This window comes from Pleurodeles waltl, chromosome 4_2 (genome assembly GCF_031143425.1).
Source record: "Pleurodeles waltl isolate 20211129_DDA chromosome 4_2, aPleWal1.hap1.20221129, whole genome shotgun sequence".
Lineage (NCBI taxonomy): Eukaryota > Metazoa > Chordata > Amphibia > Caudata > Salamandridae > Pleurodeles > Pleurodeles waltl.
In genome coordinates this window covers 1,070,990,486-1,071,134,664 of record NC_090443.1, presented here as the reverse complement: position 1 = coordinate 1,071,134,664, position 144,179 = coordinate 1,070,990,486, and the positions used below count along the sequence as shown (strand labels likewise).

The window sequence follows — 144,179 nt, the reverse complement described above, 5'->3', positions numbered from 1 at the left end:
GCCACCGCCGGCCTGCTGCTCAGGAGGCCTCTGCCAGCACCAGCCCAGCTGCCCAGGAGGCCACCGCCAGCACCAGCCCTGCTGCCCAGGAGGCCATCGCCAGCACCAGCCCTGCTGCCCAGGAGGCCACCGCCAGCACCAGCCCAGCTTCCCAGGAGGCCACCGCCAGCACCAGCCCAGCTGCCCAGGAGGCTACCGCCAGAAAAAGCCCCGTTGGGCCATAAAGGACCGCCAGCAAAAGCCCCGTTGGGCCATGAAGGACTGCCAGCAGCTGAGACCCTGCAATGGAGACCGCCATCTCAAGCACCGCTGAACAGGGCACCGCCGTCTCAAGCACCACTGCACAGAGCACAGCCATCTCAAGCACCGCTGCACTGCCGTCTCAAGCACCGCTGCACAGGGCACTGCCGTCTCAAGCACCGCTGCACAGGACACCGCCGTCTCAAGCACCTCTGCACAGGGCACCGCCATCTCAAGCACCGCTGAACAGAGCACCCACTCCCTCTGTCCTTAGCAGGATGAAGCACTCTGGACACCATGCCCCCTCCAGAACCAGTGTAGAAGGCATCCACTTGAGAGACTGTGGCTTTCACTCCCCAGGATTGAACAATGGGCAAACCACCCACTTTAGAGACGTGAGAGACAGTGGCTTTGCACTCCCCTGGATTGAACAGTGGGCAGCTCATCCACTGTAGAGACTTGAGAGACTGTGGCTTTGCACTCCCCAGGATTGAACAGTGGGCAGCCCACCCACTGTAGAGACTTGAGAGACTGTGGCTTTGCACTCCCCAGGATTGAACAGTGGGCATGTGGCCCCCTCGTGGATTTGTCGTCGGGCACTCAAGCTGCTGAGGTGCCCCCCTTTCCCTACCCCTGAGGTGCCTGTTTAGTTGCTGTCTGATGCCCCTGCAGTGTTCTCTCCGTCATGGTCGGGGATCTTGTGTGGGCCTCGCCCATACCGTGTGGTCCCGGTGGTCCACGGACTTTCTTAGAACACTACCTGGACTACTATGCTTGGTATATATTATGTACATGGTGTATATATCTATTTCTGCATACTTGCTTTTAATGTATTACAATGGTTACACTCATTTTCTATTGTCTTTGCATTCAGGGGGTTTGGGGGGTGTAATTGTGATGTACTGATACGCATTAGTGTGTGTGTTGTAGTGGGTGAGGGTGTGGGTGGGGGTGTTGCGTGTGTGTGTGTCCCTGTTTTTTCCCTCCCCCCTCCCCTGTGTCGTAGGTGCAGTACTCACCGTGGTCTTCGCCGCCGGTGTTCGTGCTCCTGGTAGAGGAGCAAGAAGATGAAGGCTGGGAAAATGTGAAGCTCTGGTTCCATGGCGTCCTCGTTCCTCGTGGAGTGTGTAGAGGTGAGCGTTTTTCCTTCGGGATTCCTGTTTCCGCCGTGTTTTTATCCGCAGTAAATCCGCCCCGGAAAAGGTGTCGGATTGGCCTGTCATAATAGTGTGGGCGGTACATTGTCTCCGCCTGTCTGTTGGCGGTGACCGCTGCGCTGTTTGTTTGTACCGCCGTGGCGGTCGGAGTGTTAAAGTGTCTGTCTTTGTTGGCGGTTTCCGCCATGGTTGTGATTCCACATTTTTTAGTGCCGGCCTGTTGGCGGTCTTACCGCAGCTTTAACACCGACCGCCAGGGTTGTAATGACCACCAAAGTCCCACCTGGAGTTCACAAAGTCCCACCTGGAGTACACAAAGTCGCACCTGGAGTACACAAAGTCCCACTTGGAGTTCACAAAGATCCACCTGGAGTTCACAAAGTCCCACTTGGAGTTCACAGATGCTCACCACGAGAATTGTTGCTACTTTAAAGACCCCCTGCACACTGGGCAGTGCCTGCTGATCTGGGGGCAGGCACTAGAGTGCTGTGTCTGGTTCTAGAGGGCACATCTTAAGTACTGTCAATTCTCAACACCAAATCTGGTATTTTCTATCCAGTTCTAGTGGCAACATCTCAAGTTTTTTCTCTTGTTCGGAGGCCACCACAGTCTAAGTGTGTCCAGTGTTGCAGCTGTCATCTTGCTCCCAAAGCCAGGTCTGCAGTATTGTGTCCAGTTGTATACGTCTCAGCTGCTATATTTTACTACTTTAGCATCCCACAGTTACAGTGTTGTATTTAGTTCTGGCCAATGCATTTGTTGTGTTGTTTTCAGTTTTGGTGTCAAAACTGGCGACTGTCTCCATTTCTGGATGCTGCACCTTGGGGTGTTGTGTTCAGTTCTGAGGGCATCGTCTGAAGGGCTTCACCCCCTATCACTGTCTCAAGTGGTGAAGGCCAAATCTGTGATATTAGGTTAAAATACGGAGGCTTCCCCATGAAGTTTTATATCTGTTAGTGGAGATCTCTTATGAAATATTGTATCTGCCTTGGTAGCCTCATCTGGAGTATTGCATGACGTGCCTCTTACCCCATCTGAAATAAAGGGGGTCATTATGAACAAGGCTGTGTTTATCGCGGCATTCATGCTGGCGGTCATTTCACTGACCGCCAGCCCCCCTGGGATCCCTCCGGCCACATAAAGAACATTCTGCTGGGCCGGCGGGTGGAAACATTGTTTCCGCCCGCCGGCCCAGCAGAATGCAGGGATGGGACATTGCTGACACGTCAATGCCGCTGTGCGGCGGGTGCAGCAGCACCCGCCACTCAGATCACTGCCTGTAAATCGGGCAGTGACCTGCGCAATGGGGCACTGCACGGGGGCCCCCAGTACATCCCTTCCGCCAGCCTTTCCCTGGCAGGGGAGCCCGCCAGGGAAAGGCTGGGGGAATCAAGGTACATTATCCAGAGGGTCGGATAATGTTATCCGCCATTGTCAGGCTGCCTGTCTGTGGTAGCGGAGGGCCGCCATAGGCGGCCCTCCCTTTGTTGTTTATATGGCGGTTCAGACCACCATGCCGGTGGCAGTCTTTTCTGCCGTCGCCGGCATGGCGGTCTGAACCGCCGTGTTCGTTATGAGGGCCATTGTGTCCAGTTCTTGATGTCTGACCTAGACTTTTGCTACAACTCTTTGAAAGACTTAGTACCAAATCTTGGCTTTTGAGTGAGTTCTCGAAGACAGGGCTGGACTGGGAATGCAAGGCAGCCCTAGGAAAACTTACATAGCAGCCGTGCTCCCATCCTCCTCTCTCATCCTTCTCTCTTTCTTCACTCGTCTCTCTGTTTCTCACAAAGAATCAGCTTCACCTGCTGAATTATTTGAAGAACCTAGAGAGAGGGATGGAGGCGCCAGCTGTGGTCCCCTTCCTCAGAACTGGCCTCCGACAACTCCAGGCTCGAATACCCCTTAAGGAAGGTGAGCCCCCCTCACTATAATTAGCATTAAGTATTAATGCAAGTGGTGCCGGGGAGGACGTGGGTGGCTGCTTGCTAAGAAAAATGATGAGGGGTGATGCTTACTTTTTCACAAATGTAAGAGCTGTGTCCTGTGGTATATGTTGGAGTCACTGATTTCACTATCAATATTATTTGATACCTAAGATAACATAGATATTCTGTATTTCCTGTACCTCCGCAGTCTTGAAATGTATGTGATGCCCAAGTTTCTAAAATAAGCTCCCTCATGATGGATATTGTAAACCTGTTGCCTAAAACTTGAGAATTTAAATCCACTTGTGGTCTTCTCTTTCTCGAGCTTCCCTTTCGGTGTAACCACTTCCCTTCTTGCTTTACATGTGCTTTGCTGCAAAGAGCTAGTGTTGTTTGCCATCTGTGAAAAGAGCAACATTCAATGCTCTCACTAGGTTGAATCCTACCAGACAGCAAAGCTGTTAATTGCAAAGCCATACTGGAGACAAGCTCAAATCTGACTAGAAGTGCATTCTACCCATTACTTACCATTGGCTTTTTGTTTTTTCATTCACTTTTGCTTACTCTCTATTTGGATGCTTTATTTGTTTTACCCCACCTGGCTTGTGTTTGTCCCTCCTTTTTAACATCTCTCGGATTGGCTGCTCCTGTGCTTTACGATTGTCTGCTTTTTGGGCACTATTTTTAGGTTGACCATAGCAGTGTGCAAGCGCTGCTTTTCACCGTGTTGTAATCTATTCTGTATGCTCTAACCATGCCCATCTCATTTCCATCACTTTCATTTGTTCCTGGGCCTGCCTTTCAAAAATCCCTTCATTTCTTCGTAAATGCTTTATATTTGTCCTGCCTTGAGGCTGTTTTGTTTCGCTTTGCAGACTGGCCCTGTTACATGGATTATTGCGTGATTGGCCATATACTTCAGTGGGGGCGCATTACTTCTTTCTTTTGTCTCTCCCTTTTGCTCTCCATGGCGCTTTGAAGAAAAACACAGAAATCCTCAAAGTGTCTCTCCCGGCACAGCGGGAAACTCACCCCATGATGCTTTGTTGTGCATTTCTTCCACAAAATATCTCTGCCCATATCTCAGCCTGTCGTGGTCCTAGGAAAGTGGCACCACACAGTGGGACCACCTTCAAAACATTCACCATGATATGCTCTTTTGGTCTAGATCATCTCACGGTCCCCACACTAGGTTGGGGGGACCCCAAAATAGTAACCTCTCCCATCATTCAGTGTCTTTGTAAGCTCTCTCTTGGCTGGAACTTTTGTTTTACAGCTGAGAGTAGTTTGTGTTTTAAGGGCCTTATTTTAAATAATATTCCAGTAGGCCTGCGAGCCCTGAATACGTGTAATGCACTACACCCCTGGGGGGGGGGGGGGTGACTATATGGTCACATTGCATTACTTTCTGCCATTCTGTTTTCATGTGGTTGTGTCCTCTAGGGGCTGACTGGATGGTTAGATAATCATGTTTCTTCCCCTCTATGTTTTCCGCATTACAGTCTAACGACAAAAAGTTGATTTCTGATAAAGGTTTTTATTGGGCTTACATGATAATTGCATATGTTTTATGAAGCAATTATGACCATGAGTCAGGCCAATGTAGCATCCTTCCTACACTATGACAGTTTGAACACTCAATATGTTTGGGTGACCCTTCTAGTTTATTTCTCTAGTTACTCCTCCGGGGCTGTCTTGCGTCTTTTTGGGGGGAATTGTTAGCCAGCCAGTAACTTTGATGGTGGTGTGGGGAAAGAGATATTCTACTGGAATTAGCATGGCAGATTTAAATTAGGATGCTAAATGGCAACATTTTATTTTTCTTACTGCAGATAGAGGGAGAAGGTAAATGGACGTGCTTTAGTTATATGCAGGGCCATTAATTATATGGCAGGAAAGGACCAAATTATAAGGCAGAGTTGGCCAATTTATGTGGCAAGAAAAGTCCAATTAGGCATTTACAACGCCAATAGTTCTAACTCTTGCAAATGCGAGACCTATTGCATTGCAAATGCTTGTTTTTATTATTAGTGTCTGCTCGCTGTGTTATATTTTCTTTCAATCATCTATGTTTTCTCTACACCACTTGTAGCACAACTAGCACCAGGATACTAGGAGGCTGACTAACAAGCCCAGTGCGATGATTCGGCAGCACATTGTGCAGGCCCATGACTACAAGGCCACGCAAAGCCACTTTGTGTGGCTTTTCATGCCCTCATAGATATGGTGTAAAGCAACGCAGAGCAAACTATTGCTTCGCCTTACACTGCGTCAGGGGGACGATCCTTGGGTTTTGCGATAAGTTTTCCTAGGCAACACCCAGGGGTTTTGGCGCTTTCCCAGAATTACAAGAATCTGTAAACCTGGCAATCAGTTAAACTCTTACACCTTCCCAGAGGTGACGCAACAAGAAGAAATATTTGTTATTTCTCCTCCTTTTTTCCGATTCTGCATTCTGCAGCACACATAGAAAGAGGCAAAGTCCTCCACGGATTATTTTTGTGCAGGAAGGTTTCCCTTCCTCCACAAACACAATCCTGCCTGCGGGGCAGGCACCCTTGCACCATGGTGCTGCGTTGGCACTAGGCAGCCAATTGTGCACCAGTGCAGGGCGAGGGTGGAAGGGTGAAATGATGGACTGACGGAAGGGTGAAAGGATGGAGTGATGAAAGGGTGAAAGGATGGACTGACGGAAGGGTGAAAAGATGGACGGGTGGAAGGGTGAAAGGATGGACTGACGGAAGGGTGAAAGGATGGGCTGACGGAAGGGTGAAAGGATGGGCTGACGGAAGAGTGAAAGGATGGAGTGATGAAAGGGTGAAAGGATGGACTGACGGAAGGGTGAAAAGATGGACGGGTGGAAGGGTGAAAGGATGGACTGATGGAAGGGTGAAAGGATGGGCTGATGGAAGAGGGAAAGGATCGACGGATGGAAGGGTGAAAGGATGGACTGATGGAAGGGTGAAAGGATGGAGTGATGAAAGAGTGAAAGGATGGACTGGTGGAAGGGTGAAAGGATGGGCTGATGGAAGAGTGAAAGGGAGGTGCTGGTGGGGGAGTGGACATGCCAGACAAGAACAGAGGAGGGTGCTGGTGGGGGAGTGGACTGAACAGGTGAGAACAGAGGGGGGTGATGGTGGGGGAGGGGACTGGCCAGGTGAGAACAGAGGGGGGTGCTGGTGGGGGAGTGGACTGGCCAGGTGAGAACAGAGGGGGGGTGCTGGTGGGGGAGTGGGCTGGACAGGTGAGAACGGAGGGGAGTGTTGGTGGGGGAGTGGACTGGCCAGGTGAGAACAGAGGGGGGTGCTGGTGGGGGAGTGGACTGGGCAGGAGAGAACGGAGGTGGGTGTTGGTGGGGGAGGGGAGTGGCCAGGTGAGAACAGAGGGGGGTGCTGGTGGGGGAGTGGACTGGACAGGTGAGAACGGAGGTGAGTGTTGGTGGGGGAGGGGACTGGCCAGGTGAGAACAGAGGGGGGTGCTGGTGGGGGAGGGGACTGGCCAGGTGAGAACAGAGGGGGGTGCTGGTGGGGGAGTGGACTGGACAGGTGGGAACAGAGGTGGGTGCTGGTGGGGAGGGGGACTGGTCAGGTGAGAACAGAGGGGTGTTGGTGGGGAGGGGGACTTGCCAGGTGAGAACCGAGGGGGTGCCGGTGGGGGCGGGGACTGGCCAGGTGAGAACAGAGGGGGATGCTGGTGGGGGAGGGGACTGGCCAGGTGAGAACAGAGGGGGATGCTGGTGGGGGAGGGGACTGGCCAGGTGAGAACAAAGGGGTGCTAGTGGGAGAGGGGACTGGCCAGGTGAGAACAGAGGGGGATGCTGGTGGGGGAGGGGACTGGGCAGGTGAGAACAGAGGGGTGCTAGTGGGGGAAGGGGACTGGCCAGGTGAGAACAGAGGGGTGCTAGTGGGGGAGGGGACTGGCCTGGTAAGAACAGAGGGTGGTACTGGTGGGAGAGGGCACTGGCCAGGAGAGAACAGAGAGGGGGGTACCAGTAGGGGAGGGGAGGGGACTGGCCAGGTGAGAACAGGGTGGGGGTTCCGGGTCGGGTAGGGGGCTTGGAACCAGGCTGTTGAGTTGAAACACTTTAACAACACACTTAGAGCACTTTCTGCTGGAAGTGCTAACAAAGTTCACAGAATCTCATCAGGTAAGCAAACTGCCTCCCCGCTATTTACGGAGGCAAATGGCAAACTACTTGCCCCAGACCGCGCTAGAATGGCAGAGGTCACATACTAACATTTTATTAAGGGTTAATTAAAACTACATAATTTTCTTTTTTAAAGATAGGCATACAAAATAGTTTTAACCATCCAATACCTTGTACAGTGTGACCAGAGTTATTGGTCTGTTGTACGTTAAAGCACCAGGGTTCCAGATTTTCCTTTATGGGACAAACCCCAAGTAGCTCTGTGACCAGAGTGCTGGCAGGTATGTAGTATGTGGTATGTAGTATATAGTTGTGTTGGGACGGCTCTGCATCTTTGGAGGTTGTATGTGACTATGGTACTTTGGCTGTCAGCAAGTGTAAAGCGCTAAGGGCCAAGCCACGCCTCTCCTAGGCATAGAGACTAAATATGACAATCAGTCAGCATCGTGGCCATCAGTCCTGAACATAGCTGGCACTGGGCAGTGGCAAAGAAGCTCTGGTCCTCACACTGAGGGCAACAATTCATACCACCAAGAAGGAAATCAAGATGCAATGAACCAACTGACACTCCAATCCAATGACTGAGTCCACCTCAGGATGCAATGAACCAACTGACACTCCAATCCAATGACTGAGTCCACCTCAGGATGCAATGAACCAACTGACACTCTAATTCAATGACTGAGTCCACCTCAGGATGCAATGAACCAACTGATACTCTAATTCAATGACTGAGTCCACCTCAGGCTCTTACGGGTGCCTCAGCTCTGGTAATAGCTAAAGCACTCTCTATGCAGATACAAACAAGCACTGGAAAAAGACAACAGGACTGGGTTTCAGGCAAGTTACACTTGCTAAAGCCTTTGACGTGAGTCAGTGACAGAGGATGACATCCCCGTGTTTGCGTTTCTTAGCCTATTAAAGAAAGATATGATAGCGTTGGCAATGCTTGTAGGTGGTGACACTCGCTTCCCTTTGTTAGGTCTATTCACGTAAAATGAGACCAGAGGACCATCACTCCAACTAAGCAGATAAACCACGTCAATAATCGCCAGTTTACAAGTAAAAACTTACGTGACTGAAAAATATGTTTTACATTTGGCTGGGACTGCGTCCATGCGAGAAAGAGGGACCTCCTGAAGAAATGTGGGGCAAAGTTTTACCTCGACGATCAGGCTCCAGCTACCTCTTCTATTCAATAAGAGCTTCAGCGCCTTACAAAACTCTATGATATATATAACATTATAGACGGGCAAACATGAATAACAGGTGTTTTCCATGTTTTTCACCGAGCGGTTACGTGTGATGTTGTTCTGCTTTGCTTCATACTGAGAGGAAACAGTGCCAAGGAATGCAGCACTCTTAGTTTGAGTGATGAATTTATTAAGGCACTTCCCAGATATCAAATAAAAGCACACGAAAAAATGAACATGAGCATTTAATTTGAATGCAGTAAAACAAGTGAATGACAGACATAAAAAATGCAATACATCAACAATGAATATATGCCGTGAATATAGAGATATAGAGACTTTTTATGTCTGTCATTGTTTAACTGCTGTGAGTATTGTAGCATTTACATGTGTTTTACTGCATTCAAGTTAAATGCTCATGGTCATATTTTAGTGTTTTTTATTTGATATCTGGGAAGTGCCTTAGTAAATTTGTCACTCAAACTAAGAGTGCTGCATCCCTTGGCACTGTTTCCGCTCAGTTCGAAGCAAAGCAGCACTGATGTCAAATAAACAACGAGGGTGAAGCTCTCGCCCTCCAGAGGTGAAGATATACAGCCCCCAAAATCATCTGCTCCTGCTTTCAACGGCTGCGCATGCTCTTGGGAGTAATGGGGGAGCCACACAATACATGGCCTCTCCTCCCTCTCCCAAATATATACAAAACCCTCTGCTTTCCTCCCCTTGTCCACAGCTGTGCTCTCTGCTCTCCCCTGAAGCAGAGTCAGTGCTGCAGAGACAGGCTCTCAGGCCGGCCTGCACTTCCTTTATGACACAGCAACAGTGGGAAAGTTGCTGCATCACGGCAGTGAATTACCAAATTTAAAAACTGGTATTTACAATTCACAACAAATACACAGATACACAACAATAGCAGCTCGCACCTAGTAAACCTGCTGGTCTTCAGGTGGAAGAGAGACTGCAGTAGATTTCAGGGCATCCAGGGGCTCGGCCTTGAAACTTAGGGGCATATTTACAACAGACTGGCATAGGGCACAGCCGCAAGTCTTTTTTATGCTAAACACCTCCCTGCACAGAAACAATCCTGAGAGGCTTCTTCCTCTTTCTGTGTTTGCTACAGAATACAATACACATGGAAAGAGGAAAAAACGAGGAGAAATAAAAAGATTTTCCCTCTTACGCCACTACTGGAAAGGTGTGAGGTTTTGGTGCTGACCCAGGTTTCCATCATTTAGTAAATCTGCGGCAGCGGCAAAATCCTTGGGTGTTGCGTGGGAAAACCCACCACCATGCCCATGAAACGCCTCTTTGACACAGAGTAAGGCAACGCAGCAACTTGAGCTGCCCTGCCTTACTTCATATCTATGAGGCCATGAAAGCCACACAAAGTTGCTTTCTACGCTACTGGAGCATAAAAAAAGTGACCTGCGGCGCACAGGGCTTGTAAAGATGCCCCTCAGACTTCAAGCAAAGTCCAACCACCTCTGTTGCTGGACAGGGAGTTCTTCAGGCTGCTGCTCGGCTGAAAGTTTACACAAAGGTGGTGATTCAGGATTAACTGATGGGGATCCTAGCTACCACCACAAACTTTTTTCTATAATCCTACACACTGATGTATACGGAAAATCTATATCCCTTGTCATCTGAACCTTTGTTTAGAACAATTAGGGTAAGAACTGCAAAATGAAGAAACATTTATCAAAACAAACCTCTCAAGAAAGCATATATATAGGATAATTTGTACATCCACAACTCATCTCTAAAAGGATTCAAAATTCTTTGTTTTTCCTAACCTCCTCACACAAAAAAGGCACCTCTTCATCAGTTCTGGAGCTCATTCTTCAACTTCCTCTGCGTACCTTTGCAGTCGCCAGACATGGAATGGTTTTCAACTGCTGAGGGCAGCCAGAAGCCTGGCAGAAGCTGTTGATGTCTTACAGCTCCCATCCTGTGCAAGCTCCAGGCATTGGGGGAGCAGACATGCTCTTCCCCAACGCCATCTTCAGTGTTCCACTTTTTGTGGTATTGAACCCCATGTCATTTACGTGCCAGGGGTTACAATACCGGCACAATGGGACCTTGAATGCACAGAGGACAGCTGTCACAGCAGGCCTCCATCAAACACTCCCTTTCGTGTGCAATGGGACGCAAAGCTGATTCTTGCTCCATCAATATCCACCAGGTAGACAGGGACATATGTATCAGAGGCTTGCGCAGCCGGAGCATCGCTTCTGGTAGGTGTTACATGGGTGGAGCATTAGAATGGCCATGCTCCACCCACGCAAGACCTACCAGATTCATGGCGCTGCCTTGCATAACTTTCTATTGACTAAACCACACAAAGTGCCTTTGTGTGGCTTAGTAAATGCCAACAATGCTTTTGCATTGGGGCTGTGCCACAAAAGTGACGTTACCCGAGGTAAAATCATAGTAAATCTGGGCCTTATTTCTTATCATCTGAACCCCACTTTGCCCACAAGGTATATCTGCCCATTTCTGTGCTCAGGACCTTTCTGCCTATTTCCGGGCATTTCTGGTCTTTGTGCTAAGCTGTATATATATTATCTATATATTTGTCACATACCTCTCATTTGTAAGTGTCCCTTTCCCTTTCATTAATTGCAGGCAGATGGTAGAGCTTTTTCATGAGCAGGACAATCATTGTAGGTCTCACCTGCAAACTCTTGCTTGCGAGAGGTATTTTATACAAGAGGTTTGCTGCCCGCCAGTTTCTACCATTCGCTGGTGTCATTGTCACTTATTTGCTGCCTTCTAATTGGCCAGCAGATGTCAGCTTCACCTCCTCTTCTTTCGGATGGAGCATTGACCAAGTGCTGATTGCTTCAGCTTGATTGCTGTCTTTCCGCTGATCATGGTGTGATCGTGGTACTGTTTGTACTTTTTATCCTTTCCCCGTCATCCTCGTCTATGTTGCTTTTTGCCTCCTACCCCGTATTGCTTCTTTCCCTTCCCACCTCCCTTGTCTGTGTTGCTTCTTCCCCTCTCACCCCCACCCCCTGTTGTCAGTGGTCCTTCTTCCCCCTACAACCCTCTAGTGTCTGGTTTCCTTCTTCCCCCTCCACCTCCCATACTCCAGCTGTCCGTGTTACCTACCCCCACAGAGACAAGAGACCTATGGCTGCACCAAAGCAGGGTTTTTGCCCCATTGCCCTTTCCATGGATACTTCAGAGTATGTCAATCTGAAATTGGAACATACATTATCACACAGTCTATATCACTCATTCAGTCTGACTGAAGATACTCTTCGCTAAGCATTGTCTGTAGTCTCACATCACTTTTCTTTAGCTTTCAACTTCGCTCAGGCAAGTAACTCCTCTTCTTCGATATTCAAAATAAGGGTAGCCATTTCAAGATGGCACAATCTTTTCCCCAGCTCAACATCCACACGTTTCTTTCCAGGTGATGAGACCACCACTTCTTGTTTACATATGACTGATGTGAGCTTCAGTTTTAACAAACACTGGCAAACCTAGTAGGTCTTGCCTATGTCAGAGCTACTGGCTTTGCCAATGTTTAGCCACGCTGTAGAGACGTTGTGGCTAAAACTGCAACATGATCAGTAGTAATGTGGACATATTCATACACAAACATCATTTCAGCACCTTGCGCATCGATATACACAGTGTGCTTACATTTTGTGCAAATAGGTAAAGCATTAACATCTCATGTAAACACCACCTCCGCTATGCATATAGTGTGCTCCACTTTCCAGCCTCTTGTCTGTTCTAATTCTTTTCAGTCACACCTCCCCTGCTATGGCCGACTCCAAAATACCTTTGCTACTCTTCAACACTGTACGGCCCTTGCTAGATAGCCAGTGGATTGCTAAGCAGCACCTGGCTAGAAGCAGACCTAGGTCACAACTTTGTGTTGCATTTTACCTTGCTTGGGGTTTAGTATGATACTCAGTAAGCAGTGCTGTATTATTGCTACAAGCCTGTAGGAAGGTGGCTTTCTTCTAGCATGGTTACCCTGATGATTTTTGGCTTGTTTGTCAGTGTGTTTGTACTGTCTCACTGGGATCCTGCTAGTCAGGACCCCAGTGCTCATAGTTTGTGGCCTATATGTCAGTAAGTTTTACTGTTTTGTCAGTATGCTTGATTGTGTCACTGGGGTCCTGCTAACCAGAACTCCAGTGCTTATGCTCTCTTCAATTCCAAATTTGTACTTACATACTAGTAACCCAGTATTCCATTCCAAACTGGCACACTGGACCCCCCCCTTATAAGTCCCTAGTATATGGTACCTAGGTACCCAGAGCATTGGGGTTCCAGGAGATCCTTATGGGCTGCAGCATTTCGTTTGCCACTCATAAGGAGCTTATACGAACACTTCTTCAGGACCGCCACTGCAGCCTGCGTGAATAGTGCACACACTATGGCCAAATATGGCCATGTGAGAAACTGTACCCCCAAACCGATTCTGGTATTGGGTGGCCAATTCCATGCACCCTAGGGACGCCACTATGGACCCCCAATACTGCCAAACCAGCTCTCTGAGGTTTCCACTGCAGCCCCAGCTGCTGCCACCTCACAGACAGGCTTCTGCCCTCCTGGGGCTTGGGCAGCCCAATCCCAGGAAGGCAGAACAAAGCATTTCCTTTGGGAGGAGGGTGTTACACCCTCTCCCTTTTGAAGTACGGTTTACAGGCTTGGGAGGGGTAGCCTCCAAGAGCCTCTGGAAATGCTTTGAAGGGCACAGATGGTGCCCTCCTTGCATAAGCCAGCCTACACTGGTTCAGGGACCCCCCAGTCCCTGCTCTCGGGCGAAACTGGTCCATCAGCACCCCACGGGTATTGTCCAGAGCTCCTCCAGAGTGTCCCTGGCATTAGCCATCCTGGATTCCAAGGTGTTGGGACCCTCTGGGAGCATCTGAGTGGCCAGTGCCAGCAGGTGACGTCAGAGACCCCTCCTGATAGGTCCATACTTGGTTGGGTAGCCAATCCTCCTATGAAGGCTATTTAGGGTCTCTCCTCTGGGTGTTTCCTCAGATTCGGTTTTGCAAGATTCCTCCAGGAATCCTCTGCATGCCCTGCTTCAGCCTCTGACCTCAGATCAACCACAGACTGCTCCAGGAACTCTGTAATTGCAACAAAGTATCCAAGAAGGCTACTGTGACCTGCAACTTCAGCTCCAGCCAGCATTTGCAACATTTTCCATGGGGTGCATGGTCTGAGGAGTGCCTGTCTTCATTCTGCACCAGAAAGAGCGAAGAAATCTCCTGTGGAGTGACAGAGTCACTTCCCTGCTTCAGCAGCCACCTCTCTGCAGCGACGACCGGTACTCTGGGTCCTCTCTCCCGACAACTAACTTGGATTCTGGAACACAGGTGGTAGACTAAAGTGACCCTGAATATCCAAAGGTCCAGCTTTCCAAATTTGGTGGAGGTAACAGCTTGCCAGACAGTACCCCTGTGCAACGTGTGTTCTGCAGCTCCTTGGGCTTCTGTGCACTTCTTCCAAGAATCCTTTGTGCACAGCATAACCCAGGTCCCCAGCACGACGCTCAGCTCTCTTTGTTGTTCTCCGGCGGCGTAGGATCCCTTTGAGTAGTGCTGCGATGACTGCCATTTGCAACTCCTTTGTCCCCGTGTTTTGGGACTCCTGTGGGTGCTGCTTGGTCTTCTGAGGGCTCTCCGAAGCGCTGAGATCCCCCTCTTTCTCCTCAATCCGAGTTGAGTCCCTCCTGGGCCCGGGTAGCGCCTTTTCCCACCAACCGTGACATTTGCGTGAGCCAAGGCTTGTTGGTGGAATCCAACGACGAAAAACAGCCTGCATTCTTCTACTTAACGTTAGACATCTCCTGTACCAACCAGGAACCCACAGCTGTCTTCTTTAGCACATTTCTGACTTTTTCTTCCAAGCGGAGAATCCACTGTTGCACAATAATCCAGGTTAGCAGGGGCTCCTGTTCTTCCTAGACTCCTCATCGACTTCTTTACTTGGTCTCCTCTCTTCACAGGTCTTCAGGTCCAGGAATCCATTGTTGGTGTCTTGCAGTCTTGCTTGGTTTTTGCATAATCCTTTACCATGACTCCTAGTGTGTTCTGAGGAAACTTGCTGTTCTTTACTCCTGTTTTCCTGGGCTCTGGGGTGGGGTATTTTACTTACCTTTGGTGTTTTCTTACACTCCCAGCGCGCCTCTACACACTACACTTGCCTAGGGGGGAAACCGACGTTCGCATTCCACTATTTTAGTATATGGTTTGTGCTGCCCCTAGGCCCATTCTAGTCTATGGTGATGTTCATGGTTTGCACTATTCTATGACTTTACTTACCTGATTTTGGTTACTACTGTATATTTTGTGTATAATACTTACCTCCTAAGGGAGTATAACCACTAAGATATTTTTAGCCTTGTATCACTAAAATAAAGTACCTTTATTTTTGGTAACACTGAGTATTGTCTTCTTGTGTGTAAGTACTGTGTGACTAGATAGTTCAGCCTTGGCTGCTCTGCTACAGCTACCTCTAGACAGCCTAAGCTGCTAGACACTGCCTACATTTCACTGAGGTGGATCACTGGAGCTGGTATAAGTTGTAAGTACCTCTGGTACCCACTACAACCCAAGCCAGCTTCTCACAAAGCCCAAGATGTGTCACTTGTTGAAGACCTGACACCACTTTCCCCAGTAGTCCGATATCATCCCTGATGCCCACATCATAGGCAGTAATGCGGAGCCTGGCTCATCACATTTAGGAGTGATGAGGTCCTGCAGGAGTATTTTCTCTTCAGTTCAAAGGGTGTAAGATCAGTACAGTGAAGGTAATTACAGTGAGACAACTTGAACCGTGCATTACTTGCAATTTCCTTCACCTGCATGCAGGTTTTTGCCCAGGTCTCACCAGTGAAAGGAGTCAGTAGGTTACCATCCCAGGCCTGTGTGAATTTTATTGTGACCAAGGGCCTGTCATCCTTCAGTGCTCAAGTCTCCTATGTTCTCCAACCATTAGGACCACCTCCATAGTAATGGAGGTTTACGGCACATCCAGGAAGTTAGTCCTGAACTCCCTGGCTGTGTGCGCCAATATTGCAAATTGCCCAATTCAAAAATAAAGGATTTCTCAAGCCTCCTCAAAGGCCACAAACTTCTCGCTTGAGTATAGGTCACCCAAAGGGAGTTACTCCACTTCTCTCCGTGCTACTAGTGACATGTTCTCGCGTATACGGCAGAATGACTGTAGCGACTCAATCAGCAGAGGTCTCCTACACAGTGGTCGCTTTAGCACTCTTTTGGAAGCTACGTCTCAGGCAGTGACCATATGACGAAGCACACTTGGGGTGTTTAGGAAATGGTGTGCTCCTCTCATAAAGAAGACTGGCAGGGTCCCCGCCAGAACCTTCCCTGCAAGTCCGGCTTTCCAGTTTAGTCCCTCATCGTACCCCTTCACCGCATGCTGTAATTACGAAGAAATATAGCAGAGATCCTGCCCCATTGGGGTCCCTGTCTTCCCTGCCCATACTAGGAAAACTAACAGACTATCAACTTCTCAGTTTCACGATATGGTAGATGCTATCTGAAACAGGAATACCCAGCAGAGTAGCAGCGCCATTTCCGCTAGTGCCACTCTGCCCATGATAGAGAGAAGAAGAGAATTCCAAGAATGTATGGGGGCTCAGAGCACCTTAAAGACCCTTCCCAGGTGATGTGCATGATACGAGACAGCATTGCAGGTCACCCATATTCTCAGGTATCAGAACTTCGTCTGTTCCATAGTACTCCCACGTCAGGTAACTCTGGTAGTGATGTTTCTCTCAGGCTAAGTAAGGGGTAGAGCAGAGTCTTTTGTTTAACTCTGAGACTGATTCAAACTTCTCCAAAACTTTCAGAAGCACAAGGACAGTGTCTCCGGTCAGGCCAGGTACACCAGGTGTGATTTGCATTCTTGTGTAGCCATTTTAGTTATAGCTCCATGCACGTTATTTTAACACACTAGGTCGCTGTGCACTTTAACCTAGATGTATTTTATTCAGCTTCATGTTATTATTGTTACAATAACCATTTTTATGGTCTTGTTTTATTCTCTTCTATCTAACTGTTTTTGCCTAGGCCAGCACTCTGCTCTCAAACAAGACATTCTTGGTCACTCTGTGCTTCTTCCAAGGCTACAGCATGGTACATTGCCGGTGAACGTGGTATAAGTTTAGTCTCCAACATTCGTAGAAAGTACACATCTTTACATAGGGACATTTTCTCAGAACATCAGTTGTGTTGTTACAAAAACACTTCCTTGTCCCTCGCACGTTAGAGGGAGATTCCAGCCAGTGAACCACAACTGTATGCTGATTGCTGAATGCTTCACTAAAGATGCTAAAACAGACTGCAGGCCTTTGCTCAGGTATGGGGGTTGATGTCTTCCCAGGGGAACCTGATGGGCAGAATTAGAGCTTGACATGCTGTGGTCGATCATAACCTAGGTAGGGATTAGTCTATCGATTATAGTGACAATATGATAGCATTGTTTTTATGCTTCACTCTTCTCGTCACAATTTAATACTGTCATGTTGTGTCATTCTGGTTATTGTAGCTCATGCTTTGCTATCTAAGAAGCAGTCATTTTATTAAACTCATTATTGAAACATATACTGCCTCTGTATGTCATTTATATATGAGACTGAATTGTAAATGAGAGAACCAGATGAGACCTGAGTAACTACAACTTCCCTGAGAAGCCAAGTATGTCATGCGCTCGGCTGCCCAGTCATCACTATCCTTTGGTAGAGATGAGGCACTGCTAGTTAGCCAGAGCAAAACCCGGATTGGAGCAACAGGTGTCACCCGCAATGGGTTAGACTTAGTCTCTCACACCCCGGGCGATTCTGCCACTCAAAATCCAGTAGTCTCATTAGAATAATGAGAGCCTACGCGACAGCATGTAGGGAAACCACATGCGCTGCGTCTTCCACCCGAACTCACCAAGGCTGCATTTCCTATTGCAGTTTGATCGTCAGTGGTTCAATCGCTATTGTGAATAACAGAGGCAATATTGGACCTCCAGTGTGGCCCCACTTGCCCCTCAAACTATTCAACACTCTACCACCGATCTAAATCTGAGGACTGGATATTTTTATAGGAGCTTCACCAATTTCAGAAAATTCCCCCCAAATCTCATCTCACAAAGGAACTCAAACATATATTCCCAGCCAAATGAGTCAAATGCCTTTCCAATATGTACTGCCACTAGGGCGTAGTCTTCATGGAAGTCCTCTACTGAGGCCATAACATGGCGAGGGCGCGTTATGGCCTGAGATAAAGCTGCTTTCTTCCTCATGGACCAGGACCATATTACACAGTAACCTATTATTAGATAATATCACAGAGAGAATTTCTGTATCTACGTTCAAGATTGATCACGGTCGGTATGACCCAAGCGTCGCTGGGTTTTTGTCAGGCCTGGGTACCATCACAGTGACAGCCTCTCTCACGGTATCTGAGAGCAGCTTCTCTGCTTTGTCTCTAAGCGCACATCTAGCAGCTTGACCAGCACAATGTCATCATATGCTTGATAGAACTTTGAGGGGAATCTATCCCCTCCAGAGGCCTTTGTTGTGGACAGGGAGCGGGAGCAGTGATCATTTCTTTCCTAGTAATTTCTAGTTCAAGGGCTTCTGTGTCCTCCTGGGGCAACTAAGGGGTTCCAGGAATGTCTTGACTACCCTCAAGTCTGGTAGTCTTATCTGGTTTATCCAGTGCGTTCCATGTATCGGCTATGTCACGGTTGTACTCCAGTGTCACGTCTCACCAGCATCAATAGCTTCCAGAGCCTGGTCTCCTGCCATGGTAGGGTGTGCAGTAGGTGCTGCTTGAAACCATATGTTTTGGACATGCACTCACACCTGAGCACCGCCATTAAAAAGTCTCCTATCCCATTTCCGGGCATCTGCATATTCCCAGTTGGTCTCCAGGTATTCCTCTAACCTGGCCCTGATCTCTGCCTGGAACCCCATGGCAGTGAGGGCCTCTGGATTCAATCACCAGGTCTGAGCTCCTCCCTGACATCCCTCCCCGGTCATAGCTTAACTCCCATGAGGAGTGGTGAGATAGGAACCAGTTTAAGTACTGAACTCCTCGCACCCGAGGGCTCAACTCCATGGACACCAAGATGCAATCAAGCCCACTGTTTGTTGTGTGTCGATGAATGGTACTGTCTGCTCATAGCATGCATGGCTCGCCAAATAGCAATACAACCAGTATTTCTATGACCTCAGTGAGTGTAAAATTATCCCCTGTTTAGTGTGGTGTTCGGGAGAACCTTTCCATTTCCCCATAAAAGCGACAACTAAAAAAAGACCCAGGCCAGATCAATAGTGGATCTATGTATGGGAAAAAGAGTTGATAGTTGTAGGAAGTTGGCTCTTTATGCACTATTTCAAAGTAAGGAATAGAATGCACAGAGTCCAAGGGTTCCCCTTAGAGGTAAGATATTGGCAAAAAGACATAATTCTAATGCTCGATTTTGTGGTAGTGTGGTCGAGCAGTAGGCTTATCAAAGGAGTAGTGTTAAGCATTTGTTGTACACACACAGGCAATAAATGAGGAACACACACTCAGAGACAATTCCAGGCCAATAGGTTTTTGTATAGAAAAATATATTTTCTTAGTTTATTTTAAGAACCACAGGTTCAAGATTTACAAGTAATACTTGAAATGAAAGGTATTTCAAGTAGGTACTTTAGGAACTTTGAATTAGCAAAATAGCATATACAGTTTTCATATAAATGACATATAGCTATTTTAAAACTAGACACTGCAATTTTCAACAGTTCCTGGGGGAAGTAAGAGTTTGTTTGTTTTTGCACGTAAGTAAACCACCTATGGAGTTTAAGTTTGGGTCCAATGTAGCCTACCGTTGGGGGTTCAGGGCAACCCCAAAGTTACCACACCAGGAGCTCAGGGACGGTCAGGTGCAGAGGTCAAAGTGGTGCCTAAAATGCATAGGCTTCAATGGAGAAGGGGGTGCCCCGGTTCCCGTCTGCCAGCAGGTAAGTACCCGTGTCTTCGGAGGGCAGACCAGGGGGGTTTTGTAGGGCACCGGGGAGGACACAAGTCCATACAAAAAGTACACCCTCAGCGGCACGGGGGCGGCCGGGTGGAGTGTGCAAACAAGTGTCGGGTTCACAATAGAAATCAATGGGAGACCAAGGGGTCTCTTCAGCGATGCAGGCAGGCAAGGGGGGGGCTCCTCGGGGTAGCCACTACCTGGGCAAGGGAGAGGGCCACCTGGGGGTCGTTCCTGCACTGGAGGTTGGATCCTTCAGTTCCTGGGGGCTGCGGATGCAGTGCCTTTACCAGGTGTCGGGTCTCTGAAGCAGGCAGTCGCGGTCAGGGGGAGCCTCGGGATTCCCTCTGCAGGCGTCGCTGTGGGGGCTCAGGGGGGTCAACTCTGGCTACTCACGGTCTCGCAGTCGCCGGGGAGTCCTCCCTGAAGTGATTGTTCTCCACAAGTCGAGCCAGGGGTGTCGGGTGCAGATTGCCAAGTCTCACGCTTCCAGCGGGAAACGCGTGTTGTTTCAAAGTTGCTTCTTTGTTGTAAAGTTGCAGTTTTTGGTGAACAGAGCCGCTGTCCTCAGGAGTTCTTGGTCCTTCTAGATGCAGGGCAGTCCTCTGAGGCTTCAGAGGTCGCTGGTCCCTGGGGAAAGCGTCGCTGGAGCAGTGTCTTTAGAAGGGGGGAGACAGGCCGGTAGAGCTGGGGCCAAAGTAGTTGGTGTCTCCGTCTTCTCTGCAGGGTTTTTCAGCTTAGCAGTCCTCTTCTTCTTAGGTTGCAGGAATCTAGTTTACTAGATTTAGGGGTGTGTTTAGGTCTGGGGGGGTTAGTAGCCAATGGCTACTAGCCCTGAGGGTGGCTACACCCTCTTTGTCCCTCCTCCCTGAGAAGAGGGGGCACATCCCTAATCCTATTGGGAGAATCCTCCATCTGCAAGATGGAGGATTTCTAAAAGTCAGAGTCACCTCAGCTCAGGACACCTTAGGGGCTGTCCTGACTGGCCAGTGTCTCCTCCTTGTTTTTCTCATTATCTCCCCTGGACTTGTCGACAAAAGTGGGGGCTGTGTCCAGGACTGGACTGAACAATTGGGTAAAATACAGGGGGCATCTTTAAGATGCACTCTGTGTGCTTTTGTTAATAAATCCAACACTGGCATCAGTGTGGGTTTATTATTCTGAGAAGTTTGGTACCAAACTTCCCAGTATTCAGTGTAGCCATTATGGAGCTGTGGAGTTCGTCTTTGACAGACTCCCAGACCATATACTCTTATGGCTACCCTGCACTTACAATGTCAAAGGTTTTGCTTAGACACTGTGGGGGCATAGTGCTCATGCACCTATGCCCTCACCTGTGGTATAGTGCACCCTGCCTTAGGGCTGAAAGGCCTGCTAGAGGGGTGACTTACCTACGCCACAGGCAGTGTGAGGTTGGCATGGCACCCTGAGGGGAGTGCCATGTCGACTCAGTCATTTTATCCCCACCAGCACACACAAGCTGGCAAGCAGTGTGTCTGTGCTGAGTGAGGGGTCCCTAGGGTGGCATAAGACATGCTGCAGCCCTTAGGGACCTTCCCTGGCATCAGGGCCCTTGGTTCCAGGGGTACCAGTTACAAGGGACTTACCTGGGTACCAGGGTTGTGCCAATTGTGGAGATAATGGTACATTTTAGGTGAAAGAACACTGGTGCTGGGGCCTGGTTAGCAGAGTCCCAGCAAACTTCTCAGTCAAGTCAGCATCAGTATCAGGCAAAAAGTGGGGGGTAACTGCAACAGGGAGCCATTTCTTTACAATAGTGTCTCAAAGAAAGCACTGTCATCTATAGTGGGGTCGTACAAGCTCAGCATACAGACCCCAGCCTCACAGAGAAGGCCATGTAATAGCAGACCTCGAGGCTCTGCAACAGCTCTAGAGTGTCTGTGCTGAATGGTTACCCCCAGGCCCATCCATACTGCAACACCCGTGGTGTACAAGGAGTATATTGAGGAGAAAATTTGCCCTTCCCATTTTTTCTTTACATTTTATCCCCCTCCTTATCCATCAGATGCGTTCCCAGAAGCATGACAATCCCTATGACATGCCACCTAGGATACATTTCTGTATGGTATTGACTCCTGCAGGCATTTAGCCCATGAACATTTCATGTGATTGCCTAATGTTGTAGAGGAGGCATCCATTTCTAACTCAGGTTTTAATTCTAGGTATGGACGCAGTCACTACCCATGTGCAATACTGTGTGCTATCATCAGCATATGTAGTACTGTGCAATGTACACTGAATAGTATATATGTGATGAACTTATGGTATCCAGTGTATGTGTAAACTAACCAAATTTACCACCCACCTGCCCCAGGTAAGAACATTGCCAACCAGTTAACAGGTGCTTCCCATCCCACTCGACACATGGGAGTTAAAATATGTTTATGTAGATATGAAAAATGCCAAGGGGTGTTAACTCACTCGTAAGCTGAACTCAGTGTAGTGTAATGTATGGAAGGACTTGATTACGCCAGGGGCTCTAAGCTCAATACAACCCAGCTACTCGCCCAGGGCTAGGCCCTGAAAAACACCCCAACTGCCCACATGGCAAGAAAACCACACAAACGTGCCATGCAGTCCCACTGTAACTGTTGTCTAGTTCCAGCCATTCCCAGACCTCCCGGGGTGTAAACAAATGAGATTTTCCATCATGTACAACCCTGAGCTTGGCTGGAAACAGCAACATATACTTTAGGTTTATAGCTTTCAACTTCTGCTTTACTGCTTCGAATGTTTTACACATTTGTTCAACCTACTGCATGTAGTCAAGGAAGATCAATGTCATGTTCTCGACATAAAGGGGATCAGTGAAGAAAGAAATAGGAAACATCGAGGAGAAATAAAGATATTTCTCCTCGTTGTGCCTCACCTTGGGAGGCGTACGATTTTGCCACATTCCCAGGTTTATAGATTCTTGGAAATCTGGGAATGCGTCACAACCCGTAGGTGTTGCGTTGGAATACCGACCGCAACACACAAAGTGGCTTTCCTTGGTCTTGTAGATGAGCTTGCACAATGCGCCGCCAGTACGTAACAAAAAGTGACGAGCACCGGACTTGTAAACATGCCCCTATATTCTCTGCCAAGCCACCTCCATGATTAATTCACAAGATTGTTCTATTTAATTTATTACTGTTGGAAACACCCTTTTTTGCAGGGTCATCCCCAAACTTTTTGCATTCTTCCTCCTATTTTTTCAGGTCTTTTTTTACTGGTTTGTTGTCTCTGCGCACTTTCACTTTACCACTGCTAATCAGTGCTAAAGTGCAAGTGCACCCTAAGTAAATTGTACTGTTGATCGGTTTATCCATGATTGGCACATCGCTGGTTTGCGTCAAACTTTTTACCGCTGGCTAACGCCATTCCTACGTGCCGTGCGGGCTCCTTATTTAAGGATTGATGTTAGCCGGCAATGTGGGCTGGTCAGAGTAAAGAAAAATGACTCAAACCAGGCAGCGCCGGCGTAGGGGAAAATGGGGGTTGTGCGTCAAAAAATGGTGCAAGTCAGGTTTGAGTAAAAAATCATGGCTCAAACCGAACTTGCGCCATTTTTTGACGCAGAACCCCCATTGAAATGACTCCTTGTAGGAGGCTGGACTGGCTTGTAGTGAGTACCAAGGGGTACTTGCACCTTGCACCAGGCCCAGTTATCCCTTATTAGTGTATAGGGTGTCTAGCAGCTTAGGCTGATAGATAATGGTAGCTTAGCAGAGCAGCTTAGGCTGAACTAGGAGACGTGTGAAGCTACTACAGTACCACAAGTGTCACTTGCACAATATCATAAGAAAACACAATACACAGTTATACTAAAAATAAAGGTACTTTATTTTTATGACAATATGCCAAAGTATCTTAGAGTGTACCCTCAGTGAGAGGATAGGAAATATACACAAGATATATATACACAATAGCAAAAATATGCAGTATAGTCTTAGAAAACAGTGCAAACAATGTATAGTTACAATAGGATGCAATGGGGACACATAGGGATAGGGGCAACACAAACCATATACTCCAAAAGTGGAATGCGAACCACGAATGGACCCCAAACCTATGTGACCTTGTAGAGGGTCGCTGGGACTATTAGAAAATAGTGAGAGTTAGAAAATTAGCCCTCCCCAAGACCCTGAAAAGTGAGTGCAAAGTGCACTAAAGTTCCCCAAAAGACAAAGAAGTCGTGATAGAGGAATAATGCAGGAAAGACACAAACCAACAATGCAACAACTGTGGATTTCCAATCTAGGGTACCTGTGGAACAAGGGGACCAAGTCCAAAAGTCACAAGCAAGTCGGAGATGGGCATATGCCCAGGAAATGCCAGCTGTGGGTGCAAAGAAGCTTCTACTGGACAGAAGAAGCTGAGGTTTCTGCAGGAACGAAAAGGGCTAGAGACTTCCCCTTTGGTGGACGGATCCCTCTCGCCGTGGAGAGTCGTGCAGAAGTGTTTTCCTGCCGAAAGAACGCCAACAAGCCTTGCTAGCTGCAAATCGTGCGGTTAGCGTTTTTGGACGCTGCTGTGGCCCTGGAGGGACCAGGAGGTCGCAAATTGGACCAGGAGAGAGAGGGGACGTCGAGCAAGACAAGGAGCCCTCTCAGCAGCAGGTAGCACCCGGAGAAGTGCCAGAAACAGGCACTACGAGGATGCGTGAAACAGTGCTCACCCGAAGTCGCACAAAGAAGTCCCACATCGCCGGAGAACAACTTAGGAGGTCGTGCAATGCAGGTTAGAGTGCCGTGGACCCAGGCTGGACTGTGCACAAAGGATTTCCGCCGGAAGTGCACGGAGGCCGGAGTAGCTGCAAAAGTCGCGGTTCCCAGCAATGCAGTCTAGCGAGGTGAGGCAAGGACTTACCTCCACCAAACTTGGACTGAAGAGTCACTGGACTGTGGGGGTCACTTGGACAGAGTTGCTGGATTCGAGGGACCTCGCTCGTCGTGCTGAGAGGAGACCCAAGGGACAGGTAATGCAGCTTTTTGGTGCCTGCGGTTGCAGGGGGAAGATTCCGTCGACCCACGGGAGATTTCTTCGGAGCTTCTAGTGCAGAGAGGAGGCAGACTACCCCCACAGCATGCACCACCAGGAAAACAGTCGAGAAGGCGGCAGGATCAGCGTTACAGAGTTGCAGTAGTCGTCTTAGCTACTTTGTTGCAGGTTTGCAGGCTTCCAGCGCGGTCAGCAGTCGATTCCTTGGCAGAAGGTGAAGAGAGAGATGCAGAGGAACTCGGATGAGCTCTTGCATTCGTTATCTAAAGTTTCCCCAGAGACCCTAAATAGCCAGAAAAGAGGGTTTGGCTACTTAGGAGAGAGGATAGGCTAGCAACACCTGAAGGAGCCTATCACAAGGAGTCTCTGACGTCACCTGCTGGCACTGGCCACTCAGAGCAGTCCAGTGTGCCAGCAGCACCTCTGTTTCCAAGATGGCAGAGGTCTGGAGCACACTGGAGGAGCTCTGGACACCTCCCAGGAGAGGTGCAGGTCAGGGGAGTGGTCACTCCCCTTTCCTTTGTCCAGTTTCGCGCCAGAGCAGGGGCTAAGGGGTCCCTGGACCGGTGTAGACTGGCTTATGCAGAATTGGGCACATCTGTGCCCAAGAAAGCATTTCCAGAGGCTGGGGGAGGCTACTCCTCCCCTGCCTTCACACCATTTTCCAAAGGGAGAGGGTGTAACACCCTCTCTCAGAGGAAGTCCTTTGTTCTGCCATCCTGGGACAAGCCTGGCTTGACCCCAGGAGGGCAGAAACCTGTCTGAGGGGTTGGCAGCAGCAGCAGCTGCAGTGAAACCCCAGGAAAGGCAGTTTGGCAGTACCAGGGTCTGTGCTACAGACCACTGGGATCATCGAATTGTGCCAACAATGCCAGGATGGCATAGAGGGGGCAATTCCATGATCTTAGACATGTTACATGGCCATATTCGGAGTTACCATTGTGAAGCTATATATAGGTAGTGACCTATATGTAGTGCACGCGTGTAATGGTGTCCCCGCACTCACAAAGTAAGGGAAATTGGCCCTGAACAATGTGGGGCACCTTGGCTAGTGCCAGGGTGCCCTCACACTAAGTAACTTTGCACCTAACCTTTACCAGGTAAAGGTTAGACATATAGGTGTCTTACAAGTTACTTAAGTGCAGTGTAAAATGGCTGTGAAATAACGTGGACGTTATTTCACTCAGGCTGCAGTGGCAGGCCTGTGTAAGAATTGTCAGAGCTCCCTATGGGTGGCAAAAGAAATGCTGCAGCCCATAGGGATCTCCTGGAACCCCAATACCCTGGGTACCTCAGTACCATATACTAGGGAATTATAAGGGTGTTCCAGTAAGCCAATGTAAATTGGTAAAATTGGTCACTAGCCTGTTAGTGACAATTTGGAAAGAAATGAGAGAGCATAACCACTGAGGTTCTGATTAGCAGAGCCTCAGTGAGACAGTTAGTCACTACACAGGTAACACATTCAGGCACACTTATGAGCACTGGGGCCCTGGTGAACAGGGTCCCAGTGACACATACAACTAAAATAACATATACACAGTGAAAAATGGGGGTAACATGCCAGGCAAGATGGTACTTTCCTACACTCCTGTCTTAGCAAAGACAGGAGTCATGTCCCCTTGCCCAATGGCCATGCCCAGGGGACTTCTGTTCCCTGGGCATGGCCACTGGGCACAGTGGCATGTAGGGGGGCCCAAATTAGGCCCCCCTTTGCTACTTCAAAAAAATATATAATAATACTTACCTCAACTTACTTGTACTTGCGTGGGATGGGTTCCCCCATCCATGAGTGTCCTCCTGGGGTGGGCGAGGGTGGCAGAGGGTGTCCCTGGGGGCAGGGAAGGGCACCTCTGGACCGCTTCCATGCTCTGAGACCATGGTAGTGAGCCCACAGGTCCCTTAACGCCTGCCCTCACCAAGGCGTTAAAAACGGTGCACATCAGGCTGAGAGACGTTTTTTAAGGCCCGCCCCGTCCTACGCGTCAAAATGACGCAGGAGTATAAATAAGGCGCACAGGCCTTAAAGTCATTTTTTGGACGGGAACGCCTACCTTGCATGTCATTAACGCAAGGCTGTTTCCCACATCCAAAAAATTACGCACACAGAGATTTTTTGATGTCCGCAGGTTTGGGCGTGTAAGAAAGTACCATCTTGCCTGGCATGCTACCCCCATTTTTCACTGTATATATGTTGTTTTAGTTGTATGTGTCACTGGGACCCTGCTAGCCAGGGCCCCAGTGCTCATAAGTGTGCCTGAAAGTGTTACCTGTGTTATGACTAACTGTCTCACTGAGGCTCTGCTATCCAGAACCTCAGTGGTTATGCTCTCTCATTTCTTTCCAAATTGTCACTAACAGGCTAGTGACCAATTCACCAATTTACATTGGCACACTGGAACACCCTTATAATTCCCTAGTATATGGTACTGAGGTACCCAGGGTATTGGGGTTCCAGGAGATCCCTATGGGCTGCAGCATTTCTTTTGCCACCCATAGGGAGCTCTGACAATTCTTACACAGGCCTGCCACTGCAGCCTGAGTGAAATAACGTCCACGTTATTTCACAGCCATTTTACACTGCACTTAAGTAACTTATAAGTCACCTATATGTCTAACCTTTACCTGGTAAAGGTTAGGTGCAAAGTTACTTAGTGTGGGGGCACCCTGGCACTAGCCAAGGTGCCCCCACATTGTTCAGGGCAAATTCCCCGGACTTTGTGAGTGCGGGGACACCATTACACGCGTGCACTACACATAGGTCACTACCTATGTGTAGCTTCACAATGGTAACTCCGAATATGGCCATGTAACATGTCTAAGATCATGGAATTGCCCCCTCTATGCCATCCTGGCATTGTTGGCACAATCCCATGATCCCACGGGTCTGTAGCTCAGACCTGGGTACTGCCAAACTGCCTTTTCAGGGGTTTCACTGCAGCTGCTGCCAACCCCTCAGACAGGTTTCTGCCCTCCTGGGGTCCAGCCAGGCTTGGCCCAGGTTGGCAGAACAAAGGACTTCCTCAGAGAGAGGGTGTTACACCCTCTCCCTTTGGAAAAAGGTGTTAAGGCAGGGGAGGAGTAGCCTCCCCCAGCCTCTGGAAATGCTTTCATGGGCACAGATGGTGCCCATTTCTGCATAAGCCAGTCTACACCGGTTCAGGGACCCCTCAGCCCTGCTCTGGCGCGAAACTGGACAAAGAGAAGGGGAGTGACCACTCCCCTGACCTGCACCTCCCCTGGGAGGTGCCCAGAGCTCCTCCAGTGTGCTCCAGACCTCTGCCATCTTGGAAACAGAGGTGCTGCTGGCACACTGGACTGCTCTGAGTGGCCAGTGCCAGCAGGTGATGTCAGAGACTCCTTCTGATAGGCTCCTTCAGGTGTTGCTAGCCTAGCCTCTCTCCTAAGTAGCCAAACCCTCTTTTCTGGCTATTTAGGGTCTCTGCATTGGGGATTTCCTTAGATAACGAATGCAAGAGCTCATCAGAGTTCCTCTGCATCTCTCTCTTCACCTTCTGCCAAGGAATCGACTGCTGACCCCGCTGGAAGCCTGCAAAACTGCAACAAAGTAGCAAAGACGACTACTGCAACTCTGTAACGCTGATCCTGCTGCCTTCTCGACTGTTTTCCTGGTGGTGCATGCTGTGGGGGTAGTCTGCCTCCTCTCTGCACTAGAAGCTCCGAAGAAATCTCCCGTGGGTCGACGGAATCTTCCCCCTGCTACCGCAGGCACCAAAGAACTGCATCACCGGTCCCCTGGGTCTCCTCTCAGCACGACGAGCGAGGTCCCTTGAATCCAGCAACTGTGTCCAAGTGACTCCCACAGTCCAGTGACTCTTCAGTCCAACTTTGGTGGAGGTAAGTCCTTGCCTCCCCACGCCAGACTGCATTGCTGGGAACCGCGACTTTTGCAGCTACTCCGGCCTCTGTGCACTTCCGGAGGAAATCCTTTGTGCACAGCCAAGCCTGGGTCCACGGCACTCTAACCTGCATTGCACGACTTTCTAAGTTGTCCTCTGGCGACGTGGGACTCCTTTGTGCAACTTCGGGTGAGCACCGTTTCACTCCTCTTCGTAGTGCCTGTTCCGGCACTTCTGCGGGTGCTGCCTGCTTCTGAGAGAGCTCCTTGTCTTGCTCGACGCCCCCTCTGTCCCCAGACGCAATTGGCGACATCCTGGTCCCTCCTGGGCCACAGCAGCATCCAAAAACCCTAACCGCACGATTTGCAGCTAGCAAATCAAATCAAATCAAATCATTAACATTTATAAAGCGCGCTACTCACCAGTGTGGGTCTCAAGGCGCTAGGGGAAAAAGGGGGGGTTATCGCTGCTCGAACAGCCAGGTCTTTAGGAGTCTCCAGAAAGCGGAGTGGTCCTGGGTGGTCCTGAGGCTGGTGGGGAGGGAGTTCCAGGTCTTGGCCGCCAGGAAGGATAAAGATCTCCCACCCGCCGTGGAGCGGCGGATGCGAGGGACAGCAGCGAGTGCGAGGCCAGAGGAGCGGAGGAGGCGGGTGGGGACGTAGAAGCTGAGGCGTCTGTTGAGGTATTCCGGTCCCTTGTCGTGGAGGGCTTTGTGTGCGTGGGTGAGAAGTCGGAAGGTGATCCTTTTGCTGACTGGGAGCCAGTGCAGGCGTCTCAGGTGTGCGGAGATGTGGCTGCTGCGGGGTATGTCGAGGATGAGGCGGGCCGAGGCGTTTTGAATGAGTTGCAGGCGATTTTGGAGTTTGGCTGTGGTCCCGGCGTAGAGGGTGTTGCCATAGTCCAGGCGGCTCGTGACGAGGGCGTGGGTCACGGTTTTTCTGGTGTCGGCGGGGATCCAGCGGAAGATCTTGCAGAGCATGCAGAGGGTGAGGAAGCAGGCGGAGGACACGGCGTTGACTTGCTTGGTCATGGTGAGAAGAGGGTCCAAGATGAAGCCGAGGTTGCGGGCGTGGTCTGTGGGGGTCGGTGCGGTGCCGAGGGCTGTGGGCCACCAGGAGTCGTCCCAGGCGGACGGGGTGTTGCCGAGGATGAGGACTTCCGTTTTTTCAGAGTTCAGCTTTAGGCGGCTGAGCCTCATCCAATCTGCGACGTCCTTCATACCCTCTTGTAGGTTGGTCTTGGCGCTGGCGGGGTCCTTGGTGAGGGAGAGTATAAGTTGCGTGTCGTCGGCGTAGGAGGTGATGATGATGTCGTGCTTGCGTACGATGTTGGCGAGGGGGCTCATGTAGACATTGAAGAGTGTCGGGCTGAGTGATGAGCCTTGGGGTACGCCGCAGATGATCTCGGTGGGTTCTGAGTGAAACGGAGGGAGGTAAACTCTTTGGGAACGGTTTGAGAGGAAGGAGGCGATCCAGTCCAGGGCCTTGCCTTGGATTCCGGTGGAGCGGAGGCGGGTGATTAGGGTGCCGTGACAGACGGTGTCAAAGGCAGCCGAGAGGTCGAGCAGAATGAGGGCGACTGTTTCACCGTTGTCCATCAGGGTTCTGATGTCGTCAGTGACTGAGATGAGGGCGGTTTCAGTGCTGTGGTTGGTTCGGAATCCGGTTTGTGAGGGGTCGAGCAGGTTGTTGTCTTCCAGGAAGGTGGTCAGCTGTTTGTTGACGGTCTTCTCTATTACTTTGGCTGGGAAAGGCAGAAGAGAGATGGGGCAGAAGTTTTTCAGGTCGCTCGGGTCAGCCGTAGGTTTCTTTAGTAGGGCGTTGACTTCGGCGTGTTTCCAGCATTCGGGGAAGGTAGCAGAAGAAAAAGAAGAGTTGATGACGGTCTGGAGGTGCGGGGCGATGATGTCGTCGGATTTGTTAAAGATGAAGTGCGGGCAGGGGTCCGAAGGGGCGCCGGAGTGGATAGCAAGGCTTGTTGGCGGTCTTTCGGCGAGAAAACACTTCTGCACGACTCTCCACGGCGTGGGGGATCCATCCTCCAAAGGGGAAGTTTCTAGCCCTTGTCGTTCCTGCAGAATCCTCAGCTTCTACTGTCCAGTAGCAGCTTCTTTGCACCCACAGCTGGCATTTCCTGGGCATCTGCCTGTCTCCGACTTGCTTGTGACTTTTGGACTTGGTCCCCTTGTTCCACAGGTACCCTCGACTGGAAATCCATCGTTGTTGCATTGCTGGTTTGTGTCTTTCCTGCAGAATTCCCCTATCACGACTTCTATGTCCTTTGGGGAACTTTAGTGCACTTTGCACTCACTTTTCAGGGTCTTGGGGTGGGCTATTTTTCTAACCCTTACTATTTTCTAATAGTCCCAGCGACCCTCTACAAGGTCACATAGGTTTGGGGTCCATTCGTGGTTCGCATTCCACTTTTGGAGTATATGGTTTGTGTTGCCCCTATCCCTATATGTCCCCATTGCATCCTATTGTAACTATACATTGTTTGCACTGTTTTCTAAGACTATACTGCATAATTTTGGTATTGTGTACATATATCTTGTGTATATTTGCTATCCTCATACTGAGGGTACATTCTGAGATACTTTGGCATATTGTCATAAAAATAAAGTACCTTTATTTTTAGTATATCTGTGTATTGTGTTTTCTTATGATATTGTGCAAGTGACACTAGTGGTACTGTAGGAGCTTCACTCGTCTCCTAGTTCAGCCTACGCTGCTCTCCTAAGCTACCATTATCTATCAGGATAAGCTGCTAGACACCCTATACACTAATAAGGGATATCTGGGCCTGGTGCAAGGTGTAAGTACCCCTTGGTACTCACTACAAGCCAGTCCAGCCTCCTACATTGGTTGTGCAGCGGTGGGATAAGTGCTTTGTAACTACTTACCACTTTTGTCATTGTACTTTTCATAAGAGAAAAATATACAAAACAAGTTCAGTGTATGTATACATAACCTAAAAGTTTTGCATTTCCTCTTTTCACTCTTTTCTAAGTGCTGAAAAGTACCTCTAAACTTTCTAAAAGTTCTAAAAAGTTTTAAAAGTTTTTTTTCTGTCTTTCTAAAAGTTCTGAAAAACCTTTTCTCTCTTTTTCTGTCACTCAAACTCTTTCTAAAATGTCTGGCACAGGCCAAATTGTTGATCTGTCCAAACTTGCTTATGATAACCTTAGCTGGAAAGAGGCAAGGAGTCTCTGCATAGATAGAGGTTTAAGTGTAAGGAAGAATCCTTCTTTGGAACTGTTGGTTAACATGCTTAAAGAACAAGATAAGGCCAGAATGCCCCACCTGTTGAAAAAGTAGCTAATGGTTCCTAATCTGATCCAGGGACTCCCCTAGAAAAAGATTCAGGAAAGAAACTTCCTAGCCTGCCCATTACTAGACAGCCTAGCATAGTTGGCACTGATGTAGAGTCACACCATACTGATAGTGTTGTCTCACATCATAGCAAGAGTATTCCTTCTCACCACAGTAGAAGTGATGTTTCTGTTAACCAAGCTGTTAGGATGCCTTCTGTAAGGGATGGATCTCCTTCTGTTCATTCTCACCATACCTCTGTTTCAAGGCATGTCCCCCCCACCCACCCTTATGACAGATTGTTAGAAAGGGAGCTCAACAGATTGAGAGTGGAACAAACCAGACTGAAGCTCAAGAAACAACAGCTGGATTTGGATAGACAGTGCTTAGAAGTGGAGAGAGAAAGACAGAAATTGGGTTTAGAAACCCATGGTGGCAGCAGCAGTATTCCCCATAGTCATCCTGCAAAAGAGCATGATTCCAGGAATCTGCACAAGATAGTTCCCCCTTATAAGGACGGGAATGACATTAACAAGTGGTGTGCTGCACTTGAGAGGGCCTGTGTTGTACAGGATGTCCCTCAAAGGCAGTGGGCTGCTATCCTATGGCTATCATTTAGTGGAAAGGGTAGGGATAGGCTCCTTACTGTGAAAGAAAGTGATGCCAATGATTTTACAGTTCTTAAGAATGCACTCCTGGATGGTTATGGCTTAACCACTGAACAGTACAGGATGAAGTTCAGAGAGAGCAAAAAGGAGTCTTCACAAGACTGGGTTGATTTTGTTGACCATTCAGTGAAGGCCTTGGAGGGGTGGTTACATGGCAGTAAAGTTACTGATTATGAAAGCCTGTATAAACTGATCCTGAGAGAGCATATTCTTAATAATTGTGTGTCTGATTGTTGCACCAGTACTTGGTGGACTCTGATCTGACCTCTCCCCAAGAATTGGGAAAGAAGACAGACAAATGGGTCAGAACAAGGGTGAACAGAAAAGTTCATACAGGGGGTGACAAAGATGGCAATAAGAAGAAGGATGGTAAGTCTTCTGACAAGGGTGGGGACAAATCTAAAAATGAGTCTTCATCAGGTCCACAAAAACACTCTGGTGGGGGTGGTGGACCCAAATCTTCTTCTAATCAAAACAAAGAAAAGAAACCATGGTGCTATTTATGTAAAATAAAAGGCCATTGGACAACAGATCCCAGTTGTCCAAAGAAAAGCACCAAGCCTACCACTACAACCCCTACTGCTACACCTAGTGTCCCTACTAATAGCAGTGGTGGTGGGAGCAAACCTACTAATAGCCAATCTAAGGGAGTAGCTGGGCTCACCTTTGGTAACTTAGTTGGGGTTGGTCTGATTAGGGAGACCACAGAGGCTGTGTTAGTCTCTGAGGGGGCTATTGATTTAGCCACCTTGGTTGCTTGTCCCCTTAACATGGATAAGTACAAGCAACTACCGCTAATAAATGGTGTTGAGGTTCAGGCCTACAGGGACACTGGTGCCAGTGTTTCAATGGTAATAGAGAAACTGGTCCACCCTGAACAACACCTACTTGGTCACCAGTACCAAGTAACCAATGCTCATAACAACACCCTTAGCCACCCCATGGCTGTTGTGAATCTCAACTGGGGGGGGGTTACTGGCCCAAAGAAAGTTGTGGTTGCCTCAGATTTACCTGTAGACTGTCTATTAGGGAATGATTTAGAGACATCAGCTTGGGCAGAAGTGGAGTTGGAGGCTCATGCAGCAATGCTGGGCATTCCAGGGCATATTTTTGCTTTGACCAGGGCTCAGGCCAAAAAGCAAAAAGGACATGGTGACTTGGATCCTGGAAGAATGGACCAAGTGCTCCCTAAAGCTAGGGCTAGTAGAAGTAAAGCACTACCTACTATCCCTCCCTCTACAGTGGATTCTACTCCTGAGGAAGAAGAATTTCCACCCTGTGCAGAACCTACACCAGAGGAGCTGGAAGCAGACACTGCTGAGCTTTTGGGTGAAGGGGGGCCTGCCAGGGAGGAGCTGAGTGTGGCACAGCAGACCTGTCCCACACTAGAGGGTCTAAGACAGCAAGCTGTCAAACAAGCAAATGGGGATGTCAGTGACTCTCACAGAGTTTACTGGGAGGACAATCTCTTGTACACTGAAGCAAGGGATCCAAAACCTGGAGCTGCCAGGAGATTGGTGAATCCTCAGGAGTACAGAAAGTTCCTCCTAACTCTTGCTCACGACATTCCCCTTGCTGGACATTTGGGGCAAATGAAAACTTGGGACAGGCTTGTTCCCTTGTTTCATTGGCCTAGAATGTCTGAGGACACAAAATAATTTTGTAAGTCCTGTGAAACCTGTCAAGCCAGTGGCAAGACAGGTGGCACTCCAAAGGCACCCCTTATTCCACTGCCTGTGGTTGGGGTCCCCTTTGAAAGGGTAGGGGTTGACATAGTTGGCCCCCTTGACCCTCCTACTGCTTCAGGCAATAGGTTTATCTTGGTGGTAGTGGACCATTGCCACCAGATATCCTGAAGCAATTCCTCTAAGGACCACTACAGCTCCTCAGTGGCAAAGGCCCTCCTGGGAATCTTTTCCAGGGTGGGCTTCCCAAAAGAGGTAGTATCAGACAGGGGAAGCAATTTCATGTCTGCTTACTTAAAGGCCATGTGGAAGGAGTGTGGTGTGACATACAAGTTCACTACACCCTATCATCCACAAACAAACGGACTGGTGGAGAGATTTAACAAAACTCTCAAAGGCATGATTATGGGACTCCCTGAAAAACTCCGCAGGAGATGGGATATCCTTTTACCATGCCTCCTTTTTGCTTACAGGGAGGTACCCCAGAAAGGAGTGGGCTTCAGCCCCTTTGAACTTCTTTTTGGACACCCTGTGAGAGGTCCCCTAACACTTGTTAAGGAGGGTTGGGAACAACCTTTAAAAGCTCCAAAGCAAGACATAGTGGACTATGTACTTGGCCTCAGATCAAGGATGGCTGAGTACATGAAAAAGGCCAGTAAAAACCTTCAGGCCAGCCAAGAGCTCCAAAAGCAATGGCATGACCAGAAGGCTGTTTTGGTTCAGTACCAACCAGGGGAGAAAGTGTGGGTCTTGGAGCCTGTGGCCCCAAGAGCACTCCAAGACAAATGGAGTGGACCCCACACAATTGTTGAGAAAAAGGGTGAAGTCACCTACTTAGTTGACTTAGGCACTGCCAGGAGTCCCCTTAGGGTGCTTCATGTCAATCGCCTAAAACCCTACTATGACAGGGCTGATCTCACCCTGCTCATGGCAACTGATGAGGGACAGGAAGAAGACAGTGATCCTCTCCCTGATCTCTTCTCTTCCACAGAACAAGATGCTCTAGTGGAAGGTGTTGTACTGGCAGATTGTCTTACTGCTGAGCAGAAAGACCACTGCATAAATCTCCTGGGTCAGTTTTCTGAACTCTTCTCTACTGTGCCAGGTACCACTACTTGGTGTGAGCACACTATAGATACTGGAGACAGCTTGCCTGTCAAAAGTAAGATCTATAGGCAGCCTGACCATGTCAGAGACTGCATAAAGCAAGAGGTGCAGAAAATGTTAGAACTAGGAGTGGTTGAGCACTCTGAAAGTCCATGGGCTTCTCCTGTGGTACTTGTACCAAAACCTCATTCCAAAGATGGAAAGAAGGAAATGCGGTTTTGTGTAGACTACAGAGGTCTCAACCAGGTAACCAAAACTGATGCTCACCCTATACCCAGGGCAGATGAGCTCATAGATACACTGGCATCTGCCAAGTATCTAAGCACTTTTGATTTGACTGCAGGGTATTGGCAGATCAAATTATCAGAAGATGCAAAAGCTAAAACTGCATTTTCAACCATTGGAGGCCATTACCAATTTACAGTAATGCCTTTTGGATTGAAAAATGCACCTGCCACTTTTCAGTGTTTGGTGAACACAGTCCTGCAAGGGCTGGAAGGTTTTAGTGCAGCGTATTTGGACGATATAGCTGTCTTTAGCTCAGGCTGGAATGATCACCTGGTCCACCTATGGAAAGTTTAAAGGCCCTGCAAAAGGCAGGCCTCACTATCAAGGCTTCAAAGTGCCAGATAGGGCAGGGAAAGGTGGTTTATCTGGGACACCTGGTTGGTGGAGAACAGATTTCACCACTTCAGGGGAAAATCCAAACAATTATTGATTGGGTTCCCCCTACTACTCAGACTCAGGTGAGAGCCTTTTTAGGCCTCACTGGGTACTATAGGAGGTTCATAAAGAACTATGGCTCCATTGCAGCGCCTCTTAATTACCTCACTTCAAAGAAAATGCCTAAGAAGGTATTATGGACAGCAAACTGTCAGAAAGCTTTTGAGGAGCTGAAGCAGGCCATGTGCTCTGCACCTGTCCTGAAAAGCCCTTGTTACTCTAAAAAACTCTATGTCCAAACTGATGCATCTGAATTAGGAGTAGGGGCAGTCCTATCACAACTTAATTCTGAGGGCCAGGATCAACCTGTTGCTTTTATTAGTAGGAGGTTGACCCCTAGAGAAAAGCGTTGGTCTGCCATTGAGAGGGAGGCCTTTGCTGTGGTCTGGGCACTGAAGAAGTTGAGGCCATACCTGTTTGGCACTCACTTCATTGTTCAGACAGACCACAAACCTCTACTTTGGCTAAAACAAATGAAAGGTGAAAATCCTAAATTGTTGAGGTGGTCCATATCCCTACAGGAAATGGACTATACAGTGGAACATAGACCTGGGAGTAACCACTCCAATGCAGATGGACTCTCCAGATATTTCCACTTAGACAATGAAGACCCATCAGGTAATGACTAGTCTTATTGTCCTTCGTTTGGGGGGGGGGGGATTGTGTAGGAAAGTACCATCTTGCCTGGCATGTTACCCCCATTTTCCACTGTATATATGTTGTTTTAGTTGTATGTGTCACTGGGACCCTGCTAGCCAGGGCCCCGATGCTCATGAGTGTGCCTGAAAGTGTTACCTGTGTTATGACTAACTGTCTCACTGAGGCTCTGCTATCCAGAACCTCAGTGGTTATGCTCTCTCATTTCTTTCCAAATTGTCACTAACAGGCTAGTGACCAATTTCACTAATTTACATTGGCACACTGGAACACCCTTATAATTCCCTAATATATGGTACTGAGGTACCCAGGGTATTGGGGTTCCAGGAGATCCCTATGGGCTGCAGCATTTCTTTTGCCACCCATAGGGAGCTCTGACAATTCTTACACAGGCCTGCCACTGCAGCCTGAGTGAAATAACGTCCACGTTATTTCACAGCCATTTTACACTGCACTTAAGTAACTTATAAGTCACCTATATGTCTAACCTTTACCTGGTAAAGGTTAGGTGCAAAGTTACTTAGTGTGGGGGCACCCTGGCACTAGCCAAGGTGCCCCCACATTGTTCAGGGCAAATTCCCCGGACTTTGTGAGTGCGGGGACACCATTACACGCGTGCACTACACATAGGTCACTACCTATGTGTAGCTTCACAATGGTAACTCCGAATATGGCCATGTAACATGTCTAAGATCATGGAATTGCCCCCTCTATGCCATCCTGGCATTGTTGGCACAATCCCATGATCCCACGGGTCTGTAGCTCAGACCCGGGTACTGCCAAACTGCCTTTTCAGGGGTTTCACTCCAGCTGCTGCTGCTGCCAACCCCTCAGACAGGTTTCTGCCCTCCTGGGGTCCAGCCAGGCTTGGCCCAGGTTGGCAGAACAAAGGACTTCCTCAGAGAGAGGGTGTTACACCCTCTCCCTTTGGAAAAAGGTGTTAAGGCAGGGGAGGAGTAGCCTCCCCCAGCCTCTGGAAATGCTTTCATGGGCACAGATGGTGCCCATTTCTGCATAAGCCAGTCTACACCGGTTCAGGGACCCCTCAGCCCTGCTCTGGCACGAAACTGGACAAAGGGAAGGGGAGTGACCACTCCCCTGACCTGCACCTCCCCTGGGAGGTGCCCAGAGCTCCTCCAGTGTGCTCCAGACCTCTGCCATCTTGGAAACAGAGGTGCTGCTGGCACACTGGACTGTTCTGAGTGGCCAGGGCCAGCAGGTGACGTCAGAGACTCCTTTTGATAGGCTCCTTCAGGTGTTGCTAGCCTATCCTCTCTCCTAAGTAGCCAAACCCTCTTTTCTGGCTATTTAGGGTCTCTGCTTTGGGGATTTCCTTAGATAACGAATGCAAGAGCTCATCAGAGTTCCTCTGCATCTCTCTCTTCACCTTCTGCCAAGGAATCGACTGCTGACCGCGCTGGAAGCCTTCAAAACTGCAACAAAGTAGCAAAGACGACTACTGCAACTCTGTAACGCTGATCCTGCCGCCTTCTCGACTGTTTTCCTGGTGGTGCATGCTGTGGGGGTAGTCTGCCTCCTCTCTGCACTAGAAGCTCCGAAGAAATCTCCCGTGGGTCGACGGAATCTTCCCCCTGCTACCGCAGGCACCAAAGAACTGCATCACCGGTCCCCTGGGTCTCCTCTCAGTGCGACGAGCGAGGTCCCTTGAATCCAGCAACTGTGTCCAAGTGACTCCCATAGTCCAGTGACTCTTCAGTCCAAGTTTGGTGGAGGTAAGTCCTTGCCTCCACACGCCAGACTGCATTGCTGGGAACCGCGACTTTTGCAGCTACTCCGGCCTCTGTGCACTTCCGGCGGAAATCCTTTGTGCACAGCCAAGCCTGGGTCCACGGCACTCTAACCTGCATTGCACGACTTTCTAAGTTGTCCTCCGGCGACGTGGGACTCCTTTGTGCACCTTCGGGAGAGCACCGTTTCACTCCTCTTCGTAGTGCTGCCTGCTTCTGAGAGGGCTCCTTGTCTTGCTCGACGCCCCCTCTGTCCCCAGACGCAATTGGCGACATCCTGGTCCCTCCTGGGCACAGCAGCATCCAAAAACCCTAACCGCACGATTTGCAGCTAGCAAGGCTTGTTGGCGGTCTTTCTTCAGGAAAACACTTCTGCACGACTCTCCACGGCGTGGGGGATCCATCCTCCAAAGGGTTTCTAGCCCTTGTCTTTCCTGCAGAATCCTCAGCTTCTACTGTCCAGTAGCAGCTTCTTTGCACCCACAGCTGGCATTTCCTGGGCATCTGCCCATCTCCGACTTGCTTGTGACTTTTGGACTTGGTCCCCTTGTTCCACAGGTACCCTCGACTGGAAATCCATCGTTGTTGCATTGCTGGTTTGTGTCTTTCCTGCAGAATTCCCCTATCACGACTTCTATGTCCTTGGGGGAACTTTAGTGCACTTTGCACTCACTTTTCAGGGTCTTGGGGTGGGCTATTTTTCTAACCCTTACTATTTTCTAATAGTCCCAGCGACCCTCTACAAGGTCACATAGGTTTGGGGTCCATTCGTGGTTCGCATTCCACTTTTGGAGTATATGGTTTGTGTTGCCCCTATCCCTATGTGTCCCCATTGCATCCTATTGTAACTATACATTGTTTGCACTGTTTTCTAAGACTATACTGCATAATTTTGGTATTGTGTACATATATCTTGTGTATATTTGCTATCCTCATACTGAGGGTACACTCTGAGATACTTTGGCATATTGTCATAAAAATAAAGTGCCTTTATTTTTAGTATATATGTGTATTGTGTTTTCTTATGATATTGTGCAAGTGACACTAGTGGTACTGTAGGAGCTTCACTCGTCTCCTAGTTCAGCCTAAGCTGCTCTGCTAAGCTACCATTATCTATCAACATAAGCTGCTAGACACCCTATACACTAATAAGGGATACCTGGGCCTGGTGCAAGGTGTAAGTACCCCTTGGTACTTACTACAAGCCAGTCCAGCCTCCTACAGGGCGTCATAGTTTAAATATGGGGCAAGGTTTGAGCCGAATGTGCGTAATTTTTTTTACCGCACATTCCGCGCAAACAGAGTATAAATATGCCCCTTGATTTACTAGTAAGTCCCAAGTAAAGTGCACCAGAGGTGCCCAGGGCCTGTAAATCAAATGCTACTAATGAGCCTGCAGCACTGGTTGTACCACCCACATAAGTAGAACTGTCAACATGGCTCAGACCTGCCACTGCAGTGTCTGTGTCTACAGTTTTAAACTGCCAATTCGACCTGGCAAGTGTACCCACTTGCCAGGCCCAAACCTTCCCGTTTGGTACATGTAAGGCACCCCTAAGATAGGCCATAGATAGCCCCATGGGCAGGGTGCAGTGTATTTAAAAGGTAGGACGTGTACTGGTGTGTTTTACATGTCAATACTGCCAAAATTGGGTTTCACTTTTGCAAGGTCGATTTCCCTCACAGGTTAACATAGGAGCTGCCTTTAAATAACTTTAAAGCGCAGATTCCCTTTGAGGGCAGATAGAAATTTGGAGTTTGGGGTCTCTGAACTCACTACTTAAAAATACATCTTTTAGTGAAGTTGGTTTTTAGATTGAGTTTGAAAATGCCACTTTTATAAAGTAGGCATTTTCTTGCTTAAACCATTCTGTGACTGCCTGTTTGTGGATTCCCCGTCTGGGTCAGTTTGACAGTTGGGCTGTTTTGCACCTCTCTAGACAGTGACACAAAGGGAGCTGGTGTGTAGCCTGCATATCCAGATTAGCCATCTGTGCTAGAAGGGAGGGGAGGAGTGGTCACTCACACCTGAAAGGGCTGTGCCTGCCCTCACATAATGCAGTCTCCAACCCCCTGGTGTGCGTCTGAGGAATCTCTGCCAAGTAGAAGAGCTGAAGAGCTGGAGGAGGAGTACTGTCCCTTTGCTGTGCTGCTTTGCTGGACTGGTCTGCAGTTGCTACTTCTGCATGGAAAGAGTGCAAAGGATGAACTTTGCTGTGTATCCTGCTTGAGAAAGTTCTCCAAGGGCTTGGAGTAGAGCTTGCCTCCTGTTGGAAGTCTCAGGGACACCAAAGAATTAAGTTTCCTCGACCTGCAGCACTCGGAACTGTGTGTTTTATGCTGTTCAAGAGGAGAAACTACTGTGACGGCGCCAATGAAGCCGCTGGCCTGCACTGTGACCTGCTGACGCCACACTGCCCGCACCGCGACCCTTGTCTCACCAACACCGCCATCGAATGACTTCACCGAGCCGCTGCTCGCACCGCGACCTGTGGGCCCCGCACTCCGACATCCCCTGCTCACATCACAGCCTGGGCTTCCCCAATGCCACCACTCCTGCTGACACCAGCACCGCTGCCTGCACCGTGGCCTCTGGACACAGCTCGTGAGTAATGCGCAGTGCCCTCCCGTCCCAGACTGCAGCCCCAGTCCACCAACACCATCAACTCCAGTGTCATCATCAGGCATCCCTGCCGGCACCGTGGCCTTCAGCAACAACGTTGCACCACCCACCTTCACAACACAGCCCTGGTCTCACCAATGCCGCTGGACGCTGTCACCGAGGGCACTGCACGTCTTTTCATCCTGCTTCGCACCGCTGCCCGACGCCATCCACGCCTGCACCCCTGACTTCATCAGCCCGGAGTTCGATCTGCAACGTGTGTGACTTCAAGGGCCGACGACTCCTGCACCGACTCCGGAAACGGCACCAGCGACGCCACTCTCTGGAGATCACGGCGAGGATCACAACGCTCTGCAATTCCAAGGTACAGTTTGCGAGTCTTCCCGACACCATAGCTGGCCCGCAACGCCACAGCCAGCCTGAACTGTGGGTTTTGTTGATCATGATGCTGTGATAGCCACAGGTGAAGCTATTGACTTCAAGGAACTGTATTTTTTAGTTAAATCTTACAAAATTCATATCTTTAGCACTGTATGTTGGATTTTTCTCGTTTTGGTCTTGTTTTACACAGATAACTATTCGCTATTTTGCTAAAACTGGTGTGGTGTCCTTTTGTACTGTTTTCACTTATCACTGTGTGTTATGTGCAAATGCTTTACACATTGCTTCTGTGATAAGCCTGATTGGTCGTGAGAAGCTACCAAGGGGGGAAGAAGGGGGTATCTGAGTGGGTATCTACCTTATCCTGACTAGAATAAGGGTCCCTACTTGGACAGGGTGCAAACCAACTGCCAACTAGAGACCCCCATTTCTAACAATCACTTAAACAGGGAACCATACACAGCCCGTGGAAAACTGCACTATTACTACAAAAGCCCTCACTTGCACCTGATGACTCCAACTACTAATGGCTGAGTTTATTGTGAATCTTCTTATTGGTACCCATTCTTTCACTGATCCAACATCCTATCACATCCTCTCTCCTGGCTGTCTTTAGACTTGATCACAGACCAGAACTAGTGGGGACATCTGTTTTTGACGATCTGCAAAGACTGGTTGAGCAGGTGACTGAGGCACACTTGTCCTTCTGCACCTGGTGGCAGCATTTTGCACACCTGGCCACGCATTATAATCACACTGACTGAAAAACACTGTCTCAGCAACCTATCTTTGAAGTCGATTAGCTCAATTCAATCTGACTGCTCTGAAACTATCTCCATTTAAATCATCTCCCTGCTTAAATCATCTCCCTGAAAAGTCTCTTGTGGGGTGCCAAACGGACTCCTCTTTCCCTTTGACTCTTTAATATTTCAATGTTCCTGCTGGTGCTTCTGTTTAACTCCCTGGCACAGTTCTACATCTACACAATGGCACACAGTTCCTGTGTAATAGAACTAACCTGGAAACTCCTGTCTGATCATCTAATCACAGAAAAGACACCCCAGGCAACACTGTTGTCACTGTCCACTATTCAACAGCTTCAACCTGTGTTGCAACTTAGTCCAAGAAGACTGAGCTCCTCATCCCTAGATTTTCTTCTAATAACTCCATCACTATCAACTGTCCGAGCATTATCGAGCTACCTGCGATCCCTTGTTAGAAAACTAGAAATCTATTTCCACTAGGTAGTTATAGTTAGGACCATGTTTCCATAGAAAAAAGCATTTTTTGACATGTCCGAATCTTCAAAAAAAATTCCAAAAAAAGTGTCACAGTGATTCTGTGCACGGAAATGTTCGGGGTGATCCATCAAGTGGGGGCAGAGAAAAAGGGGGGGGGGGTGAATTTATGTTTCCCATGTTAATTTCCATAGGACCTTTAGATACATCTAGAGCTGGATGCAATTACACCAAATTTGGCCGAAACCTAGCTTTCAGAACGTTGATCACGCTTTCGCTTATTTGGTGTAAATCTGTTCAGTAGTTTTTGAGATATTAAAGGGAAAAAAAAATTGTATGTCTCTGGCTGCAAATATTTCGTGAATAATTTGTACATTTTTCATGAATACATGTGCAAAAAGAAGTGTTGCAATTGGCTGACTGAAACCTGACTAGAAAGTTGCAGCCGCCATTTTATTTAACGGGACACGGAAATTCAGAACCTAACAATAATGTCCATGTAACCTTTGTTTTTTTCAGTGAATATATATATATATATATATATATATAATATAGATATATATATAAATAAATATGCCAAACTAGCCAGTTCCTGTTTTTGGCGCATCAGTCACATCTCACAATGGTCATCCACAATCAAAATCAATGCTATAATTGTTTTTGCTCCAGTACATGCCCAGAAGCACTGAAACGCTGAAACGCAGCATTATAAGAGCATAACTGAGCCATCATACACAAAACTAAAACACTTAGAGGCGTGGCCAAGGGCGTCAAGATGGCGGTCCTGAGAGTCCTCTGGACCCCTCCGTCATCCGCCCTAACCCACTGCCACACGGATCCTTTTTTCCGTCCCACCTGGGACTTGAAAAGTGCTGCGGTGCCCACTGACCTCAAGGGACCGAAATCCGGAGTTCAAAGGAGCCTGGGTGCCGTCAGGAGGTGGCACCCCCCTCAAGGACAGAGCCGCGTCGGACGTGGGGACGCCCTGTGCCGGAGGCCCTGACGCGGAGTTCTGAGCGGGGACGGCGGATCGGGACCCGCCGGAGCCGCGCATCCGGGTGAGCGCAGCGAGTGGCCGCCCGGAGGCTGTCAGAGCCAGAAACGAGTGACCCCGGGGCTGGCGTGTTCCCGGGGCGGTCACGACACCGGGACCCCGGTGGGCCAGGCACCGGGGAGCCGCCGGCCTGTGCACGGCGCTAGCCGAGGAGAAAAAGACCGGGGGGACTGCCCTCGAAGATCCGCGCCCCCCCCCCCGGGGCATTCGAGAGACCACGCGGCGCGCCGCTGGGCGACGGGAGACCGGGCCCGGTTCTGGGGCCCTGGAGTTCGCCGACCCAGGTGCCTGACCATCCGCTTCGCGCCTGGGCTGCAGGGCATCTGGGCGGCCCTCGCCCCGACACCACGAGCGGGAACAAAAGGAAGACAGGAAGCCAGAGAGGTGAGGAGGGGCGGCAAGGGCCCACGACAGCAAGTGGATCCTCGCCCTGAGGCCCTGGGCCTTGCGGTTGGATGGGACCCCGGGCAACCAGTGGGCGCCACACAGGCCGCGGTCCTGCGGTGTGAGGAGCACAGAGGTGGGATCTGGGGGGTTCCCTTGCCCCGGGACATCGGAGACCCCTGAACTTCTAGGAGAGGCGGGGCCTGGTACGACCGGGGGGGCCCCTGGAGCCACATCCGGTGGGAGAGCGGGGGCCTAGGATCGCCCTGGGACGGCGCCCCATGGTAGTATAGGGAGAACATCAAGGTTGCCCGACGAGGAACAACTGCCCCAGAGAGGCACGACGGCTGGGCGCCCCCCCTGGCTTTTGGTCCAACGAACCCAATCCTGGGAGCCAACGAGATTGGGAGGGGCCGTCTCCCGGCCGTCCTTCTGGCTGACCCCTCCCTCCCAGAGTGAAGAGTGAACAGTGAACGGTCTGACCTGAGGCCACCCAGGGAGAATAAGAGAATAAGAGACACAGGACCCCCGGCGGCAGCTGGGCCTTGCCCCCACGGAGACGTAGCTGCGCCTGCTCAACCCCTCGGGCATCATGGGCAAGGACCGAGCCTCTAGACAGACGCAGCCGTCCCAGCAGAAGATTGATCAATTTACCACATCGACGGTCCCTCGGGCCAGCGGAAACCCTCCTCCTAATGACCAGGCCACAGACGGGGTCAATGCGATCCTCCTTGCAATCCAAACCTCACAACGGGCAGTGGAAACCAAGATCGGGGAGGTGAGAGAAGAGATGGGCCTGGTGAGACAAGACCTTAGAAATGCCGTGGGCCGAATTACAGAGGTGGAGAACCGCGTTTCGCGGACAGAGGAGGACTTGATCGACCTTAGAACCAAGGTGGCCCAGCTGCAAACTCGAGCTGGCGAACTCCATTGTAGAGTGGAAGATGCCGAGAACCGCTCCAGACGCAACAACTTACGCTTCGTGGGCATCCCGGAGCAAAGCTACTGAGTTTCTGGAGAAGTGGATTAAGTCATGGATGCCACAGAACTCTCTCTCACTGTGGTTTGTGATAGAACGGGCACACAGGGCGCTGGCCCCGCGCCGCCCGACGGGTGGCCCTCGTAGACCCATGATAGCGTGCTTCTTCAATTTCAAGGACCGTGATGCTATCCTAAGAGAAGCCAGGCGCTCCCCTGACCTCCTTTGGGACAACCAAAAAATTCTGGTCTTCCCAGACTACACTCATGAAGTCCAAACTAAGTGTCGATCGTATAAACAGGTGAAACAGAAGCTGAGAGCGATGCAACTTTCCTGTATGCTCCTCTTCCCAGCACGCCTAAAGGTAATCCTGGCCGGTAAGGCACACTTTTTTGAGGCACCTGAAGAGGCATGGGACTGGTTGACAGAAGAAGGCATCGGCATCCGGAAAGGTCCACCTAGTACATCTGAGGGTTTCCGAGAGATGCGTGCAGACACACGAGCAGGCACGCGGAGAGGTCGGAAACGCACCAGATCCAGACGGGGAGGACGAAAGGGCTCCAGTGCCCGTACAGATGAGGACCCCCGTCCTGTCCTGGTCCCACCACCCGGGGAGGGACCGGTAGACCACCCTGGGGATCAAGCCTCAGGAGAAGACCAAAGGGACGATCGCCTGAGCCAATCCCCCGAACTTGGCTGACACCAGCCCTACAGGCACTGAACTCCAGTCTGCTGGGTCACACCAACTGAACCGGGTGCCATCCCACTTAAGCGGAGCGGGGTTACACCCACGACAACACCACGTTGTGCACCCCAACAACTTTATTAAGGGTAGTGGGTTTTACTCTAGTTAGTTGCAATTGATCCGACGTACAGGAGGGGTCCACCACTCAACTCGATGGCAGTCTACGTGGCTGTGTTGCCCCCGTTGGGCACTAGGGCGACAGATGCTTCAAGGGTAGAAGTATGGGGTGGGGGGAAGTTGAGGGGTTCAAAGCTCACGTTAGGGCTTAGTGAAATGGTTATGTTAAGTTATTATTGCAATACCTACACCTGTCACATAGATCCTTCTCAGTCCATGTGCCCATCTCTGGGTCCCTGCTTAGATCCCCGACCACCCACCACACAGTCATGGCACAAACAGTTCACTCACCGACACAGATCCTCTCCTGGAATGTCAACGGCCTCCTAGATAAAATTAAAAGATCTGCAGTGTTTAACACCCTGCGCAGAAATGCCCCTTCAGTGGTTCTCCTGCAAGAGACACACCTACTAGGAACCAAGTGCCCCATCCTAGCGCGAGGGGGATTTGATCAAGTTTTCCACGCAGGTTTCTCGTGGGGCTCCAGAGGAGTAGCTATCTTGCTCCACCGTTCGTTACCCATGGTGGTCACCTCCACGCACTCAGACCCACAAGGTAGATTTGTAACGGTGACCGGTACACTACACGGGTCACCGGCCAATTTCGTATGTGCATTGTCCCCCCAGCCGACTTTGATGCCTTCCTACTAACTCTCCGCATGACACTCATAGGCCTCCCGCAGGGACTCACGCTTATCGGTGGGGACTTTAACGCTGTCCTAGACCCTAAACTAGACGTATCCAGACCTATTTCCTCCACCCGAGCCGGGAGAGAAACCAATTTAAACGGATGGACATCGGGACTGGGACTATGTGAGGTATGGAGGACATGGCACCCCAGAGCCCGGCAGTACACACACACCTCAGCAGCCCACCATTCTCAGGCAAGAATTGACCTCGTGTTTATGCCTGCTCTAGACATCTCTAAAGTCACCGGCGCTGAGATACTACCTCGAGGAGTCTCAGACCATTCTCCAGTGCGGATACGTCTGGGGGACGCAGCCCCGAACCAGCATCCGACTTGGCACCTATAAGGAGTATACCCTCGAAATTAGGGATCACCTTACCCAATACTTCGATCAAAATCTGGGGTCTATCCACTCCCCGGGCACAATTTGGGCAGCATGTAAAGCCACACTTAGAGGCTATGCCAAGCACCGCGTACGCGCCCGCGAGCGAGCGCGAGACCTGCAGGTGACAGCCTTCGAGTCCAAAGCCTTAGCCCTGGAGCAGTCTGAGACTACCGCCGCATCAGCATCCACCTTATGACGTCTAACAATGATTAGGGAGGAGATAAAGCAGTTAGTGCTCGAGGCCGCAAAATACACCTGGAGGGCGTCGGCGGACGGCGTGTACGGATGGGGCGATAAGAATGGCAAACTCCTGCACTGGCTGGCCTCGCGCCCACTAGACGACAGAATTATCCCCGAGGTCACGGACGAGGCGGGCTCGGTCGCGAAGACTCCCAGTAAAATCGCTGCGAAGCTTCGCCTCATACTACACTCACTTATACGCGGCGCGCCCCCGCACACTAGCTGAAAGGGGGTCTCCCCTACTGGACGACATGACCCTCACCACAATCCCACATGCGACTAGGGAGATCCTGGACGAGGTCATTACTCTGGCCGAAATCACAACAGCCATATCCGGACTGGCACCAGGAAAAACACCCGGTCCAGACGGCTTCCCGTCTGAGCTCTATAGTAGATGCGGGGACATTTTAAGCCCCCACCTGCTCAACATGTTGGACGAAGCGGAGAGGATCGGCCGGTTCCCCACCGGATTAGATCAAGCCACAATAGTGGTGATCCCAAAGACCCAACCGCCATCACGGGACCGCTCGGCTTACAGACCTATCTCCCTGCTGAACGCTGAGATTAAGGTACTCTCAACAATACTTGCTGCCAGACTGAAGGTAGTGCTTCCCTCACTGATACACCCAGACAAGTGTGGCTTCATGCCTTCTCGCAGCACCAGGCACTGCATTAGGAGACTGCACGTCGCCCTGGCCCAACGCAGCACCTTGACCGGGTCCCCCCTCGCCCTTCTTCTGATAGACTTTGAAAAAGCCTTCGACACAGTGGACTGGTCATATCTAGAACACGTTCTAATAAAGAACGGATTTGGACCCATATTTTGGGGTCTTGTAAAACTGCTTTACTCTAACCCAACCGCTCGTGTCCAGGTAAACGGGGTGACCTCCGACCCATTCCCCATCCGTCGTGGGACCCGTCAGGGATGCCCACTATCACTGTTACTCTTTGCCCTTGCGATCGAACCACTGGCCAAACTGCTGAGAGAAGACCCACTGGTAACAGGTTGGACATGGCCCACAGGCCCAGAAGACCGGGTGGCACTGTACACGGACAATGTCCTCCTTTATCTTTCCAACCCAGCAGTGAGTGGCCCACGTGTCTTAGAACTCATGAACCTCTTCTCACAGGCCTCCGGGCTAACACTTAACCCCAGAAAATCCCTACTGATCCCTCTACACCCCTCTAGAGACTGTATAAGCTGGCCAAACAGCATCCCAATCCGCCGCAACAGTTTTAAATACTTGGGGGTTTACATAACTCTGCTCCCCGAACTAGCATGGGAACTAAACGTCACACCGCTCCTTAAGAAGTCCAAAAAAGATCTCCAACGCTGGCAGAATCTTAACACACTGGGGAGAATAGCATTATATAAAATGATGATACTCCCCAGATTCCTATACCTGCTGCAGAACTTTCCATACCCAATCCCACGGAAATGGTTCAATGAACTCAAGACAATGGTGCGGCAATTCCTATGGCGAGGTTCCCGCTCCAAACTCTCCCTTGTTACATGTCAGAGAGACATTTACGAAGGGGGACTGGGTATATCCAACATATACTTTTACTATTTGGCTATGCACCTACTAGTGATTAACGACTGGCTATCAGGAGGGTGGCCCGACACCGCGTACAGACTAGAACTCCAAACAGTGGGCTACAATGGGGTTTTCAGTGCTCTATACGGGGGTGTGATCCCGCAAACCATCCCAGAGGAGACCAGGCTGGTTCTCACGGGTTGGGCGAGCAGCACAAAGGGCCACGGGGTGGTGGTCACGTCTAACTGTACAGACGCCTCTTTGGCAGGGGAAGTGGCTGGGGGAGGTCTCCGCGCTAGAGGGTTTCCGGAAATGGGACATTATTGGGATATCCACACTTGGCGACATCTGGGGCGATTCACAAATTCGATCATTTGAGGAGCTTCAGAAAACACACTCCTTAAATAACACCCAATTTCACAAATACCTACTGCTCAGACACGCCCTATTAGTACACGTACGGCCAGGGAACGACATCCCAGAGTATAGTCCGCTAGAAGCAAGGGTCATGATGGGATACCTAAACAAAGGAGGAATCTCCCAGGTCTACCGTTCTATCCTTACTAACACATCTCCCCCCTTGAGGAGCTTCGCCAGAAATGGGAGGGCTGGGTGGGTCCTATAGAGGACTTGGAATGGAGAGAAGCATTGATGGCCCCTCGAACACTAGCCATATCCACACGATTCCAGTTGTTGCAAACCCTTTATCTACACGCAGCCTACCTTACCCCTAAGAGACTCCATCAGGCCAATCTTCGACCCACAGACGAGTGCCCCTGTTGTTCCCAACCAGGAGCCAACTTTTTTCATATGGTCTGTGTCAGGTGTTAGCCACGGCGCCTACATTGCCGATCGGGATAACATAGTCCTTTTGGACTACATATCCCATGACGCCTAGAGGGGAAGAGGTCGCTTAAAAAGCAAGCACATACAGGAAGTAATGTGCGTTATTCGTTTCCTAGAAACCAGTCGGATGGACAACGAGGGCTCTTGCTGACGGCGTTTCCGAGGTTGAGTTGTTTGCTTAGGAGGTTTAATTCCTCCTCCGGTTTTCCGTGGAGCCTGGGACCTTCCCGAGTGTCGAGTTTTTTTCCCAGGGGAACCTGCCACGAAGGAGAGGTGGTAAGCGGTGAGACGATTTGGTGCCGGAATCCCTCGCCTTTCATTTTTCAGTTCGACAAGGACACTGGTAACTTCTGAAGCACGGCGGTCTTTTGTTTGAGTTACCAATAAAGCACGAACGATTATCCTTGGGGCCAGAGAACATTATATGTTTGGCTACGACAGGGGGTTAATGTTTATTTTTGCGGGAATTGAACTGCCGGGACGATTTTTCTTTTCAATACGTAATGAAATAACACCGGGTTATTCCTACAAATTGCGTGACTATGACATGGGGCTTAGTGGATTAACTGAGTCATAGAAAGGACTACGAGATAGGTTCTTATCATCATTAATTTTATTCCCTTTCTCTTCGTTTCTGGCTCCTCATTATTTCGTGACTATCTTGTATAAAAGTGGGTGTTGAGCAACCCATTAGAGATCATCGGTATTAATTGTTGGCTTGGGGCGTCCATCTATGATTCAGATGGAGCACAGATAGGTGTTGGATTAGTTCTGCCCTCATGAGTTATGGGCAGGTACGGTCGTTGGTACTTTAGCGAGACATTGCGAGAGTAGACAGGCAATGTGATATTAACACTGTGTATTCCTCTCTTTACAGATATCCCGTCCCTGCTGTTCCTTCCCCTTCCTTCCCTCACCCGATTACTCCAATGCACCGTAGTTTATATAGGTGACTTGGTGGAGTCAGGAGGCGGACCCTTATTTGCATCGCACCGAGTCTGAGGAGCATCTACAACGTGACAGAATAACACACCCGCGAATAACGCTCCTCCCGCTCGGTGTGATACAAAGATGGCGTCTATGGATGATGTATTACAGGCGTTAGTAGTAGTGCAACAAGAGTTGGCTAATTCTAGGGTGGAGGCAGCAGCGTTAAAGGAAAAGGTAGAAAGGCTTACTAGGAATCCCTTCGATGCTTCAGCATCCACACCACAGGTAACCGTGAATGTCTCCCCTCCTATCCCTTTGGCCAGCCCGGAACGGTATTCAGGGGACCCCAGGAAAGTTCAGGCCTTTCTAACTCAGTTGTCTCTACAATTCTCTTGTAGACCCGCGTCTTTTCCCTCTAACCTTTCCAGGGTAATGTTCGCTATTTCTTATCTCTCGGGAGACGCAGCCAATTGGGCCGTACCATTAGTCAGGAACGATGACCCCTTGTTATCGGACTGGAATGCCTTTCGGACGGCTTTCGAGAGGGTGTTTGATCATAGAACAACCACTTTTAGTGCTGACAGGGAATTACTGGAGTTGAGACAGGGGAGGTCTGATCTGGTCTCTTATCTCACGACCTTTAATAGATTGGTGGCAGAATCAGGGTGGCCAGAGGAGAAGAGAATGTCTCTCTATTATCAAGGTTTACGAGACGACATGAAGGATATACTCGCTCAAATAGACCCGCAGCCTTCCACTTGTACAGATCTTGTGAATCTTACCCTGAGACTGAATCACAGATTAGCAGAAAGAAGGGGAGAGCGTAGAGCGGGGGATAGGCGACCAGGCATTCCAGAAAGGGAAGTGCGATCTGTTTCTACTCCCAATGATATAGGTGGGGAGCCTATGGACGTGGGAGCCGTTAGGGCACCCTTGTCGAAGTCCGAGAAGGAGAGTAGGAGGGTACAGGGGTTGTGCATGTATTGCGGCAGGAAGGGTCATTATGTAAGAGAGTGTCCCCAGAAACCACGTAAGAGATTCTCCTACTCCCCCACTCAAAAGGCAGCGGTTACGGCAGGAAAAACATCGGAGAAAGAGGAATTGCCCGTTATAGAACCCCAACCGGTGTTACGGTTAACTTCCTTAGCCCTTTTTCCACAGGAGGAAAAGGCGTCCCACCTTTTGTTAGCAGTGGAGCTGGTGTCCAAAGAACAAAAGTTTCCAGTATGGGCGATGATAGACTCCGGAGCCACGGGAAATTTCATAGATGCAGGGGTGGTTAGGAGATTGGGACTTCCTAGCATTCCGAGAAAGGACCCCGAAATAGTGTTGGCGGTTGATGGTACACCGCTGAAATCTGGGCCCCTTACAGAACATACTGAGGACGTTGGGTTGATCTTCAATGGGGTATCTCCGGAACATAAAGAAAGAATTAGACTGGATATAATAGAGGCTCCTCAGTATGAAATTATTTTAGGAATGCCCTGGTTAAGAAAACACAATCCTGTTATAGATTGGCAAACCAAGACGGTTAGTTTTCAGTCCTCGAGGTGTGAGAATATCTGCTTCTTGTATGACGAATCCCCCATGTTAGCATTGGCTCAAGGGTTACAGTTGGCCACAGTGATGGAGAAAACAGTGATATTGCCCTCTGTTTATGCCGAGTTCAAGGATGTGTTCGACGAAGGTCAGGCTGAGACATTGCCACCCCATCGTGTATATGATTGTAAGATAGATCTGATTCCTGGAGCTCTCCTTCCTTCCTGTAGGGTATATGCTCTATCAGACCCAGAAACCAAGCATTTGAGAAAATACTTGGATCACTTCCTGGAGATCGGGTTCATTAGACCATCTTGTTCTCCGGCAGCCTCTCCACTCTTTTTCATAGCTAAAGCTAATAAAGAGTTGAGAACCTGCATCGATTATCGAATGCTGAACAAGAATACAGTGAGGAATAGATACCCTCTTCCTCTCATTCCTGTGTTATTGGAACAGGTGAAAGAGGCGGTAATCTATACAAGGTTGGACCTGAAGGGAGCTTACCATCTGGTCAGAATCCGCGAAGGGGACGAGTGGAAAACGGCGTTCAAAACCCGTTATGGTCTGTTTGAGTACTTGGTAATGCCGTTCGGGTTGTGTAACGCCCCGGCGGCATTCCAGTATTTTCTGAACGATGTTCTCAAGGAATACGTAGACCGTTTCGTGATCGTTTATATAGATGACATTCTGGTGTATTCCACATCCCTGGAGCGCCACTTTGACCATGTTTCCTTAGTACTCCTAGCATTGCGACAGCATAGTCTTTTTTGCAAACTGAGCAAATGCGAGTTCCATGTCCGGAAGGTTGAGTTCTTGGGGGTGGATTTAAGCCCTGAAGGGTTTTGCATGTCGACAAGAAAAATACAGGCTGTTCAGGAGTGGCCAGTACCCACTAGTGTGAGAGACGTGCAATGCTTCCTTGGGTTTTCCAATTACTATAGAAGATTCATCTTTCATTTTTCTCACATTGTGTCACCTATAACAAGGTTACTAAGAAAGGGGGTGTCTTTTGTTTGGTCAGAGGAAGCAGAGGAGGCCTTTTGCTTTTTGAAACAGGCCTTCTGCTCCGCACCTATACTTCAACATCCACAGCCGGATGCCCCTTTTATCGTCGAAGCGGATGCCTCGGATATAGCGATAGGGGCCGTGTTATCACAAAGAAACAAAACCACCGGACAGCTTCATCCTGTTGCGTTTTTATCTAGGAAACTATCGGCTGCGGAACTTAACTATACGGTGGCAGAAAAGGAATTGTTAGCCATCAAAAACGCATTCCAGGAATGGCGACACTACCTATGGGGAGCTCAACACCCGGTCACGGTATATACTGATCACCGAAATCTGCAGTATATGAAGGAGGCAAGACAACTTACCCAGCGGCAAATGAGGTGGATGCTGTTTTTTTCAGAATACGAGTTTGTGGTGACCTTCCGTCCTGGGGTTGACAATCGCAAGGCAGATTCACTGTCTCGACAAGAGGACGTGAGAACCATCGCTTCAAGACGTGAGGAAGCAATCATCAAACCTGAAAGAGTGCTTTGTGCCCTTCATATCTCCCATTTCTTAGAAAAGGTTTCTAAGCATAAGTCTGCTGCTCAGTGGAAGAAATGGGCGGAGTTAAGTCAGGACCGTACCCTTAAGCATGGAATACCGTTGCAAGGTAATCGTTTGTATTTGCCAACACGTGAACTCCGAGTGCAAGCCTTTAATTGGTGTCATGATGCGGTAACGGCTGGTCATCCTGGTTACACCAAAACGGCGCAAATAGTTCAACGACATTTCAGGTGGGAAGGTTGGGCTAAAGACGTTGCGGCCTGGGTGGCTCGGTGTGAGATATGTGCACGGGCCAAGGGAGAAAACGCGAAGAGCCAGGGCAGACTGATACCTTTGCCCACTCCGGATAAACCATGGCAAACCATTAGCGTGGATTTTGTGGTAGGATTACCAATGGATCAGGGGTACAACGCTATCATGGTGGTAATCGACAGCCTTACCAAGATGGGTCATTTTCTCCCTTGTAGAAATCTGCCTACAGCCAGTCAAACCGCCCATCTAATTTTGTCTCAAGTGGTGCGGTTACATGGTCTACCGAGAACCATTATTTCGGACAGAGGCCCCCAGTTTGTTGCTAGGTTTTGGCGTATGTGGTGCAAGGTGCTGCGCATTGAATCCGCACTGTCCATCAGTTTCCACCCACAAACCGATGGCCAGACGGAGCGCCTCAATCAAACCCTGAAAAAATATCTGAGGTGCTATGCAAAGGACGCTCACGAATCCTGGGTTTCGTTGCTATGGCTGGCAGAACTATCATACAACAATGCTTGGCATAGCTCGATACGAGAATCTCCTTTTCGTGCTAACACGGGGTTCCACGCGGAAATGTTGCCCATAAACATACCTAGGGAAGTCACGGATCAACCTACGGTTCATGCCATGATTAAGAATCTCCAATCCGTGCAAAAGAAGATACGGCTCAATCTGGAGAAGGCCAAAGAACAGTATAAAAAGTGGGGTGATGAACATCGGCGTGAGGGGCCGGCATATCAGCCAGGCGATAGAGTGTGGCTTTCCACCAAGTATATACGCTTCAAGATGCGTAGCGTCTTTCATCCTCGTTACATTGGTCCCTATGAGGTGTTACGCCAGATAAACCCTGTGGCTTACCGTCTCAACTTACCTGCTTCCTTAAGGATCCATCCGGTATTTCATTGCAGCCTTTTGAAACCGGCTCTTTCAGCGACCCGGCAGGCGGTGCCTCCGGTGGTCAGAGATGGGCAGCTGGAGTACGAGGTGCGCAGAGTGTTGGATTCCAAACGACGGGGGGGTAAGCTGTGGTACTTGGTTTCATGGAAGGGGTACAATGCTGAGGACGATTCATGGGAGCCGGAAAGCAATGTCCATGCCCCTAGGGCAGTACGGCTGTTTCATGCCCGTCATCCCTCTAAACCTGGTCCTAGGAGGCGCTTTGGAGGCGGGCGTACTCTCAGGTGTTAGCCACGGCGCCTACATTGCCGATCGGGATAACATAGTCCTTTTGGACTACATATCCCATGACGCCTAGAGGGGAAGAGGTCGCTTAAAAAGCAAGCACATACAGGAAGTAATGTCAAATCAAATCAAATCATTAACATTTATAAAGCGCGCTACTCACCCGTGCGGGTCTCAAGGCGCTAGGGGGGAAAAGGGGGGTTATCGCTGCTCGAACAGCCAAGTCTTTAGGAGTCTCCGGAAAGCGGAGTGGTCCTGGGTGGTCCTGAGGCTGGTGGGGAGGGAGTTCCAGGTCTTGGCCGCCAGGAAGGAGAAAGATCTCCCACCCGCCGTGGAGCGGCGGGTGCGAGGGACGGCAGCAAGTGCGAGGCCAGCGGAGCGGAGGGGGCGGGTGGGGACGTAGAAGCTGAGGCGTCTGTTGAGGTATTCCGGTCCCTTGTTGTGGAGGGCTTTGTGTGCGTGGGTGAGAAGACGGAAGGTGATCCTTTTGCTGACTGGGAGCCAATGCAGGTGTCTCAGGTGTGCGGAGATGTGGCTGTTGCGGGGTACGTCGAGAATGAGGCGGGCCGAGGCGTTTTGGATGCGTTGCAGGCGGTTTTGGAGTTTGGCGGTGGTCCCGGCATAGAGGGTATTGCCGTAGTCCAGGCGACTCGTGACAAGGGCGTGGGTCACGGTTTTTCTGGTGTCGGCGGGGATCCAGCGGAAGATCTTGCGGAGCATGCGGAGAGTGAGGAAGCAGGCGGAGGACACGGCGTTGACTTGCTTGGTCATGGTGAGAAGAGGGTCCAAGATGAAGCCGAGGTTGCGGGCGTGGTCTGCGGGGGTCGGTGCGGTGCCGAGGGCCGTGGGCCACCAGGAGTCGTCCCAGGCGGACGGGGTGTTGCCGAGGATGAGGACTTCCGTTTTTTCAGAGTTCAGCTTTAGGCGGCTGAGCCTCATCCAATCTGCGACGTCCTTCATACCCTCTTGTAGGTTGGTCTTGGCGCTGGCGGGGTCCTTGGTGAGGGAGAGTACAAGTTGGGTGTCGTCGGCGTAGGAGGTGATGATGATGTCGTGCTTGCGTACGATGTTGGCGAGGGGGCTCATGTAGACATTGAAGAGTGTCGGGCTGAGCGATGAGCCTTGAGGTACGCCGCAGATGATCTTGGTGGGTTCTGAGCGAAACGGAGGGAGGTAAACTCTTTGGGAGCGGTTAGCGAGGAAGGAGGCGATCCAGTCCAGGGCCTGGCCTTGGATCCCGGTGGAGCGTAGGCGGGTGATTAGGGTGCGGTGACAGACGGTGTCAAAGGCAGCCGAGAGGTCGAGGAGAATGAGGGCGACTGTTTCACCGTTGTCCATCAGGGTTCTGATGTCGTCTGTGACTGAGATGAGGGCGGTTTCCGTGCTGTGGTTGGTTCGGAATCCGGTTTGTGAAGGGTCGAGCAGGTTGTTGTCTTCCAGGAAGGTGGTCAGCTGTTTGTTGACGGTCTTTTCTATTACCTTGGCTGGGAAAGGTAGAAGAGAGATGGGGCGGAAGTTTTTCAGGTCGCTTGGGTCAGCCGTAGGTTTCTTTAGTAGGGCGTTGACTTCAGCGTGCTTCCAGCATTCGGGGAAGGTAGCAGAAGAAAAAGAAGAGTTGATGACGGTCTGGAGGTGCGGGGCGATGATGTCGTCGGCTTTGTTAAAGATGAAGTGCGGGCAGGGGTCCGAAGGGGCGCCGGAGTGGATAGAGTTCATGATGGATTTGGTTTCTTCCGTGTTAATGTGCGTTATTCGTTTCCTAGAAACCAGTCGGATGGACAACGAGGGCTCTTGCTGACGGCGTTTCCGAGGTTGAGTTGTTTGCTTAGGAGGTTTAATTCCTCCTCCGGTTTTCCGTGGAGCCTGGGACCTTCCCGAGTGTCGAGTTTTTTTCCCAGGGGAACCTGCCACGAAGGAGAGGTGGTAAGCGGTGAGACGATTTGGTGCCGGAATCCCTCGCCTTTCATTTTTCAGTTCGACAAGGACACTGGTAACTTCTGAAGCACGGCGGTCTTTTGTTTGAGTTACCAATAAAGCACGAACGATTATCCTTGGGGCCAGAGAACATTATGGCCCTCATTCTGACCTTGGCGGGCGGCGGAGGCCGCCCGCCAAAGTCCCGCCGTCAGATTACCGTTCCGCGGTCGAAAGACCGCGGCGGTCATTCTGACTTTCCCGCTGGGCTGGCGGGTGGTCGCCTTCAGACCGCCCGCCAGCCCAGCGGGAAAGAGGCTTCCACGATGAAGCCGGCTCGGAATCGAGCCGGCGGAGTGGAAGCTGTGCGACGGGTGCAGTTGCACCCGTCGCGTATTTCACTGTCTGCGCAGCAGACAGTGAAATACATGTAGGGGCCCTCTTACGGGGGCCCCTGCAATGCCCATGCCAGTGGCATGGGCACTGCAGGGGCCCCCAGGGGCCCCGCGACCCCCCCTACCGCCATCCGGATCCCGGCGGTCCGACCGCCGGGATCTGGATGGCGGTAGGGGGGGTCGGAATCCCCGCGGCGGTGCAGCAAGCTGCGCCGCCGTGGAGGATTCAATGGGGCGGCGGTACACTGGCGGGAGCCCGCCAGTGGTGCCGGTCCGACCGCGGCTTTACCGCCGCGGTCGGAATCCCCATTGGAGCACCGCCGGCCTGTCGGCGGTGCTCCCGCGGTCCTCCGCCCTGGCGGTCAAAGACCGCCAGGGTCAGAATGACCACCTATATGTTTGGCTACGACAGGGGGTTAATGTTTATTTTTGCGGGAATTGAACTGCCGGGACGATTTTTCTTTTCAATACGTAATGAAATAACACCGGGTTATTCCTACAAATTGCGTGACTATGACATGGGGCTTAGTGGATTAACTGAGTCATAGAAAGGACTACGAGATAGGTTCTTATCATCGTTAATTTTATTCCCTTTCTCTTCGTTTCTGGCTCCTCATTATTTCGTGACTATCTTGTATAAAAGTGGGTGTTGAGCAACCCATTAGAGATCATCGGTATTAATTGTTGGCTTGGGGCGTCCATCTATGATTCAGATGGAGCACAGATAGGTGTTGGATTAGTTCTGCCCTCATGAGTTATGGGCAGGTACGGTCGTTGGTACTTTAGCGAGACATTGCGAGAGTAGACAGGCAATGTGATATTAACACTGTGTATTCCTCTCTTTACAGATATCCCGTCCCTGCTGTTCCTTCCCCTTCCTTCCCTCACCCGATTACTCCAATGCACCGTGGTTTATATAGGTGACTTGGTGGTGTCAGGAGGCGGACCCTTATTGGCATCGCACCGAGTCTGAGGAGCATCTACAACGTGACAGTCTGGGCTTGCCCAATTATAGAGTCGTATTGGAGGTCAATTATGGGGGAGGTCTCCGAGGTACTGCAATCAACAGTAGAGATCTCCCCGACACCATTCTTGCTAGGGGCCCTAGGCGAGATAGGGCTAAATAGGGCGAATCGAACATTCCTGGGAGTGGCCTGCCTTGTGGCAAAAAGAGATATTATGTCAGAATGGAAGGCTGCAAAAGCGCCGTCCCTCACCAAATGGAGACGAGGTGTAGATTGGTGCGCAGGGTGCGAAAAACTAGTATACGAGGCGAGAGGGTGCCCTGACAAATACACTAGAGTGTGGGGACCTTGGGAGAGTCTACTGACCACTTGACCAACCTAGGACAACAGAACTCTCCAAGTAACTCCCCTAAACCAAAATCACCCAAGGGGCGAGGGGCTCTACTACCTGCAATCCCAACTCTGCTACGGTCAAGAGACACACTCACACCACACGAGACAACGAGTGAGCCGGTCCCCTCCAAAACCATGAACATAGGGGTTACCAATCCCGGGCTGTAGAGGTGGAACCAAACTCAAACTCTGAATTCTATATCAAACTTCATAGAGCATACGGGGACCAGGGGCAGGGACGAGCAAGAAGGAAATGACAGATTACTTATCTCAGAAGGTGTTAGGGTATTGGTATTTGTGTTTGTATTCACTGTTACAATGCATCTTCATTGTGCTTTTGTGATTTATTGCTTGTTTCTAAAATAAATAAAAATCTCTTTATAAAAAAATGTAAACTAAAACACTTGGCACAAAGGATACAGGACAAGCCCACACCCTACCAACCAAGAACAACCTGAAGACTAGTAGGCCACCATCTGCCAAAACAGACAGGTTTATTAACACAACTACTCCCACATTTGGGATATCTGGCTCCAGAAGAGCAACACGGATAGCAACAGAAGTCACATGGATGGGTGCTGCAGCAACCAGACATGGGAGAGTGAGTACTGTTGAGACCAGTGACTGGGTTAAGAATTGCTGCTACCACACACAGGGAGGAGTACTGATGGAATCAGTCCTTGGAGAGTGACTGGCCGTGGTACCTGTCAGAGTGCTGCTAAAAGCTGTCCTGGGAGAGGAGACGGGGAACTGCTGGGACTAGTCACTTGGATGAGAACTGCTGACCCCAACCCTTGGAGAGTGAGTACTGCTGGGATGATTCAACTGGTGTGCTCCTGGGAGCAGTCAATGGAATGAATACCGCAGGGACCAGTCACTGGGTAAGTACTGTAGCAACCAGACCTGGGAGAGCCAAGTACTGTTGAGACCAGTCAATGGAATGAGAACTGCTACTACCAGTCACAGGGAGAAGTACTGCTGGAATCAGTCCTCGGAGAAGGACCAATCAGTGGGGTGAGTACTGTTGGCACAGGTCCTGGGAGAGCGAGTACCGCTCCTACCCGTCAATGGGATAAGAACTACTGGCCTCAGCACTGAGATGAGAACTGCTAGTACCAGTCCCCTGGGATGAGTACTTCTATAACCAGTCCTGGGAGAGTGACTATAGTTGGGGCTAGTTCTGGAAGAGTGAGTGCAGCCGCAACCAGTCCTTGAAGAATGAGCAGTACTCATTCTCAAAGGTCTGGTCAGGGCTGTACTCTCTCTCCGGTAGCTAGCCCCAGCTTTACTCTCTCACCCAGGACTGCTTGTAGAACTACTCATCTCAGTGCTGGTACCGGCAGTACTCACTCTCCCAGGACTGCTTGTAGAAGTACTCATCTCACTAAAGGTACCGGCAGTACTGACTCTCCCAAGACTGCTTGTAGAAGTACTTATCTCAGTGAAGGTACCGGCAGTACTCACTCTCCCAGGACTGCTTGTAGAAGTACTCATCTCAGTGCTGGTACCGGCAGTACTCACTCTCTCAGGACTGCTTGTAGAAGTACTCATCTCAATGCTGGCACAGGCAGTACTCACTCTCCCAGGAATGCTTGTAGAAGTACTCATCTCAATGCTGGCACAGGCAGTACTCACTCTCCCAGGAATGCTTGTAGAAGTAATCATCTCAGTGAAGGTACCAGCAGTACTCACTCTCTCAGGACTGCTTGTAAAAGTACTCATCTCAGTGAAGGTACCAGAAGTACTCACTCTCCCAAGACTGCTTGTAGAGGTACTCATCTCAGTGCTGGTACCAGTAGTACTCATTCTCTCAGGACTGCTTGTAGAAGTACTCATCTCAGTGCTGGTACCAGCAGTTCTCACTCAACCCCAGCTGCATCAACTACAAAGTCATGACAACCAGCATCACCATCTATCTGGCTGACCTGCTCATCATCTGCAAAGGCTCTCAGCACACCTGCAGCCAGGACACCAGCAGACTGGAAACAAGTGCAAGAAACAAGCCCTGCCAAAGCCAATAGTTCTGGCTTTGACTGCAGATATATTAGCTTTGCTAATACTTGTTTCCTTGTATTAACTTTTATTGAAGTATAGCAAAAACAATTCAAAGCTGGTCACTCAAGAGCGCACATGCATGCAGACACATGTCTTGCAACTGTTTCTTGATAATGCTTTCTCAAACACCAATATAAGATGGCCACCCATTAATGCTACAAATATGCACACCAATGGGCAGCCATCTTGGATTGGTTTTAAACCATACAAGATGGCTACTATACAACTGCATGCACACATACACAAGGGTGATACCCTTCAGATGTTTGTTTTTAATGTTTGAATAGAAACCAATCAAAATGGCTGCCTATGCAGGCACTCATTTTAAAGCCCACTTAAAGACTGGTATGTGTCTAATGTTGCAGCTGGGATGTGGCACACCACAAGCTGCATGGAGTAAATGTGGGGAGCTGCTGGGTCCTTGCAACATCAGGGTTAAAACAGTGGTAAATAATGTTTTTTCAAGAAAAGGACACATTAGCTCACCAGTCCCTGGCACTGAGGGTGACTATAAGTGGATGGCTATATTGTGCTTGAGCAGAAAGTAGACACTCACACAGAAGGGAACTAATGGTTGAAGTGTACTGACCTGCTGTCCCTGTATGCGCTGGTGGGTGGAAGCATCATGTGAATGATGCTAAAGCAGACCTATAAATCACAGGACCTACGCGAAATCCCTGTATTTATGTATGTGTAAGGATATTCTTTCAAAGACAAAGGCCTTCATTCTGACCCTGGCGGTCGGTGATAAAGCGGCGGCCAAGCCGCCAACAGGCCGGCGGTCTAAAATATGCAATTCTGACCCTGGCGGGAACCGCCAACACAGCCCGCCAACTTAACACTCCGCCCGCCACGGCGGTACAAACAAACAGCGCGGCGGTTCCCGCCAACAGCCAGGCGGCAGACAATGTACCGCCCACCCTATTACGACCCACCAATCTGCCACCTTTTCCGGGGCGGGAGCACCGCCGATAAGAACACGGCGGAAACAGACTACGAACGGGAAAACGCTCACCTCTACGCACTCCACGCGAGATTCCGGCAGTATGGAACCAGAGTTGCAGGTCATCCCCGCACTCCTATTCCTGCTCATATACCAGGAGCACGCCCGGCGGCGCGGAAGACATCGGTGAGTACTGCACCTACGACACAGGGGAGGGAAAAGATTACCGGCACACACCCACCCACCCACACCCACTACAACACACACATCAATGCATTCCCACAGATCACTGTCACAACCCACAAACCACCCCCCTCCGAAATAATGCAAAGACCAAAAGAAGAGATCATAAACGGGCAGATATATTGAAATATGTACACCAGTAATCCCAATAAATAAATAAACTATGTCCAAAATATATACAGCTACTAAATGTAGTCCAACCACTGTCCGTGGATCACAGGGGTCCTGTGCAAAGGGGCAAGGCCCAGTCCCACGACAAGAACTCCACGGAGAGAACACTGCAGGGGCATCAGAAAGAAAATAGGACAGGCACCTCAGGGGGAAGGGAAGGGGGGGCACCTCAGCCACTTGAGTACACGACGCCAGATCCACGAGGGGACTCCATGACCACTGGCCCATCCTGGGGAGAGCAAAGCCACAGTCCAAACAGTCCATACAGTGGGTGGCCTGCCCACTGGGCCATCCTGGGGAGAGCAAAGCCACAGTCCATACAGTCCATACAGTGGGTGGCCTGCCCACTGGGCCATCCTGGGGAGAGCAAAGCCACAGTCCAAACAGTCCATACAGTGGGTGGCCTGCCCACTGGGCCATCCTGGGGAGAGCAAAGCCACAGTCCAAACAGTCCATACAGTGGGTGGCCTGCCCACTGGGCCATCCTGGGGAGAGCAAAGCCACAGTCCATACAGTCCATACAGTGGGTGGCCTGCCCACTGGGCCATCCTGGGGAGAGCAAAGCCACAGTCCATACATTCCATACAGTGGGTGGCCTGCCCACTGGGCCATCCTGGGGAGAGCAAAGCCACAGTCCATACAGTCTATACAGTGGGTGGCCTGCCCACTGGGCCATCCTGGGAGAGCAAAGCCACAGTCCATACAGTCCATACAGTGGGTGGCCTGCCCACTGGGCCATCCTGGGGAGAGCAAAGCCACAGTCCATACAGTCCATAACAGACCCCACTGCCACTGGAGGAGGCAAGTTGGCCAGAGGACATCCTGCAGCCCTGCCCGAGATAGATCCTGCCCTGCCACGTCTGCCAAAGGGCCAGCGGTTCTTGCCTTGAAGGGCCCAGTTCAGCGGTTCCTGAGACGGCGGGGCCCAGTTCAGCGGTTCTTGAGACGGCGGGGCCCAGCGGAGCGGTGCGTGAGACGGCGGGGCCCAGCGGAGCGGTTCTTGAGACGGCGGGGCCCAGCGGAGCGGTGCTTGAGACTGCGGGGCCCAGTTCAGCGGTCCTTGCCCTGAAGGGCCCAGTTCAGCGGTTCTTGAGACGGCGGGGCCCAGCGGAGCGGTGCGTGAGACGGCGGGGCCCAGCGGAGCGGTTCTTGAGACGGCGGGGCCCAGCGGAGCGGTGCTTGAGACTGCGGGGCCCAGTTCAGCGGTCCTTGCCCTGAAGGGCCCAGTTCAGCGGTTCTTGAGACGGCGGGGCCCAGTTCAGCGGTTCTTGAGACGGCGGGGCACAGCGGAGCGGTGCGTGAGACGGCGGGGCCCAGCGGAGCGGTTCTTGAGACGGCGGGGCCCAGCGGAGCGGTGCTTGAGACTGCGGGGCCCAGTTCAGCGGTCCTTGCCCTGAAGGGCCCAGTTCAGCGGTTCTTGAGACGGCGGGGCCCAGTTCAGCGGTTCTTGAGACGGCGGGGCCCAGTTCAGCGGTCCTTGCCCTGAAGGGCCCAGTTCAGCGGTTCTTGAGACGGCGGGGCCCAGTTCAGCGCTCCTTGCCCTGAAGGGCCCAGTTCAGCAGTTCTTGAGACGGCGGGGCCCAGTTCAGCGCTCCTTGCCTTGAAGGGCCCAGTTCAGCGGTTCTTGAGACGGCGGGGCCCAGTTCAGCGGTCCTTGCCTTGAAGGGCCCAGTTCAGCGGTTCTTGAGACGGCGGCCGGTCTATGGCCAACTGCTAATTGCCTGGTGGTGCCCTCCTGGGCAGCGGGGATGGTGCTCCTTCACTGCCCACCTCGGCTGTGGGTGGTGGGGCCCTCCTGGCCAGCTGGGCTGGGTCCTCCCTGGGCAGCGGCTATGGGGGTGGTGGGCTCTCCCGGGGCAGCTGTGCCGGTTCCTCCCGGGGCAGCGGCTATGGGGGTTGTGGGCTCCTCCTGGGCAGCAGGCCTGCTGCCTGACCTCTCCGACTTGCTGCCCTTGCCCTCCTTAGTCGTGGGCCTGTGGCCCTTTCCTCCCTTTGGAGCTGTGGCTGGTGACTGTCTCTGGGTGGTGTCCGGGGGGGATGTAGAAGGCGGGCTCCTGCGGCGCCCCTTCCGCCTTCTGCTCCTCTTCCCAGGGGGTGGGCTGGCTGTCCCCTTGCTGCTGGGCGAAGATCCAGACATGCGGGCTGGCGGGCTCCAATACCCCTGCACCCTTGTCAAGGGGGCTGCAGGGCTGGTGGTGGCTGAGGTGCTCTTCTTACCCCGACGAGAAGGAGGGGGGGGCTCAGGGTCAGGAAAGAAGTTAGTAGTGGCGAGGAAGAGCTTCTTGGGACAATGGAGAGTGGTAGGTACAGTGGGAATGGGAGTGGAGGGAGAGGATGTGGTTGTAGGTGAGTCACGTTTGCTGTCTTTGAGTGCAGGTGCAGGAGGGATAGGCTGTCGTGAGGTGAATGGCTGTTGGGTGGGTGGGTGGCTGCGTTTGTGTGGTGTGGAAGAGGGGGTGACAGACACAGTGGGAGAGGACACAGGGGACGTGTAAATGGCAGTGGGGGTGGTGACTGCACGTGTGCGGACTGGAGTGGAGGGTGTGCTGGTGATGGAAACACTGGCTGATGGTGAGGTGAATGGAGGTGTGAGTGTAGACGTCACAGGGAGGGAGGAGGGAGACGAGGAGGTGGGGGTCACAGAGGTGGTAGTGACTGTTGGCATGTCTGCATCGGAATGTTGCGTGTGTGAATGTCTGCGTGATCTGTGGTGCTTATGTTTGGATGAGCTTCTCTTGGGTGTTGAGGTGTGTGCAGGCTGGTCTGATGGTGTGGGTGGGACAGGCAGAGGAACAGGAGACTGGGAGGAGGGAGTTAGTAGAGGCAGGCAGGAGACAGGGACAATGGCTGCCGTCAGTGCTGAGGCCAGAGCCTGGAACGATCGCTGATGGGCAGCCTGACCCGAATGAATGCCCTCCAGGTACGCATTGCTGCGATGAACCTCCCTCTCCACCCCCTGGATGGCATTCAAAAGGGTAGTCTGCCCAACAATGAGCGTTCGGAGGAGGTCAATGACCTCCTCACTGAGGGCAGCGGGGTTAACAGGGGCAGGGCCTGAGGTGCCTGGGGCGAAGGAGATGCCCGGCTTCCTGGCAGAGCGGGCACGGGGCGAACGCTGAGGGGCTGCTGGGAGGGCGGAGATGGTGCGCTGGGTGGCGGCTGTACCTGTAATGGCGGGGGGCACGGATGGTGCCACCCCCGCAAGGGAGCCCCCTTCCGAGGACGTGTCCGTGTCGCTGCAGGGTCCAGTCGTCCCCGTCGTGGAGCTCCCCTCGCCCTCCGTCTCACTGGTCCAGTCTGACTCTGTGGCATGGCCCTCCTGGGCCATGTGAGATGCAGCTCCCTCCTGCCCCGATGCCACTTCTCCTCCGCCTGATGATGCTGATGCACACAAGCACAGAAAGACAAACAAAAAGGGGGGGGGAGAGAGAAATAAAGGGATATTGAGTACATGGATCTCCGGTACAGTTAGCGGACATGACAGACACAGATGCCCCCTGCACTAAGTTGCGCACTTGGGGTCCGCTACGCATTCCGTGGAACATGCCCTACACGCCTAGAGTTGACAACTGCACCCATGGATGACACGGCCCAGGGATGGCTGTACTGACAAACTACTGAGGGTGGTGGCTGGGGACACAGGGGCTTACGGGGGTGCCCAGCCTACAGATATCGCCCTGGCCTAGGGGGACCGCCAGCCCTCCTCCCCCACCCAGACACCTCCACTGCGCGACAACGGAGTAGATAATGCTTGTACTCACCCCCTTGTGTCTGCTGTGCTGCCCTCACGCGCCCATCCAATTCAGGGTAGGCCACCGCCAGGATCCGGAACATCAGGGGGCTCAGTTGACGGCAGGCACCCCGCCTACGTTGGGAGGCCATCCCCAGCAGAGACTCGGCGGTCTTCTTGGTCCCGCGGCGGATGTCCTCCCACCTCTTGCGGCAGTGGGTGCCCCGTCGATGGTGGACCCCCAGGGTCCGGACTTCCTTGGCGATGGCACGCCAAATCCCGATCTTCTCATGGGCGCGGACCTATGTGACACGTACAGGGAGGGAGAAATACCACGTTCAAGTTTGTCAGCATTTTCCTTTCCAGTGGCCCAACGCCCCCCATCCCCGCCAGGCCCAACATGCCCCCCATCCCCGCCAGGCCCCCCGCCATGCCCCCCGCCAGGCCCAACATGCCCCCCATCCCCGCCAGGCTCCCCGCCAGGCCCCCCGCCAGGCCCAACATGCCCCCCATCCCCGCCAGGCCCCCCGCCATGCCCCCCGCCAGGCCCAACATGCCCCCCATCCCCGCCAGGCCCCCCGCCAGGCCCCCCGCCAGGCCCAACATGCCCCCCATCCCCGCCAGGCCCCCCGCCATGCCCCCCGCCAGGCCCAACATGCCCCCCATCCCCGCCAGGCCCCCCGCCAGGCCCCCAAGCCAGCCAGTGGCCCCAAATCCATATTGAATTAAACTCACTTGTTGGTCTGGAGGACCGTAGAGTAGCGCATACTGGGGGAGGACCCCATCCACAAGTTTCTCCAACTCCTCTCCAGTGAAGGCAGGGGCCCTTTCCCCAGGCGCAGCAGCCATTGTCCCTTCCAGACCGAGGTCACAGCAACACTTGCAGTATAGGTCCTCTCCTGTGAAAGTTCAAGTCGCAAGTGGATAAGTAGATAGAAAATGGCGGTGACGTCCGCGGCGGTGCGTACCGCGGCGGTGCGTCCCGCCACCGCCGGCGCCCTTCGCCATTGGCTCCTGAAACCCATAGGCTTCAATGTTAACCAATGCGGCTTTGCGCCGCGGTCTTCGCCCGCCGCCCGCCGCGGTGTGCCACGCCAGCGCATTGACCTCACATCCCATTGTCACACTTCACAGGTCAGGCAGCCGCCATTTCCAGGGCCCACATGGCTCAATTTCAACTGCGTCACACAGGCCTAGGCCTTGCATAGCCACTCAGACACGCCATTCACTGCATAGAGAATCGTATACTGTGCTAGCTGTGAGTACGTACCTGTGGGTTGCTTGACTGTGTGCTCCATGTTGTCCTTCCTAGGCACCGTCCGCTGGGTTGGGCGAGGAGTCGGATGAATCCTCCCGTGTACCGACTGCTGGTGGACCTGTCGACAATGGAAGAACGCCACATTATCCTGACCTACCGTCTTAACCGTGCCACTATCCATGAACTGTGTGCCCAGCTGGAGCCCGACCTGATGTCCCCCATCCGCCAACCCACAGGGATTCCCCCTCTGGTGCAGGTCATGTCAGTACTCCATTTCTTGGCAAGTGGGTCATTTCAGACAACCGTGGGAATTGCTTCTGGGATGTCTCAGCCCATGTTTTCGAAGGTGTTATCCAGAGTGTTGTCTGCCCTGATGAAATCCGTGAGGAGCTACATCATTTTCCCTGAGGTGGGCGAATTGGCTACAGTGAAGGGTGATTTCTACGCCCTTGGACATATTCCCAACGTAATTGGTGCCATTGATGGGACCCATGTGGCTTTGGTTCCCCCAAGAGACAGGGAGCAGGTGTACAGGAACAGAAAAAATTACCATTCAATGAACATCCAGGTGGTGTGTTTGGCTGACCAGTACATCTCGCATGTAAATGCCAAATTCCCAGGGTCAGTGCATGACGCCTACATCCTCAGGAATAGCAGCATCCCTTACGTGATGGAACAGCTACAGAGACACCGTGTATGGCTAGTGGGGGACTCTGGGTACCCCAACCTGTCGTGGCTACTGACCCCAGTAAGGAATCCCCGGACCAGGGCAGAGGAACGGTACAATGAGGCCCATGGGCGTACTAGGAGGGTGATCGAACGCACCTTTGGCCTCCTAAAGGCCAGGTTTAGGTGCCTGCATATGACAGGTGGATCCCTAATGTACTCACCTAAGAAGGTGTGTCACATCATCGTGGCCTGCTGCATGCTTCACAACCTGGCTTTGCGCCGCCAGGTGCCTTTCCTGCAGGAGGATGGTCGAGACGGTGGTGTTGTGGCAGCGGTGGAACCTGAGGAGAGTGACGAGGAGGAAGACGACGGGGCTGAAACAGACAACAGGGACAGAATCATTGAACAGTACTTCCAATAGGACACAGGTAACATTTCAAAGATAATTTAGTAAATGTTAACTACTCTCCTGCATCTCTGCTGCCTGTCTATTTGCCCCAGTGTATGATGACTGAGTTTTGGCTTTTCCCTCCCTATTTCAGATCTGGGGTCCCCACTACGAGTCCTGTGCTTCGTTTCCCCATGGACTACAGCTTTGTGGCAGCTGTTTGTTGACTTCACCATGTACAAGGACATATTTGCACTGTCATGTCAATTACAATATATTGAAATCACAGCCAGACTCCAGATATTTTGGTGCAAAATAGGTGTTTATTTAAGTGCTCAAAATGGGATGGGTGGTTTCAAGTGGGTGGGGGCTATGGTGAAGGAATGTCCATGGCAGAGTCCAGAGTAACAGTCACACAGGTGCATTGTCCAGAGGCCTGTGGAGAGATGGAGCATGGGCAGTTCAAGGATGGACAGGGTGACAATGTGGGACAGTGGGATGACATCAGGTGGTATCCATTGCTGGCGGGGGTCTTGACATCCTACTCTGTCTTCTTGCGAGATCTCAGGGCCCTCTTGCGGGGTGGTTCTTCTCCTGCAGGAGGTGGGGGTCTGGTGGGCTGCTGCTGTGCGGGGGCCTCCTGTCCACTAGCGCCGGCGGAGGTGGTTGGCTGTTCTTGGTCCAGGCTAGTGGCAGGGGCCCTTGGGTGTTGTTGAGTGTCCGCCCTGTTGTTGACGAGGTCCTGCAGCAGCCCTACCATGGTAACCAGGGTGGTGTTGATGGCTCTGATGTCCTCCCTGTACCCCCGATAGTGTTCCTCCTGCAGTACCTGGATCTCCTGGAACCGGGCCAGTACCGTCGCCATCGTCTCCTGGGAGCGGTTGTATGCTCCCATGATGGTGGTGAGGACCTCGTGGAGAGTGGGTTCCCTGGGCCTCTCCTCCCCCCCCTGTCGCACAGCTGCCCTCCGAGTTCCCCTGTTTCCCTGGGCCTCTGCCCCCTGGCCGGTGTGCCCACTACCACTGCCCCCAGGTCCCTGTTGTTGTTGGGGTGGTGGGTTATCCTGGGTGCCCTGTAGTGGTAGACACACCGCAGATTGACGCGCCCTGGAGACAGAGGCATGGGCCCGCTGGGTGGGAGCTGTGCTGGTGTTCCCAGAGGGGTTTGGGTCTGTAGTGGCCTGGGCCTGTGTGAGGGGAACCGACTGTCCAGAGGTCCCCGATGGTCCGGGCTGGTCATCGGTGTCCAGGTCGACAGAGCTGCTGTCATCGCTGACGGCCTCTTGGGTGGGGGGTGTGGAGAATTCTGGCCCCTCCGCCGCGGTGTGTTGACGGTCGGGTCCTGCAAGGGTATAGAGGTATGGTTATAGTTTCAATGTGTGGCATATGGGTGTATCTGTGGGTTCTCGTGTCCCCAAGTGCTGGCATTCGTGTGTGGGGGCTTTGGTGAGGGTGGCTTGTGGGGGGGATGTGTATATGCATTGGGCATGCTTTGGTGATGGGTGTCCATGCTTAGTGGACGCATGCAGGCCTAGGTTTTGGGATGTGTGGGTTGTGATGGTGAGACATTGGCGGGGAATAGGTGTGCTGGGGGTGGGGGTGAGGATGGTGGTGGGGGTGAGGATGGTGGTGGGGGTGGGGGTGAGGGTGGGGTTCGAGGATGGGGGTGAGGGTGGGGTTCGAGGATGGGGGTGAGGGTTGGGGTATGATTTGGCATGCAGGTGGGGGGGAAGCAGTATTGAAGCTTCAACTTACCAGTATCCATTCCTCCGCCGACTCCTGCGAGGCCGTCAGGATGCAGGATGTTCAAGACTTCCTCCTCCCATGATGTGAATTGTGGGGGTTGAGGTGGGGGTCCTCCGCCAGTCTTCTGCACGGCGATGTTGTGCCTGGATACCATGGAACGCACCTTCCCCCGTAGGTCGTTCCATCGCTTCCTGATGTCTTCCCGATTTCTGGGGTGCTGTCCCACTGCGTTCACCCTGTCGACAATCCTCTGCCATAGCTCCGTCCTCCGGGCAATGCTGGTGTATTGTATCTGTGTGCCGAACAGCTGGGGCTCTACCCGAACGATTTCCTCCACCATGACCCTGAGTTCTTCGTCTGTGAAGCGGGGTTGTCTTTGGGGTGCCATGGGGTGGTGTGTATGATGTGTGGGGTGGAGTATGTGTATTTAAGTGAGTTGAGTGTGGTGGTGTGTGTTGTTTTGTGTGTGGATAGTGTGTGGGTGATGGTGTTGAGTGGCTGTGGCTGTTATTTTTTGGATGCTGGTGTCTCGCTCTTGCCTTCTTTACGAATTTTTTAGCGTAGGGGTTTGTGGGTGATGTGGGTGGGTGTTTTATATTGTATTGTGTGTGTGGGAGTGGTGTGTGTATGTGTATCAGGTGTGTGGGATTCAAATCGTCCAATGTGGCTGAGTTTTGTTCGTTTGTGTGTATTCTGACCGCGGCGGTGTGTCCCGCCAATGGAATACCGCGTTTGAATGACCGCCGCGTGGATTCGTGGGTCGTAATGGGATGGGCGTATTTCTGTTGGCGTGACGGTGGAGGTTTTGTCACCTCCACTTTTCCGCCGATCGCTGGTCTGGCGGTCTGTTGTGGCGGTCGGATTTTCGGAGGTTTGCCTTCTGCGGGTCAGAATGACCGTGGTGGGTTTCCGCGACCGCGGCGGGATTATGGAGGATTTCTGACCGGCGGTAGGCGCCTTTTACCGCCGAGGTCAGAATGACCACCAAAATGTCTTTGCTAATTCCAGACCTAAAAACTAGCCGAAAGACCTTCCTAATCTATGCATACAGGATTATTAATGACATCCCTGTAGCCATCAGGACTGTCCCAACAATTCTCTAATGTACATAAGAGCTGAAGAAACACCTCTTTAAAGAACGCTGCATTGAGAGTAAGTACAGAGTCCAACCCCTCACAGAACCCAACAACTCCACCTAGAACCGCACTGCGATTGTATCCCTGCCTTCAAATCTGTACAATGCTCTGCTGTCATTATTAGGTTTGTATTATACAAATACCACACATATGCATACAAAGATATTAATACTCTCAGATCCAGGTTAGCTTCCTTTAAATTGTCAGTTTCTTCTTTTTGTAATGTATTTTGAGTACATTGTTTAGAGCTAGGCAATAAAAAGAAGGCGGACATGACTGGGGGGGCGCCTCTCTGCCCACTTCTCGGTTCTTCATCTTATTTGGAGGTCAGGGGATGGCAGGTTTGTCATTAACTCCACCATTGTTAAAACACGGCCGTCAAACTGACCAGGTGAGAAACAGTTCTGCATCTTCTCCCAGGCAGTGAGACTCCCAGCCAAGGGACATTGATTCTGTGATTCTTGGAAGACATACTCCTGTTTTGGGAGTCTACCTTAGGAAGCACAGAAGTGCTGAAAGGCCTGCCATGTTTATATTATCAAAGTATCTTCTGAAATGGAGTCTGGAAAATAATGTCCGCACAACTCTAGATTCAATGGGGTGGCTGTGGCTGTGGCAGGTGTACGTGTAGCGATTCTTATAGTCACAATCAAGGCTAAACTGCAATCTGGGGTCAAGCTTTCTGAAGCCTAAGATGCTTCATACTTGTTACAAGACCCACAAGCTCTTAGAATCAGGTGCTGGGAAACTGGCAAGAGGGGGTGGGGTTAGGGAGAAACACTGGAAGGCTTCTTGGAATGACGCCTTTTTCACCGCCACGTGAAGGCCAGAGATCAGCTTTGTCAGATACTGTAGGTTGCATTAATTTCCTGCACCACCACCTCGGACAATCCTTTCTAACCTCCACCACCTTCCCACAGACAGTAGTACATCCTCCTTCTGCATCAACTCTGGAACGCAACTGTAGTCATTTATTACAGACATGCGACACCTGCTTGCATAGCTGCTCTATGTTAAGAAAAAACACAGCATCTTCTCTTCAGGGTATCTACAACTCTGATCTATTGATTATCTGCCTGGATCCTATAATTATCTACCTAGATCCACTGATCATCCACAAGGATCTATTATCTTCCTGGATAACCTAATTATCTCCCTTGATCCAAAGATTACCTCCTTGGATTCACTGATCATCTCCCTGGCCCCATGGATCAGCTGATCTTTGGATCCACTCATTAGCTCCCTGAATCATTGCTAATCTCCACCGATCCACAGATGTCTGGAGCCATAAATAATTTCACTGGATCCATAATGACCTTATGAGACCCACTAATCTCCTGGGAATCACAGTTAACTCAGTGAAACCACTGATCAGCACCAAGGATCCGCTGATCATCCCCAAGGATTCATTGATCAGCACCAGGGATTCACTGATGATCATCATGAGTGAACTGATCATCCACATACGCTAATCATTCTGAATACAGTGATCATCTCTATGGATCCACTGATCACAATCATCTCCTGGAATGCAGTACTGCGCTGATTAATTGATCTTGAATGTGGTCAAAGTAGCATACAAGTGTATTGAAGCTACTCAGATGATAAACTTCAGACGTTTTGACCCAATTCAACAACACAGAATGTATGTGTGGGCAGATGTGCATGCATGTGCATTTGTGCATCAAAAATGGTTTCTTCTCATGAAAGTATATACTACCTGATGCTGCTGTAGTGAAGACGTCTTGTTCTTCTGAAGAGGAACAAGTGTTGCTCTGCATCCTCTCAGAGTACGGGACATCTCCGCCATAATCCTCTCTTACTCTTTCAATGACCGGTATAATTTCATTGTTCACAACTACAAAACACTGTTTTTCAGTTTGGGATTCGAACTGTGGATGGATCTCACCAGGAGAGGAATGGTGTGCAATGTCACTGGGTAAATGGACTCCATATGGCAAAGACGCCTGTGTTTTATGTAAAGCAGAACCTGCATTGGAGAATGTGTTATCCTCCAGTGCTTGAGGAGCCACATGTACATATTGTTCGATACCCTCTTGCATATTTGAGTCCCGGGCATCCTGAGTAGATGAACTCACTCTAGCTCCAGCCTTTGACATACTCTCTGGTACCACAGTCACAGACTCAAGACTGTGGTTGTCAATGCCAGCTCTGCTCTCAGAACGCAGATAATCCTTAATGTATGGTCTCACCCAACCTTCAGTCTTGGATAAGGCCTCAGATTTCTCAGTAACTAAATCTGCCTTGCGGTTCTCTGTGTTTAGGTCTTCACTTATTGACCTGTCCTGAGACCTTTTATTCATAAATTCTACCCCACCCTTCTTTATGTTCATTCTCATATCAGGTGCGAGGTTATCTGTTCTCTTGATATCTTCATATTTTTCAATCCCTGCAATGCTCTTACAGTTTACAGTTGCAACTCCTGTCTTAAAGTTCTCAGCGCTTGTTATCCTTGTAGGGTCATTGGGGCTCTTACTAGATGTCCTCTCCCTTAATTCAATTGTTGACATTTTCTCTGGTTTGACAGTCCCAAATTTTACCTGACAGCTCTCAGTATTCTCATTGCCCATGATCCAAGCATTTCCCAGTTCATTAACCATTGGCCTCCCCTCTGGCTCCACAGTTACAATCCCTTCCTTAAGCTTGGCAGTACTATCTGTTCTCTCAGGTCCATCCCCTCGTGTGTGCTCAGATTTCACTGCTACAAATCCTGCCCCACAGTTCTGAAATGTATCTTTGATCTCAGGTTTGAGGGGGCTAATGAAAAAAGATTTCTCCCAATCACTATTTGTTTGCCCACTTTCTGCTTTCACTTTCAAAACTACAGCTGTAGAGTTCTTAATGTTCACAGAACTCTCCACTTCTGAGTGACCAATGCCATGTTGCCTCTCCGTTTCTTCATTCTTTGTCAAACACTCTTGCTTCATGGTCACGCTGACCTCCTTCCTCTCAGGTTCTGGGTTATCCACTTTGCAAGAAAACTCGACTCCTTCAATACGTCTGTTGTGCTCAGATTTCACTGTCACAGGACCTCCCTTATGGATCCCAGTGCCCTCTTGTCTGTCAGCGTGACCGATAGCAGACGTCACTGGGCATCCATCAATCTCTGACTGTCCCTCTGGTTTTATACCTAGAAATTGTACCGCACTTTCCTCCCTCCTGCCAGGTTCAGTTTTGTGTTCACGGGAAGCTTTCCAATCCATAACCTCTGACGGACTCTCTGGATTCACAGTTAAAAACCCTGCCTTGCAGTTCTCGGGGTTATCTTCTATCTCATGCTCAGACGGTTGCATGTCGCTGTACTTCTCCCATTCTACAGTCATGGAAAGCCTTTGCTGTTTACTGGTCACACGCCCTTCCACTGAGTTTCTAGTAATCTCTCGACTCCCAGGGTCAGATAGATCTGCTCCAGATGTCTCTTTCCTGTTGCCATTCCTTTTCCTGCCCTCAGATTTTACAGCTTTCACCCCTGCCTTGAAGCTCTCTGACCTGGATGTCATAGGGTGCCCCCTGGCACAGTATTTCTCTGATTCAACAACCACCAGCCTTTCAGGATCTATCTTCTTGGAAGTGTTGTTGCTGTTTTCTCTCCCTGGCTCAGGCTGCTGCATGATGATGCAATCCTTTGAATCTTTAACCATTTTTGCACCTTCTGGCTTCAGAGTAGATAATTCTGCCTTGGAGCTCTCCAGGTTTGCTTGACCCTCACTTTGAAGCCGATTCATGGCATATAATTGCTCTTGTTCCACATGCTTACATTTCATAGTGACACGCCTTTCCTTGGAGTCCTCCATCTTCTCCTCACATTCTTGGTGATTAATAATAAAGCAGTCCTGTACATCTTCAGTCTTTGACCAATCTTGTGGCCCCACTGTAACACGCCTTACCTTAGACTCCTCTCTACCCTCCCCCTTGACTTGTTCGGAGTGTTTGATGATACTGCAGACTACACCTCTTTTACTTGTTGGCCCATCTCCTGGCTCCACAGGGACACACATCGTCTTCAACGACTCCATACCCTCACTTTTGTCTTGTTCAGAGTGATGTATGATGGTGGAATCCACACCTTCATCCTCTTTTGAGCCATCCTCTGGTTCCTCTGTGGCACACAATGACTTATAGCTCTCTATACTTTCTCGCTTGCCTTTTTCAGAGTGAGTCATGATAATGCATTCAACACCCTCATCACTCAACCTATCTTCAAGATTCACTGTGGCACACAATGCCTTCGATGGCTGTGTGCTCGTTCTCATCTCTTGTGAGGAACAAGTCATGATAATGCAATCTCCACTATCGTCAATCTTTGATATAACTTCTGGTTCCACTGTGACACACACTTCCTCGGCGTTCCTTGTACTCTCACTTCTTTGACATTCAATAATGCAAGCGGCCCCTCCAGCTGTCATTGATCTAGTCTCTGACTCCAGGTTAACATTCACTGCTTCCAAATGCTCTGTATTGGCTCCCCTCTCATAACCATGGTGATTCACAATAAAGCAATCCTCGCCTTCCGCAGTTATTGGCCTATCGTCTGGTTCCACTGAGACACAAACCACTTCAGATAGTTCCATTCTCATCTCATGTTCATGATTCACAATGAAGCAATCCTCACCTTCATCTATCCTTGACTTTTTCTCAGGTGCCAGTATGTTACTCATTGTCTTAGACTCGTCGTTGCTCTCACCCTTTTCAGGCTCCACTATCACAACACAGACCTTGGAGTTCTCACAGCTCTCTATCCTGCTGTGCTCAGGTTGATCCATGAGGCAGGACTCTACCCCTTGTTCGTTCAATGGTATAACTTCAGAATTCACAATGATAAACCTTGCAACAGCACTTTCTGTCATTCCCACCCTCCCAACAAGTGTCTCTTCTTGGTTAGCACCCATCTGGATTTCTTCTGGCACCGCAGCCACACTCCTTGCAGTGAGGCTTTCAAGCCTCTCTCTGCCCTCCAAAGTCACAAGGCTCTGGTCAGATGACTCTTCAGAACTGTTCATTCTAAGGACATTCCTGAATTCCAAGGTCGTAACACCTAAGCACACAAAAGAGAAAAGAAAAAACATGGTAAACATTTCCGGTCTCTTTTGAGCATATATTCAGTTAGAAAGATGGCCCCAAGTAACATTTGTAATGCATTAATTAATTTTAAGTGATAGATATGTGTAAATAACGCCCAGACTGACATCTTTATTTATTTGGTCCCTGTAGGAAGTTGCCACTGTATATATTATCTCAAAGTGAGAGATAGTGTGCAGAGTCCAAGGGTTCCCCGTTAGAGGTAAGATAGTGGCAAAATTAGATAATTCTAATGCTCTATTTTGTGGTAGTGTGGTCGAGCAGTAGGCTTCTCAGAGGGTAGTGTTAAGCATTTGTTGTACACACACAGGCAATAAATGAGGAACACACACTCAAAGACTTAACTCCAGGCCAATAGGATTTTATATAGAAAAATATATTTTCGAACAACAAAATTCAAGATTTGAGGTAAGTATATAAAATGCAAGGTACTTCACACAGGTAAGTATGGAACTTTGATTTAAAACAGTAGTACACACAGTTTTAGTTAAAATGGAAATAAGCTATTTTAAAAGTGGACACTGTGTAAAAATCAACAGTTCCTGGGGGAGGTAAGTTTGGTTAGTTTTCTCAGGTAAGTAAAGCACTTACACAGTCATTCTCCAGGGCATAGGCAGCCCACCGTTGGGGGTTCAAGGCAACACCAAAGCTACTGCACCAGGAACGCAGGGCCGGTCAGGTGCAGAGGTGAAAGGAGGGCCCAAAACACATAGGTGCCTATGAAGAACAGGGGTGCTCCGGTTCCAGTCTGCTAGCAGGTAAGTACCTGCGTCCTCGGGAACCGGACCAGGGGGTTTTTGTAGAGCACTTGGGGGACACACACAAGCACACATAACACACCCTCAACGGCACAGGGGATGCCGGTTGCAGTATGCAAAGTAGGCGTTGGGTTTGCTATAGAAAGCAATGGAGCGACCCGGGGGTCACTCTGGCGATGCAGGCAGGGCACAGGGGGACTTCTCGGGCCAGCCACCAACTGGGCTAGGATGAGGGCTGCCTGCTGGTCACTCCTGCACTGATAGGTGGGTCCTCTTGGTCCTGGGGGCTGAGGGTCCAGTACTTGGTTCAGGCGTCGGGTTCCTTTGTTACCAGGCAGTCGCGGTCGGGGGGGCCTCTGGATCCTCTATGCAGGTGTCGCCATGGGGGTGCAAGGAGGTCGACTCAGGGTGTCCACGTCGTTGGAGTCGCCTGGGAGTCCTCTCTGCGGTGTTGGTTGTCCAGGACTCGAGCCTGGGGCATCAGGAACAGAGGGTGAAGACTCAAGCTTCTGGCGGGAAGTGAGAGTCTCTTTAAAGTTGTTTCAAAGTTGCAAGTTTGTTGCTGTTTCTGAACAGTGCCGCTGTTCTCGGGAGGTTCTTGGTCCTTTGGGTGCAAGGAAGTCCTCTGAGTCCTCAGAGGTCGCTGGTCCCGCTGGATGCGTCGCTGTGCAGGTTCTTTGAGTCTGGAGACAGGCTGGTAGGGCTGGGGCCAAGTCAGTTGTCGTCTCCGTCGTCTTTGCGGGGCTTTCACGTCAGCAGTCCTTCTTCTTTCTTCAGGTTGCAGGAATCTGACTTCCTGGGTTCAGGGTCGCCCCTAAATACTAAATTTAGGGGTGTGTTTAGGTCAGGGGGGCAGTAGCCAATGGCTACTCTCCTTGAGGGTGGCTACAACCTCTTGTGCCTCCTCCCAGAGGGGAGGGGGGACACATCCCTATTCCTATTCGGGGAATCCTCCAAAACCAAGATGGAGGATTTCTAAAGGCGGTCACCTCAGCTCAGGGCATCTTATGGGCTGTCCTGACTGGTAGGTGAGCCCTCCTTGTTTTTCTCATTATCTTCTCAGGGCTTGCAGCCAAAACTGGGGGCTGTGTCCGGAGGGGCGGGCATCTCCACTAGCTGGGATGTCCTGGGGGGCTGTAACAACAGGCATAAGCCTTTGAGGCTCACCGCCAGGTGTTACAGTACCTGCAGGGGGAGGTGAGAAGCACCTCCACCCAGTACAGGCTTTGTTCCTGGCCACAGAGTGACAAAGGCACACACCCCATGTGGCCAAATGCCCTCTGTGTGTATTTTTCAATAAGTCCCACACTGGCATCAGTGTGGATTTATTGTGCTGAGAAGTCTGATCCCAAACTTCCCAGATTTCAGTGTAGCCATTATGGAACTGTGGAGTTCATAACTGACAGACTCCCAAACTATATACTCTTTATGGCTACCCTGCACTTAAATTGTCTAAGGTTTGGCTTCATGCAACTATGCCCTCACCTGTGGTATAGTGCACCCTGCCTCAGGGCTGTAAGGCCTGCTAGAAGGGTGACTTACCTATGCCAGAGGCAGTGGGATGTGGGCATGGCACTCTAAGGGGAGTGCCATGTCGACTTAGTCATTTTCTCCCCACCAGCACATACAAACTGTGAGGCAGTGTGCATGTGCTGAGTGAGGGGTTCCCAGGGGGGGGGGGCATAAGACATGCTGCAGCCCCTAGAGACCTTCCCTGACATCAGGGCCCTTGGTACCAGGGTACCATTTACAAGGGACTTATCTGAGTGCCAGGGCTGTGCCAATTGTGGAAGCAAAGGTACAGTTTGGGGAAAGAACACTGGTGCTGGGGCCTGGTTAGCAGGGTCCCAGCACACTTTCAATCATAACTGGCATCAACAAAAGGCAAAACGTTAGGGGGTAACCATGCCAAGGAGGCATTTCCCTACAGTCCCAATAGCATGTCTATTAGAAATGTTTTTTACACAAGTGCCAATGGTACACAGAGTTGCTGGAGTGGGGTGCAGTAGGGCATACATCAATTATGCCATTTTTATAGATAATGTTGGCAAGAAGACACTCATAGGAGTTAAACCTATGACCTTGTTGAGCGGCGCAAAAAGTATGAAGGTAAACCCATTGGTAAACTATTGCAGGAGTTCATAATCCTGAGTACCAGGGAGTTAATACATGTTTTTGCTAGGTTGAAAGGGATGTGAGGATGGGTTGAGTAAATTCCATAGTCTGTATCTTGCTGCAGTTACTGTGTTGTTTATGCGGGATTCCATTTTCATTAAAGAGCTGAACAGAGCCCCAAAGTTTCTGTCCGAGGGGGTACATTTCAAAATGGCAGGAGTAAGGCAGATTAGATTTGTGTGAGGTTGAAAATATGAAGGCATTAGGGACTGGCCTGAGAGGCTCACCTTGTAGCATACCTACTTCAACAGGTGGGGAGACTGATTTCTGGAGGGTTTAGGAATCGTCCTTCCTTGTGAGGAAAGAGGCAGCCTTAACTGCTGGGAAAATACTACTAGGTTCGCATGTGGTCATTCTGTGGGTTTTTAGCTCCACGCAGAGATACGCAGATGAGACCTAGAAATGGGATAGGGCCTCTTGGGAAAGGTCTAATGATAGAAAGGACCCAGAGAAGGAGGTGGGAGTTTTACTTACAATTCCCCAATGGAGGAAAAAGGCAGAGCCTTTTAAGATAGACTGGGTATTTAAAGAGCAAAACCATGTCAGTGCACAAGATGATGCAGAGCTGATGGGGAGTATCCTGACCCAAGAGCTTTTTTCTGTCTCTTTCAGAGGATACGTTTCCCAGTGGAACTAAAATGTTTCAAATGTGTGGCTGGAGTCACATGGCACTAACCTGCTGTTAGAGAATTAAACCCAAACCCATGGAAGTTAAGAGTTGTTGTGGTTCTCTAAAGAGAGACCAAACACCTCCATACATCGGGAGCTCCGCGTCCTATGTGTGCCACTTTCCAATGTCTGTATCCGCGCAGGACACTTAAGGGGATCGGGTAGGGAGGGCCCCTCAAAGTGCATGTGGGCTGGTGGCCACCGTGCAGAAGGAGGGGCGGTTTCCAGCATCTGTCCTGCCTTCTCCGACAGGTCTCCTTGGCATGCTGGGATAACGCTTCATCTTGGGCACCTCTTATATTTCCCAGTCAATGATAGGGGTCCGCCAGTGTTGTTTAATATTGTATTTCCAATCTATTACAGCAATGGTAACTTCCTGGGTCATTTCCTTGCCTTCCAGGCCTTGTAAGGGTATTTAAGGGTGAGAGATTGGTGGAATGGTGTGTTGCAATTGTTTCTTGGACTCAGACGCGCTGCTAGTTAAGTTCAGTTGCTCTAACTAGTCCCATTTCCTGCCTTTGTTCCAGGCTTTTTTTTTTACCCTCTCCGCTAAAGTCCCACCCTTCTGGAATTTAGTTCTTTGGAGGTTTTTGTGCCATTCCACCTTTTCTCCACCAGAAGTGGTTTCCTTCCTTTGGCGTCCACTGCCAGTAGGTACCTCCATTGACAGGGTGGCTTCGGGAAGCGATCACCCATACTCAAAGCCACAGTCGCTCGCATCGGGACTCAGACTTTACAACCAGCGGTTGACACCCACATCTATGTCAAGTGGGACTAAAGGAGGTATCTAGTGTGGGACTTGTAAAGGGGCCACATGCTGCAGTCACCTGTGTTTATGTGGATATAAAGTTGATAGCCGAAGTTTTACCTCGGTTATCTCAACCACGGGTGCTAGGCACAAATATTCCTGCCTTCAAACAACTATTTTTCCCTTCAATTTCCTCCATGTCTGACTGGTAACATAGGGCCCTTTTTGTCCAAAACACTGTAGTATCCAACACAGAGGCCCCAAAATCAAAGACCAGCAGAAGACAAAGAAATGAAAAAAACCTGGCCTGTTACTTCAAGCTACACAACCAACTGAAGATTGATAACCGTGCCACGTTCAGAAAATAAAATAAGATTCCACTGTACCAAATGCCTTATGTCGAGCGAGGTCCCCTTCTCGTCACTATTTTCAGAAGTCAAAGGGTTAGTATATTGCATGGTACCTCAAACAGAACGAAAACCGCTTCGTGCACCTCAGGATTTCAGGAAGGCAGTGCTCCAACATGCACACTGTCACTTGATTGCTGGACACACGGTGGATGGCATTTTTACTAACCATCCAGATAAACAGCTGGAAGATATCCTTCCGACCAAATGGTCTGACCATATGGCGGTTGGGTTCAGCATCAAATACACTCTGGCAAATCCATCACTAAAAACCTAGGCCAGGCTAAGCTAGTACTGGCTTGCAATAAGATTGATAAGGGAGAGCTGATCAACATCCTAGAACGCTCCCAACCACCCTTCGTGGGTGACTCTAACATTGCTGCTAACCGCTACGAGGACTGGACTAATTCAGCAGCTAATGAACTGGTTCCTGCTAAATCCATCAAATGTTTCAGGATGCACCCAACTGCGCCATGTTTTTCCCCCAAATTTAGCGAAATTAAAAATAGCTGTAGGAAACAGGAGACAGTCTGGAGAAGTAATTACTGCATGGATGAAAAAATAAAATATAAACAGTTCAGAACTATAAAAACATGATTAAAGACGAAAAGACAACATTTTATACAGAAAAAACAAAATCAGTAGGGCAAAGAACTTGTCTCAGGAGGGCTGTGAGACTGTTCAGGAACTGCTATGCCGACCCTCTAGTATCGTGTTAACTCCCAGACAAAATCTCTGTAATAACCAAGCGGAGTTCTTTAAAAACAAGGTTGAGACTACTTATAGGGGTTTCGATTTCATCACAAATTCAAACACCCTCCGTACTGAGAACGTGCCTGTGGAGCTCAAGCCGCCAAAGCGCCTCAATGTCCCCCTCTCTAGTGAGCGAGTGCTAGATCTAATTAAACAGAGTAAATCTGGCCACCATCAGATCCCCGTCCACCTAAAACACAGAGATTGCAGCCAGTGACCCCTCCCCTCCCCTTACTTTATTACTTAATCACATTATTAATGTGGCCATTTTCCATTAGAATGGAAAAAGCCTGAATGTTGCCACTGCTTAAAAAATCTACATTGGATCCCAATAAAGAGAAGCACTACCGTCCCACTGCGCGTATCTACACACATGAATATTGTGGTCTCAGAATATCTCATACAGAATGAGTCTAGATGGAGCCCAGTTTGGCTTAAAAAAGGCTCGCAGTACCGAATCGGCAGAGGTAGTAGGTACAAAGGAAATGAGAAACATCATGGCCAATGGAGGCAAAGCTCTGGTGGTCACGTGAGACCTATCCGCAGCCTTTGATACAGTGAGCCTCTCTGTCCTGATGCAGAGATTAGTGGGGATAGGAATCAGTGGATTAGCATATGACCTTGAGTATTCCTTCCTTTCGAACAGAAAGTAATCTGTTACGTTAAGAGACTTCATCTCCAATCCCTTTTCTTTGCCACGCGTTGTCACGGGAGGGTCATTGCTGAGTCCAAACCTATTCAATATTTATGTGGCTCCCCTTGCAAAACTCCTAAGATCCTTTCCACCATCTCCTATGTGGATGACATACAAATTGTTGTGTCCATTAGTAGTAACATCGAGAAGGTGGCGCATCGGTTTAACACTTGTATGCGAGGTGTGGTTAGCTGAATGGGCAGCCACTGTCTCAAGATGAATGCTGAGAAAACCGAGGTACTCCTCTTTGATAGGGTAATCTCTTTTTGGAATGATACCCAGTGGCCACAGACTCTGGGACCTCTTCCCAGCCCAGTTCCCAAAGTGAGAAATCTCTGAGTAATTTTCAACTCCAAACTCGCTTTTACGGAACAGATAAACTTATCTCTACCTGCTTCAATCAGGTAAAAGCTATGTGGAAAATTCTGCCTTTTATTGCACCAGATTTACAGAAAAAAAGTTCTCATTCATCTCCCTGGTCTTATTAAGACTAGACTATTGCAATGCGCTTTATCTGGGTACGCAACAAGACTCTCTTAAGAAACTGCAGGTAGGGCAGAATGCAGCTGCACAGCTCACTAAAAGGATCAAGAAATTCAGCCCAGTTTTAAAAGCCCTAGAGAAGCTCCACTGGCTTCCAATAAAAAAAGAGAGAGGTTTTCAAGACATTATGGCCCTCATTACAACCCTGGCGGTAAATGCCGCTTCCCCCCGTGCAGAAGACCGCCGACATACCGCTGCAGCCGCGGAATTCCGCTACAGGTATTACGACGCACAGCTCGGAATCCGCCATAATACAGACACCCACACACTTCCGCCACACCAAAGGTCAGTGATAAACTGGCGATAATAAAACCCACACTGTCACGCCAACAGAAATACGCCCACACTATCACGACCCACGAACCAACGCGGCGGTCTTTCAACCGCGGTATTTCATTGGCAGTACACACCACCGCACTCAAAATACACACACATACAAAACACAACCACATTGGACAAATCGAAATACACACACCTGATACACATACACACACCACACCCACACACCCAATCCAATATAAAGCACACACCCACATCACCCACAAACCCTTACTACCAGAATTCTGAAACCACGCCAGAGAGAGACACCACCATAAACAACACCAGAATCCACAGACACACAACACCATCACTTACACAACATCCACGCACCTCAAACAACACACACCAACACATCCCCTCACACATCACAACACACACCACCTCACACATCACCCACACATCATGGCACCTCAACGACACCCCAGGTTCTCTGAGGAGGAGCTCAGGGTCATGGTGGAGGAAATCGTCCGGGTAGAGCCACAGCTATTCGGATCACAGGTGCAGCACACCTCCATTGGAAGGAAGATGGAGCTATGGCGAAGAATTGTTGACAGGGCCAATGCAGTGGGACAGCATCCAAGAACTAGGGATGAAATCAGAAAGAGGTGGAATGACCTACGGGAGAAGGTGCGTTCAGTGGTCTCCAGACACCTGATTGCTGTACAGAGGACTGACAGTGGACCCCCACCTCCTCCCCCACAACTAACAACATGGGAGGAGCAAGTCTTGGCAATACTGCATCCTGAGGGCCTCGCAGGAGTAGCAGGAGGACTGGAGTCTGGTAAGTCAAATCTTTACTACCTTATCCCCCCACCCTACCTGCATGCCATCACATACTCCCACCCTCACCCCCATCACTCCAAAACCTCACATATGTCCCACTATCACAACCCACCTATCCCAATACCAAGCCCTGCATGCAACACCAAAGCATGGACACCCATCACCAAAGCATGTCCACTACAGATACCCACATAGACCCCAAACCAAATATCACACAAGGACCAAGCGAAGAATGCAAGCACTGGAGTACAGGGTCACTCACCCATTGCACACGATGGCACACACAGATACAATAATCATGCCTTTACACCCCTGCAGGACCCCTACTCAACGTCACAGGACAGGAGGAACCAGACATATTCAGTCCCCCACAGAAGAGACCCACAGTGTTGATGGCAGCTCTGCACAACTGGATCAAGATGACCAGCCCGGCCCATCTGAGACCTCGGGACAGTCGGTTCCCCTGACACTGGCACAAGCCACCACAGAGCCTCCCCCCTCAGGAAACACCACCACAGCACCCACCCATTGGGCCCATACCTCTGTCCGCAGGACACGTCAAGCAGCAGTGTGTCCACCACTACAGGGAACCCAGGCAAACCCACCAACCCAAGAAAAACAGGGTCCTGGGGGCAGTGGGCACACGGTTCAGGGGACAGAGGCTCAGGAAAACAGGGAAGCTGGGAGGACTGCTGTGCTTATGTGGATATAAAGTTGATAGCCGGAGTTTTACCTCGGTTATCTCAACCACGGGTGCTAGGCACAAATATTCCTGCCTTCAAACAACTATTTTTCCCTTCAATTTCCTCCATGTCTGACTGGTAACATAGGGCCCTTTTTGTCCAAAAGACTGTAGTATCCAACACAGAGGCCCCAAAATCAAAGACCAGCAGAAGACAAAGAAATGAAAAAAACCTGGCCTGTTACTTCAAGCTACACAACCAACTGAAGATTGATAACCGTGCCACGTTCAGAAAATAAAATAAGATTCCACTGTACCAAATGCCTTATGTCGAGCGAGGTCCACTTCTCGTCACTATTTTCAGAAGTCAAAGGGTTAGTATATTGCATGGTACCTCAAACAGAACGAAAACCGCTTCGTGCACCTCAGGATTTCAGGAAGGCAGTGCTCCAACATGCACACTGTCACTTGATTGCTGGACATCAGCGACCACAGAAACGTCCTATTTTACTTGCCAGGAGTATATGCAGAGACCACTACACGCTGCCAGGAGTGACCACGTGCCAACTAAAGAATCCACGCTGCATAGGAAAAGTTCCTCTACTTCTGTTACCTACGAACAAAACATCACCCCAATCGACAGGCATGGGTATCAAGGGACCTCCTACACCATGGTGGATTATGCCACTTGTTACCCAGAGGAATTTCTGTTAAGAGAAATATCTGTGACTCACATTGAGGATGTTCTGTTGCCATTCATTGCTCACACAGGCCTCCCTGAGGAAAGCAATTTGTGACTATGCACAAACTTCATTTAAACAACTGTCATTTTCCTCATTTCAAACAAATTAAAACAGTGCACACCATCCTCAGACAGACAGGTTGGTTGAAAGAGATAACCAAATGATCAAACAGACGTTCCGAGAAGTGACCAGTGCAGTAAGAAAGAACTGGGGCAAAGCATTATCACTGGCCCTGTTTGTCCTCAGAAGTACCCTTAAATCTTTCACAGGATTTAGACTTCTGACCTGTGATCTGGAAGACTGACCTGAAATATTCTGGACAGGACACTAGAAGACTGGGAGGAAGAAGGGGAAGAGACATCTCTGATTTATTATGTCTGAGTAATAACGCTAGTGGGTAACAGGACTAGCATATGGTTTTAATCCTATCACCTACTTGGGAAAAGAAACTATTGCACAGTGGCACTGACCTTATAAAGTCAAGGAAGTTCTGGTACCCGTAATCTACAGCACGAACAACAAGATCTAAAACCCTCTCTACAGACCTATCACATTAATCTGCTTAAAAATGTAATAAAGAACAAGACTGTTTACTGAGCATTACAACTACAGCCGATTAATCAAAGGTAGATATGTTTTTTGCCAGCAACCCGACATTCTGGCAGAAAATGTTGAAAAAAGCACACCAACAGCACCTCAAATTGTGGATCTTCAGAGTTTGTTCTCACACTTAACATTTGTTTTCCAGATTTTCCTAGCATTTCCGCATTTATTGAACACAAAATAAACACAGCACCAGGTACTGTACTCTAGATACGACCGAATCCTATTCCAGAAGCCAGAAGGAAAGTTGAAGATCAGGACACTGAAAACATGCCAGCAATGGATATTTTTAAACTGTCCATCATGTCTTGGTCATGTCACCCTCTCCCCCTCAGACCAAGCAGGCTGCACACTTAAACTGCAAATTGCTGAACGCTCGCTGAGCGATCAAACATACATTTGAATTGTTTAATCATCTAGACTCAGATGATCCTGAAACTGTATTTCTAACAGAAACATGGGCGGAGAGTGTTTCTGGCCCTAACCTGGCCACACCATTACCCATCGGCTATAACAGTATCAGACTGGATCAGGAAGGAAAGCGAGGCAGGGGTTTAACCGTAATTTACCACGAGTGTCTCAACCTCACTGGAGATCCCATCCATTAAAGAGGGCTGTGAAGCTCTTTCCTTCAAATGCAAAGTGGATAATAACCCTGTGATTTAAAGACTATTAATATACAGACCCCAGGTCCTACAACGAAATTCTTGGAGGCTCTCAATGAGTTCCTTGAATCTAGCATTCAATGTTTGCATCACACTGTCAAAGGAGACTAACTTCCACTTGCAACACTTAAATAATAGAGATACTAAAATCTTGACTGGCAATCTCACAAGCTTACATTTTCCCAACTTGTTAACACCGCCACACCTTCTGCTGGACACACGGTGGATGGCATTTTTACTAACCATCCAGATAAACAGCTGGAAGATATCCTTCCGACCAAATGGTCTGACCATATGGCGGTTGGGTTCAGCATCAAATACACTCTGGCAAATCCATCACTAAAAACCTAGGCCAGGCTAAGCTAGTACTGGCTTGCAATAAGATTGATAAGGGAGAGCTGATCAACATCCTAGAACGCTCCCAACCACCCTTCGTGGGTGACTCTAACATTGCTGCTAACCGCTACGAGGACTGGACTAATTCAGCAGCTAATGAACTGGTTCCTGCTAAATCCATCAAATGTTTCAGGATGCACCCAACTGCGCCATGTTTTTCCCCCAAATTTAGCGAAATTAAAAATAGCTGTAGGAAACAGGAGACAGTCTGGAGAAGTAATTACTGCATGGATGAAAAAATAAAATATAAACAGTTCAGAACTATAAAAACATGATTAAAGACGAAAAGACAACATTTTATACAGAAAAAACAAAATCAGTAGGGCAAAGAACTTGTCTCAGGAGGGCTGTGAGACTGTTCAGGAACTGCTATGCCGACCCTCTAGTATCGTGTTAACTCCCAGACAAAATCTCTGTAATAACCAAGCGGAGTTCTTTAAAAACAAGGTTGAGACTACTTATAGGGGTTTCGATTTCATCACAAATTCAAACACCCTCCGTACTGAGAACGTGCCTGTGGAGCTCAAGCCGCCAAAGCGCCTCAATGTCCCCCTCTCTAGTGAGCGAGTGCTAGATCTAATTAAACAGAGTAAATCTGGCCACCATCAGATCCCCGTCCACCTAAAACACAGAGATTGCAGCCAGTGACCCCTCCCCTCCCCTTACTTTATTACTTAATCACATTATTAATGTGGGCATTTTCCATTAGAATGGAAAAAGCCTGAATGTTGCCACTGCTTAAAAAATCTACATTGGATCCCAATAAAGAGAAGCACTACCGTCCCACTGCGCGTATCTACACACATGAATATTGTGGTCTCAGAATATCTCATACAGAATGAGTCTAGATGGAGCCCAGTTTGGCTTAAAAAAGGCTCGCAGTACCGAATCGGCAGAGGTAGTAGGTACAAAGGAAATGAGAAACATCATGGCCAATGGAGGCAAAGCTCTGGTGGTCACGTGAGACCTATCCGCAGCCTTTGATACAGTGAGCCTCTCTGTCCTGATGCAGAGATTAGTGGGGATAGGAATCAGTGGATTAGCATATGACCTTGAGTATTCCTTCCTTTCGAACAGAAAGTAATCTGTTACGTTAAGAGACTTCATCTCCAATCCCTTTTCTTTGCCACGCGTTGTCACGGGAGGGTCATTGCTGAGTCCAAACCTATTCAATATTTATGTGGCTCCCCTTGCAAAACTCCTAAGATCCTTTCCACCATCTCCTATGTGGATGACATACAAATTGTTGTGTCCATTAGTAGTAACATCGAGAAGGTGGCGCATCGGTTTAACACTTGTATGCGAGGTGTGGTTAGCTGAATGGGCAGCCACTGTCTCAAGATGAATGCTGAGAAAACCGAGGTACTCCTCTTTGATAGGGTAATCTCTTTTTGGAATGATACCCAGTGGCCACAGACTCTGGGACCTCTTCCCAGCCCAGTTCCCAAAGTGAGAAATCTCTGAGTAATTTTCAACTCCAAACTCGCTTTTACGGAACAGATAAACTTATCTCTACCTGCTTCAATCAGGTAAAAGCTATGTGGAAAATTCTGCCTTTTATTGCACCAGATTTACAGAAAAAAAGTTCTCATTCATCTCCCTGGTCTTATTAAGACTAGACTATTGCAATGCGCTTTATCTGGGTACGCAACAAGACTCTCTTAAGAAACTGCAGGTAGGGCAGAATGCAGCTGCACAGCTCACTAAAAGGATCAAGAAATTCAGCCCAGTTTTAAAAGCCCTAGAGAAGCTCCACTGGCTTCCAATAAAAAAAGAGAGAGGTTTTCAAGACATTATGGCCCTCATTACAACCCTGGCGGTAAATGCCGCTTCCCCCCGTGCAGAAGACCGCCGACATACCGCTGCAGCCGCGGAATTCCGCTACAGGTATTACGACGCACAGCTCGGAATCCGCCATAATACAGACACCCACACACTTCCGCCACACCAAAGGTCAGTGATAAACTGGCGATAATAAAACCCACACTGTCACGCCAACAGAAATACGCCCACACTATCACGACCCACGAACCAACGCAGCGGTCTTTCAACCGCGGTATTCCATTGGCAGTACACACCGCCGCACTCAAAATACACACACATACAAAACACAACCACATTGGACAAATCGAAATACACACACCTGATACACATACACACACCACACCCACACACCCAATCCAATATAAAGCACACACCCACATCACCCACAAACCCTTACTACCAGAATTCTGAAACCACGCCAGAGAGAGACACCACCATAAACAACACCAGAATCCACAGACACACAACACCATCACTTACACAACATCCACGCACCTCAAACAACACACACCAACACATCCCCTCACACATCACAACACACACCACCTCACACATCACCCACACATCATGGCACCTCAACGACACCCCAGGTTCTCTGAGGAGGAGCTCAGGGTCATGGTGGAGGAAATCGTCCGGGTAGAGCCACAGCTATTCGGATCACAGGTGCAGCACACCTCCATTGGAAGGAAGATGGAGCTATGGCGAAGAATTGTTGACAGGGTCAATGCAGTGGGACAGCATCCAAGAACTAGGGATGAAATCAGAAAAAGGTGGAATGACCTACGGGAGAAGGTGCGTTCAGTGGTCTCCAGACACCTGATTGCTGTACAGAGGACTGACAGTGGACCCCCACCTCCTCCCCCACAACTAACAACATGGGAGGAGCAAGTCTTGGCAATACTGCATCCTGAGGGCCTCGCAGGAGTAGCAGGAGGACTGGAGTCTGGTAAGTCAAATCTTTACTACCTTATCCCCCCACCCTACCTGCATGCCATCATACTCCCACCCTCACCCCCATCACTCCAAAACCTCACATATGTCCCACTATCACAACCCACCTATCCCAATACCAAGCCCTGCATGCAACACCAAAGCATGGACACCCATCACCAAAGCATGTCCACTACAGATACCCACATAGACCCCAAACCAAATATCACACAAGGACCAAGCGAAGAATGCAAGCACTGGAGTACAGGGTCACTCACCCATTGCACACGATGGCACACACAGATACAATAATCATGCCTTTACACCCCTGCAGGACCCCTACTCAACGTCACAGGACAGGAGGAACCAGACATATTCAGTCCCCCACAGAAGAGACCCACAGTGTTGATGGCAGCTCTGCACAACTGGATCAAGATGACCAGCCCGGCCCATCTGAGACCTCGGGACAGTCGGTTCCCCTGACACTGGCACAAGCCACCACAGAGCCTCCCCCCTCAGGAAACACCACCACAGCACCCACCCATTGGGCCCATACCTCTGTCCGCAGGACACGTCAAGCAGCAGTGTGTCCACCACTACAGGGAACCCAGGCAAACCCACCAACCCAAGAAAAACAGGGTCCTGGGGGCAGTGGGCACACGGTTCAGGGGACAGAGGCTCAGGAAAACAGGGAAGCTGGGAGGACTGCTGTGCGACAGGGGGAGGACAGGCCCAGGGAACCCACTCTCCACGAGGCACTCTCCAACATCATGGGAGCTTACCATCATTCCCAGGAGACGACGGCAACGGTACTGGCCAAGTTTCAGGAGACCCAGCGGCTGCAGGAGGAACACTATCTGGGGATCAGGGAGGACCTGAAGTCCATTAACACCACCCTGGTCACCATTGTAGGGGTGCTGCAAGACCTTGTCAACACCAGGAGGGGCACTGTGGCACACCAAGGGGCCCCTGACACTAGCCTGGACAATGAACAGCCCTGCACCTCCGCCGCCACTAGTGGACAGCAGGCACCGCCACAGGAACACGACACCAGCACACCACCCCCTGCAGATGGAGAACCACCCCGCAAACGGTCCCTGAGATCCAGGAACAAGACTGAGAACATTGCCAAGACCCCTGCCAGGAAAAGAGACCCCCCTGAATGTCACCCTTCTGTCCCACTTTGTCACCCTGTCCATCCTTCCACTGCCATTGCTCCACTTCCTATGCCCCTTTGGACAATGCACCTGTGAAACAAATAGACTGGACTCTGCCATGGACATTCCTCATCCATACCCCCTGCACATTTTACAACCCCTCTACGTATTTGCACAGAAATAAACACACATCAATCACAAAACAATCTGGAGTCAGTCTGTGCTTTCACAAACGTGTAATTGCAATAACCATGGAATATAGCAATGTCAATTTACTTGTGCACATACCGATGTAACACAGCTGTAGGCCTGGAGGAAATATAGCAGAGGGCACAAAGTGGGACCCACATCTGTGAAATGGAAAGGCAAAGTGACAAGTCAGTGTCCATACACTGAGTGCAAATGACAGACGTATGCTAGCTCCAATGAGAGTATGAAATATGGGAGGCAGTGACATATTACCTGTGCCTCACTGGAAGTATTGCATGATTATGTTGTTTATGTTGTCGATATCCTCTTCTTCTGCTTCCTCTTCTTCACTGTCCACAGGCTCCACAGCTGCCACAAGACCACCAGCTGGCCCATCCTCCTGCAGAAAAGGCACCTGGCGTCGCAAAGCCAGGCTGTGCAGCATACAGCAGGCCACGATGATCCGGCCCACCTTCTTTGGTGAGTAGTAGAGAGAATCACCTGTCATATGGAGGCACCGGAATCTGGCCTTCAGGAGGCCGAAGGTTCGTTCAATCACCCTCCTAGTTCGCCCATGAGCCTCATTGTAGCGTTCCTCTGCCCTAGTCCTGGGATTCCTCACTGGGGTCAGTAGCCATGACAGGTTGGGTTAACCAGAGTCACCTGCAAATATTGAGGGACAACTGTTAGACACACACTAACCCTTAGGGACAACCCCATACCCAGACACCTATTCACACTGTATAGGGTCCTTGGCCTCACCTATTAGCCACACACGGTGCCTCTGGAATTGCCCCATCACATATGGATGCTGCTATTCCTCAAAATGTAAGCGTCATGCACTGAGCCAGGAAACTTGGCATTCACATGGGAGATGTACTGGTCTGCCAAACACAACATCTGCACATTCATAGAATGGGAGCTCTTCTGGTTTCTGTACACCTGTTTACTCCTGCGGGGGGTACCAATGCCACATGTGTCCCATCAATGGCACCAATGATGTTGGGGATATGTCCCAGGGCATAGAAGTCACTTTTCACTGTGGGCAAATCCTCCACCTGAGGGAACACGATATAGCTGCGCATGTGTTTCAGCAAAGCAGACAACACTCTGGACAACAGGTTAGAGAACAATGTTTGGGACATCCCTGATGCAATGACCACTGTTGTTTGAAAGGAGCCACTTGCCAGGAAATGGAATACTGACAGGTATCCCTGTGGGATGGCGGATAGCTGACATCAGGTCTGGCTCCAACTGGGCACACAGTTCCTGGATTGTTGCACGATCAAGTCTGTAGGTGACTATGATGTGTCTCTCTTCCATTGTCGACAGGTCCGCCAGCGGTCTGTACACCGGAGGATGCCGCCATCTCATCATCTGCCCCAGCAGACGTGCCCTATGGAGGAGAACAGCGAGCAGAGAGTCATCCAACACCGAGGTATCACAAAATGACATTTGCACACATTTATAAATCCGCAATGTGCCTGTAACTGTTTGTATTCAAGGCCTACATTGGTGTGACGCAGTTATTATTAATGCCATGTGGCAACCTGAAATGGCGGCTGCCTGACCTGTAAGGTGGGACAAGGGGATATGAGGTAACTGCGCTGACGTTCTACACCGTCGTGGTCGAAGACCAAGGCGCAATTCTGCATTGGTTAACATTGGGCCCTATGGGTCTGAGGAGCCAATAACAATGTACGCCGGCGGTGACGGTATGCACCGCCTCGGACGTGACCACCATTTTCCATCACTTGAAACCTGACCTTCAATAGGAGAGGACCTACACTGCAAGTGCTGCTGTGACCTGTGTCTGGAAGTGACAATGGCTACAGTGTCTGGGGAAAGGGCCCCGGCCTTCACTTCGGAGGAGTTGGAGAAACTAGTGGATGGGGTCCTCCCCCAGTACACGCAACTGTAGGGTCCTCCAGACAGACAGTTAAGTACACTGTGAGCATGCTGCATGGGCAATGCCTGTTTGGAGTGGTGTGGATGGAAGATACATGGGGGGTGGGGGCTGAGGCCTGCATGTGCGAATGGTGAGAGTGTATGTGCGTCAGGGCAAGGGTGGGAACGGGGGCCAATGAGTATGACGGTCCGGACGGGTAAAGATTTTCCTTTCCCCCTGTACTATTCCTCTAGGTCAGCGCCCACCAGAAGAAGGCTATTTGGCTTGCCATCGCCAAAGACGTCCGGACCCTGGGGGTCCACCACAGATGGAGCACCCACTGCCGTAAAAGATGGGAGGACCTGTGCCGCTGGAGCAAGAAGACGGTGGAGGCCCAGCTGGGGATGGCCTCCCAACGTGGGAGGGGTGCCCGTCACACCATGACCCCCCTGATGTTCCAGATCCTGGCAGTGGCGTATCTGGAGTTGGGTGGGTGCTTGAGGGCATCACAGCAGCCACAAGGGGGTGAGTAGACTTTCATTCATCTGACTCTGCGCGCATTACGAGGTGTCTGGGTGGGGGAGGTGGGCAGTGGGTTCCCCTAGGCCAGGGCGATCTTGGTAGGCAAGGTCCCTTGTGAGGAAGGCTACGTGGCACCCCAACCCCAATAGTGGTTAGAGCCATCTACACCTAGTCAGGCTCCTGTGACTTCCAGGTGTGCAGCAATCGGGCTTAGGCCTTGTATCCCATGGGCGTGTGATTAATTTAGGAACTATAAGTGCATGGTGTATTGCAGAGGGCTGCTGTGCCTGTTGTGTCCACCAACGGTAGTGGTGTTGCATGCACTGAACATGTCTTTCTCCTGTCTTCCACCCCCTTTTTTGTGGTCTCCCTGTTCTTGTGTGCAATAGCATCATCAGGCGGAGGAACACTGGCACCACAGCAGGAAGGAGCTGCATCCCACTTGGCCCTGGCGGGTGAAGCAACGGAGTCTGAGGCCACTAATGGGACCGAGGGCGAGGGGAGCTCCACGGCGGGGACAGGAGCAGAGACCAGTGACAGCGACTCCTCCTCTGATTGGAGCTCCCTTGCGGGGGCGGGCCCCTCTGTGTCCACCGCATCAACAGGTACAGCCGCCACACCCCCTACCAGCACCGCCCTCCCAGCAGCCCCTCAGCGTGTGTCCCGTGCCCACTCACCCAGGAGGGTGGGCATCTCCTTCGCCCCAGGCACCTCAGGCCCTGCCCCCGGTCAGCCCTGCTGCCCTCAGTGAGGAGGCTATTGACCTCCTGAGATCCCTCACTGTTGGGCAGTCTACCATTCTGAATGCCATCCAGGGTGTTGAGAGGCATTTGCAACAAACAAATGCATACCTGGAGGGCATTCTTTCTGGCCAGGCAGCCCAACAGAGAGCATTTCAGGCTCTGGCCTCAGCACTGATGGCAGCCTTTGTCCCTGTGTCCAGCCTCCCCCCTCCAACCTCCTCCACCCAGACCCAATCCCCTGTACCTCAGTCTATCCCAAGCACACCATCAGACCAGCATGCACACACATCAACACACAAGAGTGGCTCACGCAAACATAAGCACCACACATCCCACAGGAACACACACAAGCATCATACCCATGCACACATACCAACATCCACTTCCTCCACTGTGTCCCCCTCCTCCACGTCTCCCTCCTCCCTCCCAGTCTCATCTCCACTCACACCTGCATGCACTACATCCTCAGCCACTACCTCCATCACCAGCACGCCCATCACCACACACCGCTCACGTGCACTCACCACCCCCACTACCTTTCACACATCCCCAGTGTCCTCTCCCAGTGTGTCAGTGAGCCCTCCTCCCAAAGTACACAAACGCAGGCACACACCCACCCAACAGCCATTCACCGCACGACAGCCTCCAGCTCATGCACTCTCACCCAAATTCAGCAGACGTACAACTCCTACAACCACTACCCCTTCCTCCACTCCCAAAACCCCTTCATCTACCCGTCCCAGTGTGTTTAAAAAACTTTTCCTGTCAAACCTTGACCTCTTCCCTTCACCTCCCCCCTGTCCTTCCCCTAGGGCCAGGCTTTCCAGGTCCCAGCCCAGCACCTCAGCCACCACATCCCCAGGCACAGTGGTGCCAGCAACTGCAGGATCATGGAGTGCGCCAACCATCAGGGCTGCCAGTGTGCCACGGAGCGAGGGCAAGGATATTTCGCCACCTGCCAAGGTTAAAAAGGTGCCCACATCCCGGAGGGAGAAGCCGAAAACACCTACCACCAAGGGGTCAGTGAAAATTAAAGGGGATAGTGGCAAGACAACTGCGCCACCATCAAAAGTGGGGAAGGGCCAAAAACTGAAGGGCAGGTCAGGAAAGTGCATGGTGGCACGTACTGAGGGACCAGTGTCACACCTTCTGTCCATTCAGCTGTGCCAGCTGATGGTTCCCTTGGTACAGGTGCCACCCCAGGAGAGGTTTCTCCTACCACATGAATGGTATCCTGAATGGCAGGGTGGGTAGGGGGATACTGTGATGCCCTTTTTACCTGTTGTTGGAGAAGGATCCTGAGTTTTCAGGCCTGTTCCTCTCCTTTGCGCTTTTTCGTTTCAGATGAAATGAGAGGAAGCAGTTCCTCAGGGATACCCAGCATGGCTGCATGGGTATGAAACTCTACCTCAGCCCAACCTGAGGTCTCTAGGTCATTACCTTAGAGACAGTCTACAGGTAAGCTAGGTGACACTACCACCTGCTTAGGGCCAGTAACTCCACCCAAACTAAGCTGAACTATAGTTAATGGAAGAAACTTAGTGGAGTTATGGACATCAATAATTTTGTACCGTTGTCCAATGATGTGTTGTTCAGGAGACACTAGGTTTTCAGTCACCAAAGTGATACTGGCACCTGTGTCCCTGTAGGCCTGGGCCTCCACACCATTTATTGAAACTGTCTGCCTGTACTTATCCATTGTAAGGGGACAAGCAGCCAGCGTGGCAAGGCCAATGCCACCAGGTGTGACAGAAATTGTCTTGGGACTGACTACCCCAGTTTCTATGATGGACCCATAAGTGAACCCAACTACACCCTTACTTTGACTGTTGCCAGCAGTCCCACCACTAGTACCACTACTGCTAGGGGCACTAGAGTTTGATGTATTAGTGGTGGTAGGCTCAGGGGGTTTACCTGGACAGGACACATCCCCTGGCCTATGGCCTTTATTTTTACACACAAAGCACCAAGGCTTTGTAATGTGTGTATGTTGTGAAGAAGAGGAAGAATTTGATTTATCCCCACCCCCTGAACAGTGTTTAGGATTTGAGGAAGGATCTTTGGTTTTACCCTTATCCCCATGCTTATCCTGAGATTTCTCACCATCTTTCTTCTTGCCATCCTTGTCACCCCCTGTATGAACATTTCTGTTCACTCTTGTTCTGACCCATTTGTCTGCCTTCTTTCCCAATTCTTGGGGAGAGGTCATATCAGAGACCACAAGGTATTGGTATAACAAGTCAGACACACAGTTATTCAGAATATGCTCTCTCAGAATAAGATTATACAGGTGTTCATAGTCAGATATTTTACTGCCATGTAACCACCCCTCCAAGGCCTCCACTGAACAGTCCACAAAGTCTGTCCAGTCTTGAGAGGACTCTTTTCTGGTGTCTCTGAACTTAATCCTGTATTGTTCAGTGGTTAAGCCAAATCCATCCAAGAGTGCATCCTTCAATACTGTGAAATTGTTAGTTTCACTTTCTCTAACAGTAAGGAGCCTATCCCTACCCTTTCCATTGAAAGATAGCCACAATATAGCAGCCCACTGCCTTTGAGTGCCCCCCTGTACCATACAGGCCCTCTCAAGTGCGGCAAACCACTTGTTGATGTCATCCCCCTCCTTGTAAGGGGGGACTATCTTGTGCAGATTCCTGGAATCATGCTCTCTAACAGGATTACAATCAGGAATACTGCTGCTGCCACCATGGGGTCCTAACCCCAACCTCTGTCGTTCCTTCTCAATGTCTAGGGATTCCCTATCTAAGGCCAGCTGTTGCTGTTTAAGCTTCAGTCTGGTCTCTTAAACCCTCAACTTTTTGAGTTCCCTTTCTAACAAGTTATCCTCAGGGTGGGTGGGCTGGGAATGCTTTGACACAGAAGACAAGTTGGAAACTACAGAGGGGGATCTGTCCCTAACTGTCTGGATCCTGGTAACTTGGCCTCTAGGAATAAAGGATGCCCTACTGTGATGGGAACTCCATTACTACCAACATTACTGGGTCTCCTGCTAGGGGGCAGACCCTGTTCAGAACCCTACCCACCTTCCTCAAGGTGTTCCTCTGAGTCAGATTGGGAAGCTTCTATTAACCTCTCATCTGATGGGCCTGCTTGGGACTCATCACCTACTATCAGCATGTTAAACAGAAACTCTTTTGTAGGGTTCTTTCCTATCACTAAACCTCTATCTAAGCAGAGACTCCTTGGGCTCTTGTAATTCAAATTGTCATAAGGTGTATTGACAGTTTTAAGAGCTGAATCTACCACAGACATGATAGCAAAAGGTTTAGAGATAGTGAGAAGGAAGAAAAAGTTTCAGAACTTTTTAAAGAACAGAGAAAAAACTTGTTCTAACTTTTAGAAAACTTTTAGAAGTTTTAGGAAACTTTTCAGAACTTTGTAAAAAGTTTTAGAGAGGAAAAGCAAAACTTTTTGGTTAAGTCTACATACACTGAACTGTTTTGTATATGATTCTCTTTTGAAAAGTACACAATGACAAAGTGGTAAGTAGTTACAAGTACTTATCTCACTGCTGCACAACCAATGTAGGAGGCTGACCTGGCTTGTAGTGGGTACCAAAGGTACTTACACCTTGTGGCAGGTCCAGTTATCCCTTATTAGTAGAGAAGAGGTGTTTCTAGCAGCTTAGGCTGATAGAAGGTAGCTATGGCAAAGCAGCTTACGCTGAACTAGGAAACATGCAAAGCTCCTACTATACCACTTATATCATATGCACAATATCATAAGAAAACACAATACACAGAGTTACTAAAAATAAAGGTACTTTATTTTTATGACAATATGCCAAAAGTATCTCAGTGAGTACCCTCAGTATGAGGATAGTAAATATACACAGGATGTATGTACACAATACCAAAAATATGCAGTAATAGCAATAGAAAGCAATGCAAGCAATGTACAGTCACAATAGATTGCAATGAGAGCACATAGGTATAGGGGCAACACAAACCATATACTCCGGAATGCGAATAACGTATGGACCCCAAACCTATGTGAGCTCGTAGAGGGTCGCTGGGACTGTAAGAAAACAGTGAGGGTTAGAAAAATAGACCACCCCAAGACCCTGAAAATGTGGATTATTTGTTTCATACTGTGGGAATGGCCCTTGCACAGCAGGGACCAGGAGAGCTATATTGGAAGATGAGAAGCTGAGCGCATTAGGGACTGACCTAAGAAGGTTTGGCAGAAGGACGGTTAATGATGGCATGAGTAGATCCCAGTACCCCTGGACCAAGTATGACAGCCAGCCATTTATAGACAACTGGACCTACACAGGCCATGCCACCTTGTCAGAGCCCAAGAGGGAGACAGGTAGAAAACTGCATTTTATATGAAATACAAGTTCTACAAATATTTCATGGCTCTGAACGGCTCCCGCAGTGTTGAGGTTTTCATCAATGAGGTCCTTCTGGTCTTTGTTGATATGCGTAGTTGCCCACATAGATGAAAATGTCATCTACTCGAATACTGAAACTGTGGAAGGGCGCAGGCTGTTCTTCAGCGTCCACCTTACCACCACCTTTTCGCTAAGCTTGAACACTATTTTCCACATAACAAATGCTGAATATCTACATCGATTCAATGTCCTGGGATGTATACAAATGTACCAAAAGGTTTTCTAAACACCATTTACTGCGAATTTCCATACCTTTGTTTCCTTTGCAACCAGTCTCCTGCAGAAAGGAGATTTATTTTCTTGCACCTCAGAAGCAGAAGCCACCTTCCAAAGGCGACCTCATTGACCATTCTCAGAAATCCAGATTCTGAACATACATATATGGTGAAGACTGACGCTTCTCGATTTGTGATCAGTGGAGTATTGTCCCACCATAATAAAGGTAACCGCAGCCAATTAACCCTCTAAGATAACTTGGAAGGTTTTGTGCAACCATCTATCGCTTAATTCAGATACTTTCGTCGCAATTCAGTAAGTAAGTAATCTTTACTTGCATCAATTAATATTAACCCTTGCAATAAATATGTACATACATTCAGGTTAAAAAACATAGAATAAAAGAGAATACTAATAATAAAATGACGTCAACATGCCTCCAGACACAACCGGCTAACAAGGTTAACACATTATAAGCACAGACACACCAGCTTTGGGAATTATTTTTAAAGTCAAGTAAACGCTAGGGTTGCCTGAGGATACGGTGTAGAAGCTCTTCCAGGGTGAGCGGCTGGCCCCAGCCGGCTAGATGGCTTAATAACATCATGGGCACATGTACACCAGCTCGGACCAGTCTTACAAAGTGCTCTTGTAAAGGGTTGTATGATACAACCACGTATGCCTAAACCACACGGTCTGAACCACGACCACATCTTTACCACACATGCCTTTAGAATGAATTTCGTTATAAAAGCATAATTGCTGAAGGAATGTGTGTGGTAAATTGCCACCACAGCCCCCCTGCCCTCCCTCTAACACCCAAGGACCCAGCCCTGCAAACCACCCCCCCCCCAGCCCTTAAATCTACCCCCGACGCCCTGAACCCAAAAATCTGGCCTCCACCCTTAAAACTACTTCTTCCCCTTCCCCCACCCTGAGGCTCAAAATCCTGGCCTCTGCCAAAAACTACCCCAACCCCAGCCTTCCTGCCCTGAGCCTTAAAACTGATCTACACCCCTGAAAACTGCCCCTTGACCTCGAGCCCTAAAACCCAGCCCCAGCCCTTAAAACTACCCCAACCCCACAAGCCCTAAAGCGGACCCTGCCCTGGCCTTAAAACTACCCGGAGCCCTAAGACCGACCTCACCCTGCTCTTAAAACTACCCCATTCCCTTCCCTCTGCCCTGAGGCCTAAAACAGTGCCCCTGCCAAAAACTACCCTGACCCCAAGCCCCCTGCACTGAGCCCTAAAAGTGACACCACCCCTGAAAACTGCCCCATCCCCCCAGCTCTGAGCCCTAAAACCCAGCCCTTAAAACTTCCACAGTCATGAGCCCTAAACCTGACCCCCCACCCTTAGAATATCGACCCCCATACCGAGTCCTAAAACCAACCCCACCCTACCTTTGAAACTACCCATTCTTCTCCCCCTACCCTGAGGCCTAAAACCCTGCCAAAAACTACCCCAACAGCCAGTGAGCCCTAAACTGTCCCCCCCTCCACCAACCCAGCCATAAACCCAGACCTAACCCCACTCACCTGGTCACACCTGGAGCTTCCTCTCCTGATCATTTCTCTTCTCCTCGCGCCAATCCGGACAGCTAGACTGTATTTATAAAGCACATTCCGGCCATAGCATCGAAGCGCTGAGAGCATAGTAGAGCAGATGAATCCCTAAGAGGCACGTGGATCAGCGAGACAGGCATGTGAAGCCCACACTAGCTAGACAAGAGCAAGGTTTTTACCTCTTCTGGAGTGAGTGTCTTCTTTCCAAATTGGCAGCGGAAGAGTGTAGGAAAGTACCATCTTGCCTGGCATGTTACCCCCATATTTCACTGTATATATGTTGTTTTAGTTGTATGTGTCACTGGGACCCTGCCAGCCAGGGCCCCAGTGCTCATAAGTGTGCCCTGTATGTGTTACCTGTGTTATGACTAACTGTCTCACTGAGGCTCTGCTATCCAGAACCTCAGTGGTTATGCTCTCTCATTTCTTTCCAAATTGTCACTAACAGGCTAGTGACCAATTTCACCAATTTACATTGGCATACTGGAACACCCTTATAATTACCTAGTATATGGTACTGAGGTACCCAGGGTATTGGGGTTCCAGGAGATACCTATGGGCTGCAGCATTTCTTTTGCCACCCATAGGGAGCTCTGACAATTCCTACACAGGCCTGCCCTTGCAGCCTGAGTGAAATAACGTCCACGTTATTTCACAGCCATTTACCACTGCACTTAAGTAACTTATAAGTCACCTATATGTCTAACCTTTACCTGGTAAAGGTTGGGTGCTAAGTTACTTAGTGTGTGGGCACCCTGGCACTAGCCAAGGTGCCCCCACATTGTTCAGGGCAAATTCCCCGGACTTTGTGAGTGCAGGGACACCATCACATGCGTGCACTATACATAGGTCAATACCTATGTGTAGCTTCACAATGGTAACTCCGAATATGGCCATGTAACATGTCTAAGCTAAGATCATGGAATTGCCCCCTCTATGCCATCCTGGCATTGTTGGCACAATCCCATGATCCCACGGGTCTGTAGCTCAGACCTGGGTACTGCCAAACTGCCTTTTCAGAGGTTTCACTGCAGCTGCTGCCAACCCCTCAGACAGGTTTCTGCCCTCCTGGGGTCCAGCCAGGCTTGGCCCAGGAAAGCAGAACAAAGGACTTCCTCAGAGAGAGGGTGTTACACCCTCTCCCTTTGGAAAAAGGTGTTATGGCAGGGGAGGAATAGCCTCCCCCAGCCTCTGGAAATGCTTTCATGGGCACAGATGGTGCCCATTTCTGCATAAGCCAGTCTACACTGGTTCAGGGACCCCTCAGCCCTGCTCTGGCGTGAAACTGGAGAAAGGGAAGGGGAGTGACCACTCCCCTGACCTGCACCTCCCCTGGGAGGTGCCCAGAGCTCCTCCAGTGTGCTCCAGACCTCTGCCATCTTGGAAACAGAGGTGCTGCTGGCACACTGGACTGCTCTGAGTGGCCAGGGCCAGCAGGTGACGTCAGAGACTCCTCTGATAGGCTCCTTCAGGTGTTGCTAGCCTATCCTCTCGCCTAAGTAGCCAAACCCTCTTTTCTGGCTATTTAGGGTCTCTGCTTTGGGGAATTCCTTAGATAACGAATGCAAGAGCTCATCAGAGTTCCTCTGCATCTCTCTCTTCACCTTCTGCCAAGGAATCGACTGCTGACCGCGCTGGAAGCCTGCAAAACTGCAAAGAAGTAGCAAAGACGACTACTGCAACACTGTAACGCTGATCCTGCCACCTTCTCAACTGTTTTCCTGGTGGTGCATGCTGTGGGGGTAGTCTGCCTCCTCTCTGCACTAGAAGCTCAGAAGAAATCTCCCGTGGGTCGACGGAATCTTCCCCCTGCTACCGCAGCCACCAAAGAACTGCATCACCGGTCCACTGGGTCTCCTCTCAGCACGACGAGCGAGGTCCCTTGAATCCAGCAACTCTGTCCAAGTGACTCCCACAGTCCAGTGACTCTTCAGTCCAAGTTTGGTGGAGGTAAGTCCTTGCCTCCCCACGCCAGACTGCATTGCTGGGAACCGCGTCTTTTGCAGCTACTCCGGCTTCTGTGCACTTCCGGCGGAAATCCTTTGTGCACAGCCAAGCCTGGGTCCACGGCACTCTAACCTGCATTGCACGACTTTCTAAGTGGCCCTCCGGCGACGTGGGACTCCTTTGTGCAACTTCGGGTGAGCACCGTTTCACTCCTCTTCGTAGTGCCTGTTCCGGCACTTCTGCGGGTGCTGCCTGCTTCTGAGAGGGCTCCTTGTCTTGCTCGACGCCCCCTCTGTCCCCAGACGCAATTGGCGACATCCTGGTCCCTCCTGGGCCACAGCAGCATCCAAAAACCCTACCCGCACGATTTGCAGCTAGCAAGGCTTGTTGGCGGTCTTTCTTCAGGAAAACACTTCTGCACGACTCTCCACGTCGTGGGGGATCCATCCTACAAAGGGGAAGTCTCTAGCCCTTGTCGTTCCTGCAGAATCCTCAGCTTCTACTGTCCAGTAGCAGCTTCTTTGCACCCACAGCTGGCATTTCCTGGGCATCTGCCCATCTCCGACTTGCTTGTGACTTTTGGACTTGGTCCCCTTGTTCCACAGGTACCATCGACTGGAAATCCATTGTTGTTGCATTGCTGGTTTGTGTCTTTCCTGCAGAATTCCCCTATCACGACTTCTATGTCCTTTGGGGAACTTTAGTGCACTTTGCACTCTTTTTTGAGGGTCTTGGGGTGGGCTATTTTTCTAACCCTCACTGTTTTCTTACAGTCCCAGCGACCCTCTACAAGGTCACATAGGTTTGGGGTCCATTCGTGGTTCGCATTCCACATTTGGAGTATATGGTTTGTGTTGCCCCTATCCCTATGTGTCCCCATTGCATCCTATTGTAACTATACATTGTTTGCACTGTTTTCTAAGACTATACTGCATATTTTTGGTATTGTGTACATATATCTTGTGTATATTTGCTATCCTCATACTGAGGGTACACTCTGAGATACTTTGGCATATTGTCATAAAAATAAAGTACCTTTATTTTTAGTATATCTGTGTATTGTGTTTTCTTATGATATTGTGCAAGTGACACTAGTGGTACTGTAGGAGCTTCACTCGTCTCCTAGTTCAGCCTAAGCTGCTCTGCTAAGCTACCATTATCTATCAGCCTAAGCTGCTAGACACCCTATACACTAATAAGGGATACCTGGGCCTGGTGCAAGGTGTAAGTACCCCTTGGTACTCACTACAAGCCAGTCCAGCCTCCTACACTGACACAGATGTCAGGTCACAGGACAGATGAAGATACAAGAGACTAGCGGACTGGGAACAAGAGATGGTGCACTGACCACAGGGGAAAAAATCGCACCTGTGAAAGGAATATGTTACTTGCCCAGTTCACATCTGTTCAGAGCGTGTAGTGCTGTATGTTCAAATATTCTGCATTCTCCTGCCTTCTACTGCAGGGCCCACAGATTGCAATTAGTTTTTTGTTCAGAGAAGTTAGAGTCACAATGACTTCTGTGACTCCTCCCCTTGTCCACAATGCACAAGAACATAGGCTACACCACGGACTGTTTTCTGCTCAGTAGGGGAGACGTGGGGTGAAGTGTGTACTGTGTATTGTGGTTGGTTAAATTAACAGAAAGGTGATTAAACATCTGAGATCGCTGCCCACTTGTGAGAAGGAGGGTGGGCACATAGTGAAGCTACAGCACTACATACTAAGAACAGATGCTTACACATTAAGTAACAATTGAAGCTTGTAGCATGTGCAGTTTCCAGGGCGTGGGACTATAGCCACACATACTCTGACAGACTCTGCATAGACTGTATAGCAAAGTCCTCCAAAAGTGGTAACTAATGAGCAGATGATGCAGATGTTTGGGACAAAGTTCACAAATAAGCCAACCCTCACCTGTTTGATGGCTAGAATAGCCACACAGAAGTGCTTAGTGGATGTGCGTGGAGCAACAGACATGTCAGCTAGCAGAGTGTACCCAAGAAAGCTCTAGTTGCACTCTATTTGCACATGGAGTGCACCCTGTGGGGCTTAACTTTGGCATAACAAGTTCGAATGAACAACCCATCTCACACTTCCAGATGTAAAGATATCCACTGTAGGTTTTAGCAAAGGCTAGAAAGAGTGGTTTGTGTTACGAAAGGACTTGGTCCTGTCAATATAATGTAGGAGTGTCCTTTAAATGTCTAGAGTTTGTAAGGCCCTTTTTCTACTAGAGTCTGGCCGCAGGAGGAAAATGGATAGCTCAAAGGTGTAATCGATATAAAATTCTGGGTTGGTTCTAAGCGGGCAGAAATCTGCGGTTGGTTCAAAGGACTACCCTGTCCTTGTGGACACAGATGACAGGTTCTTGAGCTGTGAGAGCTTTGAGCACATAATGCGCCTGGGCAAGGTTATTGCTACAAGGAAGGCTACCTTTCCTAACAGAAACTACAAGTCAGAGGAGTTTAACCGGTGGACTCATGAGCCATGTGAGGACTAAGCTGAGATTCTACACAAGGACATGACGCATTATAGGAGGCATCACCCTCTTAAGTCTCTGAAGGTCTTAACCACAGGGACTTTGAAGAGGGACCCATGGTTTTTATTTTGCATTTATGCTGCAACTGCAGTAGGTGTAAGCATAAAGAGGTGTATGCCAGGCCTGCCTTTGGAGGTATAAACAGCAGCAAATGATGTCCTTTATTAGGTCCATAACGGGGACTGTTTGTTTTTGGGTGCACTAGTGGATGAACCTCTTGTGTGTGGCCACATAGCACGCAAGCATGGTTGGTTCATGTGCATCATGCAGAGTAATCATTCAGTCCTCAGGAAGCTTGATATAACTAAACTATAGGACCTTAGGTGCTAACTCACTATGTTGAGCTGCCTGAGCTTCTGAGTAGACCCTGGTGTTGAGTGAGAAGGTCCAGCTTTAACTGTCCCGTCTTTACAGGCTAATGGACATTTCCAGGAGCATGGAGTACTAAGGCCACCTGGCCCAGATTGGAGTCATTAGGGTCATGGACACCTGCCTCATCTTCTTCACCATCTATGGGACGAGGGGAAGAAGGTAAAGCACAGGTAGATATTTCTGACCAATTCACTCATAATACATTGCCCATGGATTGTGGGTGTAGGTTCCTGGAGACTCTGTCTGGGCATTTTGCATTTGCATGGGTGGAGAATCGATGGTTGGGATCCCCTAGCGATGGAACTGCATGTACACAACTTCTGGGTGTAGTTACACTGGTGGACTTGTTGATGCTTCTCCGTTGCCCCCAACCCCTCAGTAAGTCCCCCACTAAGAGGTTGATCCTGTTGCAGACTGGCCAATGACAGATCTCCTGAGTGAGTGCAGTTAGCTAGAGCGAGTGGGTATTCTCCTGGTTCTGACTGTAATACATGAGCATCATGTTGTCCACATTTATGAAGACTGTTTTTCTCTAGCTGAGTTTGAAGAAAGCTTTAAGAGAAGACGAACTGCCAGGAGTTTCAGAGAGTTGACGTGATGGCCCTGGTATTGAGAGGTTCATGTGCCTTGGAGAATTACATGATGAAGGTGTGCTCCCTAGCCTAGGAATGAAGTGTTGGTAGTAATGGGCAACTGGGGAAGAGGGCTGAAGAAAGGCCTGCAGGGCACAGGTTGATGCTTTTCCACCACTGCAGAGAGCGCTGATCATGGGTCTTTACCAGTACTTGATTCCTCTTGATAATTCTGGTTTTGCGACCATTAACTTGCAAGGCACTCGTGAAGTGGGCGCATTTGCGATCTAGCGTGCAGCACCATTGTGGTGTATAAATGCTCCATTATTAACAGCTGCATTACAGACATTGTGGTAGGAAGACATTGGGCCTGATTCTAACTTTGGAGGACGGTGTTAAACCGTCCCAAAAGTGGCGGATATACCACCTACCGTATTACGAGTTCCATAGGATATAATGGACTCGTAATACGGTAGGTGGTATATCCGCCACTTTTGGGACGGTTTAACACCGTCCTCCAAAGTTAGAATCAGGCCCATTGTGTCTGAAAACAGCAAGAGCTGTTGGAATGCCAGAACACTCTGCTCGTTGGGGTATGCTTTCCCTGCAACACCATTGCTAATGGAACCTATGAGGGCCTGGATGTGGGACTCTTTGGGACTGGCGGTGAGACCTAGACTGTGGAGTAGGGACACCACTATTCGAGTGCGTGCTAGGTACTGTTACTTGCTGCTCTAGATCAGCCAGTCATCTATGACCTGAATGGCGTCACTGCGCGGATGCAGGGCCACCGCAAGATAATTGGTAAACACCTGAAGAAAGTAGTGACTCCGAAGGTCAGCACTTTGGACTGGTAGCATTGTTCACATATCAAAAAGCAGAGGTAGGAGTGGTGGGCCAGATGAATGAGAATATGGAAGTAGGTGTCTTTGTGGTCCAATGCTGTCATGAAGTTGCATTGTCAGAGCAGCTGGATGACACCCTGAAGGCTGCTCATGTGAAGTGCTTCGAAAGCATGAAATGATTTTGGGGCCTGTGGTCTTGGACTATCTGAAGAGACCTTTCATTTTTTTTAAATCAGAAAATAGAGGAAGTACACTTCTTGACCTCATTAATGAGGACACATCAGCTCTCGGGCGCCCTCTGTGAGAAGAGGCTGAACATCATCCTCCACAAGCCAAAAATGGTCTCATCTGTGGACAAGGTAGCGGGTGGGATGTTGGAGGGTGTGGGGCGGAACTCGGAGCAGTAAGCTAACCTTACTACAACAAGCACCCACTGATTGGAGGTGATCTCTCCCAAGTGGGACAAGGAAATCTCTTAGTGTGCTCCCTGACAGGTGTTGGGTGATTTGGGGGACCAATGGCAAATCATTGTTTAGAGGTTGTGTCATCGCTGTTGGAGCAGCGTCGGTCTTTGACCTAGTTGTTGCACTTGCATCCATCTTTTGTGTAACACTTGCCTGTTTGGGAGTTCTGAAAAGACTGCTGCTGGTGTTGGTAACTTTCGGCTCTACTGAATGAAGTGATCTTGACTTCATCTCTCGACTACTGTTTAAGAAAAGTAGATTTGAGAGTAGCAGCCAGAGGCAGGTGCCCATGGTCTTGGCTCTCTCCGTGTCCCTTTTATTCTTCTTTGCCATCTTGTGGATTTGAGGGCCGAAGAGATGCTCCCTCTCAAATGTAAGAGTGAGGAGGTGCTGCTGCACCTCAGACCTGAAATCTGAAATGTGGACAAACTCATGGCACTGTAGGGGGATGGTCGTTTGATGCCTCAGGAAGTGGTATCTATTGTGTCTAGAGCACAGCAGATGTTAGCATTCGAGGTGACATTTCCCTTGGCTACAACCTCTAGTCCTATCTTTCTACAGGTTTCTGGGAGATGTTTTAGCAGTTCCTCTATTTGCTCCCAATGATATCTACTGTAATGGGAAAAAAAATGCAGAGTTGCCAATGTCTTGTTTGATAAGGCCCCACACGCAGAGTGGGCTAGTGGGTGAGGCCTTAAACTTCTTCTCCAGCCTGGGAGTGACAACGTTAGTCTTTACTATCTCTCTAAGTTGCGTGCAGCAGTCTTCAAAGTGCCCTTTAGGACGGGGAGAAACTGCACTTTACTTTCGGGTTTAGAGGATCATCAATACCTGAGCATCGAGGTAGAGTTGGCACACAGCGTGGCTCTATACCCTACAGCAGAGGCTAGCTTGAAGTTGGAGGTGCTCTTGAGGTTGAGTTTCAACAGGAGCCCAGTGGAGGAGCCAAATCCGAAAGTCATTGCCTCTTGAGGCTTGGTTCGACGCCCAATGTCTGACTCTCTCACGAGAGGTGCAACTCCTCTGCTACTGTGTGCATCTGAAATCGAGGCTCTCTCACCTGGCCTGTGAGTGCTGGTGCTAGAGCTATGATTCTGGGCATGATTTTGGTGTGTGGGCTTGAAGGTTTGGAGCCAGAGGGTCACCGTCTTCACCGTTCTCCTTGGAGGCACTGGAGGAGAGGATCTCCGGGCTGAGCATGCCTTGCACTGCTGCTTCTCATTCCTTGACAAGAAAGACTTATTCCCCAAAGATGTTGGGGATCTTGTCCAAGGGTTGTCACTGCATTTTATGATGCACCCAACATCTCTATCTCTCTTCGGCGTGCAAGTGTTTTTTTGCACCGAAAGCTAAGGCAGAAGTTGTAGGTGGTCTCATTATGGTCAGAGGAGATATAAAGGGCCTCTTAGTCATTCTCTGGAACATTGTCAAATGCTGGTCATTGCTGGAAAAAGCCTAAGTTTGTGGAACAGCAACAGCTATAGGTCACAAGTTGTCCATGTGACAGTCATGCAGTGGGAGAAATTTTGCTCGTTGCCTTCTGAGCAGTGGTGGCTGGCGACATTTGAAAGTGGTGGAGCGTGAAAGTTGGGTCTGACTTTTATGTAGCGAGTGAAGCGAGCAAGCCTAATGGACAAACGTGGGGTACACGGTGGGTCATGCTCACAAGAAAATAATTGAAAAAAGATGGAGAATTGGTGTATTGCAAAGCACATACATTTAGTGAGAAAGCAAGGTTTATGAAGCAGTGCAAATGTATAGCCTTAAAATATTAAGCACATTAAAAACTGCCCCATATCTTACTGCAATAATAAGTTCAAGTTATTTTAATGTGCAAATTGTACAGCGCGACAACTTCAGGCTCTTTAAAGTATTTGTATTTGTAGAGCGCATTTTAGCCGTAGCATTGAAGTGCTAATCGAAAAAGGATGCAAGTGAGAGCAGAGAGATGGAGGAGCAGCAGCGACTTCTCACGGACAAGAAGTTATACGGCCAAGAGCCACGTTTTCAGCAGTTTCCGGAACTGCATAAAGTGCGTGCTTGACCAGACCCTTGCACTGCATGCGGCATCAACTTTGGAAGGACATGCTCTAATCAGGCATCAGGAAGCACTCACAGCCCCTGGCTGCAATCAGTCATACAGAAATATGTGCAGACAGATCTTTAAGTGGGATGGAAAAAGTGGGCGCTCTCTAAAAGGGAACTTGTAAAATAAATGTCTGTGATTCTCTTAGTGTGCCACCGACCTGTATTTTGGTTTCTTTCTGAGATGTTATTCCATCCAGAAATATAACAACTGACATACACCTAAAACCTGTCAGAACTATTGGCTTTGTCAATAGATGTTAGCTGTTTAAGATAAATGAGAAACAACAATGATTTGTTATAGATAATTAACATTGGAAATGTTTCAGTTCTGAAATTATGAGACTATAAATTAAATATTATTGAGGCCTGTGGAAGGAGTACTGCCTTAGGTTATGTGTGCTTTGTTAGATATGTTTGCCCTTTTTCGTTGCACATCTCATCCATCTGCACGTTTACAATCCCCTCTTCAGCACCATCTTTTCACTCTCGCCTGAATGTACTCCCTCACATCTCCCTCATTTTACCATCTCCAAGTCACACTGCACTCACTCATATTTAAGCACTTTATTTCCTTTTGCCTTCACCTTCTAGATATATTGACCTCTTTGCACAACCGTCGCACACACTTACACTGAATTTCACTTGTAACTGGAATGCATGACCATTGTTCTGTGTGCTCTGCAGAGACGCCAACCCACTGACAGGCACTGTTCTTTGCGGGCGTCAGTGCCCGTGCACTCAGTCAAAGCTCGTCATAAACACCTGGCGCAAGTCAAAGTACGCACTACCGCAGAATAACACGATGCACGAAAAAAATACAGAAACACAGCTGGATTAAACAGTTAACTCTCTTGGGTAATGCAGCATTAAGTAAAATGTGAAAAAAGAGAGGACCAAAATCACGGACTTATATTACCTTCATGTTTTTAAAATTCATTGCAAGTCAATCCATGTTTTTGGCATTAATGTTACGGGCATGAAGATAGGGCCAGTTTTAACGCCATACAGCAGATTACTGCTTTTCCTGTAAGCACATATTTCTCGCTTTGAGCTTGACTCGGATATCTGGATAAACTTTGCAAGGAAAATCAGAACCCTGCGCGCCTTTTAGAACAATTCAGCAGGGGAACAAATATAGAAGCTCCACTTCTGAAGGGGCCAGCGCTCTGCAGCCAGCGCCTGGGGTGTCACAGAGGGAGAGGTTAAGGTGACAAAGGGTCCCAGCTCAATGTAAATACCTCAAGATTAGCGTTCTAACACTTACAATTACCGAAGACAAGCCCCAAGTTACACATGCTTGCATTCACTCCTGCTGTGCGACGAACGGGAAAGGGTGGGATTTATACCTGTGAATGACAGTCAGCTGCTCTCAGGCATGGATGAAGACTCCAACGCCCGAAACCATGACGCTAAAAGCATCACTGGCCGATAGTGGATACCGCCACAGACCACAATTGATACGAAGGGCTTTAGATAGCTAAGCCCCCTGTTGTGAGTCACAGTGCAGAAAAGTTAGTTTACTGCCTGGCTTCCGTCTCTTACTTCAAATCGAGGCAGGCAGGCAGGCCCAGAGTTCAGTACATTGATTTATTTGGAGATACAATCCTACCTCCAAACAAATCGTTCTATTTAATATTTTTTAATGTATATGTGCAGGAATTTCAGAGGGGTGCAGCCCCTTAGACCTGAAGAAGAAACTGCCCCTGATTCTGAGTCCTAGATGTTGAATACTCGGGGAAAGCAAATGTGTCAATCCTCAAGTTTGTACTCAAACGTCCAAAATATATGGCGGAAGAAAACAATCTGAGGTGGAGCCTGCATCCTTGTGCATGAAGGAATGTGAGAGGAGCCACAACAGGTCTTGCGGATAACATCTTTGAACACAAATAAAGTAGGCAAACATCGGGCCAACAAAAACAATCTGTAGCCATCTATGCAACACACTGGCATTTACCGGATTCGGGTACGCAGCCCTAGCCACTATAGGACCATCATTCTCAGGCACTTTTCTGAGTCAATTAGGGCACATCCGAACCACAGACACAACACTCTAGTGGTACAGGGACCCCTAAGGCTCATACTGTCTCTGATTAGAGGACTTTAAAAAGAAGCCCTTTAATCAGCGTTCCCAAATCCCCGAGACAACCCAACTCTAAAGCGCAACTGAATACCATCAGTAACAAGCAGAACCACAGACTGACTGGGGCATATTGCCACCTAATACACAAGAGGTGTAACTGCTATCAGAGGCAGTAGGGCTGTGTCTAAGCTGCAAAACAGCCTCAATGCATTGTAACAGCATTCTACAAAATACTTACATAGCACTGGAAAGTGCTACAGCTTGAAAACTTTCTTATGAATCTGCTGGTCAGCTGAGATTTTCACACAAAGAACTTGTGAATGGGACAGTGGAATATAGGCCCTCATTACAACCCTGGCGGTCGGTGGTAAAGCGGCGGTAAAACCGCAAACAGGCCGCCGGAATTTTTTTTAATTATGACCATGGCGGAAATCGCCAACATAGACAGCCACTTTAACACTCCGACCGCCAGGGCGGTACAAACAAACAGCATGGCGGTCACCGCAAACAGACAGGCGGAAGACAATGTACCGCCCACACTATTATGAGAGGCCAATCCACCACCTTTTCTGGGGTGGATTCAACGCGAACAAAAACACGGCGGAATCAGGCCATGGAGCCTGAACTCCAAATACTCCCTGCGATAGTCTTCCTGCTCCTCTACCAGGAGCACGACCGACGGCGGCAACGACGACCACGGTGAGTACTGTCCCTACAACACAGGGGAGGGTGGAGAGAAAAGAGAGTAACACACACACGCAACACCCCCACCCTCAACAACACACACACCAATACATGCTGAAACATTACATTTACACCCTCCAACCCCCCCGGAAGAACACAAGGACAAAAGGAAATGATTTGAACGATTGTAATCATGTAAAATCTATTAGTCAAAACTTTATATACACTATAAAAAAATATGTACACCAAGAATTCAAGTCCAGGTACTGCACCTATATAGTCCGTGGACCACTGGGCCCAAAAATGCATGGGCCAGGCCCACACTCGATACCCGATCGAAGCGGAGAGAACACTGCAGGAGAATCAGATCGAAATAAAACAGGCACTTCAGGGGGAAGGTAAGGGGGGGCACCTCAGCCGGATGAGTGCACGACGTTAGCACCACGAGGGGGCTCCATGCCCATTGATGTATCCTGGGGAGTGCAAAGCCACAGTCTCTCAAGTCTCTCCAGTGGGTGGGTTACCCACTGCTGCATCCTGGGGAGTGCAAAGCCACAGTCTCTCAGGTGGATGCCTTTCTCCACTGGTTCTGGAGGGGGCTTGGTGCCCAGAGTGCTTCATCCTTCCAAGGACTGAGGTAGTGGATGCCTTTCTCCACTGGTTCAGGAGGGGGTTTGGTGCCCAGACTGCTTCATCCTGCCAAGGACTGAGGTAGTGGATGTGATACTCCACTGGTTCTGGAGGGGGCTTGGTGCCCAGAGTGCTTCATCCTGCCAAGGACTGGCAGCCCTGTTGCTTGGCGCACTCCAGAATCCAGATATTGCTGGCACCACTGTGCCCGGTGATGTGGTGGCTGAGGTGCTGGGTTGGGACCTGGAAAGGCGGGCCCTAGGGGACGGACGGGGGGTGGTGTAGAGAAGAGGTCAACATTTGAGAGGAAAAGCTTTTTTGACACACTGGGACGGTAGATGGAGGGAGTTTGGGATTGGAGGGAGAGGTAGTGGTTGTAGGAGGTGTTCGTATGCTGACTTAGGGTGAAGGTGCATGGGCTGGAGGCAGTCGTGAGGTGGATGGCTGTTGGGTGGGTGTGTGACTGCGTTTGTGTAGTTTGGGAGGAGGGCTCACAAACACTCTGGGAGAGGACACAGGGGATGTGTGAATGGTAGTGGGGGTGGTGAGTGCACATGAGCGGTGTGTGGTGATGGGCATGCTGGTGATGGAGGTAGTGGCTGAAGATGTAGTGCATGCAGGTGTGAGTGGAGACGTGACCGGGAGGGAGGAGGGAGACATGGAGGAGGGGGACACAGTGGAGGAAGTGGATGTTGGTATGTGTGCATGGGTATGATGCTTGTGTGAGTGCTTGTGGGATGTGTGTTTGCCAGAGCCACCCTTGTGTGTTGAGGTGTGTGCATGCCGGTCTGATGGTGTGCTTGGGATAGGCTGAGGTACTGGGGATTAGGTCTGGTTGGAGAAAGTTGGAGGGGGGAGGCTGGACACAGGGACAATGGCTGCCATCAGTGCAGAGGCCAGAGCCTGAAATGCTCGCTGTTGGGCTGCCTGGCCAGAATGAATGCCCTCCAGGTATGCATTTGTCTGTTGCAACTGCCTCTCTACACCCTGGATGGCATTCAGAGTGGTAGACTGCCCAACCGTGAGGGATTTCAGGAGGTCAATAGCCTCCTCACTGAGGGCAGCAGGGCTGACTGGGGCAGGGCCTGGGGTGCCTGGGGCAAAGGAGATGCCCACCCTCCTGGGTGAGCGGCCACGGGACACACGCTGAGGGGCTGCCGGGAGGGCGGTGCTGGTAGCGGGGGTGGCGGCTGTACCTGTAGATGCGGTGGGCACAGAGGGGCCCACCACCGCAAGGGAGCTCCCATCAGAGGAAGAGAACGGTGTTGCTGGTCTCAGCTCCTGTCCCTGCCGTGAAGCTCCACTCGCCCTCCGTCCCACTGGTGACTTCAGACTCCGTTGTCTCGCCCTCCAGGGCCATGTGTGATGCAGCTCCCTCCTGCTCCGGTGGCACAGCTCCTCCGCCTGATGATGCTAATGCACACAAGAACAGGGAGACCACAAAAAGGGGGGAGACAAATAAGAAAGACATGTTCAGTGCATACAATACCGCTACCGTCGGCAGACACTACAGACACAGCAGCCCTCTGCACTACCCATGCACTTAGAGTTCCCTAATTAATCACAGGGACATGGGGTACATGGCCTATGCCCGATTGCTGCACACATGGAAGTCAGAGGAGCCTGACTAGGTGTAGATGGCTCTTACCACTGGTGGGGATGGGGTGCCACTTAGCCTGCCTCACAAAGGGTCCTTGCCTACAAAACTCGCCCTAGCCTAGGGGAACCCCCTGCCCATCTCCCCCACCCAGACACATCCAATGCACGCAGAGTCAGATGGATGTGACGGTACTCACCCCCTTGTGGCTGCTGTGATGCCCTCAAGCGCCCATACAACTCTGGATAGGCCACCGCCAGGATCCGGAACATTAGGGGGGTCATGGTGCGATGGGCACCCCTCCCACGTTGGGAGGCCATCCCCAGCTGGGCCTCCGCCATCTTCTTGCTCCAGCGGCGAAGGTCCTCCCATCTTTTACGGCAGTGGGTGCTCAGTCTGTGGTGGACCCCCAGGGTCCGGACGTCCTTGGCAATGGCACGCCAAATATCCTTCTTCTGGTGGGCGCTGACCTAGAGGAATAGTACAGGGGAAAAGGAGAAGATATAACCGTCCGGACCGTCACAGTCATTGTCCTACGTTCCCACCCTTGCCCTGACGCACATACACTCACCTTCCGATCATGCAGGACTCAACCCCCCTCCCCGTATCTTCCATCCACACCACTCCAAACAGGCATTGCCCATCCATCATGCTCACAGTGTACTCACCTGTTTGTCTGGAGGACCGTAGAGTAGTGGGTACTGGGGGAGGACCCCATCCACTAGTTTATCCAACTCCTACGATGTGAAGGCAGGGGCCTTTTCCCCAGACACATGAGCCATCGTCGCTTCCAGACTTAGGTCACAGCAGCACTTGCAGTGTAGGTCCTCTCCTGTCGAAAATCAGGTATCAAGTGAGTGAACAGACAAAAAATGGCGGTCACATCCGCGGCGGTGCGTACCGTCACTGCCGGTGTACATCGTCATTGGCTCCTGAAACTCATAGGGCCCAATGTTAACCAATGCAGGATTGCGCTGCGGTCTTTGACCACCTACCACGAAGGTGTAGAACTCCAGTGCAGTTACCTCATATCCCCTTGTCCCACATTACAGGTTAGACAGCCGCCATTTCAGGGGGCCAATTGGCATCAATTTTGAATGCGTCACACATATATAGGCCTTGCATACACACAGAGACAGGCACATAGCGTATTGACAAATGTGTGCAATAAAATTGTTTTTTTTACTTCCTCAGAGTTGGCTGACTCTGTGCTCGCTGTTCTCATCCATAGGGCACGTCCGCTGGGGCAGGTGAGGAGATGGCGGCATCCTCCGGTGTACAGACCGCTGGTGGACCTGTCGACAATGGAAGAGAGACATGTAATAGTCACCTACAGACTTGATCGTGCCACAGTCCAGGAACTGTGTGCCCAGTTGGAGCCAGACCTGATGTCAGCTATCCGCCATACCACAGGGATCCCCCCTCTAGTGCAGGTCCTGTCAGTACTCCATTTCCTGGAAAGTGGGTCTTTTCAAACAACAGTGGCCATAGCATCAGGGATGTCCCAGCCTATGTTCTCCAACGTGTTGTCCAGAGTGTTGTCTGCCCTGCTGAAACACATGCGCAGCTACAACGTGTTCCCTCAGGTGGAGGATTTGCCTACAGTGAAAGGTGACTTCTATGCCCTGGGACATATCCCCAACCTCATAGGTGCCATTGATGGGACACATGTGGCCTTGGCCCCCCCGCAGGAGTGAACAGGTGTACAGAAACCGGAATAGCTACCATTCTATGAATGTGCAGATGGTGTGTTTGGCCGACCAGTACATCTCCCATGTGAACGCCAAGTTTCCTGGCTCAGTGCAGGACGCTTACATTCTGAGGAATAGCAGCATTCTTTACGTGATGGGGCAAGTCCAGAGGCACCGTGTGTGGCTAATAGGTGAGGACAAGGACCCTATACCCTGTGAATAGTTGTCTGGGTCTGGGGTTGTCCCTAAGGGTTAGTGTGTGTCTAACAGATTTCCCTCGACATTTGCAGGTGACTCTGGTTACCCCAACCTGTCATGGCTACTGACCCCAGTGAGAAATCCCAGGACAAGGGCAGAGGAACACTACACTGAGGCACATGGGCGAACTAGGAGAGTGATAGAAAGGACCTTCGGCCTCCTGAAGGCCAGGTCCGGGTGCCTCCATATGACAGGTTGTTCCCACTACTACTCACCAAAGAAGGTATGCCAGATCATCGTGGCCTGCTGTATGCTGCACAACTTGGCTTTGCGACGACAGGTGCCTTTTCTGCAGGAGGATGGTCAAGAAGGAGGTCTTGTGACAGCTGTGGAGCCTGTGGACAGTGAAGAAGAGGAGGCAGAAGAAGAGGATATCGACAACAGAAACAACGTGATCCAGCAATACTTCCAGTGAGACACAGGTAAGAAGACATCACTGCCTCCTACATCTCATACAATTGTTTGACCTATCATAAGTCTGTCACTTTCACCCAGTGTATGGACCCTTACCTGTCACTTTGCCTTTCCATTTCACAGATGTGGGTCCCACTGTGTGACCTCTGCTATATTACCTCATGGACTAGAGCTGAGTGACATAGGTATGTTGACAATAAAATGGACATTGCTATTTTCCTCAGTTATTGCAAATACACATTTGTGAAAGCACAGACTGACTCCAGATTGTATTGTAATTCAAGGGTGTTTATTTAAGTGCTAAACAGTGGAGGGGGTTGTAAAATGGTCAGGGGTGATGGTGGAGGAATGTCCATGGCAGAGTCCAGTTATTAGTCTCACAGGTGCATTGTCTAAAGGGGCATAGGAAGTGGAGCTAGGGCACTTTAAGGATGGACAGGGTGACAAAGTGGGACAGAAGGATGACATTCAGGGTGGTCTCATTTCTTGGCGGGGGTCTTGGCATCGTTCTCTGTCTTTGTCCTGGATCTCAGGGACCGCTTGCGGGGTGGTTCTCCCTCTGCAGGGGGTTGGGTGCTGGTGTTGTGGTCCTGTGGAGGTGCCTCCTGCCCACTAGCACCGGCGGAGGTGGAGGGCTGTTCATCGTCCAGGCTAGTGTCAGGGGCCCCTTGTTGTGCCACAGTGTCCCTCCTGGTGTTCACGAGGTCCTTCAGCACCCCTACAATGGTGCCCAGGGTGGTATTGATGGACCGGAGTTCCTCCCTGATCCCCAAATACTGTTCCTCCTGCAGCCACTGGGTCTCCTGAAACTTGGCCAGTACCGTTGCCATCGTCTCCTGGGAATGATGGTACGCTCCCATGATGTTGGAGAGGGCCTTATGGAGAGTGGGTTCCGTGGGCCTGTCCTCCCCCTGTCGCACAGCAGACCTCCCAGTTCCCCGGTTTTCCTGGGCCTCTGTCCCCTGAACCGTGTGCCCACTACCACTGCCCCCAGGTCCCTGCTGTTCTTGGGTCTGTGGGTTTGCCTGGGTTCCCTATAGTGGTGGACACACTGTTGCTTGACGTGTCCTGGGGATAGAGGTATGGGTCTGCTGGGTAGTGCTGTGCTGGTGTTTCCTGAGGGGGGAGGCTCTGTGGTGGCCTGTGACTGTGTCAGGGGAACAGACTGTTCCGAGGTCCCAGATGGGCCGGGTTGGTCATCTTGATCCAGTTGGACAGAGCTGCTGTCATCACTGTGTGCCTTTTCTGTGGGTGGAGTGGACACATCTGGACCCTTCTGTCCGGTGACGTTGGGTAGGGGTCCTGAAGGGGTGTAAAGGCATGATTATTGCATCTGTGTATGCCATGGTGTGCAATGGGTGGGTGACCCTGTACCCCAGTCCTTACATTCTTGTGTAGGACATTGTGTGATAATTGTTTTGGGGTCTGTGTGGGTATCTGTAGTGGACATGCTTTGGTGATGGGTGTCCATGCTTTGTTGTTGCATGCAGGGCTTGGTGTTGGGATGTGTGGGTTGTGATAATGGGACATATGTGAGGAGTTGGAGTGATGGGGGTGAGGGCGAGGGTGGGGGTATGTGATGGCATGCAGGTAGGGTGGGGGATATGGTAGTTAAAGATTTGACTTACCAGAGTCCATTCCTCCAGCTACTCCTGCGAGGCCCTCAGATTGCAGTATAGCCAAGACCTGCTCCTCCCATGTTGTTAGTTGTAGGGGAAGAGGTGGAGGTCCGCCTCCAGGCCTCTGAACTGCAATGTGGTGTCTTGAGACAACGGAACGCACCTTCCCACGTAGGTCGTTCCACCTCTTCCTGGTGTCATCCGGTGTTCTTGGATGCTATCCCACTGCGTTGACCCTGTCCACGATTCTGCGCTATAGCTCCATCTTCCTAGCTATGGAGGTGTGCTGCACCAGTGATCCGAATAGCTATGGCTCTACCAGGATGATTTCCTCCACCATGATCCTGAGCTCCTCCTCAGAAAACCTGGGGTGTCTTTGCGGTGCCATGGGGTGGTGTGGGTGGTGTGTGAGGTGGTGTGTGTTGTGATGTGTGAGGGGATGTGTTTGTGTGTGCTGTGTGAGGTGCGTGGATGGTGTGTGAGTGATGGTGTTGAGTGCCTGTTGATGCTAGTTTGTTGATGGTGGTGTCTCTCTCTGGCCTTCTGTCGCAATTCTGGTTGTAAGGGATTGTGGATGATGTGGGTGTGTGTTTTATATTGTATTGAGTGTGTGGGAGTGGTGTGTGTATGTGTATCACGTGTGTGTATTTCGAATTGTCCAATGTGGTTGTATTTTGTAAATGTGTGTGGATTTTGAGCGTGGCGGTGTGTACCGCCAATAGTTTACCGTGGTTGAAAGACTGCTGCGTGGATTCGTGGGTCATAGTAGTGTGGGCGTATTCCTGTTGGTGTGACGGTGGAGGTTTTGTTATCGCCAGTTTATCACTGACCTTTGGTGTGGCGGACTTGTGTAGGTGTCTGGATTTTGGCGGATTCCGAGCTGTGGGTCATAATAGCTGTCGCGAATTCCACGGCGGTGTGTTGGTGGTCTTCTGCACAGCGGGATTTACCGCCAATGTTGTAATGAGGGCCATAGTGTGAAACCAATGATTACCGGGTAAGAAGTCTGACACCTCACACGTGCATGTGGCCTGAAACACTTAAATATAGAGAGCGCCCCATGGCCTTCTTGGCAATTAGTTTCAAAATCATATTCCTGGAGGGATCTTTACTGTGTTACCAGCCATGTGGGCAGCATCTGCCTTGCGACTCTTGTGTATATGTTAGCCCTTGCTCAAGTTCTTGGCCAAATGAAGTTGGAGGACACTGTGAAGAAGATGTGCTCAAGGGAGGCGCTTAAAGGACATGTACACCGTGTATACATGTCTTCAGTGGCCACTGAGACATGCAAAGTCACCTGAAGGTATCTAAGTAGCCTGAAGGCTCTTGTTTTGTGTGAGAAGTCAGCATGATACGATGCCGCACATGTGCGCCAGGACCCAGAAGAGTCGGCTGGAGAACCAATGTAACCAACAGACTGTTTGGATTGGTGGGCCTTCTGTTTACTGTTGTTCTAGCATGCGTGTGTGTGTGTAAGGCATTAAGGAATGCAGAAGGGTGTGCAAGTGTATCCTTGAAATTAATACAAGCACCCCAATAAGGTCATGGCATGGGAGTAATGTTGCTAACTTGGTGGATGCCCAGTGGTCACTGACAACGCTGTTCTGTGGCTCCAAACGAATATCAGTGACACTGTATTACAAAGATATGTGTTGGCTCTTGACGGGGCTGGGTGTCTATGCTCTTAAGAGTGACTGCAGGATAAAGACAATAAAGGCAGTCACTCTGTACGTGACAGCTGGTGAGTGGGAAAATATGTGCATTGCTGTTAAGAGAGTAATGCTTGTGAAGCAACAAACATGTTTTTTAACCACTGAGACTTGTTCACCACAAGAAATATCTCCAATACTGAGGAAGAAAAAAATAAATTTATTATCTACTGACCACGGAAATAATCATTTCACCTAAAAATCTTACTTGTCATCACAAGTGAAGGTGTTTTCAGGCAATAATCAGAACTTTGCCAAGTGGAATAGGAAGAAACCAAAGCACAGCTGTGATAAAGATATGTCTATCCATCTTGGTTATTGCATTGTGAAAAACCAGCTCTGAAGCGACAGAGCTCTAAGGTTTACTACCCCTTGAATCGCGGAGAGCTAGGATCCCGGCTTTGGCGCCTGAGCAAAAGCAACCGGATGGATCCGGGCAATCTACTTTACCTGCCCGAACCTCTAGTAAAAATACAAGCTGTTCAGTGCATGTTCTATGGTCTCAAAGTGAGGTAAGTTCTTCATACACAATGTGTTCACAAAATCGCAGCTGCGACTCAGAGTTGTTGTTCTATACTCTTCAGCAAGGTCCTTCTACATCAAGAGAGGGCTTTGTGGCACGTTCAAAGTATTTGTCTATACCTCACTGTGAATTTCATTGATTATTAATGATTGTAGGTCAGATAATAATGCTTGCAACTAATCCTAAATGGCATAATATGAGCCACAGAAGTTTGGATGCACCACAGCAGGCAGCAGTGGAGGCCCATTAATGGCTTCAGAAGGTTGAGGAGTAACACAGAGAGTAACAGAGGAACAACAGGGAGTCAACACATGCGCCCAAAGTCTTCAGACGGAGAACATGTGCAGAGAAAGGAAGACATGCTCTCGGTTTACTGTACCCCAAATACCTTCCTTACAGGGGAGACCATCCAGTACATATGAAGGAATTAATGGTTGGAAAGGAGAAGTACAGAAACTACCACCAGACACCGATAACGGCCATCAAGGGCTAGACAGAGAGCATGAAGGAGGAAGAGAAGATAAGAGAAGAAGGAGATTATCACACACAAAGGGAAAGCAACTAGTAAAAAACAGCATCAAGAAGCAAACATGTCATCAGGTAACAGAGAAAGCAGAAAGAGCCTCACCCAGCAGATAGGAACAGAACATCAAATATCAAAAAGCATCAATCAGCTGAGAGAGCACGAGGAAGAGAAAGACATCCTGGGGAAGAGACCATCAAGGAGTCACAGGGAGAAGAGAGAGCAGGAGGAAGAGAAAGACATCCTGAGGAAGAGACCATCAAGGAGTCACAGGTGGAAGAGAGAGCAGGAGGAACAGAAAGACATCCTGAGGAAGAGACCATCAAGGAGTCACAGGCAGAAGTAAGAGCATGAGGAAGGGAAAGACATCATGCAGAACAGACCATGAAGCAGTCACAGGCGGAAGAGAAAGCATGAGGAAGGGAAAGATATCCTGCAGAAGAGACCATCAAAGAGTAACAGGCAGAAGAGAGAGCACAAGGAAGAGAAAGATATCCTGCAGAACAGACCATCAAGGAGTCACAGGTGGAAGAGAGAGCATGAGGAAGAGAGAGATATCCCACAGAAGACACCATCAAAGAGTCACAGGTGGAAGATAGAGCACGAGTAAGAGAAAGATATCCCGCAGAAGAGACCATGAAATAGTCACAGGTAGGAGAGAGAGCAGGAGGAATAGAGAGATATCCCACAGAAGAGACCATCAAGCAGTCACAGGTAGACGAGAGAGCACGAGGAAGAGAGAGATATCCCGCAGAAGAGACCATCAAGGAGTCACAGAGGGAAGAGAGAGCACAAGGAAGGGAAAGATATCCCGCAGAAGAGACCATTAAGGAGTCACAGGTGGAAGAGAGAGCATAAGGAAGAGAGAGATATCCCGCAGAAGAGACCATCAAGGAATCACAGGTAGAAGAGAGAGCACGAGGAAGGGAAAGATATCCCGCAGAAGAGATAATCAAGGAGTCACAGGCAGAAGAGAGAGCATGAGGAAGAGAGAGATATCCTGCAGAAGAGACCATCAAGGAGTCACAGGTGGAAGAGAGAGCACGAGGGAGGGAAAGATCACGAGGGAGGAAAAGATCACGAGGGAGAGAAAGATATCCTGCAGAAGAGACCATCAAGGAGTCACAGGCAGAAGAGAGAGCATGAGGAAGAGAGAGATATCCTGCAGAAGAGACCATCAAGGAGTCACAGGCGGAAGAGAGAGCACGAGGAAGAGAAAGATATCCCACAGAAAAGACCATCAAGGAGTCACAGGTAGAAGAGAGAGCACAAGGAAGAGAAAGATATCCCGCAGAAGAGACCATCAAGGAGTCACAGGAGAAGAGAGAGCATGAGGAAGGGAAAGATGTCCCGCAGAAGAGACCATGAAGGAGTCACAGGTAGAAGAGAGAGCACGAGGAAGGGAAAGATATCCTGCAGAAGAGACCATCAAGGAGTCACAGGTATAAGAGAGAGCGCGAGGAAGAGAAAGATATCGCGCAGAAGAGACCATCAAGGTGTCACAGGTAGAAGAGAGAGCACGAGGAAGGGAAAGATATCCCCAGAAGAGACCATCAAAGAGTCACAGGTGGAAGATAGAGCACGAAGAAGAGAAAGATATCCCGCAGAAGAGACCATCAAGGAGACACAGGTGGAAGAGAGAGCACGAGGAAGGGAAAGATATCCCTCAGAAGAGACCATCAATGAGTCACAGGTAGAAGAGAGAGCACGAGGAAGAGAGAGATATCCTGCAGAAGAGACCATCAAGGAGTCACACACGGAAGAGAGAGGACGAGGAAGGGAAAGATATCCCGCAGAAGAGACCATCAAGGAGTCACAGGTAGAAGAGAGAGCACAAGGAAGAGAAAGATATCCCGAAGAAGAGACCATCAAGAAGTCACAGGTAGAAGAGAGAGCATGAGGAAGAGAGAGATATCATGCAGAAGAGACCATCAAGGAGTCACAGGTAGAAGAGAGAGCATGAGGAAGAGAAAGATATCATGCAGAAGAGACCATCAAGGAGTCACAGGCAGAAGAGAGAGCATGATGAAGAGAAAGATATCCCGCAGAAGAGACCATCAATGAGTCACAGGTGGAAGAGAGAGCAAGAGGAAGGGAAAGATATCCTGAAGAAGAGACCATCAAGGAGTCACAGGTAGAAGAGAGCATGAGGAAGGGAAATATATCCTACAGAAGAGACCATCAAGGAGTCACAGGCGGGAGAGAGAGCACGAGGAAGAGAAAGATATCCCACAGAAGAGACCATCAAGGAGTCACAGGTAGAAGAGAGAGAACGGGGAAGAGAAAGATATCCCGCAGAAGAGACCATCAAGGAGTCACAGGTAGAAGAGAGAGAACGGGGAAGAGAAAGATATCCCGCAGAAGAGACCATCAAGGAGTCACAGGTGGAAGTGAGAGCATGAGGAAGGGAAAGATATCCTGCAGAAGAGACCATCAAGGACTCACAGGCAGAAGAGAGAGCACAAGGAAGAGAAAGATATCCCGCAGAAGAGACCATCAAGGAGTCACAGGAGAAGAGAGAGCATGAGGAAGGGAAAGATGTCCCGCAGAAGAGACCATGAAGGAGTCACAGGTAGAAGAGAGAGCGCGAGGAAGAGAAAGATATCCCGCAGAAGAGACCATCAAGGAGTCACAGGTAGAAGAGAGAGCGCGAGGAAGAGAAAGATATCCCGCAGAAGAGACCATCAAGGAGTCACAGGAGAAGAGAGAGCATGAGGAAGAGAAAGATATCCCGCAGAAGAGACCATCAAGGAGTCACAGGAGAAGAGAGAGCATGAGGAAGGGAAAGATATCCCGCAGAAGAGACCATGAAGGAGTCACAGGTAGGAGAGAGAGCACGAGGAAGAGAAAGATATCCTGCATAAGAGACCATGAAGGAGTCACAGGAGAAGAGAGAGCATGAGGAAGGGAAAGATATCCCGCAGAAGAGACCATCAAGGAGTCACGGGTGGAAGAGAGAGCATGTGGAAGGGAAAGCTATCCTGCAGAAGAGACCATCAAGGAGTAACAGGTAAAAGAGAGAGCAAGAGGAAGAGAGAGATATCCCGCAGAAGAGACCATCAAGGAGTCACAGACGGAAGAGAGAGCACGAGGAAGGGAAAGATATCCCGCAGAAGAGACCATCAAGGAGTCACGGGTGGAAGAGAGAGCATGTGGAAGGGAAAGCTATCCTGCGGAAGAGACCATCAAGGAGTAACAGGTAAAAGAGAGAGCACGAGGAAGAGAGGGATATCCTGCAGAAGAAACCATCAAGGAGTCACAGGTAGAAGACAGAGTGTGAGGAAGAGAAAGATATCCTGCAGAAGAGATCATCAAGGAGTCACAGGCAGAAGAGAGAGCATGAGGAAGAGAGAGATATCCTGCAGAAGAGACCATCAAGGAGTCACAGGCGGAAGAGAGAGCACGAGGAAGAGAAAGATATCCCACAGAAAAGACCATCAAGGAGTCACAGGTAGAAGAGAGAGCACAAGGAAGAGAAAGATATCCCGCAGAAGAGACCATCAAGGAGTCACAGGAGAAGAGAGAGCATGAGGAAGGGAAAGATGTCCCGCAGAAGAGACCATGAAGGAGTCACAGGTAGAAGAGAGAGCACGAGGAAGGGAAAGATATCCTGCAGAAGAGACCATCAAGGAGTCACAGGTATAAGAGAGAGCGCGAGGAAGAGAAAGATATCGCGCAGAAGAGACCATCAAGGTGTCACAGGTAGAAGAGAGAGCGCGAGGAAGAGAAAGATATCCTGCAGAAGAGACCATCAAGGAGTCACAGGTAAAAGAGAGAGCGCAAGGAAGAGAAAGATATCCTGCAGAAGAGACCATCAAGGAGTCATAGGTAGAAGAGAGAGCACGAGGAAGGGAAAGATATCCTGCAGAAAAGACCATCAAGGAGTCACAGGTAGAAGAGAGAGCACGAGGAAGGGAAAGATATCCCCAGAAGAGACCATCAAAGAGTCACAGGTGGAAGATAGAGCACGAAGAAGAGAAAGATATCCCGCAGAAGAGACGATCAAGGAGACACAGGTGGAAGAGAGAGCACGAGGAAGGGAAAGATATCCCTCAGAAGAGACCATCAATGAGTCACAGGTAGAAGAGAGAGCACGAGGAAGAGAGAGATATCCTGCAGAAGAGACCATCAAGGAGTCACACACGGAAGAGAGAGGACGAGGAAGGGAAAGATATCCCGCAGAAGAGACCATCAAGGAGTCACAGGTAGAAGAGAGAGCACAAGGAAGAGAAAGATATCCCGCAGAAGAGACCATCAAGAAGTCACAGGTAGAAGAGAGAGCATGAGGAAGAGAGAGATATCATGCAGAAGAGACCATCAAGGAGTCACAGGTAGAAGAGAGAGCATGAGGAAGAGAAAGATATCATGCAGAAGAGACCATCAAGGAGTCACAGGCAGAAGAGAGAGCATGATGAAGAGAAAGATATCCCGCAGAAGAGACCATCAATGAGTCACAGGTGGAAGAGAGAGCAAGAGGAAGGGAAAGATATCCTGAAGAAGAGACCATCAAGGAGTCACAGGTAGAAGAGAGCATGAGGAAGGGAAATATATCCTACAGAAGAGACCATCAAGGAGTCACAGGCGGGAGAGAGAGCACGAGGAAGAGAAAGATATCCCACAGAAGAGACCATCAAGGAGTCACAGGTAGAAGAGAGAGAACGGGGAAGAGAAAGATATCCCGCAGAAGAGACCATCAAGGAGTCACAGGTAGAAGAGAGAGAACGGGGAAGAGAAAGATATCCCGCAGAAGAGACCATCAAGGAGTCACAGGTGGAAGTGAGAGCATGAGGAAGGGAAAGATATCCTGCAGAAGAGACCATCAAGGACTCACAGGCAGAAGAGAGAGCACAAGGAAGAGAAAGATATCCCGCAGAAGAGACCATCAAGGAGTCACAGGAGAAGAGAGAGCATGAGGAAGGGAAAGATGTCCCGCAGAAGAGACCATGAAGGAGTCACAGGTAGAAGAGAGAGCGCGAGGAAGAGAAAGATATCCCGCAGAAGAGACCATCAAGGAGTCACAGGTAGAAGAGAGAGCGCGAGGAAGAGAAAGATATCCCGCAGAAGAGACCATCAAGGAGTCACAGGAGAAGAGAGAGCATGAGGAAGAGAAAGATATCCCGCAGAAGAGACCATCAAGGAGTCACAGGAGAAGAGAGAGCATGAGGAAGGGAAAGATATCCCGCAGAAGAGACCATGAAGGAGTCACAGGTAGGAGAGAGAGCACGAGGAAGAGAAAGATATCCTGCATAAGAGACCATGAAGGAGTCACAGGAGAAGAGAGAGCATGAGGAAGGGAAAGATATCCCGCAGAAGAGACCATCAAGGAGTCACGGGTGGAAGAGAGAGCATGTGGAAGGGAAAGCTATCCTGCAGAAGAGACCATCAAGGAGTAACAGGTAAAAGAGAGAGCAAGAGGAAGAGAGAGATATCCCGCAGAAGAGACCATCAAGGAGTCACAGACGGAAGAGAGAGCACGAGGAAGGGAAAGATATCCCGCAGAAGAGACCATCAAGGAGTCACGGGTGGAAGAGAGAGCATGTGGAAGGGAAAGCTATCCTGCGGAAGAGACCATCAAGGAGTAACAGGTAAAAGAGAGAGCACGAGGAAGAGAGGGATATCCTGCAGAAGAAACCATCAAGGAGTCACAGGTAGAAGACAGAGTGTGAGGAAGAGAAAGATATCCTGCAGAAGAGATCATCAAGGAGTCAGGGGTGGAAGAGAGAGCATGTGGAAGGGAAATCTATCCTGCAGAAGAGACCATCAAGGAGTAACAGGTAAAAGAGAGAGCACAAGGAAGAGAGGGATATCCTGCAGAAGAGACCATCAAGGAGTCACAGGTAGAAGAGAGAGCACGAGGAAGGGAAAGATATCCTGAAAAAGAGACCATCAATGAGGCACAGGTAGAAGAGAGAGCACGAGGAAGAGAGAGATATCCTGCAGAAAAGACCATCAAGGAGTCACAGGCAGAAGAGAGAGCATGAGGAAGAGAAAGAAATCCTGCAGAAGAGACCATCAAGGAGTCACAAGCAGAAGAGAGAGCACGAGGAAGGGAAAGATATCCTGCAGAAGAGACCATCAAGGAGTCACAGGTAGAAGAGAGAGCATGAGGAAGGGAAAGATATCCTGCAGAAGAGACCATCAAGGAGTCACAGGTAGAAGAGAGAGCACGAGGAAGGGAAAGATATCCTGCAGAAGAGACCATCAAGGAGTCACAGGTAGAAGAGAGAGCATGAGGAAGGGAAAGATGTCCCGCAGAAGAGACCATGAAGGAGTCAGAGGTAGAAGAGAGAGCGCGAGGAAGAGAAAGATATCCCGCAGAAGAGACCATCAAGGAGTCACGGGTGGAAGAGAGAGCATGTGGAAGGGAAAGCTATCCTGCAGAAGAGACCATCAAGGAGTAACAGGTAAAAGAGAGAGCACGAGGAAGAGAGGGATATCCTGCAGAAGAAACCATCAAGGAGTCACAGGTAGAAGAGAGAGCACGAGGAAGGGAAAGATATCCTGCAGAAGAGACCATCAAGGAGTAACAGGTAAAAGAGAGAGCAAGAGGAAGAGAGAGATATCCCGCAGAAGAGACCATCAAGGAGTCACAGACGGAAGAGAGAGCACGAGGAAGGGAAAGATATCCCGCAGAAGAGACCATCAAGGAGTCACGGGTGGAAGAGAGAGCATGTGGAAGGGAAAGCTATCCTGCAGAAGAGACCATCAAGGAGTAACAGGTAAAAGAGAGAGCACGAGGAAGAGAGGGATATCCTGCAGAAGAGACCATCAAGGAGTCACAGGTAGAAGAGAGAGCACGAGGAAGGGAAAGATATCCTGAAAAAGAGACCATCAATGAGGCACAGACGGAAGAGAGAGCACGAGGAAGGGAAAGATATCCCGCAGAAGAGACCATCAAGGAGTCACGGGTGGAAGAGAGAGCATGTGGAAGGGAAAGAAATCCTGCAGAAGAGACCACCAGAGTCACAGGCAGAAGAGAGAGCATGAGGAAGAGAAAGATATCCTGCAGAAGAGACCATCAAGGAGTCACAGGTAGAAGAGAGAGCGCGAGGAAGAGAAAGATATCCCGCAGAAGAGACCATCAAGGAGTCACAGGAGAAGAGAGAGCATGAGGAAGAGAAAGATATCCCGCAGAAGAGACCATCAAGGAGTCACAGGTGGAAGAGAGAGCACGAGGAAGGGAAAGATATCCCGCAGAAGAGACCATCAAGGAGTCACAGGTAGAAGAGAGAGCATAAGGAAGGGAAAGATATCCTGCAGAAGAGACCATCAAGGAGTCACAGGTAGAAGAGAGCATGAGGAAGGGAAAGCTATCCCGCAGAAGAGACCATCAAGGAGTCACAGGTGGAAGAGAGAGCATGAGGAAGAGAGAGATATCCTGCAGAAGAGACCATCAAGGAGTCACAGGCAGGAGAGAGAGCGTGAGGAAGAGAAAGATATCCTGCAGAAGAGACCACCAGAGTCAAAGGCAGAAGAGAGAGCATGAGGAAGAGACATATATCCTGCAGAAGAGACCATCAAGGAGTCACAGGCAGAAGAGAGAGCACGAGGAAGAGAGAGACATACCGCAGAAAAAAACATCAAGGAGTCACAGGCAGAAGAGAGAGCACGAGGAAGAGAAAGATATCCCGCAGAAGAGACCATCAAGAAGTCACAGGCAGAAGAGAGAGCATGAGGAAAAGAGATATATCCCGCAGAAGAGGCCATCAAGGAGTCACAGGCAGAAGAGAGAGCACGAGGAAGGGAAAGATATCCCACAGAAGAGACCATCAAGGAATCACAGGTAGAAGAGAGAGCATGGACAGGAGAAAGGCAGGGTCAAGCAGCAGATAGGGCATCAAGCAGGAGAGACAGTATCACAAGGACAAAAACAGGAGTAGCGTCTAGCAGAAGAAAAAAATCAAGAAGCTTTTAAAGTGTGCTGTGTTCAAGCAGATCAAAGAAGAGAGACACCTTTAAGAAGCAGAAAGAGGGCATCACGTAGGACAGACCCTCAGAGACTTCACATACCCTCAGGTAGGGGTTCTGGCTTCTGGGCTGATATCCTTACATTAGAGTTATCTTCCCCACATCTGACAGCTTCTCTCATAAAGTACTCCTCAAGCAGCTGAACTGTGGCTTCGAGGGATGACACTGGCCGATGACTTAGCCACTCCCCCGCACCATCCGGCAGGATCTGGATGAACTGCTCCACTATGATCAGCTCTACAATCTCATCAGGACTCCGGACCCCAGGTTTCAGCCACTTCCTACCCAAAGTGCTGAGCTTGTGGGCCACAGCTTGTGGTCGTTCTCCTGCGGTGAATGTGAGGCTGCGGAACTCCTTACGATATCTGTCCTCACTCACACCTACATGTTCGAGGATAGCATCCTTGAATTCATCATAGTCCTCAGAAATATGTGGTGGCAAAGTTTGAACCATGGCCCGGAGGTGCCCAGAAAACAGCGGTGCCAGATGCCTGGGCCAGTCCTTTCGAGGCCATAGCGATTCCACAGCCACACGTTCAAAGGCGGACAAGAAGGCTTCCAGGTCACTCATAAGCTCTATTTGCATCGCTGTCTGGTATGGACCGAAAGGATGTGAAAGAGGGTCTGGGCGAAAGGTCTGCATCTTCTTGTAGCTTTCTAGTGATGGAAACTCCAAGACCCTCTGAAGAGTATTTGAGTCTATCAGTCACTATTAGTTTAGAATCCTCTTCTCTTTTCAGAAGTGTCTTTCTTCAGCCTGTCACAACATGGCGGAACGGGCAGTGGGGAGGAATGAAGATGTACTGCACAAGCACCAATTTCATCACTTCAGCGTGGTGTCCGTTTTCACATCACACTTACGAGCAATGTAAGTACATTCCTAAGACTCCAGATAGCATCTGCAACAACAAGGGAAATGCGTTACTAAGCACCGGGTTAGATCAATGAAACTAGAGGAATCTGAATGTTCAGACCATTCTCTTCACGCTTGTCAGGTGTCATCACTCTACGCCCTCCAACCCATCTCTCCCATCAGTGACTGAGCTCATGATGTTCACTCTGCACACTCCAACCCTTCTCTTCCATCAGTGACTGCACTCATGATGTTCACTCTGCACACTCCAACCCTTCTCTTCCATCAGTGACTGAGCTCATGATGGTCACTCTGCACAGTCCAACCCTTCTCTTCCATCAGTGACTGAGCTCATGATGTTCACTCTCACACTCCAACCCTTCTCTTCCATCAGTGACTGAGCTCATGATGTTCACTCTCACACTCCAACCCTTCTCTTCCGTCAGTGACTGAGCTCATGATGTTCACTCTCACACTCCAACCCTTCTCTCCCATCAGTGACTGCACTCATGATGTTCACTCTGCGCACTCCAACCCTTCTCTTCCATCAGTGACTGAGCTCATGATGGTCACTCTGCACAGTCCAACCCTTCTCTTTCATCAGTGACTGAGCTCATGATGTTCACTCTCACACTCCAACCCTTCTCTTTCATCAGTGACTGAGCTCATGATGTTCACTCTGCGCACTCCAACCCTTCTCTTCCATCAGTGACTGCACTCATGATGTTCACTCTGCACACTCCAATCCTTCTCTTCCATCAGTGACTGAGCTCATGATGTTCACTCTGCGCACTCCAACCCTTCTCTTCCATCAGTGACTGCACTCGTAATGTTCACTCTGCGCACTCCAACCCTTCTCTTCCATCAGTGACTGCACTCATGATTTTCACTCTGCGCACTCCAACCCTTCTCTGCCATCAGTGACTGAGCTCATGATGTTCACTCTGCGCACTCCAACCCTTCTCTGCCATCAGTGACTGAGCTCATGATGTTCACTCTGCGCACTCCAACCCTTCTCTCCCATCAGTGACTGCACTCATGAAGTTCACTCTGCGCACTCCAACCCTTCTCTCCCATCAGTGACTGCACTCATGATGTTCACTCTGCGCACTCCAACCCTTCTCTTCCATCAGTGACTGCACTCATGATGTTCACTCTGCGCACTGCAACCCTTCTCTTCCATCAGTGACCGCACTCATGATGTTCACTCTGCACACTCCAACCCTTCTCTTCCATCAGTGACCGCACTCATGATGTTCACTCTGCACACTCCAACCCTTCTCTTCCATCAGTGACTGCACTCATGATGTTCACTCTGCGTACTCCAACCCTTCTCTCCCATCAGTGACTGCACTCATGATGTTCACTCTGCACACTCCAACCCTTCTCTTCCATCAGTGACTGCACTCATGATGTTCACTCTCACACTCCAACCCTTCTCTTCCATTAGTGACTGCACTCATGATGTTCACTCTGCACACTCCAACCCTTCTCTTCACTCCCATCAGTGACTGCATTCATGATGTTCACTCTGTGCACGCCAACCCTTCTCTTCCATCAGTGACTGCACTCATGATGTTCACTCTGCTCACTCCAACCCTTCTCTTCCATCAGTGACTGCACTAATGATGTTCACTCGGCACACTCCAACCCTTCTCTCCCATCAGTGACTCCACTCAGGATGTTCACTCTGCACACTCCAACCCTTCTCTTCCATTAGTGACTGCACTCATGATGTTCACTCTGCACACTCCAACCCTTCTCTTCCATCAATGACTGCACTCATGATGTTCACTCTCACACTCCAACCCTTCTCTCCCATCAGTGACTGCACTCATGATGTTCACTCTCACACTCCAACCCTTCTCTCCCATCAGTGACTGCACTCATGACGTTCACTCTCACACTCCAACCCTTCTCTTCACTCCCATCAGTGACTGCATTCATGATGTTCACTCTGTGCACGCCAACCCTTCTCTTCCATCAGTGACTGCACTCATGATGTTCACTCTGCACACTCCAACCCTTCTCTTCCATCAGTGACTGCACTAATGATGTTCACTCTGCACACTCCAACCCTTCTCTCCCATCAGTGACTCCACTCAGGATGTTCACTCTGTACTCTCCAACCCTTCTCTTCCATCAGTGACTGCACTCATGATGTTCACTCGGCGCACTCCAATCCTTCTCTTCCATCAGTGACTGCACTCATGATGTTCACTCTGCGCACTCCAACCCTCCTCTTCCATCAGTGACTGCACTCATGATGTTCACTCTGCGCACTCCAACCCTTCACTTCCATCAGTGACTGCACTCATGATGTTCACTCTGCGTACACCAACCCTTCTCTTCCATCAGTGACTGCACTCATGATGTTCACTCTGCGCACTCCAACCCTTCCATCAGTGACTGCACTCATGATGTTCACTCTGCACACTCCAACCCTTCTCTTCCATCAGTGACTGCGCTCATGATGTTCATTCTGCACACTCCAACCCTTCTCTTCCATCAGTGACTGCGCTCATGATGTTCACTCTGCACACTCCAACCCTTCTCTTCCATCAGTGACTGCACTCATGATGTTCACTCTGCGCACTCCAACCCTTCTCTTCCATCAGTGACTGCACTCATGATGTTCATTCTGCACACTCCAATCCTTCTCTTCCATCGGTGACGGCACTCATGATGTTCACTCTCCGCACTCCAACCTTTCTCTTCCATCAGTGACTGCACTCATGATGTTCACTCTCACACTCCAACCCTTCTCTTCCATCAGTGACTGAGCTCATGATGTTCACTCTGCACACTCCAACCCTTCACTTCCATCAGTGACTGCACTCATGATGTTCACTCTGCACACTCAAACCCTTCTCTGCCATCAGTGACTGCACCCAACCCTTCTCTCCCATCAGTGACTGAGCTCATGATGTTCACTCTGCGTACTCCAACCCTTATCTCCCATCAGTGACTGCACTCATGATGTTCACTCTGCGCACTCCAACCCTTCTCTTCCATCAGTGACTGCACTCAGGATGTTCACTCTGCACACTCCAACCCTTCTCTTCCATCAGTGACTGCACTCATGATGTTCATTCTGCACACTCCAATCCTTCTCTTCCATCAGTGACTGCACTCATGATGTTCACTCTCCGCACTCCAACCTTTCTCTTCCATCAGTGACTGCACTCATGATGTTCACTCTCACACTCCAACCCTTCTCTTCCATCAGTGACTGAGCTCATGATGTTCACTCTGCACACTCCAACCCTTCACTTCCATCAGTGACTGCACTCATGATGTTCACTCTGCACACTCCAACCCTTCACTTCCATCAGTGACTGCACTCATGATGTTCACTCTGCACACTCCAACCCTTCTCTTCCATCAGTGACTGCACTCATGATGTTCACTCTGCACATTCCAACCCTTCTCTCCCATCAGTGACTCCACTCAGGATGTTCACTCTGCACACTCCAACCCTTCTCTTCCATTAGTGACTGCACTCATGATGTTCACTCTGCACACTCCAACTCTTCTCTTCCATCAGTGACTGCACTCATGATGTTCACTCTCACACTCCAACCCTTCTCTCCCATCAGTGACTGCACTCATGACGTTCACTCTCACACTCCAACCCTTCTCTTCACTCCCATCAGTGACTGAGATCATGATGTTCACTCTGCACACTCCAACCATCAGTGACTGCACTAATGATGTTCACTCTGCACACTCCAACCCTTCTCTTCCATCAGTGACTGCACTCATGATGTTCACTCTGCACACTCCAACCCTTCTCTCCCATCAGTGACTCCACTCAGGATGTTCACTCTGCACACTCCAACCCTTCTCTTCCATTAGTGACTGCACTCATGATGTTCACTCTGCACACTCCAACTCTTCTCTTCCATCAGTGACTGCACTCATGATGTTCACTCTCCGCACTCCAACCTTTCTCTTCCATCAGTGACTGCACTCATGATGTTCACTCTCACACTCCAACCCTTCTCTTCCATCAGTGACTGCTCTCATGATGTTCACTCAGCGCACTCCAACCCTTCCATCAGTGACTGCACTCATGATGTTCACTCTGCGCACTCCAACCCTTCTCTTCCATCAGTGACTGCACTCATGATGTTCACTCTGCGCACTCCAACCCTTCTTTCCCATCAGTGACTGCACTCATGATGTTCACTCTGTACTCTCCAACCCTTCTCTCCCAACAGTGACTGCACTCATGATGTTCACTCTCACACTCCATCCCTTCTCTTCACTCCCATCAGTGACTGTACTCATGATGTTCACTCTGTGTACTCCAACCCTTCTCTTCCATCAGTGACTGCACTCACGATGTTCACTCTGCACACTCCAACCCTTCTCTTCCGTCAGTGACTGCACTCATGGTGTTCACTCTGCGCACTCCAACCCTTCTCCTCCATCAGTGACTGCACTCGTGATGTTCACTCTGCGCACTCCAACCCTTCTCTTCCATCAGTGACTGCACTCGTGATGTTCACTCTGCGTACTCCAACCCTTCTCTTCCATCAGTGACTGCACTCGTGATGTTCACTCTGCACACTCCAACCCTTCTCTTCCATCAGTGACTGCACTCGTGATGTTCACTCTGCGCACTCCAACCCTTCTCTTCCATCAGTGACTGCACTCATGATGTTCATTCTGCGCACTCCAACCCTTCTCCTCCATCAGTGACTGCACTCATGATGTTCACTCTGCACACTCCAACCCTTCTCTTCCATCAGTGACTGCACTCAGGATGTTCACTCTGCACACTCCAACCCTTCTCTTCCATCAGTGACTGCTCTCATGATGTTCACTCAGCGCACTCCAACCCTTCCATCAGTGACTGCACTCATGATGTTCACTCTGCACACTCCAGCCCTTCTCTTCCATCAGTGACTGCACTCGTGATGTTCACTCTGCACACTCCAACCCTTCTGTCCCATTAGTTTTGTTGTGATGATGACCCAACAAGGCACAAGGGTCATAACACTTTCACGCCTGGTGGTGATTAGGGTGGCAGTTACAGTAGTTGTGATTAGGGTGGTATTTAGGTTTGAATGGTGGTAGTTAGGGTACTGATGGATAGAGTGGTAGTGGTTATAGTAAGGATAGTGCTGGTGCTGGTCATGGTGTTGGTAGAGGTAAGAGTGCTGATTGTGTAGGTGTTAGTAAGGGGATGGTGGTGAGTGTGGTGGTGGTAGTTAGGGTGATGACGGTAAGGAAGTGGTGGTAAAGATGGTGTTTAGTTTAGGGTGTTGTTTAGGGAAGGGTAATGGTGGTTTGGGAAGAGTGGTGGTTGTGGTTAGAGTAGGGTGGTTGTGGTGGAAGGCTGGTTAGGGGGTGGTAATGGTTATGTTTGCAGTGATGCTTAGGGTGGTGGTTAGGGTTGTGGTGTTTGTGGTCGAGGTGGGTTGGTGGTGGTTAGGGTGGGGTTTGTCGCTAGGGTGATTGTGGGGATGATTAGGGTGGTAGAGGATAAGGTGGTGGTGGGTTTTGACAGTAGGGGGCTGGTTTAAGTCATGGTGAGGGTGGTGGTTAGGGTGCTGGTGGTTAGGGAAAGGGTGGTGGTTAAGGTGCTTTTGTTTAGTGTTAAGGTGGTTGGGCAGGGTGGTGGTGATACATGGTAAGGGGTGGTGGTGAAAGGTAGTTAGGTTGATTGTAGTGGTGGTGGTTAGGGTAGAGCTGTGATTGGGGCATTGGAGTTAGTGTGGTTGTTAGTGTGAGGGTAGTGAATGTGGTGGAAGTAGGGAGGCTGTGGTTAGGATGTGGTTTAGGGTCCGATGGTGGTGGTTAAGGTGGTGGTGCTTGGGATAAGGTAGTATTCTTGTATGGTGGTGGTTAGCATGTTGGTAGGGGCTGGTGGTGGTTAGGCTGGAGGTGGTAGTGTGTTGTTATTTATACAGCACGTGACTCACACTTGCAGGTGTGTCTCAGCACTTAGTGCGACATAGGAGCAGCAACAGACTAAAACAGCCAGGTCTTCAGAACTTTTTTTTTTTTTTAAACTTGAGAAAGTCCGGGCAGCTGCAGACATGAAAAGGAAGTTTATTCTAGGCCGACAGAGCAGTAAAGGAAAAATATCTTCCACTGAATCTGGAAGTGCAGAGGCGGGGAACCGTCAGAGCGCTTTGTCACTAGATCTAAGGGATGTGTTGTGAAGTTAGTGGTACAATTTATCTTTTAAGTAAGTCAGGCCTTGACCAATCAGAGACTTGTAGGTGAGGCAGAACTTGAAATTTGTGCGCTTCCTGACCGGAAGCCAATATAGGGCTCTCAGAGTAGAAGCCGAGGGAGAGCTGGCCGGAAGGTTACAAACCAGGGGAGCAGCAGTATTTCGCACCACCTGAAGTTTGGACAGTAAGGTGTCATTTGCAGCCACAAGCTGCGAATTACCATAGTCCATCCGACTTATGACTAGAGCTTGGACTAGAGTTTTACCCAGAGAGGATGATAGCCAAGTGTTAGATCTGACAGCCTTAGGGTGGTCATCCCCCAACCTTTTGCCTGCCTCCCTCCATTTTTCTGACCCTGTTTTTTCTGGTTTTAGGACTCTGCACGCCTTACCACTGCTGACCAGTGCTAAAGTGCATGTGCCCTCTCCCCTAAACGTGGTATCATTGGATCCTACCTGTTAAAAACGGGGGTCTCTATTTGGCAGTCGGTTTGCACCCTGTCCAAGTAGGGTCCCTTTTTCTAGTCAGGATAAGGGAGATACCTGCTCAAATAACCCCTGCTCACCCCCTTGGTAGCTTGACACGAGCAGTCAGGCTTATCTCAGAAGCAATGTGTAAAGCATTTGCACATAACACACAGTAAGGACACCACACCAGTTTTAGAAAAATAGCCAATATTTATCTATGTAAAACAAGACCAAAACGTTAAAAATCCAAACTACAGTGTTAAAGATCTGAATTTTGCAAGATTTACTCAAAAATACAGTTCCTTGAAGTCGATAGCTCTACCTGGGGCTGTCACAGCGTCGTGATCAACAAAACCAACAGTTCAGGCCAGCTGCAGCTTTGCCGGCCAGCTACAGTTTCGGGAAGACTCGCAAAACAGTACCTTTGGCATTGCAGGGCATGGTGATCCTCGCTGTGAGCTTCGGAGAGCAGCGTCGCTGATGTCACGTTGTCGGTTCCGGAGTTGGTGCAGGGGTCGTCGGGCCCTTGAAGTCACACGCGTTGCAGATAGAACTCCGAGATGATGAAGGAGCGCTGGCGTGGGTGGCGTTGGGGCTGCAGTGAAAGCGGGACGATGCGACGTGCGGTGCCCACAGGTCACAGTGCAGGCAGCGGCTCGGTGACGGTCCAGTGGCACAGGTGAGAACAGGGCTGCAGTGTGAAGTGGAGCGGTGCGATGTCCGGTGTCACCAGGTCACGGTGTAGGCAGCTGCATCGTCGTTGCTGAAAACATTGTCGTCAGTAGGCCCAAGCCGGCGGTGCGGGACAGGACGATGCTTCGTGACCCTCACGAGTGGCGTCCACAGACCATGGTGCAGTCGGGGATGCCTGGTGACGACCCGTGGAGTCGATGGTGCTGGAGTCTGTGGACCGGGGCTGCGGTGCAGGACGGTGCTTCGTGCTCCTCACGAGCGGTGTCCACAGGACATGGTGCAGGCAGTGGTGCCGGTGTCAGCAGGAGCGGCGGCGTCACGGAGGCCCAGGCTGCGGTGTGAGCAGGCGATGCAGGAGTGCGGGGCCCACAGGTTGCGGAACAAGCAGAGGCTCGGTGAAGTTGCCCATAGACGGCGTCGTTGAGACCAGGGTTGCGGTGCGAAGCGGGGCATTGCGGCTCCGTGCAGCGTTGGCAGGTCACAGTGCAGGCCAGCGGCTTCGTTGGCAGAGTTGCAGTGGTTTCTCCTCTTGAACAGCACTAAACACACAGTTCCCAGTGCTGCAGGTCGAGGAAACTGAAGTCTTTGGTGTCCCTGAGACTTCCAACTGGAGGCAAGCTCTACTACAAGACCTTGGAGAACTTTCTCAAGCAGGATACACTGCAAACTTCACCCTTTGCACTCTTTTCAGGTAGAAGCAGCAACTGCAGGCCAGTCCAGCAAAGCAACACAGCAAAGAGACAGTACTCCTCCTCCAGCTCTTCAGCTCAGACAGACAATCCACAAAAAGGTGGAGTCACAGAATGGTTTGAGCAAGAAAATGTCTACTTTCTAGAAGTGGCATTTTCAAACAGACAATTGTGAGTTCAGAGACCCTAAACTCCACATTTTTATCTGCTCTCAAAGGGAATCTGCGCTTTAAGGATATTTAAAGGCAGCCCCCATGTTAACCTATGAGAGGGATAGGCCTTGCACAGTGAAAAACGAATTTGGCAGTATTTCACTGTTAGGACATATAAAACACACTGGTATATGTCTATATAGGCATACTAAAAACAAGCATGGTAGCCCACGCTTGTTTTTGTTAATTTTAGGCTGATCTGCGGATTCACCACGACGTCCTTTAAAAAAAAAGGCTTTTTGGCTCTGTGGGGTCCCTCTGGGACCCCAGCACCAGAACTAAGTGGTCAGGGTGTCCGTACCCTTGCCCCTTTTCTTATTTTTTAAATTTTTGGGGGAGACTCGGCTGAAGCTGAATCTTAATCCTAACACGGCTGCCAACATTTTCTTGTTGAAGTGTTGGCAGCTAATTAGATCTCTGCACAAGATCAGGAGTGGTCGACAATCCTTTGCGTCCCTATATATACAAATTAGGATTTTTTTCAGTATGTCAAAAACCTCTGAATGGATTTACACCAGATAACAAAAAGGGCTCTATCCAGACAGAGAGCTACCTTTCTGCCAAATCTGGTGTAGCTCCAGCCAGTGGTTTCTACACGATCTCTGTGAAGTCCCTACGGGGATTAACATTGGAACATTAAAACTTCCGATTTTATATCAATTTAAGTAATGTACCCATTAAGCCTCCCAACCTTATGCCGGCAATTCCACAAACACATAATAACCTGCCCACGAAAAAAGTAATTAAAAAATGTGAAGGATGCTGCATAAACCAGAAATAAGGAAGGGGGGGCTGCAGAGTGGAGACACCTAGAAGCTTCCATTCTCAGCTGGAGTGAGGGGGGCGCGTCCATTTACTCACTGAGAATGGGTGGAGAAGCACCCCCTGCGCAAGGTACCCCCTCTTTCAGGGACATGCCTCCCCCAAGCAGAGCAGCCCCCCCTCACATGCAGCCCGTGCCCCAGGGGTGCCCTGAAGGGATGGGGGTCCCCAGCACTCTGCCTGGAGCCCCCCCCCCAAGCAGAGCAGCCCCCCCCCTCACATGCAGCCCGTGCCCCAGGGGTGCCTCCTGCAGGGATGGGGGTCCCCAGCACTCTGCCTAGAGCCCCCCCCAAGCAGAGCAGCCCCCCCCCCCCCCTCACATGCAGCCCGTGCCCCAGGGTTGCCCTGAAGGGATGGGGGTCCCCAGCACTCTGCCTGGAGCCCCCCCCCTCACATGCAGCCCGTGCCCCAGGGGTGCCTCCTGCAGGGATGGGGGTCCCCAGCACTCTGCCTGGAGCCCCCCCCCCTCACATGCAGCACGTGCCCCAGGGGTGCCTCCTGCAGGGATGGGGGTCCCCAGCACTCTGCCTGGAGCCCCCCCCCCCTCACATGCAGCACGTGCCCCAGGGGTGCCTCCTGCAGGGATGGGGGTCCCCAGCACTCTGCCTGGAGCCCCCCCCCTCACATGCAGCCCGTGCCCCAGGGGTGCCCCTGCAGGGATGGGGGTCCCCAACACTCTGCCTGGAGCCCCCCCCTCACATGCAGCCCGTGCCCCAGGGGTGCCCCTGCAGGGATGGGGGTCCCCAGCACTCTGCCTGGAGCCCCCCCCTCACATGCAGCCCGTGCCCCAGGGGTGCCTCCTGCAGGGATGGGGGTCCCCAGCACTCTGCCTGGAGCCCCCCCCCCAAGCAGAGCAGCCCCCCGCCCCCTCACATGCAGCCCGTGCCCCAGGGGTGCCCCTGCAGGGATGGGGGTCCCCAGCACTCTGCCTGGACCCCCCCCCTCACATGCAGCCCCCCCCCCCCCTCACATGCAGCCCGTGCCCCAGGGGTGCCCCTGCAGGGATGGGGGTCCCCAGCACTCTGCCTGGAGCCCCCCCCCCCCTTCACATGCAGCCCGTGCCCCAGGGGTGCCTCCTGCAGGGATGGGGGTCCCCAGCACTCTGCCTGGACCCCCCCCCCCCTTCACATGCAGCCCCCCCCCCCCTCACATGCAGCCCGTGCCCCAGGGGTGCCCCTGCAGGGATGGGGGTCCCCAGCACTCTGCCTGGAGCCCCCCCCCCCTTCACATGCAGCCCGTGCCCCAGGGGTGCCCCTGCAGGGATGGGGGTCCCCAGCACTCTGCCTGGAGCCCCCCCCTCACATGCAGCCCGTGCCCCAGGGGTGCCCCTGCAGGGATGGGGGTCCCCAGCACTCTGCCTGGAGCCCCCCCCTCACATGCAGCCCGTGCCCCAGGGGTGCCTCCTGCAGGGATGGGGGTCCCCAGCACTCTGCCTGGACCCCCCCCCCCCTTCACATGCAGCCCCCCCCCCCCCTCACATGCAGCCCGTGCCCCAGGGGTGCCCCTGCAGGGATGGGGGTCCCCAGCACTCTGCCTGGACCCCCCCCCCCCCTTCACATGCAGCCCCCCCCCCCCTCACATGCAGCCCGTGCCCCAGGGGTGCCTCCTGCAGGGATGGGGGTCCCCAGCACTCTGCCTGGAGCCCCCCCCCCAAGCAGAGCAGCCCCCCGCCCCCTCACATGCAGCCCGTGCCCCAGGGGTGCCTCCTGCAGGGATGGGGGTCCCCCTCTCTGGCAGAGAAGGCCTGACCCCGCACGCAGCCGCCCCCAGTGCTGCAGGGATGTCGCCCCCCCTCCCGGGGTCCCCCGCCTGGATCCCCCTCACCTGGAGCTCCTGGGGGTCTGCAGGGCACGGCCAGGCATGAGGGCTGGAGACCACGCAACGTCCCGCCCCCAGCGCAGCAGCCAATCACAGCGCAGCAAAGAAAGACAGCGTCCAATCAGAGCAGCGCGGGGTCAGAAGCCGGGACTACCATAAACTCAGCACCACTTCCGGGGCGGGAGGGGCAGCGCGAGCTGGGCAGGAAGTCAGAGAGGCAGTGGGAGGAAGGAGCGTCCGTCTGTCTGTCTGGAGCCGGGAGGCGTGAGCTGTGTGGGCCGGAGTCTGTCTGCAGGAGCTGTGAGCTAGGAGGCGAGAGCTGTGTGTCTGCAGAGCCTAGAGGACCATGAGACAAGAGCTGTGAGCTAGGTGCCTAGAGGACCATGAGACAAGAGCTGTGAGCTAGGAGGCGAGAGCTGTGTGTCTGCAGAGCCTAGAGGGCCCTGAGACAAGAGCTGTGAGCTAGGAGGCGAGAGCTGTGTGTCTGCAGAGCCTAGAGGACCATGAGACAAGAGCTGTGAGCTAGGAGGCGAGAGCTGTGTGTCTGCAGAGCCTAGAGGGCCCTGAGACAAGAGCTGTGAGCTAGGAGGCGAGAGCTGTGTGTCTGCAGAGCCTAGAGGACCATGAGACAAGAGCTGTGAGCTAGGAGGCGAGAGCTGTGTGTCTGCAGAGCCTAGAGGGCCCTGAGACAAGAGCTGTGAGCTAGGAGGCGAGAGCTGTGTGTCTGCAGAGCCTAGAGGACCCTGAGACAAGAGCTGTGAGCTAGGAGGCGAGAGCTGTGTGTCTGCAGAGCCTAGAGGACCCTGAGACAAGAGCTGTGAGCTAGGAGGCGAGAGCTGTGTGTCTGCAGAGCCTAGAGGACCCTGAGACAAGAGCTGTGAGCTAGGAGGCGAGAGCTGTGTGTCTGCAGAGCCTAGAGGACCCTGAGACAAGAGCTGTGAGCTAGGAGACGAGAGCTGTGTGTCTGCAGAGCCTAGAGGACCATGAGACAAGAGCTGTGAGCTAGGTGCCTAGAGGACCATGAGACAAGAGCTGTGAGCTAGGAGGCGAGAGCTGTGTGTCTGCAGAGCCTAGAGGGCCCTGAGACAAGAGCTGTGAGCTAGGAGGCGAGAGCTGTGTGTCTGCAGAGCCTAGAGGACCATGAGACAAGAGCTGTGAGCTAGGAGGCGAGAGCTGTGTGTCTGCAGAGCCTAGAGGGCCCTGAGACAAGAGCTGTGAGCTAGGAGGCGAGAGCTGTGTGTCTGCAGAGCCTAGAGGACCCTGAGACAAGAGCTGTGAGCTAGGAGGCGAGAGCTGTGTGTCTGCAGAGCCTAGAGGACCCTGAGACAAGAGCTGTGAGCTAGGAGGCGAGAGCTGTGTGTCTGCAGAGCCTAGAGGACCCTGAGACAAGAGCTGTGAGCTAGGAGGCGAGAGCTGTGTGTCTGCAGAGCCTAGAGGACCCTGAGACAAGAGCTGTGAGCTAGGAGACGAGAGCTGTGTGTCTGCAGAGCCTAGAGGACCATGAGACAAGAGCTGTGAGCTAGGTGCCTAGAGGACCATGAGACAAGAGCTGTGAGCTAGGAGGCGAGAGCTGTGTGTCTGCAGAGCCTAGAGGGCCCTGAGACAAGAGCTGTGAGCTAGGAGGCGAGAGCTGTGTGTCTGCAGAGCCTAGAGGACCATGAGACAAGAGCTGTGAGCTAGGAGGCGAGAGCTGTGTGTCTGCAGAGCCTAGAGGGCCCTGAGACAAGAGCTGTGAGCTAGGAGGCGAGAGCTGTGTGTCTGCAGAGCCTAGAGGACCATGAGACAAGAGCTGTGAGCTAGGAGGCGAGAGCTGTGTGTCTGCAGAGCCTAGAGGGCCCTGAGACAAGAGCTGTGAGCTAGGAGGCGAGAGCTGTGTGTCTGCAGAGCCTAGAGGACCCTGAGACAAGAGCTGTGAGCTAGGAGGCGAGAGCTGTGTGTCTGCAGAGCCTAGAGGACCCTGAGACAAGAGCTGTGAGCTAGGAGGCGAGAGCTGTGTGTCTGCAGAGCCTAGAGGACCCTGAGACAAGAGCTGTGAGCTAGGAGGCGAGAGCTGTGTGTCTGCAGAGCCTAGAGGACCCTGAGACAAGAGCTGTGAGCTAGGAGACGAGAGCTGTGTGTCTGCAGAGCCTAGAGGACCATGAGACAAGAGCTGTGAGCTAGGAGGCGAGAGCTGTGTGTCTGCAGAGCCTAGAGGGCCCTGAGACAAGAGCTGTGAGCTAGGAGGCGAGAGCTGTGTGTCTGCAGAGCCTAGAGGGCCCTGAGACAAGAGCTGTGAGCTAGGAGGCGAGAGCTGTGTGTCTGCAGAGCCTAGAGGACCCTGAGACAAGAGCTGTGAGCTAGGAGGCGAGAGCTGTGTGTCTGCAGAGCCTAGAGGACCCTGAGACAAGAGCTGTGAGCTAGGAGACGAGAGCTGTGTGTCTGCAGAGCCTAGAGGACCATGAGACAAGAGCTGTGAGCTAGGAGGCGAGAGCTGTGTGTCTGCAGAGCCTAGAGGGCCCTGAGACAAGAGCTGTGAGCTAGGAGGCGAGAGCTGTGTGTCTGCAGAGCCTAGAGGGCCCTGAGACAAGAGCTGTGAGCTAGGAGACGAGAGCTGTGTGTCTGCAGAGCCTAGAGGACCCTGAGACAAGAGCTGTGAGCTAGGAGACGAGAGCTGTGTGTCTGCAGAGCCTAGAGGGCCCTGAGACAAGAGCTGTGAGCTAGGAGGCGAGAGCTGTGTGTCTGCAGAGCCTAGAGGGCCCTGAGACAAGAGCTGTGAGCTAGGAGGCGAGAGCTGTGTGTCTGCAGAGCCTAGAGGGCCCTGAGACAAGAGCTGTGAGCTAGGAGACGAGAGCTGTGTGTCTGCAGAGCCTAGAGGGCCCTGAGACAAGAGCTGTGAGCTAGGAGGCGAGAGCTGTGTGTCTGCAGAGCCTAGAGGGCCCTGAGACAAGAGCTGTGAGCTAGGAGGCGAGAGCTGTGTGTCTGCAGAGCCTAGAGGGCCCTGAGACAAGAGCTGTGAGCTAGGAGACGAGAGCTGTGTGTCTGCAGAGCCTAGAGGACCATGAGACAAGAGCTGTGAGCTAGGAGGCGAGAGCTGTGTGTCTGCAGAGCCTAGAGGACCCTGAGACAAGAGCTGTGAGCTAGGAGACAAGAGCTGTGTGTCTGCAGAGCCTAGAGGACCATGAGACAAGAGCTGTGAGCTAGGAGGCGAGAGCTGTGTGTCTGCAGAGCCTAGAGGGCCCTGAGACAAGAGCTGTGAGCTAGGAGCCTAGAGGATCATGAGACAAGAGCTGTGAGCTAGGAGGCGAGAG

At 50.4% G+C, this 144,179-nt stretch overlaps 1 protein-coding gene across 1 annotated transcript; it reads right to left on the bottom strand.

Annotated features, from left to right (window-relative positions):
• Positions 1-72,597: 72,597 nt before the first annotated feature.
• LOC138294059 (uncharacterized) lies at positions 72,598-140,957 on the bottom strand. The gene is made up of 4 exons (XM_069233305.1): positions 140,899-140,957; positions 129,190-130,046; positions 72,850-76,185; positions 72,598-72,671 (listed from the first exon to the last, which is right to left on the bottom strand). Exons 2-4 carry the CDS (start codon positions 129,788-129,790, stop codon positions 72,598-72,600), a joined length of 4,011 nt encoding a protein of 1,336 aa, XP_069089406.1. The 5' UTR covers positions 129,791-130,046; positions 140,899-140,957.
• Between the last annotated feature and the right edge of the window lie 3,222 nt (positions 140,958-144,179).

Excerpts from the sequence above, each read along its gene's own strand:
- LOC138294059 (XM_069233305.1), bottom strand. The coding sequence starts at position 129,790 with ATGCAGACCTTTCGCCCAGACCCTCTTTCACATCCTTTCGGTCCATAC. Across the intron at positions 76,186-129,189 it reads GCCAGAACCCCTACCTGAGG|GTGTTACGACCTTGGAATTC; the intron begins GTATGTGAAGTC and ends TTGTGTGCTTAG. Across the intron at positions 72,672-72,849 it reads CTTCACTACAGCAGCATCAG|CGCAGTACTGCATTCCAGGA; the intron begins GTAGTATATACT and ends TCAATTAATCAG.